The sequence below is a fragment of the Polypterus senegalus genome, chromosome 14 (genome assembly GCF_016835505.1).
Source record: "Polypterus senegalus isolate Bchr_013 chromosome 14, ASM1683550v1, whole genome shotgun sequence".
NCBI lineage: Eukaryota > Metazoa > Chordata > Cladistia > Polypteriformes > Polypteridae > Polypterus > Polypterus senegalus.
In genome coordinates this window covers 50,173,425-50,299,651 of record NC_053167.1, presented here as the reverse complement: position 1 = coordinate 50,299,651, position 126,227 = coordinate 50,173,425, and the positions used below count along the sequence as shown (strand labels likewise).

At 40.1% G+C, this 126,227-nt stretch overlaps 1 protein-coding gene across 1 annotated transcript; it reads right to left on the bottom strand.

Annotated features, from left to right (window-relative positions):
- Positions 1-40,080: 40,080 nt before the first annotated feature.
- On the bottom strand, positions 40,081-120,461 carry LOC120515188 (protein-tyrosine kinase 6-like). Its single transcript, XM_039735939.1, has 8 exons — positions 120,015-120,461; positions 101,296-101,414; positions 81,142-81,305; positions 62,982-63,147; positions 56,236-56,394; positions 50,716-50,897; positions 44,279-44,429; positions 40,081-40,826 (listed from the first exon to the last, which is right to left on the bottom strand). The coding sequence occupies exons 1-8, from the start codon at positions 120,353-120,355 to the stop codon at positions 40,582-40,584; spliced, it is 1,527 nt and encodes a 508-aa protein (XP_039591873.1). The 5' UTR covers positions 120,356-120,461; the 3' UTR covers positions 40,081-40,581.
- Between the last annotated feature and the right edge of the window lie 5,766 nt (positions 120,462-126,227).

Sequence of the window (126,227 nt, the reverse complement as noted above, 5' to 3'; positions counted from 1 at the left end):
ACACATGGATGGCTGGGATTAACACAAAGTTCATCATGCAATTTACCCAGGCCTCCTTTAGTGGATTCCTAGGAGAGGAACCAACTGAGCATGCTCAGTTTCTCTTCCTATTGTATATTCCTGTATCTGGGACAAAGGTTACTCTGCACAAAAGGCAAATCTAAACTGAGAGCAGTCCTCCCTTCACATCCTGCTGACAGTTCTCAGTGCCTGCAGTTAAATGGGTGCTCAGGCTCGTCAGAGACTCCGCTTAAGATCTGAAGGTGAAGCTCTTCCCACATGTCGGGGAGTCGCATGTTCTCAGAGCTGCAGTGCGGACATGAGATGTGACTCGATCAGGGTCACCTAGTGAGCTAGAGATGGGGTTTGGGCCCAAAGCCAATGGAATGGAGTGAAGATCTGCCAAATTAGAAAGTGGGCACTGAATTAATCTGGTTATGTTATTAAGACTCTAATTACCATCTAAACGTTTCTTCACGGTTTTCTCTTTGATGCAATGCTTTCTACAGCAAAGTGTTGTCCAACTCCGCCTTTGGTTTTTTGGTAGCCATCATTGTTTTTTTAAGTGACAGACTGTTTGGACTGAAAAAGTGACGAAGAAGGCTCTACAACACCCACAGGTAACTACAGAAGTTTGGCATGTGCACCCTCAGGTCATTTTACTCCTGCACCAATGAAAGCATCTTAACTGGCTGGATCGCTGTCTGGAACTACACTGCCCTCAACCACAAAGCTGTGCAGAGAGTAGTGTGGTCTGCCCAACAAAACCCAACAAAGATGTATATGTTAGGCAGTGTGTGAGAAAAGCCAGGAAAATTATAAATGACCCAGTCATCCAAGTCATGAACTGCTCACCTTCTGGCAGATGATACCATAGTATGAAGTCATGGACCAGCAGGCTCCAGAATGGCTTCTGCCATCAAGCTGTTAGGAGGCTGACGTCTGCACATTGACCGATAATAACCGTTACCAACACACCGTCCCATAATGCATTGCTGACCCATCATCTGCACATTCTATCGCACCACATCTTTTTTGTGTTGTTAGCCTCTTCAAACATTGCATGAGCACAAATTTAAGTATGTCCAAGTGTTTACTTGTGTAATGTGTTATCTTCTGTAATGTGAGGATTCATATTTAAATGTAACTAGGGGGCTTTCCCCCTGCTCTCTTCGCTCACCCACTCCCACCGGGGTGCACTTTGTGTCTCTACTGCTCACGTTGTGCAGGGGGGTCTGAACGCAGGCTAAGGAGATGCGGTCGGATCAGCTGCTGTCTTGCTGCTGCTGCTGGAGAGCTGCGTGTTCTGCTTGTGGCTCTACACATCGATCATTTAAAAGCCTGTACAGCAGCTGCCCTTTTGTCTCACTGCCTTGTCTCGCGGGACGTTAAAGTGTCTCTGAGAAAATCACGTATCATCTCCTTCCAAGCGTTCCAAGATTTTTTTTATAATAGAGAGATATGTATTTATTATGTGTATACTCTATTGTGTAAATATTGTTCTACTACTGTAGACTTTGCACACACGTTTTTCAGTCGTTTGTACATTCGTGTTATGTGACAATAAAAAGTGACTTGACATTGTTTTTAATTCTCTTCAAAAATAACCCCACACTTGGTGAGCACAAGATATTAGATGATTTACATCCAGAAATTACTAGAATGTTAAAAATTAAGTGGTCTTGAGGGTCCTGGTCTCAGTTTTTAAGATCCCAGATCAAAGCTTCTCTTCTCCTGTCTAAGCCAGTAGCCGTAGTAATTGTAGTAATTGTATTGTGGTGTGAAATTCTTAAGTGTATGTCCGGGATCCCCTCGAGGTTGCTGGATATCATGGCCGGCCTGTACACTGGTACTGTGAGTGCTGTACAGAGTGGAGGCAGGACCTCTGCGTTTTTCCCAGTTCATTCTGGGGTTCGTCAGGGGTGTGTTCTTGCTCCTACTCTGTTCAATGTTTGTATGGACTGGGTGTTGGGCAAGATCGTGGGGTCCAGCGGCTGTGGGGCATCTGTTGGTGAAGAAAGATTCACGGATCTTGACTTTGCTGACGATGCTGTGATCTTCGTGGAGTCAATAGAGGCTCTGATCGGGGCGCTCGAGAGACTGAATGAGGAGTCTGAGTGTCTGGACTTGCGAGTGTCCTGGATAAAAACCAAGATTCAGGCCTTTAATGACCTCTTGGGCACAGCCATCAGCAGTGTGTCTGTCTGCAAAGAGAGTGTCGACCTTACTGGCAGTGACATTCATGTCTCTGGTGACTCTTCCTATGAAGTCAGTAGATGGATTAGGAGAGCATGGGGGGTCATGAGGTCACTGGAAAGGGGTGTATGGCAGTTCCGAATATCTATGCAAAAGGACGAAGGTCCAAGTCTTTTGAGTCCTGATGCTTCCTGTCTTGCTATATGGTTGTGAGACATGGACGCTATCCAGTTACTCGAGACAAAGACTGGATTCCTTTGGTACTGTGTCTCTCTGGAATATCCTTGGGTACCGTTGGTCGAATGAACGGTTGCTGATGGAGTCCCGAATGAGGCTCATTACCTGCATTATGAGGGAGCGTCAGTTACAGCGCTACAGCCATGTGGTGCGTTTACCCGAGGGTGATCTGGCTCGTAAGATCCTCATTGTTGGGGACCTGAGTGGCTGGACCAGGCCAAGGGGTCGGCCACGTAACACCTGGCAGTGGCAGATAAAGGGTCATTTCCGGAGGGTGGGTGCCTGGGGGGTTGCAAACCGGGATCCTGAGTTGTTTCGCCATGTAGTGGGTGTGGCAATGCACTGCACCAGTGCATGCTACCCAACTTGACTTGACTTGACTTGTATGTCTGACCAGCATGCAACAAATCATCACTCTCTGGTACCATGGTAAAGAATTTAATAAACTGCACAACTTCATCTTATATTTTAGAGATGAAATGTATTTAACACCTTGTCTGTCACTGACACTACAGCTGAATTATACTGTACCCATCCATCAGTTTTAAACCTGCTTTAATCCAGTACAGGGTTATGGGGCAGCACTGGGTGCAAGGTAAGAATGAGCCTTGCACGGAGTGCCAGTAAAGCAGTTGGCAATCTGATGCCATTCTCACTCTCTCTGCTTTAGACCACACCGCCTGTTGCATTCAAGTCAGCCCCACACTTGGTCTTCAGCCTCTTTTGTGTGCTCATGTTTTTCATACCACTTATAGGTGGGCATGAGGAATTCCTGTCCTAGGGTAAGCAGGAAAGAGATGCCAGTTCTCAAAGCATTACAAGAGCAAGTGAAGAAAACAAAAGTAGTGCCAGGTAAGGTCGATATTCTAAATTGAGTAAAGAACCACAAAGGCAGCACGTGTGAACTTAATTAATGTCAGGGAGAAGACGCAATGAAAAAACGGTAACAAGAACAAAAACCTAAATGTGCTAGTAACTCTCGGTCCTCGAAGAAAAGTGGTTCATGTGCCTCTCAAGAAACATGGCACCTCAGGTCACTCTGGCAAAGTTCTTTCAAAGTTCTTCATTGTCATCAATGGGTCAGCACCTGAGTATACAGAGTCACTGGTGAAATGCTGTGCTCCTTCTCGCCCACTCAGCTCTGCCAATGAACAGCGTCTGTTGATGCCCCCTCTGCATGGTATCAAGTCTCAATCCAGACTCTTTTTCTGTGTAGTTCCTAGCTGGTGGATCGAGCTGCCTACCTGCTGACTCCTTCAACGTATTTAAAAAGCAATTGAAAACGCATCTGTCCTGTGAATATCTAATTGATTGAGAAAAAAAAACTTTTGCTGTGTGATCTTTTATATGGTTGCTTGATTTGCTGTTACATTAGGTTTTACTGCTTTATCGATTGCTAATCTATGATTGTAAGTGTATGAGTTAGTACGTCTATTCACTTGTGGCAATCAACTTTTGTTACCTGTCCTGCTACACTTGCTGAACAAACAGGCCCTAGTTAAATGTTACTCGATTATGTTACCTCATTTGTGAGTCACTTTGGGTAAAACCGTCTGCCAAGCAAATACTGGAAATGTAAATGTAAATGTAAATCACCTGTTGCTCTCCTCCTGACAGACACGCCATGTGCTCAAGCTGCTACACGGCTGCCCAATAACATTGTGGAGGAAACCCACACCTCCAGTTCTTTGGTCATCTATGACTTTCTGTTGTGCTCAGAGTGTATGACTGGCATTTGTGACAATCAGCCGGCCTATGCAATATAGCAGTGCTTGACGCTGTTATTTTCCTATCAGCCATGGCACGCGTGCCACAATAAGGACCAGAAGCCCAATTTCATGGCCAAGGAAGGCCGCACAACTAAATCACGATTTGCGCTACGTGTCACCGTATAAGCTCTCGAATTAAGGCAAGGTCAAGGTTCAAGGCCTAGTGGTTCAAAAGTTGTCGCATGACAGGCAGACAACCCTTAACATTGCATATATATATATATATGGACAGATAAATAATCACATTAAAATGACCACGTGAAAGTATAAATGATTAGAGAAAATCAAGCGATAAATAATTGCAAGGCGTCAGGATAAATACCAGGGTACATACAATGGATTGTGTCCTTGGTGTTAAGGACCTGCTGGCTTCAATGCCTACAGGAAGGAAACCAGCGGTCAGAGTGGCAAACAAAAAAATAAAGAAAAATGTAGCTACAAAAAATTAAACAACAGAGCTAGAGTTATGGGTGCAATTCTTCCAAAAATTATATTCAAGGAAAGGCTTGTCATTTTTCAAGTAGAAGTTGTTTTTTCACATTCAAACTCAAAAAATATCCATAAAATGGTGATGAGGTAATATCACAAAAAAACAACAAAAATATAAGCAATACACAAGCAAACAGTACAAGAGCATTAGTACTGCGTTCCTAACGTGGCTAAACGCAGGGCACCACACAGTCTGATGGTGACTTGATCACAAGTGGATGACTTCTTGTTGTGATTTTGATGAGTTATTATTAGCAGCTTCTGACATAAATGTTTCCATTCTTATTACGGAATGCGGCAAGAATAAATTATTTGGACTTCTGGAACATTTTTCTTGTGCATATCTCAGTACCATTTGGAAAAGGAAGAATACATAGGTTTTGAGGTAACTGATCTTGGCTCCAGAGAAGTACACCTTGACATCCATGCCTATATTGGTGAGGCATGGTGGACAAAGCAAAGATGTTAGGTGAGTTGCCACATCCGACTTATTGTGTGTCAGGATGTAGGAAAACAATGGTAGCGCTTGATATTTATTTTAATTGTGCCATATTGAGTAAACAGTTGGTGATACCACAATTTCTCCAGCTGTCTAGAATTGTTTTGTTTTTTCTGTCTTCCCCGGCCATCAGACCTCACTTTTATTCTATGTTAATTAGTATTGCCTAATTTTATTTAGTGGTAGTGAATCGCCCCCATTCAATAGGCAGCCATCCAATGCTACCCCCCGCCACCCCGTTCACCCTCAATGGCCTCCGTTCCGCCACAACCGGGTCACCGCTTGCAGCATTATCAGCAAGAACGAACGGGGCAGCCGTGTGTGGTGGGCGGACAGTGAAACCGCCCAAGGGACACTACACTCCAGCCTCCATCCAGCCACCGCTTGCAGCGTCCCCAGGCCGAAGATGATGGAGCGGCAGTTACCGAGGCGCATGTGTCGCAGCTACGGCCCGTTCGTAAGTCGTAGGTAAGTTGAGTGCCATCTGCAAAACTTCATTTGAGGATTTTAAGCCATTTCTCCCAGTAGTAGTGCCCAGTAGGGGCTGGGTGGTCTTGTGGTCTCAGAACCCCTGCAGATTTTGTTTTTTTTCTTCTCCAGCCTTCTGGGGTTTTTTTTTTCTATCCTCCTGCCCATCAGACCTACTTTTATTCTATGGTAATTAGTATTGCCTAATTTTATTTTTTATATTTTGTCTTTTTTTCCCTTTCTTCATCCTGTAAAGCACTTTGAGCTGCACCATTTGTATGACAATGTGCTATAAACAGTAAATAAATGTTGTCGTGATTGTTGTTTTTTCAGGTGATGTCTGAGACTCTGGAGCACCCCCTGGTGGTCACAATGAATTAACATTAAAGATCCATTCAGTCAACACTGTGTGGCGCCATCAACATAGAAAACAAAATGCAGGTTTTGAACAGTTTTATTATTCTATACAGTATGAGGATCTTTATATTTTGTTTTATTTTTCAGCTTCTTTGACTGTAATGTCGTGCTCATCAGGTACAACAATGGCAATAAGCAGACATGCTTTGCCCTGCTTGTTATGGGACAAGATGTTTGGACAATTGGCTCTGAAGTTTCAATCAGTATGGATGGTAGAGTCCAACATGGCGGTAGAGTCCCGGATGTTAATAACTGGCTGTGGGACATGCATGTTAATACCATCGGTCAGACACTTCCATACTAAGCTCGGAGCAAATTAACCAATGTATGTAATCGGTTGTCTCTGTGTATTCTGTAGCTGCCAGTGAAGTGCAACCTGCTAAACTATGGCCGGTGGTCTCTACAGCTGAGTACAGAAACTCTATTTGCTGTCGACTTGGCTGTTCACAATTCAGTACTGGTAATTAATCTAATATGAAATGCTCGATGCTTGTGCGTGTGTGTGTTTGTTCTTTATGTAATTCCACACCTTTGGTTCAATCTTAACATTTTGCATTTTTGTCAGGAAGAGACAACAGACTGTCTTGGAACCCAAAATGTTGACCCTGGGGGGTCCATTTCCTTTATTTGTTACGTTTTAGCCAGCATTTCTCCCCAGGCTGGGCTTTAAAGTTGTGTTTCTTGTCTGTTTTTTTTCCAATTTTGTGGCATTTATTTATATTCATGTTTCTTGTGTTTATTATGTGAATTATTCTTTGTGTGTATTGTAATTGGAAAATGCCTTGGCTATGTCCAATGTGTTTTGTGGGTGGTCCCCCAAGAGGCGGGGCCACCTGCCAATCACCACTAGGCACGGCCCCTCCCCCCTGCACACACTCAGAGGGTCTTCCACAGTTCCTGGCGGTTCGTTTTCAATGCACAGAGAGTGGAGTGTTTACTTGTGTCTTGCTGTGCCTTTTTGCTTTTTGTGTTTTCCTGGATTTTTTTTTTGAACCTGTGCTCTGTTCTTGACTTCACCTTGGGATTCTGTACTGGGACTGTGGGACTGTGTTTGTCTTCTCAGGCAATTCCTGTTGTGCTCTTAGGAGCTCCTTGGACTACAGAGCCTTTTGTTAAAATAAGATTCGGCTCGGCCTCGTTTGTAACAATTTGAGATTTCCACATTAATTCCCCCCTGGAGGGCAACTTTTGAAGGTATTTTTGGGACTTCTGTGCTTTTGGGACTCCTGAGGCATGACATGTTATTGCAGTTTTAAGAACAATGCCTTTTCCTGGATTTTGAGTGCTAAAAAAATTGATTAATTGAATTTGTCTCTGGGAGGGTAACACTTTATGAAGCACCATTTGGAGGAATTCCATTGTTCTTTCTGTCTTAAAATGACTTACTCAGGCAACGGCAGGTGCCGCTGCTAGTATCGTAAATGAAGTGGGTGGTCTTGTGCGTAAATCACTAGGCTTTCTGTCACCCCCTGTAGACTTGAGCTTTCTATCCAAGTTAAAACTTGCTTTTTTTTGTCTGCAAATCTCCTGTCTAGGTCATTGAAAATGTGTCCTCCTAGTGTTTTTGTCTAATATAAATAACAATAATACTAATTACAATAAGAATAATAATAAATACTCATTTGCTAATAATAGAAATACTCAAGTTATAAACTTGTTCTCCTGTAATATTGCTCAAATCTTCCAAAAGTCCCAACTGCACACTTCATCTCACAGTTCAACACCTGAGTCTTAAGAGTTAAAGAAAATCACCCTGTTAAGAAAATATTTTTATTTGCCTTCTGGCCTTGTGTCTGCAAGATAAGCATCTTCCTGTTACCAGCTGCAGGGCGCAGCTGCGATCTTCTCAGTCTCCGGCTGAATGCTGACCTCAGTGCAAGGTGAAGCTTTTGGCAAGCGCGCCCAGCCGAGCGACCTCAGGCATTTGTAGTTAGCAATGTAGGACAGCTGGGCACGCAGACTGCACTTCATTACAGGGCCCTGCTTCGGGTAGCATTTCTTAACAGAGGACAGATTGTGCAGCGCCACCTCACGGGCCCTCTGGGTAAAGCTATGAGAGCGAATGAAGGCTGAGAAAAACAGCAGTCATGCAGAGCAAATGTAGCCATGATCCGTCACTTCAAACAATGTCACCAAGCTATTCGATGAGAAATGCTACCCTGTGAATTAAGAGAACACACAGCCAACCGTGAGCTTGTGGGCACCTCCACAGCAGCATTAGGTGCCAAGCAGCCAGTGCTTTTGAATGGCACAGCTGCACATCCCAGCAGCACTGAGCCAATGTAGACATCTGAGAAGTGCCAGGAAACTTCAGCATCTGGGAAAAATAAACACAGAAACCATAAGACGAACAAGCTACCTCCGCCTGGACTGGGACCCGGCCTGGGGACAAAACCAAGAGGTATGAGGCAGCCTCCTTACATCATACAGTACCGGACTTATTGAATGTCAAGCATTTGCTCCTGGAATGTGTTCCTAGAAACGAGCTGGGGAGTCAAACAAGGAGGTTACTGGTCCTGAAAGTTCACGAAAGGCATTAGTGGGCCTGTACTCTGCACCCCCTCAGGGAGTTTTCAATTGGTAATCCAGGGGAAAAAGAGAGTGCCAGTGAGGCTGCCCTGCTATGTTTTTTGAGCTTCACTGGTACGTCAGCATCACACTGAGTGTATGCTGGATCAGACCTTAGAAAGGTTTAAAATCCTCTCTTTGGGAGTTTGGAGTCAGGAGGACAATGGGCGACAATAGCTTGTCTGGTGTGGAGGATGTCAAAGAGGAGGCCAGAACTAATGGAAAAACTTCAACGAGGCAGGATGGTGGATAAGGCATAGTCCCAGGCAAGGTGACAGCAAGGGTATCAAACTAGGCCAGGTGGCCATGGTATTTATTGTTATACCAAAATCAAACATCCTTCCTTCACATTTCTTAATTTCCTTGATTAACCCTTCCGTGCCTCTACTCTACTAGTTATATTTTGGACTTGTGGCTTGCTCACGAGTGCCTCTAGTTGGTCATATTTATAGAATACATCTATAGATGCTAAGAGTATTGTCCACTCAAGAACCACGGGGGCTAGAACCTCGAGCATGGTCTTAATCATAACATGCACTAGTAAAGAAAATAATGGCAACCTCCGCAACATTATCAGAGTTCATATCTTTTTTAGGGAGTGCATAGGCAAAATGATTAAGAAGCAGCGACCTCTGCTCAACATGAAGCAAATTGCAGAAGCCAATTACTTGATAGGAAGAAGAACGACAGCTCCAGCTTTCACATCCCATCAGAAACACATGTGGTGTGGCAGCCTGCTGGTTCTCGCACACTACTGGTGCTGGAACCTCGATCTTGGGAGGACCAGAGGTCCACATATTTTGCAGTAATATACAGTAAATGTTCAGACATCTGTAAGAGTTTCCAAAGCTGGTGAACTGTCTGCTACAACTCAAACAAATGAAATGATTGGCTAAATTCCTTTAATGGACCAGATGTTTGCAAGCTGCTCTGTAGGGTACATGGTGCCTGCTTAGGTTTGACTCAGCTGTCATATGTAAGGAATTCATCTCCTCATTCTTGCTCTCATACTAGAGGCATAAAAACAGGCTGCAGTTCGTGATTTATATTTGTCAGAGGTGTCTTCTACAAGTACTCTAAATAATCCGATCACATGTAGAATATGGAGGGACAAATCAGAGTCTTGTCGTCACACGACCCCGGCAACCATCACATTAAGAAGTCTGCAAAATGCGAGAAAATGGGCCGCACTCCTATTGGTTAGACATGGAGAAGTCATAGTCACCATCCTGTTTGGAGGATCAAATGAAGGAGAAAAACAGAGTGGCGCAGAAGATCAATAACATTCATGGCATCAGTGTGGTCTGTGTGTTCAATACACTCATAAACAGCCTGCTTATGAACTATTATTTTTTCCTATGTAATATTATTTTATTTGTACTTATGTTACAGTGCTTGCTTTTCCTTTTTATTGCATTGTTACCATTATTGTGCTGTAGCAGTCTGTGAGAAAGTTATCTCTTAGGCTTTGCCTTGTAAAATTCTCAGAAAGTCCATTTGAGCAAAAGTGGTGAAGCTCCCAATTAAAACTGATTGGTTTCTTGTACCAAATGAATATAACATTAAAGTTATAAAAAGTGTTATCAAACCCGGGCACTTGACAATCCCATCACCGATGAACCCTAGATAGGATGGTGCACCAGAGCTGCTGGCCTGCTAACCCTAACCCTAACCCTAACCCTAACCCTGAGACATTTGAATTGTGTTTCACCATAATTTTCCATCCTTCAAATATCTGCATGATCTGAAAGCATCTGAAGAAGACATCAGCTGGAGCATTGAGAGTGGCTCAGCTAGCAAATGGCAAGAGAGAGAAACCAGGACAGGAATGTAGCACTGGGTGATGGAGCTCCCTCAATGCTCAAAGAACTTGGGTTTGATTCTTAGCCATGTCACTGAGAGCCAGAATTTATAATTGGTTTCCTTTCACATAACAAACATGGGCAGGTTAAGTGCATATTAAGTGTGGGTGTGCCCTTTCAGAGGCTGGCATCCTGTGTAATACTACTGGCATATTCTCCAGGAAAAATGTGAATTACAAAAACAGATGAGGCTTGATGTACACTGCAAATTTATCTTTTATTTCTTATCTGTACTTATTACAATACAGTGTAGTGGTCTGGTGCCGCTAAGATTCACACCGTTGAAGAGACGGTGATTTATTTATTCTTTCAGTGGAGATTCAAGGGACGCACCCAGTCTTGGCCCAACCCTCACGCAGTCACAAAGAGAGACAAAAAGCCACCGGAAATAAAACAGCAAATAAAGAATGTATTAACAATAATAAATGGAAACAACGATCCCACCCCAGTTCCCCTTACGACGATGTGCAATCAACACAAAAACAAACCACAACAATAACCACACGCAGTAAAGTCCATGAAAAAACAACAACTGATGTAATGTAAAGATGAAGGTAAATAGTCCAAACATTCGCACGTTGAAGGGTAAGGTAAAGATAGTCCTACCAGTGGTTCCTGAAATGGTGACAATGGGTGGATAGTTCAAGAGTGCTCCTTTCTTCACAAGATGGCCATAAATCCATATACAGTCCTCACGTAACAGGCAGACAGTAGACAATCCAGACCCTGACCCAGAAACGATCCAGGACAAAAATGAGAAAGCACAGGTAGACACATAGGAACTTTAGACACGAAACACAAAATACTTCTTCCCTTTTTGGTAACACTAGCCCACTTTAAATGTCGTGCCAGCCTCCTTGTATCCAACAGCCCCTGCACCCTCAACAGATGACCAATCAGAGACATTGCAGGGACTGCTGGGAGTTGAAGTTACAAACACCGCTACAACAGCACGATGGAGTTCAGTCTGGATATTCTTTCTATACAGACAATGCAGTTTCAGTTATGAATGACTCTTTGTTTCTCTCCTTGTTTTTGTTTCAGCCCTGAAGGTTTCCACATTCCCTTCATGCTTTTTGTTCATTTCCTTTTCATTTAAACAAGTCATCTTCTTGTGAACAGGTCTCACCCTAAATAACATCGGAAAATTGGCAGGTAACAAACACCAGCTGCCAGTTCCGTTTTAGTCATGCTAGCCTGTCAACCATCGAGCATCTCCTTCAATAACAGAGAGAGGGAAAGGGAAAAAAATAAAAGAGAAAAAAATGCTGTCCCATGACGTAATTTAACAAAACACACACTTACCGGGTGTTTCTGCCTTTGAAATATTAAGTGTAGGAACTCCAGACAAATCTGCACGTTCACATTTGTCAAAGATCTCAAGAGACAGCCTGATTAGAATCCTTGTAGAAATTGTCCTCTGTCTTCATTTAGTTATTCAGAAACCTTTTGCATCACTTCTAGGGTTTTGATAGCCATTGGATTCTAATCCAATATTTGAGTGAGTTAGATTTTTAGTTAGTTGAAAGATTGTTATTTTTTACACCAATTTTTCTGATGCCATTTTGTTTTGCCCAGGTTGTGTTATTTTGTGGCTTTACTACCATGATGTAGTGGCCTGTTGTTAAGGGGTGTGGCCTTGCAGGTCGTGACCTGTGACTTGCTGGGGCAAAGGGCAGCACAAAGCACCTGAGGGTTAGAGAATGCATTTCTTTGTTTGACCTTAGTGTACTGATCTGGCTGTTGAGAATGAATTTTGCTCATGGTGTGGGCTTAGATGAAAGATAGCAGATCTCTGGTTTAGATTTCTAGGTTGGTTTTCAATATTCCCAGTTGCCTCCTGGTTGTTGCAAGGCAGGACCCAGTAGATAAGAAAGTAAGTCAGCGCTACACAGCCAACATTTTATTTTTGAACTTGATGCCATTGATCTGTCAATTAAGTGGGTTGAACCCCCTTAATCCAGTCTAAGGTCAAGTGGGGTTTGAGCTTTTTCTGACAGCGTAGGCATAAAAACATGAGCCAGCTTTGAAGGACAGGTCCACGGCCAAATAAATAATTGAATGGCCGGCTCGATCTCTGTGGGTGTGCATGCTCTCGCAGCTGTGGCTGGGGGTTTGGTGGAGTAATTGGGGTGAGACACAGCTGCATTTGAGGGTCTGTCTCAATTGCTTCATTGTGATTGGGACGCTGTGCCCGCGGCGACATATAAGGATGAGCCAGCATGAGCAAAGAAGAAGTGATCAGCAGAAGGAGAGAGAAGAAACCGGAGGTTAAAAGACGGGATGGAGAGAAGCAGGCAGGGAGACGAGAGAGATGGTGGGTGCATAAGTGAGTACAGTAAAAAGAGATGGCAGACAGTCAAAAGAGAGCCCCTTTGGAGGGAGTGTGCAGCTGGTGAAGTGGATCATTCTGGTTGAATGAGTCAGGGAGCTGGAGTGCTCAGGTGGTGCAGGCGACTAGTTGTATGTTGTATCCTCATCCGCTGGCTCATCCCTCAGGTACAGTAGCAGGTTCAAGAGGATCCCCAGAAGGACCTGGCAGCAGGAGGCTAACCTGCACCATGACAATGGGAGGAACAGAGATCCTATATTGATGAAGAAAAACCTTCTGGCAAAAAGAGCAAGAAATTAGCTCTAACCTGAGCCGGTCTATTTTCAAGTTTATTTGCCCATTATATACATTGATATGCAAGTGACACCCGTCAAGGTCTATCCAGTCACTGCACTTCCTAATGATCTCATAACTTATTAGGCAAGTGTTAAAATATCCAGTGGCAGACTGTACCAGACACAGCCGGGGTAACTGGAGTTCATGATGACACTTTGGGATACGGGACACAAGCACATATTATAAGAAACAGCCACGCTCACTCATGCTGGGGCCAAAGACAGTTATAATAACTTACAGATTGTAGATATGTGGCAGTGAAAACCCATACTGACGTGACATGCAAATTGGAATGCACCAATTTATATTTAATAATGAAAGGGAATATGTATTATTATCAATATACTGCTCAAAAGAATTAAAGGAACACTTTTTAATCAGAGTATAGCATAAAGTCAATGAAACTTATGGGATATTAATCTGGTCAGTTAAGTAGCAGAGGGGGTTGTTAATCAGTTTCAGCTGCTGTGGTGCTAATGAAATTAACAACAGATGCACTAGAGGGGCAACAATGAGATGACCCCCAAAACAGGAATGGTTTAACAGGTGGAGGCCACTGACATTTTTCCCTCCTCATCTTTTCTGACTGTTTCTTCACTAGTTTTGCTTTTGGCTACAGTCAGTGTCACTACTGGTAGCATGAGGCGATACCTGGACCCTACAGAGGTTGCACAGGTAGTCCAACTTCTCCAGGATGGCACATCAATACGTGTCATTGCCAGAAGGTTTGCTGTCTCCCTGCACAGTCTCAAGGGCATGGAGGAGATTCTAGGAGACAAGCAGTTACTCTAGGAGAGCTGGAGAGGGCCATAGAAGGTCCATAACCCATCAGCAGGACCGGTATCTGCTCTTTTGGGCAAGGAGGAACAGAATGAGCACTGCCAGAGCCCTACAAAATGACCTCCAGCAGGCCACTGGTGTGAATGTCTCTGACCAAACAACCAGAAAGACTTCATGAGGACCCATTGTCAGACCCTATGCTGGTACAGTGGCTCCTGGTGCACGACAATTCCTGGCCTCATGTGGTGAGAGTATGCAGGCAGTTCCTGGAGGATGAAGGAATTGATACCATTGACTGGCCACCACACTTTCCTGACCTAAATCCAATAGAACACCTCTGGGACATTATGTTTTGGTCCATCCAATGCCACCAGGTTGCACCTCAGACTGTCCAGGAGCTCAGTGATGCCCTGGTCCAGATCTGGGAGGAGATCCCCCACAACACCATCTGTCATCTCATTAGAAGCATGCACCGATGTTGTCAGGCATGTATACAAGAACACAGGGGCCATACAAAGTGCTGCGTACAATTTTGAGTTGCTGCAATTAAATTTTGGCAAAATGGACTAGCCTGCCACATAATTTTTTCACTCTGATTTTTGGGGCGTCTTTGAATTCAGAGCTCTGTAGGTTGATCATTTTCATTTCCATCAAACGATGTGGCATCCTTCCGTTCCTAACACATTACCCAGTCTATATCAGTATAGATATCCAGGAGGATTTCTTTTTCCCATTGAGATCTGATGTGTTTTCAAAGTGTTCCTTTAATTTTTTTGAGCAGTTTATTATATATATATATAATTATATATAATTTTATATAATAATATAAAATATCTGTGATGGGCTGGTGCCCTGCCCGGGATTGGTTCCCTGTCTTGCGCCCTGTGTTGGCTGGGATTGGCTCCAGCAGACCCCGTGACCCTGTGTTCGGATTCAGCGGGTTGGAAAATGGATGAATGGATGTTTAATAATGAAAGGGAATATTTATTATTATTAATATTATATATATATTATTATATATAATTTTATAAAATAATATAAAATATCTGTGGTGGGCCGGTGCCCTGCCCGGGATTGGTTCTCTACCTTGCGCCCTGTGTTGGCTGGGATTGGCTCCAGCAGACCCCGTGACCCTGTGTTAGGATATAGCGGGTTGGATAATGGACGGATGGATATAAAATATTAATATTTTTAACTGTTTTAATTCACCCAAGTTCTAAAGACAAGAGGCAACTGCAGACAACATACTTGTTTAGGAGTGAGCAATCAATTTTGTTGGCAGGTCGAATCGTCAATAATGACTTGTACAGTGGGCTGTATATAAAATCTAGGGTCCCTATGAACCCAGGCAATCTAGCTTATGTTTAAATGACAAACATTAACTTTATGATTTAAAGGAATACTTCTCCCAAAAAAGATATTTTTTATATGTTACTTATCCCATATAGTTTGTAGTGATGGCATGAAAATGTTTTCATTTCATGTTTTTCTGGCAGAATGAGAAATAAATGTTTATGACAGAAAAGAAGTGTCCCATGCTGTGTAATGGCAAACAATGCGAAAAGTGCTCATAGAAAAAATGAAAACAAAAATCTCACGTTACTCATGTCACGTAGTCCACATGTCAATTTTCCAGTCTTACAGTCAAAAAGTGCAAAACAGATGCTTTTTTCCTTAAATATTGTTCAATGGACAGTTCCCGATTGGTCAGCACACGTCATAAACAGCAAACCTAAAGCCTCATGGGAATGACTATTTGAAGAGAAGACCCAACTTTCCCCCTCATTGGTCAAGAGTCCTGTCTTGAACTTCTCTGGAGAGGCCTAAAAGCAGCTGTCCACCAACAGCCTCCCTTCAGCCTGACAAGAGCTTGAGAGAATTGGCCAAGAAGTATGGCAGAACATCCCCAAACCCAGGTGTGCAAAGCTTGTCGCGTCATCCCCATGAAGACCCCAGGCTGGAATTACTGCCAAAGATGCTTCCAAAAAGTACTGAGTAAAGGGTCTGGTCGTGTTTTCACTTTGTCATTCTTTCATTGAGTGTTGCTTGATGTTTATTTTATGATTTTAATACAAGTCTTTGACTGACAAAAGTGAAGGAGGTGGAATACATGGTGGTGTACACATGGTGATGACTTACTGTCAAATGATAGTAGATTTCTTGCTTTGTGCCCTTGCTATGATAAACTGTAGTTCTCCATGACTTGAAATTAGCTTTAGCAGGAGAGTGAGTGGACTGAAAGCCTGACATCATGTGCCCAGTCTGACCACTCAGATGTCAATCTGTTTATTTTGTAATTATTTTGTAATATTTGTCTTTATTGGCCTTTCCATTCCAGGGTCATGGGCAGCTGGAACATACCCGGCCCAAGTGGGAATGAGACACCAGATCATCGCAGGAAAAACTCCCACTCACCTTCACTCATGCTGGACCAGTTCAGAGTCATCAGTCATCCAAACAGCACAGCCTTGAACTGCAGACTGGAATGCTGACATGAACCAAAACTCTGCCTTGGAATTTGAACCCGGCTCTAAATAGCTAAGACCTCACTAAGCCTCTTTTTATGCCAATAAATGAAATGTATGCAATACACACCGAGGGCTTCAAGTCTAATGTAGGAAAATTAAGTAAATAAGAAACATTAACACGTATAATATAGCAGTCAGTAATTAAAAAATACTTGCCGACTTGCTGTATTCTTTAAGTACGTAAGTACGAGAGGCAAGCACTCTATTCGATTTCTTAATAAAGAAAATAATACAAAATAAAACAATGCTATTCACGTTTTTTTAAGCCATTGCTATATGACACAAAAATCAAAATCATACTTCAGCAGTTTTTATTCAGGAAGAGAGAAAAAGAAAACACCTGGCCTTTTAGAAGGTTCCAGAAGTGCGTTACCCGTGAGCAGTGGGGTAGAGCGCCATCTAATGGAGTAAACAGGAAGACCCAACAGGAGGAGAGGATTCACTGGCTGCAATATGCTGTTGGCATTAGTGTATTGTAACCAATTTATGAAGCTCATTTATTTTCATATTTAATAAGCTGAGTTAGACTAATGACTCTTTACCTAGGAATCTTCACAAGTCGTGCATGGCTGTGAGTTGCTGATGAAACATGCACACTGAGGGTTACAGATTTGCTTTTAATCTGCACATATTATTCATCTGACTGGATGTATATAATAATTCACCTGATTTTGAATATTTAAGATTCTAAACAAGGCATGGATATAGAAGATTAATGTTTATTTAGACTCCATTGTGCTTAGAGGAAGTCATGGTGGCACAGTGGTTAGATTTTCTGTCAATGGTCTCAAAGTTAGGAGTACCAGCTACCCTAATCTAAGAGCGTGAGCGTATGTCGTGCTGTCCCAACTGCATTTATTCTTCCCTGCTGCCAGAATAGATTCTTGCTATGTGGAAAATGTGGAAAAAAGAATCCATCCATTCATCCATTATCCAACCTGCTATGGGGTCTGCTGGAGCGGTGTTGATAAAATACTCCTTTTGTACAGTGTGTAGTGGTCAGGGGCTGCTAAGATTCACACCGTCAATGTGACGTTGATTTATTTATTTCTTTTAGTGGAGGAGATCCCAGGGATACCCCAGCCTTGGATCGACCCACACACACTCGCGACAGAGACCAAATAAAGCACACTGGAAACATTAAACAATCAAGAATATAATGAAATGAAATGAACTAAATGAAAACAATAATACCACCCCTGACCCTTCCGGCGATATTACATTTAACATATAAACACAAACACCACACAGCAAAGTCCATGAAAAACCAAACTGGATGAAATGAGAAGTGACGAGATTAAGTCCAGAGATCTGTATGTAGAAAGGGAAGGGAAAATGCAGTCCTAGCGGTAGTTGCTGAAAGGTTGAAGGCGTATGGATGGTTCAGGAGCGCTCCTTTCTTGTGGCAATGAATCCAAACACAGTCCTCAGTACCCAGCTAGACAGACGATCCAGACCCCAACAAACGAATACAATCCAGGAACACAATGATTACATATGGCAGAATTAACAGCAGGCAGTCCAACAGATAAATGCAACACTCAACGTACAAGAACAAAACAACTTTTTTCTTCTTTTGGCCACCTGCCCTCCTTTTAACCTCATTTGACCACCTTTGACCCCAACAGCCCCTGCAGGGACTGCTGGGAGATGCAGTTTTAATTCATAGTAGCAATGCTACAAGTGTATATGTATTATAGCATGCATTAGTGCAAACCTATAAAACATTCTGAAAATGAATTTGATTTCTGTCTCTCTCTCTATTTTTAAATCTCTTTAAATCTTTTCAGCTTGACCTGTTAAGGGAAACATCAGTATACCAAACACATTTTATTTTTCAACATAATACCTTGTGACACTAGAGGGCGCTGTCGCTCCTCAAAACCAATAGACAAACGTTCTAGACACCAGGTAAAAGCACCAGGAAATATTTGAATTTCTTTTCTCCCCTTATAATATGCCTTCAAAGCACCACCACCACCACAATACACAATAAATCAATAATAACTAATACAGTAGGACCTCGGTTCACGACCATAATTCGTTCCAAAACTCTGGTCGTAAACCAATTTGGTCGTGAACCGAAGCAACTTCCCCCATAGGACTGTATGCAAATACAATTAATCCGTTCCAGACCATACGAACTGTATGTAAATATATATTTTTTTTAAGTTTTTAAGCACAAATATAGTTAATTAAACCATAGAATGCACAGCATAATAGTAAACTGAATGTAAAAACATTGAATAACCTTGAACAACAGAGGAAACTAACACTACAATAGTTTGCGCTATAGCGCTACTAACCGCTGGCTGAAAGCACTTTTTAAATGAGTATTAAGCACAGGGAAAAAATGAACATTTGAAAAAATCTGTAATTTAATAAACCACCAAGAAAAATAACATTGCAACAATGCATGCTACAAACCGATCGCTGGAAACAGAAGTGAAAACAAAATCAAGCCCAGTGCATTCATTAACTGCCTTCCTACCTTAATGCGTCCAGCTCTCTCTCGGGCTGCCTCTGTGTGTGTGTGTCGCTCTCACACTGCCTGTGTGTGTGAGCACGTGCGCCTCTCTGCGCTGCCTGAACGTGTACAAACTGAAAGGGAAACTGGCTTGTTCGTATACCGAGTGTGTGGTCGTGAACCGAGGCAAAAGTTTGTCGAACTTTTTGGTTGTAAACCGAGTTGTACGTGTACCGGGACGTTCGTGAACCGAGGTTCCACTGTACAATTCTTTTCCTCCTCTCCTCCCAGCAGCTCTGTCACACTTTCTCCCAACTCCGGCTGTCTTGCTGGGTTTCCACCAGTCCTTTATATAGTCCTTGGCCCGGAAGTGCTTCTCCTCTTCTGTTCACGTGACTTGTTAGCACTTCCGGGTCAGATGCAGAATTACATTTTTCTTCAGCCCGGAAGTACTTGTGTTCTTCCATGCATGTAACTTGTCAGCACTTCTGGGCTATATGGGAAACAAAAATCCCTGCGTCTTCCAGGGCACTTCTAAGCTGAGGGAAGTCGCCAACTGGTGTCCTGGGTGTGTCGGCTGGGTTGAGCTGCCGGCTGTCCATCACAACCTTTAGAGACTTCTACACTTTTTATGACATTCACAAAGTTTCTGAGTGGCACTTAGATATGCAGTTTCATCTTGTGCAGCTACTCTCCTGGTGGTTGAGAGACTTGAAAGTCCTACTCTCCACTACACTACTTGTTCATTTAGTCCATGTGTCGATGGTTCTTTGTGTGCAGAAAAACTTTCTAAGATTTGTGCGAAATCTGCCCTTGACAAGTTTCCAACTGTGTTCTTGTTGAAGTCATTTTAAAGTAGCAGCCTGGATCATCTGTACTAATTCATTTCATAATTTTAAACACTTCAATCATGTTCTCTCTTAATTCCTGTATGCTTAAACTGAAAAAGTTCTACTCCTTCAATCTCTCCTCATAGCCCGTACCTTATAGTCCTGGAATCCATCTAGTCACTCTTCTCTGGACTTTCTATAGCGCTTCTAAATGTAACCCTAAGCCTAACCCTAAATGTAATTTAGTAGCAGCAGATTATAATTTTGTTCTACTCAACAATGTTAAATTAGTATTGGACCCAAAGTATACTTTTCGGTTTGCACAGGAGGCAGCCAAACAAATTTTTAAAGTTATCCTTATTTTGCGAGATAATGTGATGGTCTAAAAGACCTTTTAAGTACCGAGATCCCCTCAGATGATTTTTAAGTATGAGTATTTAATATATGCCCAACCCCTCACCCTGGATCCTAACCTTAAACTCACTATTATGAAGCCCTAATGTTAATTAATTCCCCCTGGGAGGCCCTGAAGTTAATTCCCCCTTTTTATCCCTGATGTTAAGAACTTACCTTTGTGATCCCTGAGGTCAAAAACTTAATTTTATTGATGTAAGCCTAATGTTAAAAGTCAGACAAGGCCATATTAGGGAAGAATAGGAATAAGAAGGTCTACGCCATTCCCAATCCTAAACCTAAAAATTCATATTCCTGATCCCCCACCCCATACCCTTACCTTAAAGGCCTTAATGTTAAGTAATTTCCTTCAAGGTTTTTGATGCTAATTGTAGCCTTTTTTTATCCCTGATGTTAAAAATTGAATTTATCTAACCATAATATAAAAAATTAGACAAGGCCATAAAAGTGAGGAAAATAAATAAGAGGTTTATCCTATTATTCATTTTTAATTTAAAAATTAATATTCCCGATCCTTTACCCCTTATCCTTACCTTAAAGTCATTATTATTAAACCCTAAGGTTAATTAATTTTGGCTGGGGATTCTGATGCTACTTTTAGCCCTTAGTTAACCCCACATGTATTTGCGTATTGATCTATCTATTTATTGATTTCCCACCCTTGAGTATTTATTTTCACCTAGTATTAACCCCAACTGAAGTAAAGATAAAAAACAAAGAAAGATCACTATTTATTATCATTTTTTTAAAATATGTTATTAATAAAACATTCCTTTAAACATTTTTAAAATCTTATTAGGGGACACGGGATGGGTTAGTCTATTTTTTAGAACCTTACTCATTTTATCCTCTTTTAGAGACCATAGGAATTGTTTTAGTTTAAGTTGGTTGAAACATATTTTATAAAGAGGATTTAAGGAATGCTGGCGCCCTGTCCAGGGTTTGTTTCCTGCCTTGCGCCCTGTGTTGGCTGGGATTGGCTCCAGCAGACCCCTGTGCCCCTGTAGTTAGGATACAGCAGGTTGGATAATGGATGAATGGATAGATTGATGGATTTAAGGAATTATTTATTTATTTATTGAATTGATAAGGAAAACAACCGGCTGGTATAAGACCTTAAATAAAATTAGAGTTTTTTGAATTGGACTATGTGTGCCAGAGCATGCCAGTAATGGCTCTATCCCCTACCCTAATCCTGACCCTAATTTCTATAGTGCTGCTATGCCTTTTCTTGTAATAAATATGGAGCCCAAACCTGAACAGAGCACTCCATATAACTAGTGAGTTATACGACTTAAGTATAACCTCCCTTGACATGTACTCCACACCTTGTGATATAAACTAACACCCTATTAGCTGTCTTGACCGCCTCTGTACAGTGTCTAGATGTAGACAGTGATCTATTTAGGGGATACTTTCAAAGTTCAGACCTCCCATTGTGTATTTAAATTTGACTTTTTTACTCCCTATAAGTAGTACTTTACATTGAATTTCATCTACCACAAATTTGCCCAAGCCTGTATGTCAGGGGTCCTCAATCACAGTCCTGGAGGGCCGCAGTGGCTGCAGGTTTTTGTTCTAACTCGGATGCTTAATTAGAAAGCAGTTCTTACCAATAATTAAATTTCATGGCTTGTTAGCGCTTTAACTCTGCTGTGTCAGGTAATTCTCATATCCTAGATTTTTTCCCCTTTCTAAGGATATCATGCAAATGATTTGAAGGCTAAATCAGACGAGTAATTCTCAGTCCTTCACTTTTCTTCTAAGAATTTAATTAAACCCAATAGTGCATGATAAATACACACAGGTGTAAATGGTAACAAGCTAAATGGAGAAATGCTGGTCTCTTTTGTCATTTGCATGTTATGGCTAACTAGGAGCAATTAAAGAATGAAGAATACAGCTGATTAACACTAAAATAAGCAATAAGGGCTTGAGACAACTTGAGTCTGCGGTGGGCTGGCACCCTGTCCGGGGTTTGTTTCCTGCCTTGCACCCTGTGTTGGCTGAGATTGGCTCCAGCACACCCCCGTGGCCCTGTAGTTAGGATATAGCGGGTTGGATAATGGATGGATGGATGGATGGATGGATGGACAACTAAAGTGAAGTAGAAGTGGTTCTTGAGCAATAAGCGCTTCTTATTAAGCAACTGGGTTGGAACAAAAACCTGCAGCCACTGTGGCCCTCCAGGACCGTGACTGAGGACCCCTGCTGTATGCTGTCCAAACCCCTAAGTAATAATTTAGCTAATTCTACATTTTCTGCCCTTACACCTAGTTTGGTATCATCTGCAAACTTTACCAGCTTGTTGGTTATATTTCTGTCCAGGTTGTTTAAGTATATTAAAAGAGCACCACTGACCCCTGAGTTGTGGAAGAATAATTTGAGGGTAACATAGCATTTATCTTAAAGAAATAGCATAAGGGGTTAATAAATGTGGGAAACCAAATAAAGGTCAAGTGAATAACAAAATGTGCACTGAAATACAAGAATTGGTTTAGGGAAAATATGGAGATGGTCAAGTAAATAAAGAATGCACCAGAAGAAAGGTTGATGTAATACAGTATACAAAATGTACTGCAGGATGACTAAGAAATCAGCAGATGTCCTATAAACTACAATGGACAGTTGTTATATGCACAGAAATTTCAAGGGTGGTGGCTCATCTCAAAAGGTATAAGAAGAACCAGAATATAATATAATAGACTTTTATTTTATATAAATCATTTGGGTGCAAACCAACAAAACCAATCAGAGTAAAATGTATACATTGATTGACACTGTATGTCAATTCAGCAGTTTATAAAATGAACCTCTAGTCTTTGTTTCTCTGACCATTCTGACCAGGCGGTAACAGACTGCTTTTGAAGAATGCTCCCTCCAAGGCATTTGGCTGTGGAGTCATTAAAAGATACAATGAACAGCTTTTCTGCAGCCTGATAACTGAATTGTCATGTTAGAGGATGTTTCTTTCTTTAATAAGATGTTAAATTTCGACCACAGAGTCAAACCACTTTCAACATCATCTAATTCTGAAAAAGGACTCCTCAACATTACTCCTTGCTGTCTGTGTTTGAGCCAATTTTGTACTCCTCTAAAAGACCACATCCTGTATTCCCAATTCTTTAACTTTGATCACTAATGTTTCATGTGGTACTTTCTCAAAAGCCATCTGAAAATCAGGATAAATGATCCCATATGCATCTCTAATATTGTAAGCTTTTGTTGCTTTCTTATAGAACTCCAGCATATGAGTGAAACACGGGCTCCCCATCCAAACCCATGTTGAATATTTGCCAGTACAGTAAAACCTTGATTATCCATTACTTGATTAACCGTCAGTCTCTGTTAAAAATCAGGGCCAAAAAAATCAAATGCACACGCCAGTGCCTATATATTACTATACTACAAGTGCTGTGAGTGAGCCCTGCACATTTGACCTTTTCTTCAATGAATTGCTTTCATTTATCTCTGATGCACTTTAAACTTATCAGCCTATAGCTATGGATCAGCCCAATCAGACTTTTTATACAAAGTACACACTACCAGTTTTTATGAATTTTCCCATTGTCCAGGGTTTTTTTTTTTAAAAACATGTACCAAAGGTTTATATACATACTCACATTATCTCCTTAAGCACTCAAGGATAAATGTTAGCGGGTCCTGGAGGTTTGTTAGTTTCCAGCCTATTTAACCTGAGTGGCACCTCTCCCTCTACAATTTCCAAGTCACTAAGTACCTCCTTAGCAGTCCCTGTTACTTTTGGGATGCTATCCACTTCTTGACACATATAAATGTCATTAGGGCCGGATTAAGGTGGGTGTTATTGATGCTGCAGCATTAGGCCCATTCCTGAAATAGGCTCAGATGAAAACAGACGAGAATTTTCTGGAAGCTGAACAGTTTTCCTTTGCTATATTAACCTCAAAATAATTCTTAGAATGAAATCTGGAGTCCGACTTTCGGACGCCTAGACAAAGCGTTACTTATTATACAGTTACTATTGTTCTTTGCGCTGTGACGTAACTATAACATCGTTGTGTTTATTGTTAACTGAGGATTTCAAGTTAATGCTATCAATTTTACGTTAGGTTTACTTAGTAATTTAACTGCGTTTTTTGCAATATCTTGGGGACTGTTATTGTTCGGTAAGTGCCACATAGTAAATTTTTCACCTTGAAAGTTAGTTGTACAGTAAAAATCGATGGCTATTTAAATGGTTATCTGTAAAGGTAAAACTAAAAGCTGACCCGCGGGCCCGGTATGGATGTTTAGAATTTTCAAAATCCTCGACAGGATTCTGGTCTATTATGAAATTTAAATCGTGGACAAATTTTTACCCTCAAGAGCCTGAACTGAGTCACTATGACCCAATGACTCTGCAAATTCATTTTTTCTTACTCTGTTTCGTAAGAGAATTGTGAAATTTTGTGTATTTCATTTTTCGATTTTCTGCATTAAGTGCACTTTTACTTTTCAGATTTTGACTTTTCAGATACTTTTGATATTGAATGATGATGTTAATCTTGAGTTGTTACGGTACTACGTTGTTATTATTCATGATCAATAAAGGCTGGCTGGTTGCGTCGTACACAATTAAGACTCCTTGGTCGGTCTGAGTGTGCATGTACGGTGAGTGTTGAATGCACATGCACCAATGTGCCGCAGCATCAGGCCCAATTTTGTCTTAATCCGGCCCTGAATGTCATTAAAGTATAACTTCAAATCATTTGTTATTGCACTGGCTGTGTATTCTGGGTTGCTTTTACTGTTCCTAATACTCTTCACCTCCTCCTTGACTGTTCTTTTACTACTAAAATATTCGAAGAATCTCTTTGGGTCAACTTTGGCATTTTCTGCAATTTCCTATCTAACTGCTTTTTAGCTTTCCTAATGCCCTTTTTAACTGTTGTCCTCATATGCCATATGGTCAGTGCTGGAGTTACTAGTCCTACAGACTTTCTACATCTGCTTTTTTTCCTTTGTAACGTTCTTATTTACCGCTATGTTTAAATTTCTTACTGCTCCTAACTTGTTCATTATACGTAAAACACTTTTAAACCTGCACCTGCATATTGACTGTCTTCACACTTAAAAGTTTGTCCCAGTTTATCTTGTCTGCTCAAAGTTTGCCGTACAAAAATTAAAATGAATTGTTTTAGAAAATGCACTCCAGAACACTGAAATCTGTTATACTATAGTCATTCGATCCTAATGGTTCATTCATCTTTACTCCTACCCCAATTATATATATCATATATCGTATAAAATACTAAATCTAGACAGGCACCACTCATTGTTGGTGCTGTAACATATTTTGTTAAAAAAACTGTCACTGATGTGACAGATTAGGGTTTTCTCGCACCTTTGTACCCTCAGACACCACGTCAGATACCAGGTAAAAGTCAAACAATGATATTTATTATATCAATAATGTGCACAAAGCACCACCACTCCACTATTCTTCAATAAACCAATAATAAACAATACTCAATCACAATCCTCCACTCCCAGACGCTTAGCCACCCTGCCTCCCAACTCAGCTCATTGTCTGGGAGTTCCCATGATCCTTTTATACTCCCTGACCCGGAGGTGTTCCTGCCCAACAGTCCACAAGTCCTTATTCCTTCCGGGTCAGGGTAAATAGTCCTTTTCTCACCCCGGAAGCCCGTCGCTCTTCCTATGACGCACTTCCGGGTCATAGGGCACGAAGAACTCTTCGGTCCTCCCTGCAGCTCCCTCTCGTGGCCCCCATGGCATCCAGCAGGGCGGTGCATAAAAACTCCATTGTCCATGATGCCCTGCTGGTCTTCTGGGGACCTCCATGCTGCAAGGAGGGCTCCACATGGCGGCTTGGGGGTATTGGCCGGGATAAACAGCCGGCCATCCTCCACACTGATTACATGTGCTCCGCTACTTGTTAGGCTAAATCAGTTAATATTTGGATAATTGGAGTTCCAAATGACTCTAATATCATCCTCTAAATGTGCCTCTTTAATATTAAGATGTAAATTGAAGCTATGGTCTACATTTAGGGGTATTTAGCGCACTCCTCATATTAGGCTTTAATCCCTGGGTGCGGTCTAGTCGAATCCAAACATCCTAACTAAGCTCTGGGTTACCATCTAATTGAAGAAGATCCATCCATCCATCCATTCTCCAACCCACTATATCCTAACTACAGGGTCACGGGAATTGAAGATGTGCGTTTTACATAAATGGTGACTCCCCAACCTTTTCAGTTTTCCCTGTCCTTCCTAAATAATGCCATACTCTGCCCCGTCTGTTATTTAGCCTGGTTTCTGTTATTCCTATTACATCAAAGTTGTGTGCAGCTACAGATAATTCAAACTCCTTCATTTTACTCTTAGTACTCTGAGCATTAAGACAAGCAATTTTTTGTCTATCATTGGCATTGTGTGACCCATAAAGGAGCTCTTCAAACTGGGTATCAGATGGCAGTCACAAAGCCTTATCCTTTTCTTTTTGAAGCAGGTAATCAGGGCTACACCCTTCGCATCAAAGGCAATTACGCACATGAGCTTGGACCTTTCATTTCATTACTACTGTTGAATAACCAGGTTTCCATTCTTTCAGCTGTTTGCACATAGTGATGCATCCAAATTTGATCACCAAGTAGGACATGCTTGTTACATTTCTACCATTCCAAAATTTATTAGCTCATAACTCTCCTTAGTACACTGATTGCAGTGACGCTTCTTTTCAGGAGTCATCAACTGACACCCGGTAAGCTATCTTCATGCACTGCCATTCTTATGTACAGTTAGGTCCATAAATATTTGGACAGAAACAACTTTTTTCTAATTTTGGTTCTGTACATTACCACAATGGATTTTAACTGAAACAACTCAAGATGTAATTGAAGTGCAGATTTTCATCTTTAATTCAGTGGGGTGAGCAAAACGATTGCATAAAAATGTGAGGCAACTAAAGTATTTTTACACAATCCCTTCATTTTAGGGGTTTAAAAGTAATTGGACAATTGACTCAAAGGCTATTTCATGGGTAGGTGTGGGCAAGTCCGTCGTTATGTCATTATCAATTAAAAAAAAAGGTCTGGAGTTCATTTGAGGTGTGGTGCTTAGTGATGGGCAGAGTGAAGCCTCATGAAGCATCTAAACGTTTGAAGCAATTGTGTCGGAATTCGTATGCTTCGAAGCATTTGACACTCACCTCTCCAGTGACCCCTCCTGGCCATTTCCATTAACATTACACAAACTCATGATCCATTCCAATGACGTCTGTTATAACTCTTATTGCTTTTATTTTTTCGCTGCTACAGACTGACAACGAAGAGAAGGGTTCGTCAGCAACTTCTAGTGTCTGGTGTCTAAAAAATATAAATATATATATATATATATATATATATATATATATATATATATATATATATATATATATATATATATATATATATATATATATATAACTAACGCTGACAGGCAGAATGCACTATACGTTAAGAGTTAAAACAAAATAAGACGCCTCACTCACGGATTCCAGGCTCTTTCAATTAGTATTTACTTTTGCACTGTATCATTATAATCGGTCCTGTTATTAGTATTATAATTAACCTTCATCTTTTCTTGTGATCACATTTAATAGCCTTAAATGTTTTCTTTGGTTTGACTTAATTAAAATGGAGTAGAAGGAAAATAAAGGTTTATCCCTGCACTGTGCCATGATATAGGTAAGCACATTTGAGAAAGAAAAGGTGAAATCCTTAAATCAGTTGTTATTATTCGATCAAGTATTGAAATATTTCATTTATTAATACTTTACAATATTTTGTTGAGCACGAAAGTAACGAATTAGCTACAAAGAAATGACGCCGTCAATGGCTGAACTAACTAAGGTGGTTTCTTTTCAAATTCTGAGCGTAGTGCTAGCCCGCGTTCGATCCGGCTTAAAGACTCATCAAAATTAACAATAATAAAAAAAAAATGATCAGAATTGAAATCTTTATAACCAATTTGAACTAAATAATTTTTAGAGATACTGTGGAAGGATCGCATAAGAGATCTGTTCGGGAATCACCAAAATCGCCATCAAAATGCGATGTCTAATTGCGGATGGCAGCTCACGTATTTACATTATTTAGAGTATTTACATACGTTTACATTAATCCATTTCTATTCATTGCCATTTGACGTCCACGAACCCCTCCATTGAATAAGGCAGTGGTTCTCAACCTGTGGGGCGCGAAGTAACAAAAAGGGGGGCGCGAAGATGTGAAAAAAGAGAACATTTGTTGGAACCAAAACAAATTAACTTAAACTACATTCTGATAATCCTCTTTAATAAAAGCCCTATGTGCGTCCAGGTGTCCATGTGTGTATCTTCTGGTGAAATGCGCATGCGCGGGGTCACACGGCACGTGTTCAGTCTTTTCCTGTGCATTCCCTGTGCAGACACACACATAGGCGCATGAGAGACAGACACGCACACGACAGACACACGCACACACAGGCGAACCACGCGACATACACACGCACGCAAACACACAGTCGCGCGCGGGATGCACACACCCACACACACACAGTCGCGCGCGGGATGCACACACCCACACACACACAGTCGCGCGCGGGATGCACACACACAGGCGCGCGCGGGACGCTCGCACACACGCACACACACACAGGCGCACGCGTGCATTGTTGCAATGTTACTTTTCTTGGTTGTTTATTAGATTACAGATTTTTCAAATGTTCATTTTTTCCCCTGTGCTTAAAACTCATTAAAAAAGGTGTTTTTAGCGAGCGGGTTGTAAGGCTATAGCTCGAACTCTTCCAATCTTAGTTTTCTCAGTTGTTCAAGGTTTTCTTAGTGTTATTCAATGTTTTTACATTTAGTTTACTATTACGCTGTGCATTCAGTGGTATAACAAACTATATTTGTGCTTAAAAACGTAAAAAAAAAATATATATTTACATACAGTTCATACGGTCTGGAATGGATTAATTGTATTTACATACAATCCTATGGGGGGAAATTACTTCGGTTCACGAACAAATCGGGTTAGAACCAGAGTTTTGGAACGAATTATGGTCATGAGCCGAGGTTCCACTGTATTACTGTCAGACAAAATTACAGGCATTTCACGGAAATACAAACCAGTATTACTGAGAGAGAAAATTAAAGGCAAACAATACAGTGACGCATATTACAGCCACATACAAGGTCCCTTGCCATTTAATATATAGACTGTTCATACAAATGTTTTTGCACTACTGTTCTAGTGCCTGTTATTGTAACGGGCTTAATGTCTAGTAGAACAATAAATACTGCATAGAGTTAGATAAATGTCGATAAAAGTTAAGTAGGTATAATCAAATATGCATCTACATTTCAAAAAAATGTTGGGGGGGGTGCGATTAAAACTATTATGAAAACTCAGGTCGCAAATACTTAAAGGTTGAGAAAAGCTGGAATAAGGTGATAACAAAGCCACTGTGGTAGATCAGGTTGAATTTGCTCTGCTGCACCAAACATTCAAAGGTGTCAATCCGGAGCACATCAGAGAGGCTGAGAGACACGGCGCAGATCAGTCACCAGCACACAGACACACACGGGACACTCCAATGTGAGCAGTGCACATATCAAGGTCGGCATTAAAGATCGAGTGCTGAGGCAACAAAAAGCAGCGGGATAAACACATCTGGACCTGCTGTTGAAAAAACATTTGCTTCTAAGAACCGCATCCCTCCCTTGTGAACACATCTTCAAGGTCCGGACAGGTGATCAGTAAAAAGTTTTTTAGTCACAGCACAGTGCAATAATAAAACATTTCTTAAAACATATAGTTGTCCAGTCTGTATCATTCCTAAGCAATCTTCCAGTAATAGAGGCGCAATCCCATTTACTAACACATTAACACTCAAAGTAAGAACACATTCCACCTTATCAATTTAATATTTAAAAATTTAAACCGCTAAACCCGCCATCAACAACTACAAAAACAGTTGAAATCGTTACTCAATTTTTTTTTTGTTATAGACATAAAACAAGATGCACATTTCCATTTGATATATCTTTACTAGTGTTCTCGCCTTGCTCGCTTCTGGTCCACGCTGGAATTTGCTGTTTAATAAAAAAAAAAAAAGAAAATCAGACTCTTTTGGGTCATAATTCACAAGGGGTGGACGTGGGACCCGAACCCACGTATGCTTTATTGTGAAGCGGTAACGCTACCGCTGCACCACTACTATTTTCAGGATGGTATATAATGTATGTTTTTTAATGTACAGGGTGGGCCATTTATATGGATACACCTTAATAAAATGGGAATGGTTGGTGATATTAACTTCCTGTTTGTGGCACATTAGTATATGTGAGGGGGGAAACTTTTCAAGATGGGTGGAGACCATGGTGGCCATTTGGAAGTCGGCCATTTTGGATCCAACTTTTGTTTTTTCAATAGGAAGAGGGTCATGTGACACATTAAACTTATTGGGAATTTCACAAGAAAAACAATGGTGTGCTTGGTTTTAACGTAACTTTATTCTTTCATGAGTTATTTACAAGTTTCTGACCACTTATAAAATGTGTTCAATGTGCTGCCCATTGTGTTGGATTGTCAATGCAACCCTCTTCTCCCACTCTTCACACACTGATAGCAACACTGCAGGAGAAATGCTAGCACAGGCTTCCAGTATCCATAGTTTCAGGTGCTGCACATCTCGTATCTTCACAGCATAGACAATTGCCTTCAGATGACCCCAAAGATAAAAGTCTAAGGGGGTCAGATCGGGAGACCTTGGGGGCCATTCAACTGGTCCACGACGACCAATCCACTTTCCAGGAAACTGTTCATCTAGGAATGCTCGGACCTGACACCCATAACGTGGAGGTGCACCATCTTGCTGGAAAAACTCAGGAAACGTGCCAGCTTCAGTGCATAAAGAGGGAAACACATCATCATGTAGCAATTTCACATATCCAGTGGCCTTGAGATTTCCATTGATGAAGAATGGCCCCACTATCTTTGTACCCCATATACCACACCATACCATCAATTGTTTTGTTCCAACAGTCTTGGAGGGATCTAGCCAATGTGGGTTAGTGTCAGACCAATAGCGGTGGTTTTGTTTGTTAACTTCATCATTCACATAAAAGTTTGCCTCATCACTGAACAAAATCTGGAAGCCTGTGCTAGCATTTCTCCTGCGGTGTTGCTATCAGTGTGTGAAGAGTGGGAGAAGAGGGTTGCATTGACAATCCAACACAATGGGCAGCACATTGAACACATTTTATAAGTGGTCAGAAACTTGTAAATAACTCATGAAAGAATAAAGTTAAATATAAATGGCCCACCCTGTATATATGTATGTATGTACTGAAGACGAAAACAATTATATATAGATGTATACTATATGACATACTTTCAGTGTTGCATGAGGCGAAGAATGGATATTTATGAGAGTATTATAGTGAGAGATGTGTCGTCACCTGTATTGCTAAAGCTCTTCTTTGCAGCATTATGCATTCAACAAGTCGGCATTTGTATGATATATAATTTATAATTTTATTTTTTGCCACAACGTATTATCAGGCACAATCATTTAACATGTATTGATCATCTACAAACTTTCATTTCAATGGGAATTCTGTTGAGTTTTTTAACTCTGTTGATGCCATATGTCCTTCAAACGGAGCTCATGAATAAATAATGAGTCGAAGCTTGCGCAGAGTACTGAGATTGCGTCATGACAGGCTTTGAACGGGACGCCGAAGCCTCAGACATGCGTACTGTAACAATGTTATTATTTGACTCATGTTGTAGCACGGACTTTTTAGTATGTGGCACTGTTAAGGAAGTAAAAAATGCTGTTCAGTAAACAGTTACAAACATAATGGTAGTGGTCTGAGTTATTTATATACTCACTCTAGAGAATGAACAAGCGTGAAACACGTACTGCTGAGATCATGACGGGGCTCCGAAGACTCAGACATGCGTAGTACCGAGATTGGATCATGACAGGGCTTCGAGCAGACATGGTCACTGGTTACTGAATCTTTGTGAAGCCTCAGCACACTAAAAGGCATTGACCTCAATATTTTGAGAGTCTATCTGTCTCTCTAGTTATATTTTGTAATTCGTATTGACATTACACATTTCAGTTGATATGGTTAAGCTACAATTCAGGTAGTTGCTGAGAATTAATTATTGTGGATTGCTGTGATTTCCGTTGTCTGATACATAGTGTCAAAGATATATTGTCATATATCAACTTTATATATATATGAAAAGATTAGGTAAATTGTTCAACCTTTTTATGGAACACTTAATTTTGTTGAAAACCGTACATCATACAGTATACATCTATAAATATAATTTTTTTCGTCTTCATTAGGAGAATACAACAATGATACTCTCGTATCAATTAAACCATTTTAACGTGCATATGTCAAACAACATATTTCATCCGCCGCAGTAAGAACAGTAGTAGTAGTTCAGTTGTGCAGAGCTCGTTAATTATCCGGATTAGGTGGCTCAGTGGTGTTGTCGCTCAGGTTCGTCGCTGATCCTCCTGTGAAAGTTTTTTCTATTCCTCCATTTAACAAGCTTGGACGGATATCGAGCGAATCGAGCTATCGAGGGAAGGTTGGGCCACCGTAGTCGGGCAGGGGGCACACGCCCCTAATTATATTGTGTATGTAAAGAGTTTCACTGTAAAACGTAATAAACTTCATATTTGTGTGTTTGGAGACCCTGGTGTCGTACTGAATTTGTATTGTAGAAAAACAAACTACTGTCCATTATGCCTAAATGTGTCTTTTCGTGTCTGATCGCTATATGGCACTTCCAACTTGGGACAATTCGCTATAAACAGTTTCAGCCAACCAGCGCCTTCTAAACATGCAGAACGACAGTGTGAACCTTAATTGTTGCAGCGCAGCATCTTCGTTTCAGTCAGTCATTGTCCTGTTAGACTATTTACTGTTAAGTGCTGCTTGAGCTACCGTTTATAGTACAACAGGTGGCCTACGTAGTTCTTAAATCGATATTGAAATGCACACACAAGTCTCCTAAATTATTTATTGAAATACCTACATTTACAGTGTCCGTTTTAGGAAGTCGTAGTTTTTACTTGTTCCCGTTATTAGGAATTATAATTTCTCAGTGTCACATATTATTCGTTACTACTCGCGAGTCCCGTATCATTGAGATTCTGTTTTATATTCTGTATAAGGAAACTTTTTAAAAGGAGCGTTGATTAAACTGACTATAGCAGACTTGTCATCTTCTTAAAATGACTTTATTGATTTGATATTGACAATTAATCATAAGGTCAAACATCAAGGAGGATTTGAGTTTGCATGGACTGCGCTGTTTCTTTTTTTTGTGACATCGCGTCAGTAGAGAGTGCGTCACGTTAACAATGCATTCTGTCCTAAATGACAGAGCACACGCTTTTTTATATTTCCTAAAGGCCAATGTGTCTCAATTTGCTCATTAATATATTTTGACAGTGTATTTTAGTGAGAATGATTATAAACATATTACCCATGTTCATTTCGTAGATATGTAACGTTTGGTGAGTATAAATAAAAAGTAACAACACATATAATAGTTATGTTGCATTGTTTATGATTAACAAAATTCATCGTTTATCTGAAATGTTCTACTTATACAGTCGATTTATTCCACTTCTGAAGGTGTACATTGTCGGTATTCTCCATTGCATTTGCCCCGAGTGTAACGTGTGCCAGTGTAACCGAGGGATGGCAGACGAGCTCACGTAATGGGTGACAAGGAACATTCTCATCCTGATGCCCAGGCTCTTGTCATAAATATTCCCATCTTGTGCTTTTTCTCGTTCCTGCAAGTTTACTATTATTATTGGACATGTAGAGGAAATGTGTTTTATTTTATGTCTATGAAAGGAAGGACGGTAAAGCCTTGAATGAAACTGAGTGTTGATGCTTTGGGTAACAAGACAGGTTAAGGAGCAGGGAACATTGAATGTGACATTGACTGCGGGGGATTGTGTAACTGGAAGATGGTTTAAGAATACAGAAACGACAAAAGCTTAGTGTTTCAGTAATTCTATTTACATCAATTATTTACTCTGTTGTGCTGCACTTCGGAAGATTACTTTTTTACCCCCCCCCACGCCCACCAGCGCAGCCTTTGATAAGATGAATTCACAAGTAAAGGATGTTGCTGACAAAGTCAGATGCTTTTTTGAAAGTTTGGCTCCTTCTTCTCAGTACTTGAGTGATCTTTACGTTCACCTCTGGATGAATTCGCAAAGTTTCTTTACAACTTTTTTGTCTCATTAACGCAGAAATCCCGAGGCTTTCCTAAAATTGCAGAAGACACTGTTGATGGCGCTGATTCTGTTTTAAAGACAGTTGTGATTAGTTATGCAGAACACGCTTTTACTCACATTGCTTTTTGGAAATCAATAATATAAACCAGCAACAGATCACTGAATAGTAAAAATGTTTAATGAGGAATGTCTTGCGCATATACTGGTGTAATGACCACGTCGGCTTTAGTGAAGCATTTCTTAGCCTCTGTGATATGATGGACATGGGGTAGAATAGATTCTGGATTGTTATAATACGTGCTACCTTACGCAAAATATACTCATCAATTTGTTACAAATTCTTGGTGGACACAATTCCACACCAAGGAAAAAGGTGCCCCATGTAAATCGTTCATAATGTCTCCAAAATATATTTGTTAACTTTCAAACAAGTACTACTTAACTGTTTTATACAAAATCCTTATTTCAACATATGCAAGCCCCAACTAGGATTTGAACTCGGGTTAGCGTATTTTATCAATATAGCACAGACAACCACTTTTACGCTTTGAGCCAAAGCACTTCAGTAGATAGATAGATAGATAGATAGATAGATAGATAGATAGATAGATAGATAGATAGATAGATAGATAGATTAGTTACTGACCAAATCGACTGCTGACTGCGCAGATATCAATGACATCATTACGCTAGCGTGCTCAAAATCACGTGACGGGCGCATTTGAAGCAAGCCTCGAAGCGGTGCTTCGATCTCCAGTGCTTCAAAAGCTCGACACAGTGTTGAAACCTGAGTATCGAGCGGCCCATCACTAGTGGTGCTTGCATGTGGAAGATGTTGCTGTGAACAGACAACATGCGGTCAAAGGAGCCCTCCATGCAGGTGAAAGAAGCCATTCATAAGCTGCTGAAACAGAAAAAACCCATCCGAGAAATTGCTACAATATTATGAGTGGCAAAATCTACAGTTTGGTACATCCTGAGAAAGAAAGCAAGCACTGGTGAACTCAGCAACACAAAAAGACCTGGACGTTCACGGAAGACAACAGTGGTGGATGATCGCAGATTCATTTCCATGGTTAAGAGAAACCCCTTCACAACAGCCAACCAAGTGAACAACACTCTCCAGGGCTTGGTCGGCGTATTGATATCCATAAAGAGAAGACTGCATGAAAGTAAATACAGAGGGTGCACTGCAAGGTGCAAGCCATTCATAAGCTTCAAGAATAGAAAGGCTAGATTGAACTTTGCTAAAGAACATCTAAAAAAGCCAGCATAGTTCTGGAAAAACATTCTTTGGATAGATGAAACCAAGATCAACCTCTACCAGAATGATGGCAAGAAAAAAGTATGGAGAAGGCGTGGAACAGCTCATTATCCAAAGCATACCACATCATCTGTAAAACACGGTGGAGGCAGTGTGATGGCTTGGGTGTGCATGGCTGCCAGTGGCACTGGGACACTAGTGTTTATTGATGATGTGACACAGGACAGAAGCAGCCGAATGAATTCTGAGGTGTTCAGAGACATACTGTCTGCTCAAATCCAGCTAAATGCAGTCAAATTGATTGGCCGGTGTTTCATGTTACAGATGGACAATGACCCAAAACATACAGCCTAAGCAACCCAGGAGTTTATCAAAGCAAAGAAGTGGGAAATTCTTGAATGGCCAAGTCAGTCACCTGATCTTAACCCAATTGAGCATGAATTTCACTTGTTGAAGACTAAACTTCGGACAGAAAGGCCCACAAACAAACAGCAACTGAAAGCCGCTGCAGTAAAGGCCTGGCAGAGCATTAAAAAGAAGGAAACCCAGCATATGGTGATGTCCATGAGTTCAAGACTTCAGGCTGTCATTGCCAGCAAAGAGTTTTCAACCAAGTATTAGAAATGAACATTTTATTTCCAGTTATTTAATTTGTCCAATTACTTTTGAGCCCCTGAAATAAAGGGATTGTGTTAAAAAAATGCTTTAATTGCCTCACATTTTTATGCAATCTTTTTGTTCACCCCACTGAATTAAAGCTGAAAGTCTGCACTTCAACTGCATCTGAGTTGTTTCATTTAAAATTCATTGTGGTAATGTACAGAACTAAAATTAGAAAAAAGTTGTCTCTGTCCAAATATTGATGGACCTAACTGTACACACACATACACATACACAAACTCCCAATCTGACAGACCTAGGTTTATAAACTCTAGTGGTGATCAATATGTTTTTATCTGGAAAATAATTCTTTACATTTAGAGAATTTGGAGAAGCTGAAAAAATGTCACTGAAACAAAAAATATTTACATTGAATTAGCAAACTGGAGTCTAAATGTTAGGCTGATAAAGTACATTGAGTAAATTAGTATACATTATTAGCAAACATCGACTTATACCAAACTAGAAAACTACTTTCAAAATTCATAAAACAACATACTAAGGTCTAAGGCTACATCCTTATGTTGTCAGTAAGCTTGGGACCACATATGTAAACTACATATTGTAATACATAAAGAATTTGGGCTGGGGTATTGCAAAAGTTCTTTATTACAAACGCATTAAATCAAATATTCTACTGCATTTTTTGAATGTATGGTTTACTGGTTGATACGATATTCAATTAAATAAAGAAATCAGAGTATAGCAGCACACCAGTCCTAATGCATTTTGATAACTTGCAGACGTCATAATTCATGTCTAAAAATTACTATAAAATATAGAAGGATGGTCGTATACAGAAAACAAATGGCATATGCATAGATAAAGAGTTGTGTACTTATTCCTTTTGGCTGATTTATATCTACGGATTCCAAAAAATACTCATTTATAGGGGATCTGGAGCAGATTCAAAGAAAACATTTTGCAGTTTCTGCTTTTTAATATTTGTTCATCACTGCTTGTAGGCTGCCAAGGAGTCAAATTTGTGAGGATATCCAAAACACTGCCATGTGTACCACTTCAAATCAAGAACCAGGTGAAAGATTGGCATAGCAGGAAAACATGGTGTAGGTTTGCTTAGTTCAGTAAAGAAAAATAGTTCATAATTTATGACTCTGTATATATTTGGTGGCCGTTTGGGCTATTTTGCTCTTCTAGGGCTTTATTATTGGACTAGTTTACTGAATAATTGTTCAAGCCTTCATTTTATTCTGTTGCTTATTGATGCAGAGCTGCAGACTTTTTCCAGACAAAGATTTTCAACCTGATGTAGGTCATTTGTCACTAAATGACTTCCAAAATTTGCCACAGGAGCAACTACATGATATTTCCTTCTCCTTTGTTATTGTGTTTCATAGTACTGTAAAGACAAAAAAAATATGTACTTATCTACAGTATTTTTTACATATTTGATTCATATATCTTAGAAAAAGTGCCAGGGATTCCAAGATGATTATGTCAAATTAGATATTTCAGCCTTAATAAACACGTTGAATTATAAACTGCTCAAAAAAATTAAAGGAACACTTTGAAAACACATCAGATCCTAATGGGAAACAAAATTGTGCTGGATATCTATACTGATACGGACTGGGTAATGTGTTAGGAACGAAAGGATGCCACATCGTTTGATGAAAATGAAAATTCTCAACCTACAGAAGGCTGAATTTAAAGACACCCCGAAAATCAAAGTGAAAAAATGATGCGGCAGGCTAGTCCTTTTTACCAAAATTTCATTGCAGCAACTCAAAATCATACTTTGTCATTTGTATATGGCCCCCATGTGCCGGGGGAAGGAGGGGTTTGTATACTACTAATGACATGACGGATGGTGTCCTGGGGGATCTCCTCCCAGATCTGGACCAGGGCATCACTGAGCTACTGGACAGTCTGAGGTGCAACCTGGCGGCGTCGGATGGACTGAAACATAATGTCCCAGAGGTGTTCTATTGGATTTAGGTCAGGCGAGCATGGAGGCCAGTCAATAGTATCAATCCTTCATCCTGCAGAAACTGCATGCATACTCTCACCAGATGAAGCCAGGCATTGTCGTGCACCAGGAGGGACCCAGGACCCATTGCACGAACATAAGATCTGACAATGAGTTCAAGGATTTCATCCCAATACCTAATGGCAGTCAAGGTGCTGTTGTCTAGCCTGTAGAGGTCTGTGTGTCCCTCCATTGATATGCCTCCCCAGACAATCACTGACCCACCACCAACCGATCATACTGAACGATGTTACAGGCAGCATAACATTTCCACAGCTTCTCCAGACCCTTTCAAGCTGTCACATGTGCTCAGGGTGAACCTGCTCTCATCTGTCAAAAGCATGGCAAATGCCAATAGAGCTCCACGGTGCCAGGCATTGAGCACATGGCCCACTAGAGGACGTCAGGCCCTCAGGCCACCCTCATGCAGTCTGTTTCTGATTGTTTGGTCAGACATTCACACCAGTGGCCTGCTGGAGGTCATTTTGTAGGGCTCTAGCAGTGCTCATCCTGTTCTTCCTTGCTCAAAGGAGCAGATACCGGTCCTGCTGCGGAGTTAAGGATCTTCTAGAGGGGCTCTGTCCAGCTGTCCTAGAGTAACTGCTTGTCTCCTGGAATCTCCTCCATGCCCTTGAGACTGTGCTGGGAGACACAGCAAACCTTCTGGCAATGACACGTATTGATGTGCCATCCTGGAGAAGTTGGACTACCTGTGGATGCTCTGTAGGGTGCAGGTATCTCCTCATGCTACCAGTAGAGACACTAACGGTAGCCAAATGCAAAACGAGTGAAAAAACAGAAAAGATGGCCTCCACCTGTTTTGGAGGTCATTTCAGTGTTGCCCCCTCTAGTGCACCTGTTGTTAATTTCATTAACACCAAAGCAGCTGAAACTAATTAACAATCCCCTCTGCTACTTAACTGACCAGATCATTATCCCAGAAGTTTCATTAACTTGATGTCTACTCTGATTAAAAGGTGTTCCTTTAATTTTGTGAACAGTTTATATATATATATATATATATATATATATATATATATATATATATATATATATATATATATATATATATATATATATATATATAATGACGGGTGGCCGGGTCCCATGCCCAGCCAGAATGCCCCTTCAACACTGGATCCGGGGGAGCAGCCATGGGATGCACTCTACGTCCCCCGGACTGCTTGGTGGCAGCCCTCCTGGGTTACACCGGGGTCACAGGTGTGGGACTTCAGGACTCAGACCTGTTGGGCTCCATGGCCACCACCCGGAGGAGCTGCACAGCTTAACAAGCCTCTGTGGGCTAGAATACAGCCACTACTCAAGGGCCAGAGTCTGGTGGAAGAGGACAAGGTTGCTTGGGAGGAGTGGTGGTGCCAGAGAATTGTGTTGTGTGGAGTAAAGTGCTTGTGGGACTGTGTATTGCCTGTGGGGTTCACAGGGAAGACGTATCCCACAGGTGAAGAAAAATAAAAAAGTCGTTGTGCTTTTACACGTGCCTCTGGATCAGTCTGTGCCAGGGTGTGCGCAATATAGCGCCTTCATTTTACAATATATATACTTAAAACAGTGTTTCGATGGAAAACAAATAGTTTATCTCCTCTTTGCTAGATCAGCTGCAGGCTTGCTGCTACTGCCGTGCCGCATGATTTGCATCTCGTGCGGCACTTCGAACATTTAAAAGCCTGTACAGCTGCTGTCCTTTTGTCTCATTGCCTTGTCCCTCTTCCCCCAGACATCCTCTGCTCTTGTTGGGGCTCTAGCTCCCGAGGCGCGACCCTTTGAAGAGGAAGATTTTCTGTTCTTTTAATTGAGAGATGGAGCTGTGCCCTCTGGGCTGACGTGGAGCCCGGATCACTCCTGAATGAGACTGTTTGTTTTCACAGTGTTTGAATAAAGTTTTTTTGTCTCTGGAATCTCCTGAGTGTATCTGTGGAATTTTGTGTCCCAAACGTGACAAGTGGTACCAGAAGTGGTTGCACAGATGAATCCTCAGGATGATGTGTTTCAATGTGTTTTGGTGTAACACCAAAGCAGCTGAAACTGATTAACAACTCCCTCTGCTACGTAACTGACCAGATCAATAGCCCAGAAGTCTTATTGACTTGATGCTATACTTTCATTAAAAAGTGTTCCTTTAATTTTTTGAACAGTTGTATTTTCTTATTGAGCTCCTCTTCATGTTTGCTTGAATATAAACATTCCCGTATGCTTCAGACATTTTGAGCTAGACAAAACAAAACCTTCCTCATTCTGGTTGAAGTTTACAAGCTGCTTGGTTAGTTCTTTGAATGATGGCCGTTCCCTAGGTGTGATATTCCAACAGGAAAACATCAATTTATATATAATGTCAGGGCAGTTTTCTGGTGGTGGCATGCGGTACCCAGTAGTTACTCTTTCAACAATCAAACTGCTGTCCATCCCTAAAACAAATAAATAAAACAAGTAAGATTTTGAATTGAAAATTGGTTATTTGACTTTTACAGGACATCACCAGTTTCAGCAGAGCGTGTCCCCATTCATATTTTTTCCTTCTTCTAGTAGGGGGTTTGTGATGCTCGGCACCTCCTTGTACCCAGGACACAGCTAGTCGTGAACCTGATAGACAAGTGCAATGATGTCACACGGCAACAAGACTGGTGTACCAAAAAGTGTATAGTGCAGTTTATTCAAATTAAAAAGCAGTGCCCAAATTAAGTGCAGTGCGGTGACAGTACCTCTTCAGTAAATAATAATTAACCAATAAAATCCAGAACTCTTTGTGGGAATAAAATCAATCAATCAAATAATAAATCCAAACTGGAATAAAATCACAGAACAACAATCTAGACAAGAACAGGCCATTCAGCCCAAAAAAGCTTGTCATTCTTATCCACTTAACTCTTCTAAAATAACATCAAGTTGAGTTTTGAAAGTCCCTAAAGTCCTACTGTCTACCACGCTACTCGGTCACTTATTCCATGTTTCTATATTTCTCTGTGTGAAGAAAAACTTCCTAATGTTTGTGTGAAATTTACTTTTAATAAGTTTCCAGATGCGTCTCTGTATCTTGATCTACTGTATTAATTCCCTTCGGAATTTTTTAACACCTCAGTCATCTCTCCTCTTAATCCCCTAACTTCATAACTCATCCCCTGTAGCCCTTGAATCAGCCTAGTTGCTCTTCTCTGAACTTTTCTCTACCGCTGCTATATCTTTTTTGTAGCACGGAGATTAAAACTGTGCACAGTACAGCTTAAGCAGAACCTCCTTGGTCTTGTACTCCATACAGTGATCCCTCGCTATATCACGCTTCGACTTTCATGGCTTCACTCTATCGCGATTTTTTCTCATACACGCTTACATCACTACGCATGCGCTTTCTGAGAACTTTTATCTAAGCCCCACGATGGCTCCTAAACGTGCTGCTTTTTCTAAGCCTTCTGAGAATAAAACTAAGCGCCGGAGGAAGATGCTTACTATCCAGGAGAAGGTGAAACTCTTGGATATGATCAAAGATGGCAATACCCTACAAAAGCCTCCTCACGCATATGAAATGACAGCGCCAGCAACTGCCTATCAAGATGTTCTTCAGCCGTGTACCCAGATACCCACTGCCTACTCCTAGTACTCCTTCAGCGGAAGAAGGCAACGACGCACCTGCTGAAGATACTGCACCACCTGAAGACTCTCCTACTGAGGTCGTGCCTTCATAGGTTAGTGGTTGTGTGTAAGAACTGTGTGTGTGTAATTAAATGTACAGTACAATAATCTACTATATAAAAGCAGTCGGGATTGTCCTTCTGTCCCGTGAGTGCAAAGCGTAGCGGTATTCTACTTATCACAGACTTACTACTTGCGGCTTACAGTATGAAGTGACGCGATGTGAGCAGAGTTCTGGTGCTCACATCATTCCCTTGCTTTTGTGCACGATGCGCTGGAAAAATAGACAAAATTATGTCTCTGGAAATAATTAATGTTGATGGAGTACAAATGCCTCACCGCGTAGTAAATATCAGGGGAGATGGTGCTTGCTTATTCTCATGTATAGCTTATTTAGTGCATGAAACTCCATCTTTAGCAGTACAGATTCGGGCTGACATTGTACGACTTTGGACAGGCACTCGAGGGGATAAAAAAATGTAGGTTTTCGGGAGATGTTATGAATGGGCACTTTGATGTTCTCATTCCCTACCCTTACATGCCTGATGTACACATGGAGCGCACACAAATTGAGGATAAAAGTCTAGTAATAATATGATATTTGCAACGTCTAATATGTCTCATCTTCTCTTATTTTGTCTAATATATTAGGTAATACAAGTGTAATGGTGACTAAAGGGTGTTATTTCATGTCTATAGGGCTCTAATAATGTTAAAAAACGTATTTAGAAGGTCGTAAACAGGTTTTCTATACTCTAACTGAGAAAATATTCGATTTATAAATAAAGAATCCTACTTCGCGAAAATTCATTTATCACAATAGAGTCTGGAATGCATTAACCGTGATAAACGAGGGTTCACTGTATATCATGGCGCTATATAACCTAACTAACATTCTCTTAGCATTCTTAATGGCTTCTGAACACTGTCTGGTAGTTGATATTGTTGAGCCCACTACGACGCCTAAATCCTTCTCATAAGGTGTACTTTTAAATTTTCAGAGCTCCCATTCTGTATTCAAACATTTCATTTGAACTTCCCATGTATAACACTTTGCATTTACCTACATTAAATTTAATCTGACCACAAATATACCCAAGCCGGTATGATTCAGTGAATTCTACGTGACTTGCCAGTCTACCTAACTTGGTATCATCTGCAAGCTTGTCTGATAAGGTTCCTTGCACTATAACCCTCTTCTTTCTGTATCTGAGCCACCTTTGCACCCATCTACAAACAACACCCTGAACTCTCACTTCTTTTAGTTTGTTTCTTCAAAGCTTATTGAAAGTCAAGATAAATACTATCACATTGATCCACTGATCCACTTTGATCATATATATATATATATTTTTTTTTTTGCTTCCTCATAGAATTCCAGCATGTTGGTAAAACACGAACTCCCTTGTCTGAACCCATGCTGACCAGCAAAGTAAAATAAAAGTTGCCTTTCTCTGTTTCTTAAGCCTTTCTTTCCCTTCACTATCCCCACTCACCAACTGAGTCTTTTCAGCGGGGGTCAAGACATCAGCAAGTGGGGTTACCCTTAAAACAGCTTGTGTCCCAGTCACCTTAGGTGGTCACCTGCTGGGATGCCCAAGCCCAACCACTGTCCCACTACCATCTCTCTTGCATCTGTAGGACAATCCCTTGAAGCTCTCTGGTCCCGCCTCTGGAGAAGCATTCCCTGTACTTCCTGAAGAGCCACCTCCAGACCACCGTGCCTCCTGTCCTCTGCACTGACTCACACTCTTGATTTCCACTCTCTCTTTCTCCCAAATATCTCCTTATTGATTTTCTTCTATATGATTTTCTTGTTTTGTTCTCACTCTCTCTTTTCCATTTTTTCTCGATTGCCTCTTTAACTTACTTGGGCTCCTTTTGTCCACAGCGAGTGGATTTGTGTCAAACGACCTGCGGAGCTACAATGAGGGACAGCTGCACTAATTTCTTGCATGCACATTAAGCACAATTAGTAAATTCCTTTATTAAAATTTCCACGGTTGCAGTGACATGGATCCAAACTCACCCAGCCCGATATGCACTGATCTTATTGTTAAAAATCTGCACCATCACCACAGACCCTAAATGTTTTTGCCAAATGGGTTATGAATTAATTTGCACATTTCAAAACATGTTAAAGGAAGAAAATATAGCAAAAAACTTAATTTCTAAAAAAGTATTTGCAATTTTGAATACTGCTACACAACCAAGCAATAGATGTATATTTTACCTGAATATGGTATCTGACCGTAGCTCATAATCTCAAATAGAAGTATTCCAAATGACCATACATCAGATTTAACAGAGAACTGTCCATGGGTTATTGCTTCAGGGGCTGTCCATTTGTAGGGAATTATCTTGGTATTTGATATGTATACTTCCTAAAAGAAATAATGTGTTTTTATTCACAATACATTTTGAATTTGCTTTGAATAATATAACATTTAATCAATGAAAAAGGTTCAGGATTATAGACTCTCCAGTAAAACTAAGTTTACATCAGATGTTGTAATGGAAGTGTGTTGTACTATATGAGGCCAAATTTTGCATGCTTGACTATGCTGATCAGTAGATACTGCCAATCTGGCACAGTACAAATAAACGCTTTCTGCACCAGTGACCCACTGTGTGTTTACAGCCTGCAAATGCATTATTTGGTTTACCTTGAACCATTGTGCTGCTCCAGCTCCTACATTTGTGTTACCAGCACAAAACCCATTGATAGCGTAACCCTGGACCTCCAGACTACACATGTTTTTATCAGTGACATTTGCTTCAGTGCTGTTTATTTTTGAAGCTCAATGATGTTCAACAGAGACCAGTAATTCTATAGCAACACAGCTATTCTTCAAAAAGAAATGAAAAGCAAAAATTATTATAATAAAATACCAAAATGCCAATAAAACCAGAGTTGATTTCAAGGCTGGCATGATATTATATCCATTTGGTATGTGGGAAGAAACTTGTAATAAGGAAAAAAAATCTACATAGACATGAGGATACAAACTACCCACAGACAGGAGAGGAGGAGGAGGACGACGCTGGGAGCATGCACTGATACAATGCATTGTCGCAACCACCACATGACAAACCACCTCAGGATCCCAGATTAGGACCAGCTCTGCACCACAATAGTCTGAATGGAATGGAACAGAACAGGGTGAGGTTTTTTTTTTTTTTTTACAGTTGCTCTAGTGCCAATCCTGCCACCAACCCCCAGGTTTTCCCTGCAGGTTGGAGGACTTGCTTGCAGGGCTGGCTGCAGATTAAATTCATACCCAAGATGAAGCAACTGCAAGTAAAGAATCTTTGCTCAAGGGCCCAACGGAGTGGAACCACTTCTGGCCTTTACAGGATTCGAACTGACAACCTTCCAATCCTAGAGTCCTGAGCTAGAAGGCCGCACTAGTGAAAATATTAATATAAACATAGGAAATATTTACTTTTCAAAAAAAAAACCACAATGATGTCATGAAATTAATACAGTATAGCCATTCATGAAATATGTGAAGTAGCATTTATAACATTTTAAAATATTTTAAAGGTTGATCAGTAAACAGAAAAGAGTTTTGTATGCTGTTTTTAACATGGCATGAAAATTAAGTTTTATGTATTTACAGACAAGGTAAAGTCTTTATTAGAATATCAATGTTACACCTCCTCATGGACTTTAACTGCCTCTTATTTATTACCTCTAGTGTCATTGCTAATTTGTTGTACCCTAGCATAAGGAATGCAAATTCATTTGACCAGCCACTCTATCTGTTGTCCTAACATCTAGTCCTCTATCAGGTGACTCTGTCTTTCAACCATGGAGACAAATCAGAAAAGCACACTTTCATTTATATAGTGTTTTTCCATGGCTTGCTTTTTATATCCCCCTCCCCAGCACTTTTCTCCCCATTTTCTGTTGCTGCCCTTTTATTTATCACATATATCACTCATTATCGTCTACTGTTACTTTAAATATTCTGTTATTACCTCAGACCTTCTATTAGACTACTATATACTATTTCTTAACTCTCATCAATCCATCTATACATCCACCCATCTTAACCCAACCAGCAATCAAAGGGTGCAAGACAGGAAACAACATCTGAATACCCTGCGATGCAAACTACGGTCTCCTTACCACTGCACCATCACGTCACTCTGCTTAACTCCCATTACCTTTCATTACTGTGACAGTAAAACTAATTCTTGACCTTTGCCAGAGGTCTTCTGAATTCATTATTGAAGATAATTGGTGGGCACCTTCTGTAATTTAATTCACTTTGAATTTTCTTTGTTTGTTGTCTCGGTGTATGCTCAGACCATGGTAAGAGATATCTCAGTGAGGGAGACATTTTATTTGCAGCTTTGCTCGGTGGTTGATGGGTGTCCATGAAGTGACACTCCTCTGGTCATTGGGATTGTGTCGGTTTCCATGGGTCTGGCAACAGTGATGAAAGTGGCTCTATGTTCCTTGATTTTGCAAAAGGTCAGGGGATGTGGATTGCTGGATCCTGGTTCCAATGGCCTGAGCCACATCATTAGACTTGGTACTCCAATACTAGTGGTGTGGTGAAAGAGATCGATCACATCCTCTGTGGGGAGACATTGGAGGCTCTTACAAAACAGCAGGGTCGACAGACGTGCCCAGTTTGTGAATTCTGACCACAGACTTGTTGTTACTCTGAAGATCCAGTTTGGGTGCAACTGCTGATCCTAATATGATACTTTCTGTGACAATACCCTGAAAGTTGCTGAGGGTAGTGTTGGAGTTACCAGCGTTCCCAGAAGAGAGGGGTTTCATCTCACAGAGCACTGTGGATATCATTGAGAGTGCGCGGCTTGATGGCAAATCCGGTCTTTATTGGGAACTGAGAAGTATGGCTGCGAGGGCTCTGAGGGCAGATAAGCAGGCATTTGTTAGAGGAATTTGGGAACAAGTGACACACCATGTGTGGTCTAGTGACTAATGTCCTGCTTACAGAGGAATCAAAGCATTACGCACATCCGAATCTGTTCCTTGGAGAGTCACAGTCAGGGCTGATGGAACGGCCGTTATGGATGACACTACAGTTTGTGACACTCTGGACTAGCTACTTTGAGCAGCTGTTTAAAGCTGATCCTTCGGCTAGAACGTTGGATATCTCTGAGTCCACGGTTCTTGAGGATGATCTTCCAATTAGCTGTGAGCCACCCAATCTCACTGATATTGCACAGGAGGTGAACCAACTGAGGGGAGGAAAGGCTGCAGGGATCTGTGCTATCCAGGGTAAACTTCTCCTGGCTGGTGGTAAGGCTGTCCTCCTGGCATTGTAAGCAATCTTTGATTCCATTTGGGAGATGGTCATTTCCACTGACTGGAAAACAGGACTTGTTGTCCATCTAGAAAGGGAAGAGTGATCCCCTGGATTGTGGCAAATACAGGGGGTAACACTGCTCTCAGTGCCAGGTAAGGTCCTTGCCAGGATCATCCTCAATACGATCCATGATTACTTGCTCACCTACCAGCTACTGGAGCAATCTGACTTAATGCCTAAGAAATCTTCTATCGACTGCATCGTGGCACTGAGGGTTCTTATGGAGCACAAACATGAATATCAGCAGAGATTCTTTGCAGCCTTTGTTGATTTTCATAAAGTGTTCGACTCAGTTGATCAAGCTGCCCTTTGGGACATCCTGAGACTTTGTGGGATCTCCTCAAAGTTGCTGGATATCACGGCCAGACTGTACACTGATACTGTGAGTGCTGTGCAAAGTGAAGGCAGAACCTCTGTGTTTTTGCCAGTTGATTCTGGGGTTTGTCACCAGTGTGTTCTTGTTACTACTCTGTTCAGTGCTTGCATGGACTGGGTGTTGGGCAAGGTTATGTGGGGTCTAGAGGCTCTGTGGGATCTGTTGGTGAATTAAGACTCATCAATCTTGATTTTGTCAATGATGCTTTGTTCTTTGCAGAGTCAATGAAGGCTCTGATCGGGGCTCTCGAGAGACTGAGCAAGGAGTCTGAGTGTCTGGGCTTGTGGGTGTCCTAGATAAAAAAACAAGATCCAGGCCTTTAATAACCTCCTGGGCACAGCCATCAGCAGTGTGTCTGTCTGCAGAGAGAGTGTCGACCTTATCGAGAGGATTACTTAGCTTGGCAGCGACATTCATAACTCTGGTGACTCTTCCAATGAAGTCAGTAGATGGATTGGGAGAGCATTGGGGGTCATGAGGTCACTGGAAAGAGGTATATGCCGCTCCTGATATCTAACTGGCTGCAGCAGATAGATGGTCATTTCCGGAGAGTGGGCTAGGACTTGTCTGTGTAGGTGGTTGCCAAAAAGGATCCTCAGCTGTTTCGTTGTTTGGTAGGTGCAGCAACGTGCTGTACCAGTGCATGCTCCCCAACCCTAACCTGACCTGACCTGATACACATTTTCATTTTTCTGTGATTTAATCCCTTATAATATTTAATATTTAATATTTACCATTTACCACAGAATATAAACACAAGTGTATAGGATCAGAATCCTATCCATAGTCACAGACAACAGCTCAAGTCAATCAATGATGAGCCACAGGTAACATCAAAAAATCTAATTTTAAGGTAAGGTCACGTGACTGTAAGTGCTACACAAAATATTATTTGCTACCAGAGTGACCTGTGATTATTCAGTGATCTCTAATCATAAAATATAAAAAAACTAATACAGATCATAAAGTGTACATTTCCAAGTCCATCAGCATATGTTCACCAAATGTTGATTAGTGTGGATTTCAAAAGGTCTACACATTTGTTTTGAAATTTCAGTTTTGTTCTTCTGAAGGCTGAAAGCAATACAAATAATGTCAAGCCTTCTTTATCTTTAATAAAAAAAAACTGTAATCAACAATACTGAAGTGAAAAACAAATGGTTCATTAATAGTAGAAATAGTTATACTTGTATATAAAAAGATGGAATCCTTTTCTTGCATAAGCGCGCACACCCTTTAGTGAACTTTGTACTTCTGCTTTGAATCCTGCAGTATGTCAATTTGGTCACTTTCACATTTACACACCTGGGGTCAGATTTATAAAGCTTGCATATACACAAAAAAAAGGCTCAAAATACTGTATATATATGGCATCCTTTCATGCCAAAGCCAGGATTTATAAAAGAAAAACTGGAGAGAACTCTTGCATATATTTACGGCAGCTACAACCCATCTGTATGCAACATTCTGGAGAAAGTAGTAAATGTTAATCAAGCAGGGAAATGCAGCCAAAGCAGCAGCGAATAATAATTCATTTCACCAAGCTATTATTTTAATTTGTGTTGATGTGACAAACATGTTAAACCTCAGAAGTGATAATCATTATGTACATACAGACCCTGTTTTAGTTTTCTTTTTAAGAGGGCCAATGCTGCATATTTGTACTGAAGTTTTTTTTTTTCATTTTTTTGTCAGTTGAAATAGTTTTCCTGTTGTCACTTATCAGGATCAGAAACCAAAGCACATTTAAAACACAAATGTGATTCACTCCCTGTGTACAGAAAGCTCTAAATCTCATTTCCAGCAGCCTATTCAGAGCCTAATGGTTTGATGCAATATGGTTTGCTTGATACAGTCACAAGCTTTTAGGGAGTTGGATTTTTTGGCTAATGATAATGGCGATCTTTGGAACTATTACTTTTCCAAATTTTTCTGACTGGAATTCCCGCTCCTACTGAAGCATCCCTACAATATCATGCTACCTTCACCATGCTTAACAGAAAATACGGTTTGGGTAATGAGCTGTGTTGACTTTGTATTGAAAATATTTTTTAGAATTAAGGCCAAAATTTTCTGCTTTGGTTATCAATTTTGAAGAAACATCTTGATTTTAGTGTTGACCTGAGGCTGCTGTATTTCCCTCACATTTTAACAATGGTATTCATAATGTTCCAATATATTTGCAATACTTTTCTAATTCTTTTGTATCACTGGCCTGATGTACTGCTTTCAAAAATAAGGCTGTGTAGATCTTCTATTGGCTCCTTGTGAGCCACGAACACCTTTTCCAAAGCAACCAACATTCCCAAACTGACGTAATCCAAACTGAGGCTGTAGGATGCCAGAGTCTATCTTGGTAACACTAGGTGCAAGACAGGAACCATCCCTAGAAACAATACCAGTCCATCATAGGGCGCAATCACATGCTCACTGGTGCCAATTCAGTGTTGCCAAATAACCTAACCTGCACGTCTTAGCAGCCGTGGGAGAAAAGACACAGGGAGAATGTGAAGTCTCCACAACAACCAAGTGGAGGATTTGAACCTAATACACAAGATACGTGGAATATCACTAGTTAAATATGAATACAGAAAAAACTTTCTAAAGAATATTTTGTAATATTTTCAACCACCTAAAATAATCCCTTTGCTTTTTATTTATTTTTGCTACAAAGACTTATTAAAGAAGATGTAAAGTTTGATATGGTTTGCTTTAATTCCAGCCAACAACAGACAATGTTTCATTAAGGGTGAACTTTTGATATCCACTGTATGTAACCAAAAACCATGCACGTTGAATTCTCACAAGAACATTAGATATGTGTAATATCACTAAACTAAGGATGAAAGGAAGACTAAGCAGAGAAAGGAATTTTTTTGTTTAAATACCCTAATCAAAATATTACATTACTCCACACAGAGGCAGTTATAGGAGTCTACTTACATCAATAAGACGAGCCAATCCAAAATCAGCCACTTTACAGGTGCCATTTTCGTTTACAAGAATGTTTCTTGCTGCCAGGTCCCGGTGAATATAATTTTGTGACTCCAGATAATACATTCCTTCAGCTACTTGGCTTGCCATAGACACAAGGTAGTATGAGGACAACCTTATTCCTTCACCACCTAAACAAAAAGGAACATAAGAACAACAGCAGTCAACTTATTTTTTTCGCATTTCAATCTCTTTTCACTATTGTTGATTACTCTCCCATACTGTCATGATTGTTATAAAAAGGAAATCCATCCTGTGTAGGTCATTATAAAGAGACAACTTTTTGAGAATGTGGTTATTAGAATGTTGCCTATCATTAGGTATCGAGACCATATGATCCTTCAATTTTTACTTACATAATGCCTGGTGTACTTTCACATGACAATACCAGAAAAAAGTATTACATTTTAAAAATGAACTCTATATTTAATGTATCTGTTCTCACTTGAAAAAACATGAATGCATTGCCATCTACAATATGTCCAGCAGGGGTCGCCAGTTCAACAGAAAGAGGGACAGCCATTTCAAATATTTCACTTATCTTCATAAAATAGAACATGTATAGATGCACATAAAGACTGTAAATTCACAATTGTGAAATCAAGAAACCACAGATCAAGAAAACAAATGATAAACAGCAGAATGAAGTAATCTGGATATCATAATATGCTAAATGTTTCCAGTGTTGTGACTAGCCAGGAGAACTATTCTGCATTTCTCCAATTCTTCTGTCTATTTTAAGGTATTTTACAGCAGCAGACTGATTATTCAGTGCTTTGTTCTTTTTTCTTCTTTGTTCTATGGCTCTTCTTAACCTGTACCTTATTTTAAGTGTCACTTCTAAAATGATAAATAGCTCAGTGCCCATCTGATTACTATCACATTTCTTCTTCTTTCAGCAGCTCCCATTAAAGGTTGCCACATTGGATCATCTTTTTCCATATCTTCCTGTCCTCTGCATCTTGTTCTGTCACACCCATCACCTGCATGTCCTCTCTCACCACATCCATAAACCTTCTCTTAGGCCTTCCTCTTTTCCTCTTGCCTGGCAGCTCTATCCTTTGCATCTTTCTCCCCATATACTCAGCATCTCTCCTCTGCACATGTCCAGAGCAACGCAATCTCGCCTCTCTGACTATTGTCTCTCCACCTTCCAACCTTAGCTGACCCTCTAATGTACTCATTTCTAATTCTGTCCATTCTTGTCACACCCAATTCAAATCTTAGCATCTTTAATTCTACCAGTTCCACCTCTGTCTCCTGCTTTCTGGTCAGTGCCACCATCTCCAACCCATATAACATAGCTGGTCTCACTACTGTCCCGTAGACCTTCCCTTTCACTCTTGCTGATACCCATTTGTCATTAATCTCTCCTGACTCTCTTCTCCACCCATTCCACTCTGCCTGCAGTCTCTTTATCACCTCTCTTTCACAATTCCTGTTACTCTGTACTGTTGATCCCAAGTATTTAAACTCATCCACCTTCGCCAACTCTATTCCTTACATTCTCACCATTCCACTGACCTCCCTCTTATTTACACACATGTATTCTGTCTTGATCCTACTGACCTTCATTCCTCACATCTCTAGAGCATATCTCCACCTCTCCAGTGTCTTCTCAAGCTGCTCCCTACTCTCGCTATAGATCACAATGCCATCAGCAAACATCATAGTCCATGGGGACTCCTGTCTAATCTTGTCTGTCAACCTGTCCATCAGTATTGCAAATATAGCTCAGAGCCGAACCCAGATGTAATCCAACCTCAATGTTGAATGCATCTGTCACTCCTACCACAGACCACACCACTGTCACACTTCTCTTGTACATATCCTGTACCACTCTTACATACTTCTCTTCCACTCCTGACTTCCTCATATAATATCACAGCTCCTCTCGAGGCACCCTGTCATATGTTTTCTCCATGTCCACAAAAATGCAATGCAACTCCTTCTGGCCTTCTCTAAACTTCTCCATCAACACCCTCAGTGCAAACATTGAACCTGTGATGCTCTTTCTTGGCATGAAACCATATTGCTACTCACTAATCATAACCTCCCTTAATAACCAAGCTTCCACTACTTTTTCCAATTACTTCATGCTGTGGCTCATTAATATTATCCTCCTATAGTTACTACAGCTGTGCACATCCACTTTATTTTTTAAAATCAGTAGCAGTACACTTCTTCTCCATTCCTCAGGCATCCTCTCACTTTCCAAGATTCCATTCAACAATCTGGTTAAAAACTCCACTGCCATCTCTCCTAAACACCTTCATGCTTCCACAGGTATGACATCTGGATCAATATCCTTTTCCTTCTTCATCCTCTTCATAGCTGTCCTCCTTGCTAATCCGTTGCACTTTCTAATTCACTATATCCACATCATTCACCCTTCTCTCTTCCACATTCTCTTCTTTCATCAGCCTCTCAAAGTACTCTTTCTATCTGCTCAACACACCCTCCTCACTTAGGAGTATGTTTCCATCTTTATCCTTTTTCACCATAACCTGCTGCACATCCTTCCCAGCTCAGTCCCTCTGTCTAGCCAGTCGGTACAGGTCCTTTTCTTAGTGTCCAACCTCTCATACAACTCATCATACATCTTTTTTTAGCATTCACCACTTCTCTCTTCACCTTGCGCCTTATCTCCTTGTACTCTTGTCTCCTTTCTGCATCTCTCTGATATCCCACTTTTTCTTCACCATCCTCTTCCTCTGTATACTCTCCTGTACTTCCCCATTCCACCACACCAGGTTTTCTTTTCCTCATTCCTCTGTCCAAATATCACACTAAGCACCCTTTTTCCTGTCACCTCTGCTGTAGTTGCCCAGCTGTCTGGTAAGTCTTAACTACCACACAGTGCCTATTTCACCTCCTCCCTAAACTCAGCCTTACAGTCTTCCTTTTCCAACTTCCACCATTTGATCCTTGGCTCTGCCCTCACTCTCCTCCTCTTCTTCTTGATCTCCAACGTCATCCTACAGACCATCATCCTATGCTTTCTGACTACTCTTTCCCCTGCCACCACTTTGCAGTCTTCAATCTCCTTCAGATTGACTCTTCTGCATAGGATGTAATCTACCTGTGTGCATCTTCCTCCACTCTTGTAAGTCACCCTATATTCCTCCCTCTTCTTAAAATATGTATTGACCACAGCTATGCCCATCCTTTTTGCACAATCCACTATCAACTGACCTTCGTCATTCCTCTCCTTGACATCATACCTACCCATCACTTCCTCATCTCCTCTGTTCCCTTCACCAACGTGTCCATTGTAATCCAATACAATTACCACTTCCTGTCCCTTGGGTACACTGTCCATTACTTTATCCAACTCACTCCAGAAATCTTCTTTATATTCTATAGCACACCCAACTTGCTGAGCATATGCACTAACAACATTCATTATCACACCTCTAATTTCCAGCTTCATAATCATTACTCTGTCTGACACTCTTTTCACCTCCAAAACACTCAACAAGTCCTGCAATGTCAGTTCACGTGAGCTGCTCGGAGTACATGCATCGAAACTTGTGCTGTCTAGTGCGATCTCGCGATGTCCACGGCTTTATTTAATGTTAGCTCAGATACCTGCGCTTCGCAGCAGAGAAGTAATGTGTCTGAGACATCACACACTGCATGCACGGGTTTACCCTTCCCAGTCCTGCAAATTCAGTTCACGTGAGCTGCTCGGAGTACATGCATCGAAGCTTCTCAGCTGTGCTTGCGCTATCTAGCGATGTCCACGGCTTTATGTAATGTTAGCTTAGACCCGCCACTTTAAAGTTTCTGTCGCACTTTTGCTGAGTTTGTGCCAAACACTATTCTATCCCTGACCATCTCATCTTAGTTTGCATAAGCACAGTCCTTCACCAGCAATTTTAACTCCATTACAAAGTGATGAAATGTCTTGTTTATACCCTGCATCCTCTCATTAAACTTGTATCTTGCAAATATCGTAATGGTCTTAGGCATGACAAACGCCAGCAGCAGCCTGTCTATGAACTTAATTTAAACTTAAGGTTTACACCGTGCTTTGTTTCCGCAGTAGCTGCACTTATGAATATGCTTGTATGCATCACTCGCTTCATATTCTTTTGCTGCCTTCTCAATTGTAAGCACAGTCCTTCACCCGCGGATATTTCGCGGCAGCGTGTCTATTGGATAGCTGATGACGGAAGGCCTTATATGGGCAGGCACAACTCCGCCTCACACGGTGACAGAGCTGCAGGCTATAGCTGTTTATATGGACGAAAGTAGGTTCCAGTTCTGACCGTTAAGCGTAGAATTTCGAAATGAAACCTGCCTCACTTTTGTAAGTAAGCAATGAGCCTGCCAAATTTCAGCCTTCCACCTACATGGGAAGTTGGAGAATTAGTGAGTGAGTGAGTGAGTGAGAGCTTTGCCTTTTATTAGTATAGATTCTTAAGGACAGCAAAAGTGACAGGAAAAATTGAAAGACTGCACAAAATCATTAGCAAAACATTTTATTTTGGCATTCAATTTTTCTTTCTTACTTTCTTTTTTTTTTAAATATTTTCAGATTGTTAAAAATAATCTTCCAACAGGGTGACTGAATCAAAAAAGGACGAAAGCTGGAAGAAATTTTTGCTCCTTCAATTTTACTTATTGTTAGAGTAAGACAAAAGACAAATAAAAATAGTTAGAAATAATGGTAAAGTCGAGGGCAAAAGACATTTTCCCTGCTTTATTATTTTTCTAATGATTTTGCCCATATTTTTGGCTCTCCCCTTATTTTCTCAGGTGGGAGATGAATTTTGTTTTGTTATGTTTTGTCTTTTAGCATTCCTGCTTTCTTTTTTTTTTTACTTTTTGTTAACTATTTTAACTGTTTTTGTTTTTCCTTTTTTTAGTTTAACTATGAAGTCATTTGTTGTACTGTATAAGTGATTATAATAATAATAATACATTTTATTTATATAGCACTTTCTCAAGCTCAAGGTGTTTTTACTTGATTCTATGCAATGTTATTTTCTTCAATATTAAAAATTGAAAACAAAATACTGTAATGGTAAAGTTGCTCATAGATGATTACACACAGTAGAATGTCTGAATCAGAAGTAGAACTTGTATCTGCTATTTGTTAAACATAGGATGGAGTCAATGGGGATATATAGGTAAAATTTTAATTAACAAATATAATAAGGCATGCATAGTATTATTTAACATTAAGGCCAAGCCAGAAAGGATATGGAAGTAAATAACACACTGAGCACCAGTTTACAAGATGCCCTGTATCATATTCATTATAGTTTTATCACAGACAATACAAATTATTGTTTTCTGACAATATACAGTATTACCTGAAAAGACATCAACCTACTTCCATTCCTGTATAAAGAGGGTTTGCTACCTGCTGCATTCTTATTATTTAATAAAAGTACTAATACACTTTGTCAGTATCGAACAAATACTTCACAATAGTAGAAAGTGAAAAAGAGTACTTACTCCTGAGATATTGAAGCAAATTTCCTTTTGCCATCAGCTCTGTCACAATGTAATATGAATCCTCTGTTATGCAGGTGGCATAAAGTGGAATCAGATATTTGTGATGAAGATTCTTCATAATCTTCGTTTCCAAATCAAAGTCTTTATACCTCACAGTTTCTTTGGAGACAGGAGGAGCAAAATGAAATTAAAACTCAAAAGAAGAAAACAAACAGCCTAAAAATTGACAGCTTTAAACATCTGAAGCTGCAGGCATCCTCTTAAAAATCCAATAAAAAGGAACATTTAAAGAAAATCAAAACAGTTCACTTTTTGAAAGCATTGCAAAAAAGATAACCAGCAAAGTACGGAGGTGACAGTGGTAATTTAAAAATAAAAATATATTTTTAAAAAATTGAAAAAAGCCCTGTTTTGAGTAAGAATCCTAACCACAGGATTTTTCTGAGATATAAACTGGCCCATGTACTTTTTGGTATTTGAAATTTCATTTTAAAAGCAAATACGAAAAAACGAAAATGAAAGGAATTTTCAGATTTTGATTAAAGAATAAAATGAAGGAAAATAAGGTATTCTTTAATTCTATGGTAACAAATAGCAGTCATAAACTTAAAATTACACATACTTTTCTAGAGTTATTTGTGATTCAAATAATGAAAGTGTAATAGCTCAAAAACAACAAAACAGATGTATTTTCACTGTCTGAAACCGGAAGTACTTCTTCTTCAGTGCAATTTTTGACGACATCGATTGACGGCCTTGAACTTACACAGGCGTCAGCAGAGGATGGACCATTATGTTGTTTTTTGGAACAGTAAAAGAGGGATACTCTGGGACGACGACATGACTACAGAAAAACTGAGTCACATCTTTTAGGTAAAAATACAAGCCTGTAAACTTTGCTTCATTGATGTAGCAGTTCTTTTATGAACGTTATTGTTGTGACTTACTGCGAAACTGCTAACATTTGGTGATTTCATTTACTAACACTAAGTCTTGAAATTTTTATAGTGCTAGCATTTTGAATGTGTGTAAATGTGTGAATGGTTGCTCATTGACTTTTACCGGCTACTAGTTACTAACTAATTAGTAAACGTTTCGAGTATTAATAGTGCGCACAAGTGTAACAGATGTTAGGAGAGCAACATGATTTACAGAAAGTTTTCTTAAACAAGTGTCAGCGCACACTCTATACATCACGGATGACTCAAACGCGGCCATGTTCCCCGGAGGAGCCTCTGGTGTTTTCAGCGCGTTAGACCTGACACCCAGAGGTCAATATGCACAAAGAGAAGACATGAAATCGATGCCAGCAGCAGGTTTCAGCGATTGTCATCTCTAAAATCATGTCTGAGTACTGTTCCAACGTCATGATGATGGTCCAGTCTACATACCAGTGACCAGTGTTTGCTGCAAGTGGCCCATTATCTGACCAGGTTGTTGACCTACAAAAACTTCCTGTTCAGACAAAATAAATAAAAGGTGTTTTCTCGTTTCTTGCATTTTTCTTTTCCGATGTGTGAAAGAACAAAAGGAAAAAAGTAATTGTGTTTTTCATTTTTCCCTTTTAAGTTGAAAATCAAATAAGTGCCTCTTTTTCTTTTTTACATGATATTTTCTGAAACAAAATTTCAAATTCCAAAAAGTACGTGGACCATACATTTAAATCCATGTAATGGTACTTCAAGGAGGTATGATGAGGACACAAGAAAAACACTGGTCACCACAGATTCAATTAAGAATGACCATTTCTGAACATTTGGGTAGACTCCGAATTGTGGTGACTACTGTAATTTTCACTGGCACATATAAAGGTAGAGTGAAAATGTGCACATTTGAACAGAGAGAGTCAACCACTCATAGACTTAGATGCCACTTCTCCACCAGTAGCAGTGAGCAGGGCAGAGTATTATTGAACAAGTTGTTAAAAAGTCATTATAGTTACTAATATAACATTTTGGAAAATAAATATAACAATAATTGACTACTTCTTTAAGCAGTTTTTCATGATCCACTTTTTTTCTTGATCTGTGGTTTCTTGATTTCACATTCTATGTGCATCTATACATCCATCCATTTTCTAACCCGCTGAATCCGAATACAGGGTCACGGGGGTCTGCTGGAGCCAATCCCAGCCAACACAGGGCACAAGGCAGGAACCAATCCTGGGCAGGGTGCCAACCCACCGCAGGACACACACTAACACACCCACACACCAAGCACACACTAGGACCAATTTAGAATCGCCAATCCACCTAACCGGCATGTCTTTGGATTGTGGGAGGAAACCGGAGCGCCGGAGGAAACCCACGAGACACGGGAGAACATGCAAACTCCACGCAGGGAGGACCCGGGAAGCGAACCCGGGTCTCCTAACTGCGAGGCAGCAGCGCTACCACTCCGCCCGCATCTATACATGTTGTCTTTTATGATGATAACCACTAGTTATAAAAAGCTCCTTCAGGAAACCAAAACCAAGGCATTGAGACATTTTCTTTTTAGATGATTACGTACAGCAGCTAATTGGGCAAACTGATCGTGGCAGAGTTTTTAGTTTTGTGAAAAATAAAATCAGTGACGTGATTGAAAAAAGCACTTCTTCATGCAAAGAGTTGTGGGAGTCGAGAACAAGCTACCAAGCTATGTAGTTGAAGCAGAAACGTTGACATCCTTTGATAAGTGTATGCATGAGATATTGGGGAATCTTAACTGTCAGCTAAACAAATAAGCCTGATGGACTGAATGGTCTCCTCTAGTTTGTTAAATTTCTTATGTTCTTATGTACACCATTTTAGTTTAAAATTGTAATACAACAAATTTTGATGGGATGCCACTCCATTAAAGGGAAGCTCAGATCAACTAAAAAGAGAAATGTAACAGAAAAAAGTAGATATACACTTGTGTTCAAAAGTTTGGAATCACCCAGAACCACTCATATTTTTAATAGAAACTGATACTTTTGCCCTGCAGTGGGCTGGCGCCCTGACTGGGGTTTGTTCCTGCCTTGCACCCTGTGCTGGCTGGGATTGGCTCCAGCAGACCCCCGTGACCCTGTAGAATTGAATAGAATGCCTTTTGTTGTTACTATACACAAGTACAATGAGATTAAAAGCAGCTCCTTCAGTGCAGACATATATGTAGAACACAACAAGTAAATAAACAAATGGTGCAAAAAAGTTCTGCGACGCTATTGTGAAAGATAGCGGCCCGGACACACACAGGCGGACACCATTTGCTCCATCACCCACGTTTATTTACATAATTATATACAAAGTCAAGTGCACCGCCACCAAACCCCCCAAAGTCTAGGCTCTCAATAGCCACTGCCTTCACAAGTCCAGGCTCTCACTAGCCACTTCCTTGTCACACACAACACACGGGGCCTCTCCTCGCCTCCTCTGCCTTGACCTTGTCTTCCTCCTCACCCGACTCCAGCCTTGATTGCAGGGCGGCGGCTCCTTAAGTAGGTGGCTGATTGGTGACCACACCCAGCCACCTGCGACACTATATACATATGGAAAGAATAATAACTATTGCACTATTGGGTTATTGCACATAATTTAAATATTGCACAATAATGATGATCATGTGCAGTGAGTAGTGGATGTTGGACCCTGAGAGTAATGATATTGTACAGTATACAGATATTGCACAGTTATTACCAGTACCATTTAGATATTGGATATTGCACAGTTTATGGATAGAAGGAAGTCCAGGGGTTGGGGGTTTGACTGTGTAGTCAGTGCATGTGTGAGTTTAGAATGGTTATGGCTTTTGGGAAAAAACTGTTCTTGAGTTTGTTTGTCTTTGTCGTGTTAGGATATAATTGGTTAGATAATGACTGACTGACTGATACTTTTTTTTATCAATGTACCAAATAGAGATTTTAAACAAAGTTGTTCACAATTGTCTTGGAAGAAGAAAGCAAACTGGCAGAAAAAGATGTGGAAGGGCCAGATGCACAGTTGCACAAGAGGATAAGGAAACCATAGTCTGTAGTTTGAGAAACAACAGCCTTAACAGTCTTCAGTTAGCTGCTTCCTTAAATAGTACACATCAAATAACTGTCATCTGAAACATCCATCCATCCATTATCCAACCCGCTATATCCTAACTACAGGGTCACGGGGGTCTGCTGGAGCCAATCTCAGCCAACACAGGGCGCAAGGCAGGAAACAAACCCTGGGCAGGGTGCCAGCCCACTGCAGTCATTTGAAACAATGAAAAGAAAATGATTAAATGGGCAAATGAATGCAGACATGTGGACAGTGGATTCCAAACTTTTTAACCTTTTCTTTTTATTTGCTAGTTGCAGATATGGCTTTTTCTTTTAAAACACTAGAGCCTCCATTCCAGAGTTGTCTTTTCCCTGTTGCAGATGACACTGGCAGCATTAGTAATGCATTGGCTATGTTTTTAAATCATTTTAATGATACCTTGATAAAAAAAAGCAAGAACATTTCTGGAGGGTTACAAACTTTAGTATTTTAATCAGTGTATGGTGCACTAATGTCTAAAATATGGAGCCTTTGCAAAGATTGCAAATAATCTTGCCAGTTTTACAGAACCCTAACTAACACTGTGAAATGTGAATGCAGATCTTATTTTTGCATAATCCTTTGAAAAACAAAAGCAAAAATAATTCTGTTTGTCAACTGAGCTTTAGTTGATAGCCACTAGTCCAAGTGACTACTGTAATCAGGTTATTGACTGTGCCATGTGATCAGTAAATAGTTTGAAAGGTTCCCTTGTCTCTTAGTATATCATTTAGTATAAACATGACAAGCTGTTTATGATAATCATTTTAACAATGGATTAAACAGCATTTAAATTATAATTAGTAGGCACAATCAGCTACTATGCAGCTACTGCTTTCCCATTAGTCAGGCCATTGTTCACTCTGAGCTGACATAAGATACAAAGCTTGTCTGCTGCTGCTACATCTTGCACAGAATACATCCAAACACATGTCCAAACTTAAGAAAGGCAGTTAACTTATCTATGGCTAATGTTATCTAGTAGGAAAGATATAAAGCAAAGATCCCTAACATATATGAAAACACAACAGAGAATATATAAGAAACCTGAAAAATATTTGGCATTTCCCTAAAGAAGGAGGAAAACATCCTGGATTATAAGATTACAGGTAGTCCACAATAGCCTTGATAAGGATCCTGTGGTTACTGGTGTTAAGGAAATGGTGTGGTAAAGAGGAACAAGCACAACATGTAATCCATCATTGATATTCAGGAGTAATTAGTAGTAGTATAGGTGTGTCACTATTATACATCATCAGATTTTGACAGGTGTATGTCCCGCCCCCCTGGCATTTCCCATACCCACCGTATGCCACCTGGTTATGGGGGCGGGACATACACCTGTCAAAATCTGATAATGTATAATAGTGACGCACCTATGCTACTATTAGCTTTACTTTGTTGTGATGGAAAGACTGAAATAACTGATTATCACTTTCATGCTGGATTAACCTATGGTCAAGATTTATTAATGTCACATAAAAAGTAATGCAACTGAATATGTGTAGTTTATAAATATATCTGTAATATACCTCTTTTCCTGTTTCTTCTGATTAGTCTTTATACCTTTCTCCTAAATTTCATTATACAGTAAGTCATAAATCTTCCTACTGTTTTTAAATGACTATTGGGCCAATTGATACTCTCAACAGAAACAACTTTCAGAGGCTAAGAAAAACAAAATAACAGATCAAAATCACCTTTTCCAAAGACTTTTATTACAAAAATGTTGCTAATATCAATGTGCAACTAACATGCAACATGTTACCACTCTCCAGCTCCATGATAAACAAGAATATAAATGCAAACAGTTTTATTTTAATTTATAGGACAGAAGAGAGAACTTACAGTAGCTGAGATAGACAGACAGAAAGACAGATAGATAGATAGATAGATAGATAGATAGATAGATAGATAGATAGATAGATAGATAGATAGATAGATAGATAGATCTTTATTTGTCCCAAGGGGGAATTTTGGCTTTTTACAGAAGCTCCTTAAATAAATGAATAAATACATACATACATACATACATTGATAGGTAAATAAAAATAAATAAATAAACACCTTTACACTCACACTTCGGTCTGAACACACACATAGATTTATATATATATAACATCATATATAGAAAAGTTGGGAAGCTGTGTAAAATGTAAATAAAAACAGAATGCAATGATTTGCAAATCTCATAAAACCATATTTTATTCACAGCAGAACATAGAAAACATCAAATACTGAAGCTGTGACATTTTACCATTTCGTCAAAAATATTAGCCTATTTTGAAATTGATGGCAGGAACATGTCACAAAAATGTTTAATGATTTGATTCCTTATTTAGGAACCAAGTAAAGATATGCAAAAAACAGAAGGCTGATATAGATTTATAAATACTTAAATAAGTATTTCTGCTAAAAAACAAAAACTTCAGTCACCTAATTGAAACTTAATACCTTGGCGTCTGGGTCTTCCGCACTAATTTTACAAAGTCAAGTGTTTTTCCTCAGTTGAGGTAGCCTATGACCCCCTTGTGGTCTTGAAATGGACATGCTATGCTATGTAAATTAAACCGTAGAATAAAATTCATGCAACACAAAAATAAGCAATCTAGAAAGAACATATGCAACTCAGCTTTCAAAGGCACTTTTGATGTTAACAAGTCCAGTAAGTGAGGAATGCTTACTTTATAAATGCAAGCTAAATGTACTCACCTTTCTTCAGAATTTTAATTGCCACTTTAATCCTATTATTATAATAACCTAAGTAGACATGTCCAAAATTTCCAGCCCCCAGTTTCTTGACAACTGTAAACTCTTCTTGTGGTCTTCTCCATGAATCTACTGTATCCTTAGACAAGTCCCATAGTACTGGTTCAGACTAATTCAAAAAAGAAACAGAAAAAGGATCAGGATGTTTCAAGGTGGATAAAAATGGTATATGAAGTCCATTATTTTTGCACTTCTCTGATTTGTGATTTTTATAGCAATTAAAAGAAAGATTTCAGAATTCCAGATGGTATTATCTTTATAACCAGTGCCAAAATAATTCAATATTTGGAGCAACAGAGTGAAGGAGAGGAGAGTGAAAAAAGTTGGATATGAGTCTTAGAGGCTTCTTGAAACAAATGTAGCTTTGATCAGAATGTGATATGTAAGGGACACCTTTACCCTGACTGATAGTTGTTTGATTATGAATGACCCCGGCTCATCACATTGTTTTTTTCTCATGGTAAAAGACAACATCAAAATGGCAGATTTGCCTCAAAGGAGGACAGGCTAAATGTGCTTTTGTTTCTTATAACTACAGTGTGGCCAGTAAATGAAGAACTGTTGATAGATTTCACTTCTAAGTCACTCCTGGCATCCTGATAATTCATTCATAGTGGATCATTTAACACTGAATTTAGGTAAACTGCTTCAGTTTGATTCTCTGCTGGGATATGTTTGATGTGGCATTCATGTTTGTCCAGTGCTCATGGTTCAAAAATAAGCTAGCAAAACAAAATTCAATGTACACGTGTTTGAGTTTGCCCCATTGTTGGACGAGTCTTTCACTGTACTCAGAGTCTTTTAGCTAACTGAAACTATGCCATTAGTAAGAGTGCTACAAGCTTACTTGGTATCATTAACTCCAGTATAAAACATTTACCTAAAAGTCCAAGAGTAGATGATTTCTAATCAGCTTTTGGGTGGCAAGGATGTGTTGATATTAGCACTAAGACCTTATGTGTGCAAAATCTTATGTTGAGATCTCACTTTGTATGCCGTTTACACCTTCTCCATATTGTCAGCATGGTTCTCCTCCCACATCCCAAAAATGTATGTGCATGAGTAATTGGTAATTCCAAATTGGCCCCATTGTTTAAGAGTGAACCTTGCTATTAAGTAAAGTCCCATTAAGGACTGGTTTGTTTGCCCCTGATTCTGCTGAGTCAAGCTCCTGGCCTGAAAAAGTGGGCTTTGGATGTTTGGTTCTGTTATCTTAATCAGCTTCAGTCCATGAACAGTAATACTGTACTGTATAGACACCGACAGAAACTGCAGATACGGTAAAATAACTACAATAACAAGGAAGCATACTGTATGTATGAGTTCATTAACCACAAGAACTACTTGAACTGAAAACCTGCAGCTACTGGCCACTCCTGAATAAGAGCTCTTCTTTTTTATGCTTGACATAATCCACTGTTGGGCCCTGTGACAAAATATTAGAGCTGAGCGCACAAGCCTGAGCAGCTGAGCTGAGGTTTGGTGCTTTGGACACTTTGAACTGAATTATGCTGCTTTTGTGCAACCATATACAGAGCAGCACTGCTTGCAATAAGTAAAACACACTAAATGCTGCATAGTGCTATATTTAAATGTACAGTATAACAAAAGGAATGGCAGATACACTCCAGAAGGTTACTTCTGTGGTACACTCATCTGGGCAATTCTTTTTCATATTGGATATTCCATTTCCAAATTATAGTCATTTCTTAAAATCGCAAGACTAAAGATTATTTTAACAAAGCATGTTAAGTACTATGTAATCTTCTAGTAACTCAGACCTAAACTGTAAAAATGTGTACAGTAATAACAGGAAATTCTCATCTCGTAAGAGCCAAAAAAACAAAAAACACCACTGCAGTGTCTGTTTCTTTGCTGAACATAAAATGCAAAGCTGTTTTGTCTTATTAGCACTGAGGTTTTGTACCACCATTAGCTGAAGCCAGACATTTAACAATTTTTGCCTGTATCAATAACTGCTTTTTTCCATGTAAGCCAATTCACATACTACTCAGGTTTATAACAGTTAACAATCACAAATAGTGAATAAGAAAGGGAATGATAAAAAACTGATCTTTATCATAGATGGTCATATTATATAGCATATTTGACTTGACATATTCATATTTTTCTGATTTTACATTAAATATTCAGACATACATGTAAAATCTAACTCCACATATTCAAAATTTCAACTTAGCAACTCGGAATGTGCATATATGTGTGTGTTCATGTATGTCTGTATATGTTGTGACAGTTGGCCAGCGCACTTGCCTGGCTGGGACAACTTCTTAATGAAAGGACAAGGGAGGAGAACATGCACAGGGCATTATCTCCCTCGAAGTGCTAAATGGCAGCTCCCCTGGGTTGCAGCAGTGCCTCAGATTCCCACAGGGTTCATGGGAGTTGGAGTTCTTCACAGCCCCCGTGGGTTCCGTGGGTGCCGCCTGGGGGTGCTGCAGGGACTGCGGAGCCCTACTTTGTCGGGCTTCTGCTTCACCCAAAAGTGATTGCAGACCATGCTAATGGGCCACTGGAAGTACTACTGAGTGTAGGGCAAAAGAAGCCCGCAGCCACTGCTCCAGGAATAAGAGTTGGGAGTGAGAAAACGAAGCTTGCTGGAGGAGGAGTGAAGAAGGACAGAGAGAAAAAGAGAAGAAGAGACAGAGATGGGGAAAGAAAAAGCATTCATTTGTGCTCTGAACTGTGTAATATGCTGGGCTGTGAGAAACACTGTTTGGGAAGTGTTTCACATGAATAAAAGCTGTACATTATGCTGTGCAAAACTTGTGTCCATTTCTGTTTGTGTCAAGTGTCACACATGCACGCATAGGGAGCCGCGGAAAGACCCGATGAGCCGCATATCACATCGGGCCAGAGGATCGAGGCAAGGCACTAACCTTTCTTTCTTTTGTTCCCATAGAAAGACAGATTCAACACCACCATAAAATCCCAGATGCCTGGAAAGCAACGCTAGCCACTTCCGCATTCCATCCCTTCCTGGTTCCGTCACGATGACGTCATTCCTCCCACACACCACCGCGGTTCCATTTCAGCATGCCCTTCAATTTCCGGTCCCTCCTTATTTAAGTTCCCCCCTGCAACTGTGACTGTGTGATGTGATGACCTCTTGTCAGAGCATAACGACTGTACACAAGCTCAATATTTATTGTTGTTTTATTTCCTTACAGTATATGGGGCCGGAAACCCCAAACCTTTATCTGTCTTTGTTCCTTTATTATAGTGGTGTAGCCGGCAGGATACAACTGTCCGAAAAATGTGGGAAGGACAGGACCTAAATACTGTTTTGACTAATCTGGCGACCCAGCTTTAAAACCTGCAAGTGGAGCTGACCGCCATGAAACAGGAGCTGGCGGAGACCAAGACCCGGCTCGCGGCAGATGAAGTAGCCAGGCCGGAGCCCACTCGGCCTCATCCTCCTCCATTTGTGCCTCTCAGCGAAACAGACAACATCGAAGCCTACCTGTCGACATTCGAGAGGACGGCCACGCAAAATCTGTGGCCGCGCACGGAGTGGGCCTCTATCATAGCACCGTATCTGAAGGGAATCGCGGAGAAGGCCTGTCACAACCTCCCAGTCGAGGAAGCCATCCAGTATGACCTCCTAAAGGCTGAGATCCTGAGCCTCTACGGCGTCACGTTGGACCAGCAGGCAAGTGAGTGGAGGCACTGACGATACGACCCCAATCTCCCGGCCCGAGCCCAGGGTTTTGAATTCTGGGGCAAAATGAGGCGGTGGCTGAGGCCTGACATCAATCAGGGTCGACAGATAGTAGAGCAAGTGGCCTGTGAAGGCTTTATTAATGCCATGCCAGATGTTCTCGCCCAGCAGGTATGGCGGCATCCGTTTCAGGATATGAAAAGCCTGTTGAATGTACTGGAGGGTCAGCTGGCGGTGAACTGAGTCGGGGGGCCAGAGAGGTTTGCTCGCTGTGGCCGACAGGGGCATGTCGCTGTCCCTGAGCCCCACCGCCGTACGCCAGAGGCTCCCGCTAAACCAAGAGAGAGACTCCCAGCTTTGCCCCGCTGTTTCAAGTGTGGTGAAGTCGGGCACACCCTGCCTGCCTGTCTACAGAATGTGTAATTGACGGACTGCACCTTGGTCAAAGGAGAAAGGTATTGTGCTTTGTTTAATCCCCTGGCTGTCCCAAACACGGGAGTGGTTTTGGTTAATGGGCACTCAGTGCGGGCACTTTTCAACTCCGGGAGAAACATTACCATTGTTGCTCGCTGATTTGTTCTACCGCGACAGTGGTTGCCCCAGCACGTAAGGGTAACGTGTGTACATGGTAAGACCCAGTCATATAGGTCCGTGAGCTGCTACATAACCTGGAGGGGTACCCTGAGGCGCCTATTAGTGGCGATGTTACCCGATCCCCCCTTTTCAGTTATTCTAGGACAAGACTGGTATGAAAGTGAATGCGGTAAAACTAGCGCCACTCCCGCCGCCGACTCGGGTTTCACTATGGGCGGGCAGGGCACCGTTCCTGCGGCTCCCACGCCGTGCAGTGCGGCAGCTAACGATGACGTTGGGATCTGGGGGGACGTATTTTTCTTAACGGACCTCGACCCGAAAGTACAACCTGGACCGGTTGTTGTCAACCCCCCGGCTTCCATAGATCCTTTGAACCAGGCCGAGTTTCAATTTAAGTCCACCCTAGCGTCATTTAAAAGAGAGTAATGGAATGACAACTCTCTAAAGTTCGCCCGGAATGCTATTGTGACAGTAGACGGCAATCCGCCAGATGCTCCCATGCCACCCGGGTTCTACTTCGTCCTCAACAATGATCTGTTGTATCGAGTCGTGGATCATGAAGGCGAGGCGCGGAAGTTGCTGCTAGTCCCATGGACCTACCGGCAGGAGGTCTGTGAGCTGCCTCACACCCACCTCCTAGGCGCCCACCTCGGGGCCGAGAAAACGCTGGAGAGGATAAAACTCCGATTTTATTGGCCAGGGATTAAAGAGGAGGTCCGGCGTTTCTGTCAGTCGTGCCCCGACTGTCAGTTGCGTCAGACACCCCGGCGGGACCGTGCTCATCTCGTCCCGATTCCCCTCATAGATATACCCTTTGAAAGGATCGGTGTCGATCTAGTAGGACCCCTGGTGCCTTCGACACGTGGCCATAAATATATCTTGGTCATGGTGGATTACACGACTCGATTCCTAGAGGTGGTTCCATTGCGCTCTGCTACCACAAAAAATGTTGCACGGGAATTGGTAGCCCTATTTTCATGAGTGGGTATACCCAAAGAAGTCCTCACGGACCAGGGTACCCCCTTTACTTCGGATACGTTCAGGGAGGTTGCCAAGTTACTCCATATTAAGCATCTGAAAACCTCAGTTTATCAACCCCAGATGGACGGGTTGGTTGAGCGGTTCAACCAAACGCTCAAACAGATGCTCCGCAAGGTAGTCAATGTGGACGGTAGGAACTGGGACCAGCTTTTACCCCTTGTGCTTTTTGCCTATCGGGAAGTGCCCCAAGCCTCCACGGGGTTTTCCCCTTTTGAACTCTTATATGCAAGCCTCGGGGCATTTTGGACATTCTCAAAGAAGGATGGGAAGGGGAGGCGCACCCTCCACCAATATTTTGGAGTACATCGCGCAACTGCGTGAAAGAATGGAAAAACTTTGGCCCCTTCTAAAAGAGCACATGTCGAGGGCCCAAACCGCGCAGGCGCGCAACTACAACCGTAACACCACCCTCCGATCCCTTCACCTGGGGGATCGTGTGATGGTGCTTGTGCCTACCTCCCACTCCAAACTGCTAGCCCATTGGCAGGGCCCGTACGAGATAAAGGAAAGAAAGGGGCTCGTTGACTATTTAGTGAGACAGCCAAATTGTCGACCGAGCGACAGGGTATACCACGTAAACTTGCTGAAACCGTGGAGGGACTGGGAAGACAGCCCTCTCGCGACCAACACCCTCTTCCTTTTCTCACGAAAAACGACCCTTAATCTTGGTCCTAATTTGACGGCCCCTCCAAAGACAGGAGCTGGAGTCTGCGATCCTGTCCGTCCCGGAGGTAGTCAGTGAGACTCCTGGGCGCACCTCGCGGATTGAGCACGACATTGTGACAGACCCTGGGCTGGTGGTCAGGGAATGCCCCTATTGCCTCCCGGAGGCAAAACGGGCCAAGGTGGAGCTGGAGGTGCAAAAAATGCTCGATATGGACATTATCGAAGAAAGCCACAGCCCCTGGTCCAGTCCCATCGTACTCGTTTCTAAGCCTGACGGCTCGTGGAGATTCTGTAACGACTTTAGACGTCTTAATCAGGTCTCCAAATTTGATGCCTACCCTATGCCCCGAGTAGATGAGCTCACTGACCGCTTGGGTACGGCTCATTACCTGACTACTTTTGACTTGACTAAAGGGTACTGGCAAGTTCCCTTAAAGGCATCTGCTAAAGAAAAAAACGCCTTCAGCACCCCTAGTGGGCATTGGCAATATAAGGTCCTCCCATTTGGTCTGCACGGAGCCCCCGCGACCTTCCAGCATCTGGTGGACAGAGTGCTAAGGGCCCACCAGTCCTATTGTGCTGCCTACCTGGATAAAGTTGTCATCTATTCCAGCACCTGGGAGGAACATATCTTGCACGTTTACGCCGTCCTCTTAACACTAGTGAAGGCCAGCCTTCGTATCAATCCCCGCAAATGCTATTTTGGGTTTCATGAGGCCAAATATTTAGGCTACCTAGTGGGCGGGGGACTGGTGAAACCACAATGCTCTAAAATCAAAGACATCCTGGAATGGCCCCGTCCGATAACCAAGAAACAGGTGCAAGCCTTCCTGGGGTTAGCGCGTTACTACCGCCGGTTTGTACCCCGTTTTTCCGAGAGAGCCGCACTCTTGACGAACTTAATGAGGAAGAAGGCCCCGGTATATGTGGCATGGGACCACCTAACGGAACAGGCATTCAGGGACCTAAAGACGGCCTTGACCACGGCACCGATACTAAGAACCCTTGACTTTTCTCTCCCATTTATCCTCCAGACCGATTCTTCGGACACAGGTCTGGGTGCCGTGTTGAGCCAGAGCATCAACAGTGCCGAACACCCCGTGTGTTGTTACCTGAGCCAGAAACTGCTGGACCGGGAGACCAGATATACTGTGGTGGTAAGAGAAGCCTTGGCGATCAAGTGGGCGGTGACACACCTGAGGTACTACCTGTTGGGATGGGAGTTCACTCTAGTGACCGACCATGCCGCCCTCCAATGGATGGCTGTGCACAAGGAGTCAAATCCCCGAGTCACCAGGATGATTTTTGGACCTACAGCCATACAAGTTTACCATCACTTATCATCGCGGCAACTTGCAGGCCAATGCTGACGCTCTCTCCCGGGTCTATGACCTCTTGGTTCGGGCCACCCGACCCAATGGGTCTGGGCTGAAGGGGGTGGGGGGTCCTGTCACACACGCGCGCGCATAGGGAGCCGTGGAAAGACCCGACGAGCCGTGTATCACATTGGGCCAGAGGATCGAGGTGAGGCACTAACCTTTCTTTCTTTTGTTCCCATAGAAAGACAGATTCAATGCTGCCATAAAATCCCGGACGCCTGGAAAGCAACGCTAGCCACTTCTGCATTCCATCCCTTCCTGGTTCCGTCATGGTGACGTTATTCCTCCCACACACCACCGCGGTTCCCTTTGAGCATGCCCTTCAATTTCTGGTCCCTCCTTATTTAAGTTCCCCGCTGCAACTGTGACTGTGTGATGTGATGACTTCTTGTCAGAGCATAACGACTGTATACAAGCTCAATATTTTTTGTTGCTTTATTTCCTTACAGTATACGGGGCTGGAAACCCCAAACCTTTATCTGTCTTTGTTCCTTCATTACACAGGATTGGGGGCTGGTGCGCCCCCCCTGCAGGCCACAATGTAAATATATACCGTAGATCCCGGAATACAGGCCGACCCGGTATATTAGCCGAACCCCTTCTCTACCTACTAAATTACATGTATTTGCCGATGACCGGTATTTAAGCCGACCCCCTTCTCCAAGCAAAATTTTCTAAATTTCCTTAAAAGTGTCTCTTCGGGTATATTTATAATGTTTATCGGCGAGAATTTGAGACTGCCGGCATTTTTGATATATAATATAATGTGCATAATTTACCAAAACACCAAGAATTTTTCTAATGTACTAAACAAAAAGTTATGAAAAGTGCCTAGCCTACTTCGATTAAGCTAGGAGCATGGCGCCACGCATGGTCGCAGCGGCTCAGGGCTCTCCTTTTCAGTGCACTTTTTTGTTGTTTTTGTACTTTTTTGTCCTTGTTTGTGCACGATTGGTTCGGCGAACATCCGCTACACCATTCAGAACCTAATAGACATCGGTGTCCAGAGCCAGACATCTTTTTCGAGTGTTTTTCATCACACGCACAACATCCCAGACAACATAGCTTAACCAGCGGGCTCTCCGTGGATTGTTGTCGGGTCTAGGAGACGACACAGACGGAGGAGGGAAAGAAAGCGGAAGCGGGGCCGCAGATCCGGCGTTATGCTAAAGCTAAAAAACAACCATACAAGCCCTATACAGAACTTTTTTCTGCACTGAAGGAGCTGCTTTTAATCTCATTGTAGATGTGTATAGTGATAATAAAAGGCATTCTATTCTAGAAACAATTTCATACTGTACTCACCATTTAATTTGACATCTTTGGGCTGCAGGAAGGGAGGAGATATTTCCACACAATGTCCATCTTACTTTTACCTTCTCTTCCTTCCTTAGCAATTATGTGTCTTGCTTGCATGGTCTTAATGAATTATATATATAGGTAAATCACTGCAATGACGGAAATTACATCCACAAACACATGTATCTGGGCTCCGACTGACACTACTAACGCTCTCAGTTGTTTGTTTACAATCGCGCAAGCAAATACACGTGACCGCATCCGTTTCGTAACGCAAGATAATGATCGTAAATCAAAACAAAAAATTTCATTTTAAACTTCCCGATAATTTATTATAAATTTTATTAATAAAATCAACAACTAAAACACTTTTTTGAATAAATTCTTTATTTAATTTAAAGTACCGGCATGCAAAGTTACTTCTTCATCTGAAAGATGGCTCTGTGGTTTTGTCATTATTTACTTCCGTATTCATCGGCAAAACCAGCATTGCGCTGGAAATCTTGAATCTGAAACGATACTCGTTGTATAAACCGACCCCCAAACTCCAAGCCAAAAATCTAGGACGAAATTCTCGGCTTATATAACGGGATCTACGGTATATGCCGTTGTCTAGCCTGTAGAGGTCTGTGTGTCCCTTCATGAATATATACCTCCCCAGACCATCACAGACCACCAAACCAGTCATACTGAACGATGTCACAGGCCGCATAATGTTCTCCATGGCTTCTCCACACCCTTTCACGTCTGTCACCTTTGCTCAGGGTGAACCTGCTCTCATCTGTGAAAAGCACAGGGTGCCAGTGGTGGACCTGCCAATTCTGGTATTCTATGGCAAATGCCAATAGAGCTCCATGGTGAGCACAGGGCGGTGAGCACAGGGCCCACTAGAGGACGTCAGAAAATCTGTTTCTGATTGTTTGGTCAGAGACATTCACACCAGTGGCCTACTGATGGTCATTTTGTAGGGCTCTGGAAGTGCTCATCCTATTCCTCCTTGCCCAAAGAAGCAGATACCGGTTCTGCTGATGGGTTAAGGACCTTCTATGAGGGGCCCTGTCCAGCTCTCCTAGAGTAACTGCCTGTCTCCTGGAATGTCCTCCATGCCTTTGTGCTGGGAGACACAGCCAACCTTCTGGCAATTATACATTATCCACCACTTATCTGAGGTCAGTTCGCAGGGGCAGCAGCCTAAGCAGGGAAGCCCAGACCTCCCTCTTCCCGGCCACTTCCTCTAGCTCCTCTGCAAATAGCAGAGACGAGATTCTGAGGTCACCGAACAAGACTAAATAAGAAACAATTAGATTCATCTTGTTAATAAAGTAAAATTATGTCAGAGCAAAACTAGGAAGTCCATAACAATCTAAGTACAAAAGAAATAATAACTAAACAATAATGAATTTTCACAAATGTAAAGTCTTCAGTCCAGTCTAGGGGGTCTGCCGGATGATGTGCAGGATATAGCCAACCTCCCCCTGGGCCTCTGAGTCATTTCTACGTATAATTTTGCTGGACAGTGTTGTCACAGACCTATTGTAGACTTGACTGTGCTAGTCTGTTTTGTTGTGTATAAACGAGGCATAGTGTTTGCAACTGCAATCTTAAATCATTCTCCTTCTTCTCATGGGGCTGATGAAAGAAATCTTAGTCAAGGGCAGATGGGAAGGTTTAAAAAAAAAAAAAAGGTGTCAGGGTTATAAGTCACCATTCTAAATGGAGAATGGGGTGTTAGCAATGGAATGTTGTCAAAAAAAATATTGCATGTGTGTAGGAAGACAATGAAGGTGCCATGATGATGTCACCGTCATAATGAGAAAAAAATTCTGTAAACACAAAAGGTATGGAAATGAGTTTTTGGGAGTTCAATCATTCAAGCTACAACATTACCCGAGGCAATATTAAAATGGACAGTAGCATTTTAAGGCATAACCATGAAGGAAAGACTAACCAAATGTTCTGCAGATAGAATGAGCTTGCAGAGATAAGAAAAGAGTCTAAAACTAGTGTATAATCAAAAGAGTTAATTAAAAAGAACATAAAATACTTTTTCTCACTCTGAGTGATCCCAACAATGTTTTGGCTCAGTAGACCTGCCATACCTGCAGAAATGGTTAGACTGGTAAATTTATAACAAGTCTACATAGGTAGAGTATTATATGCTCTTTAAATACTGCTGTGGGGTGAGTGTTCCAGTACTTAAGTCTTGCTTTGTGTTTGGATTTCTGTTTAACAAGACAGACCTTGTTAGTGTAGGGGTGTCTCTTTTAAGGAAGCTATTCTAAACCTGAAATCCCCAAAGATTCAAACTTCACATGTCAGAGGCTATCTTGGGTATTCAAAGAGTAACAGAATAATTAAGCCACCAACGAAGGAAGTTCGGAAATTGCTAACATATCCATGTCCAAAAATTGAGAAACAGATGTATCTCAGCTTAAGAAATCCTGATTTTCTAAAAAAACAATGATGTATAAAATGAATGTCTCACTGTGTTAGGTTGTTTCACCTCAAGTTTTCAATAGGTAGGAACATTTAATTAGAAATCTCATTAGAAAATGTTTGCAGAAAGATTTCACTATACAAAATGTTTTGCAATCAAGTATTCAATATCTAACTGTTCTATCTTCATTGACTGCTTAAAACCAGCTACATTCCTCTGCAGTGGTTTTGCAGGACTAAAGGAACAAAATGTTCTCTGATTAGTAGTTTCTATTGCTTTAACCTTTCTCTTTCACAGTTCTCCATTGCCCTGGTTCATATCTTGCAAAGCCAACAAATAATAGTCACTTTGACCAACTAGTAATAGAAGCTGGGCGCTGAGTGTGACAAAAAGAACTAACACTTTTTCTGGTTAATCCAGAGAGGCTGATGATTGCAGCCCCTCATGAGACTGCCAAATGATTCTGATAAAGCAACCTCTGCAAACTCAACTGCTATCTTAATATTGCAGCTCTGGTCTTCAAATGGGGCCTCTAGAAAGTTTAATTCTGTTTAATTGTTACCCTAACAAGGTAGCAAAGTACCACAGAATTCCAGACCTTCAAGCATTCAGTCATATTTTGGCTTCTACCTTTTGGTTACATACCCACAAAGAGAACTCTTTTTGCCAGGTTTCTGTCTTTCAGGATGTCACAAGTTGCACTAGAAACCATCACCAACCTATCAAGTACTACTTTGTCATCTGATTCTTACAAGAAAGCTCTGGCTATCTGATAAGAACATTCACTTTTCTGATTAATTTTGGGCCAAGTACAAGGTTGCAGGCACAGAACCCTTTGTAGCAACAATACACATTAATCTACAGAGAGATGGATACACATGTGGCTTTTCAACAGAACATTCTACTGCCTTATACCTGAATTATTACAAAGGGCTTATGGGACTGTCAAATTAGCTGTGATATTTTTGTTTCAGATATGTAAGCAAATTACATGACTCATTTATTTTTTTAGTTTTTACTAATTCCTAATTATCAGATATAGAAAGTTTTAAATATATTCCATAAACATCAAAACCAAACAGGCGTTATAAATAAATAATAGATATATACTGGGTGTGTTAGAGAATAAAGACACATTAAAACTTATTTACTAAGGAGATGCATTGTTTTAACATTTCTAATTAGACATTTAATTAAGGCATATTTGTATCAAAGCTGTGCTTCAGTATGTGTGCCCTTGGTACTTTTCTCATAATATTTACCCTACATTTTTATTGCTTTTTAATTGCGCCTGATTAAGTAATCCACCCAGTATCTAACTATTAGATTGCGTACCAGTTCAGGCTATACTCACTCACACACAACATGATGCAAGTTCAAAGTTTGAAATTAACCCAACAGGCTTAAATGCTTACACAGGTTTAAATGTTTTTAGTTTCCTTTTTAACTCTTTGAGGGCTGAATATTTTTTCCAAAAAAAAAAAAACTCAAAAACAATTTCACACAGAAATCAACATAAAACGTCTGTTGCTGCAAGCTGTGGCTGCCAGTTTGCCAGTAATGAGCGGCAGGCTTGCTGCCAGGCTGTCTTTGTGTGGTTGGGACAGCAGCAGCGGCAGTCATGGTCGCAGTGCATTACAATCTGATTTTTAAGTGGCAGTCCTCCCTGGTGAGCATTGTCAGTACCATGACTAGCTGAGGACCGATCAGCTGAAGCTGGAACCTCACATTCATTTTCAATCACATATGAAAATCTGTGATAAGTCATAGTCCAGTTCAGAGATAAAAGGCAAGCACTCGTTCACGGAGTATTTTGCTTTTTGTATTCGTTTTGATCTCTCTCCAAAGATGTCAGTGCCATTTTTGCCATTGTGTGTGCCTTGCTACTCACGTGAGCGCATGGAATCTTTGTCAAACCAATGAATCTAACTTTCCTTCTAGCAATGAGAGTCCAACTAAAACGTAATAGTTGTCACAGTTTACAGTTGGTTACCATCGTCAACTCCTCCTTTTGACAAAAGTCAACATCAGCCCTGAAAGAGTTAATTTACCATTTTCTATTGCGTTATCTTCCTTAATTTTATCCTATTTATGATGATTAGGAATGAGTAGTGCAGACACAGAAGCAAACAACACTGAATGCTTATGGGGAATAAAGAAACATTTCTTAATGTGCATACAAGTCAATAAGGCACTGAAGTCATTGTGTTGTCAGCATCTAGTTAAAATAAAATAAGCAAACTTTACAGAAAAGGGTGAATTCAAAAAAAATGTAAAAAGTAACTAAAACATTTAAAGTTTGATCAAAAATACAATTATTTTATATTTTTTAAATAAGAGAATAAAAAGGATAGGTAATTTAACATTAATGAAATTGATTTGAACAAAAATATGTAGCCAAGGGGACCCCTAAGGACTGAACTTGGGAACTGCACTAAACATTTTCATAAAGAGGAAAAAAGCAAAAAACAATTTGGCTAAATTACATAAATTATGGGGCAATTAAATCTATACCCTATAGTATTATACATTTAGTGATAATGTAAGCAATACAATTTATTACAAAAAGATTTTCTAAAGCCTTTTTTGTTCTTTTTAAACTTCTTAACAATTTAAGATGACTTCCATTCAATTCCATATTTTGACAGCATCAGGCTTAAGGTCAGTCTTGGACAGGGTACAAGTCCGTTTTAGGACTCAATCATTTACACACACACACTCACCCACATTTATTAACACCAGAGACATTTAAAGGTGCCAGCAGATTACTGGTACATCTTCTGGATGTGAGAGATATTGAGAGTGTCTGGAGAAAAATACATATGATTATGGGAAATGAGTGAAAATTCTGATCGAAACAATAAGAACATGTACTCTCAATATAGTTATTGACCATGCAGAAAATTAACACCTGAGTGACTTGTATGAGAAGTGACTTGGGTATCTGAGGGTTATCTGGGGTGCTTGGTGTAGAGGATGGAACAGAGAACTTACAGTAGCTGGAGTAGATAGATAGATAGATAGATAGATAGATAGATAGATAGATAGATAGATAGATAGATAGATAGATAGATAGATAGATAGATACAGTGGGATGCAAAAGTTTGGGCAACCTTGTTAATAGTCATTATTTTCCTGTATAAATCGTTGGTTGTTATGATAAAAAATGTCAGTTAAATATATCATATAGGAGACACACAAGTGATATTTGAGAAGTGAAATGAAGTTTTTTGGATTTACAGAAAGTGTGCAATAATTGTTCAAACAAAATCAGGCAGGTGCATAAATTTGGGCACCACAAAAAAGAAATGAAATCAATATTTAGTAGATCCGCCTTTTGCAGAAATTACAGCCTCTAAACGCTTCCTGTAGGTTCCAATGACAGTCTGGATTGTGGTTGAAGGTATTTTGGATCATTCCTCTTTACAAAACATCTCTAGTTCATTCAGGTTTGATGGCTTCCGAGCATGGACAGCTCTCTTTAACTCACACCACAGATTTTCAATTATATTCAGGTCTGGGGACTGAGATGGCCATTCCAGAACGTTGTACTTGTTCCTCTGCATGAATGCCTTAGTGGATTTTGAGCAGTGTTTCAGGTCGTTGTCTTCAGCTTTGTCACTGATTCCTGGACATTGGTCTCCAGAATCTGCTGATACTGAGTGGAATCCATGCGTCCCTCAACTTTGACAAGATTCCCAGTCCCTGCACTGGCCACACAGCCCCACAGCATGATGGAACCACCACCATATTTTACTGTAGGTAGCAGGTGTTTTTCTTGGAATGCTGTGTTCTTTTTCCTCCATGCATAACACCCCTTGTTATGCCCAAATAACTCAATTTTATTTTCATCAGTCCACAGCACCTTATTCCAAAATGAAGCTGGCTTTTTCAAATGAGCTTGAGCATACCTCAAGCGGCTCTGTTTGTGCTGTGGGCGGAGAAAAGGCTTCCTCTGCATCACTCTCGCATACAGCATCTCCTTGTGTAAAGTGTGACTCCATCTGCTGCAAGATGATGTTGTAGGTCTTTGGTGCTGGTCTGTGGGTTGACTCTGACTGTTCTCACCATTTGTCGCTTCTGTCTATCCGAAATCTTTCTTGGTCTGCCACTTCGAGCCTTAACTTGAACTGAGCCTGTGGTCTTCCATTTCCTCAATATGTTCCTAACTGTGGAAACAGACAGCTTAAATCTCTGGGACAGCTTTCTGTATCCTTCCCCTAAACCATGATGGTGAACAATCTTTGTCTTCAGGTCATTTGAGAGTTGTTTTGTGACCCCCATGTTGCTACTCTTCAGAGAGTATAGGATTCACCTGTGTAAGTAGGTCAGGTGTCACTGAGCTTACCAAGCCAATTTGAGTTCCAATAATTAGTTCTAAAAGTTTTGGAATCAATAAAATGACAGCGGTGCCCAAATTTATGCACCTGCCTGATTTTGTTTGAACAATTATTGCACACTTTCTGTAAATCCAATAAACTTCATTTCACTTCTCAAATATCACTGTGTGTGTCTCCTATATGATATATTTAACTGACATTTTTTATCGTAACAACCAACGATTTATACAGGAAAATAATGACTATTAACAAGGTTGCCCAAACTTTTGCATCCCACTGTAGATAGATAGATAGATAGATAGATAGATAGATAGATAGATAGATAGATAGATAGATAGATAGATAGATAGATAGATAGATAGATAGATAGCACTTCAATTGCTATACCTTGTTTAAACAAAAGGAAGCCTTCAAGTAGATTAAATTCTCACTTTAGGCGTTTTTCTTTTTTTTGTGAATATCATTAAAATTTTTTTTACTGGCACTGACTTTTTCTGCATCTTATGAAATGTAGTTGATATGTTTAGATCAAGAAAATGTTATTACTTCCATCTTAAAAATAGCCAGATTAAGATCTGGGCCTTTCCTAAAAATAATGCCTTACAGTTTAGAAGAAAAGGTAAATAATATTTTCTTTGAAATTTCAAAGATGGTTTTAAAACTAAGCAGCAAAGTTTTTAGTTTTACATGTTGTGCTCATTGCAAGGAGTATGCAGAGCCAGTCTTCAGTATGAATAAAATAAACTTTGGACCTCTGAAGGATTGAACATCAAAATTGTGGGGGATCTCTGAATACAAATGTCTAACATATGTTATGGCATTCTAAATCACTCATTGCATATAACTATGTTTAGGGGAAAGAGTTGCAATAGCCGGCTGACAGCTCATCCCTGGCCAGATGGTTAAGGCAGGTGTCTGCAGGCATTAAACGGGCTAAGTAAGGTTGGATGCTTGAGCAGCAACAGCTCTCATTCAAAGAAAAGCTCATCCTTTGACCAACTAAAAATATCTGAGAAAGAGGGCAGAGACTTTGAGAAAAATATATACATCGGGGATGAAGATGTCTATTTGTGTTTGTCTTAGTCTCTGTGATTCTGAAACAGTAAACAACAGAAAGTAACAGAAATAGCCGATTTGGTTATATGTGTTGTCACACACGTGCACATGGGACACAGTTTACAGGCTTGAATATAAGTGTTTCTCAGCCAAGCCAGGGGTTGGCGTTGTCCCCTGATACTTTCTCCTTTTTTTCCCTCTGCAGACCATCAGAAGAACCTACCTCCTAATGACATCATATCCGCCTCTCAAGACATCGCAGCCTGATGACGTCACTACCCAGAAGATCCCTCCTCTACCTGCTTCTTACCAATAAATTCACCATCTTAACTCTCCTATTCAGTTCCGTATTGAACTCAGTTCTATGAAGACCTTTATTCTTTTTGAGCCAGTTTCAAGTGTAGGGGTAAATCTCCGCAAACCTTTATTCTTGTTTTCAAGTCTTTTTACACTGTGTAGATAATGTGCTCATTTTGCAGAGCAAAGTGCCATTATGTCAAAGTGTAGAACGTCTGCCATCAGTGCTATTCACTAACTAGAGCTGCAGCATGATTGTGAGTTATATCCTGAAATGCAAAAACACAGAACTGAAAAGGGCCAAAACTTTTCTTTTCATCTCTGTATGCCTGACTATTTTTTATAAACCTCTGCTGAGTAAATTTTATTAGTGAGGTTTAATTTCATTTGACTATTCAGTTTACAGTTTGTGTATTTTTCCTACTGGAAAATGTAAAAACCTTTCTTTGATTAACATCTGCAAAGTAGCAGATTGCCATTGTGTGCCATCAGTCAGTCTAGACCAGGTATCTCAAACTCCAGTCCTGGAGGGTCACAGTGCCGGCAGCTTTTCATTGTAACCCTTTTCTTAATTAGTGACCTGTTTTTGCAGCTAATTAACTTCTTTTGAATTAATTTTAATTGACTTGCTCTTTAAGACTAGGACCAAATAATGGTTTATTTTTCCTTAATTAGCAGCCAAATAATAATGAGATAGAAAATAAACTAAAATAATGACCAGCAAATTGTGACCATCATACAATATCTGAAAATAAAAAGGGTGGAGGTCTCAGGAATGTTGATTTGCTCAGGTCCCCAAAACATTTTAACAATGCTCTTAAAAAAGAGAACATCAACAATTTTGAAAATGTACGCTATTGCATAATGAGAGCAGCAATAAGTCATGGAATTAAAGAATGGGTTTAAATAACAACAAGAATCGCCTCCTAATTAAGCAACTGGTCGGAGTGAAATTGGTTGGAGTTTGAGGTTCTGACTTAGTTGGTCTTCTATTGGCTTACTCACTTCACATTTCATTTCTGTTTAAGGAAAGAAATGAAGCAATTCAGAGGAATGAAGAAGGAATTCAGGGGAACAAATCTTAAGAAACAGTCAATAAAATGAATTCAAAAGAAGTTAACCACTGATGCCCTCCAGGACTGGAGTTTGAGATTCCTGGTGTAGACTACCAAAAATAGCACTACATCTGTTCCTGTCAGCTCAAAATTCCACTTAATGTACATGGCTAAAAAGTGAAGAATCAATGTTTAAAGTACTAAGCACTTAACATTTTAATATACAAATAATTATTTCAATTCTAAAGTTTTCTTACCTTTTTGCAAGGTTCAGTTAGTTTTATTCCATCAATTAAGCTGTTGTTTTTGTAAAATTCAACAATTTCCACCAGAGTTTGGAATTGATGTTTTTCATTTAGGTAAAAAGCATCATTTTGTGTCTGCAATATTTTGAAGTGCTTCACTACATTGTTGCATTTCACTGTGGAAAGATTTTAGAGTTACTCATCTGGCCAAATATACATGTTACTAAATCATAATGAAATACATTCACATTTTAGCTTTTGTACCTCTTTCCTTTGGTGAACTCTAAACACAACTTTTAGCCTTGAGGTTGATCCTGGCAGCATCAAGCTAAAGGCAGGAACCAAGCAAATACAACACAGCAATTAATCACAGGACACACATACACACATCCACTCATACACTCACATAAACACAAGTCACCAGTTAACCAAAAATGCATATTCTCATGATGTGACAGAGCATGAAAACTCTACAAGCTGTGACAGGGTGGACATCAACCTCTGCAGCCATGGGGCAACATCCACAACAAAAATAATTCACTGGCACACTTTCACTGAATATGACTGACAATATCACTAAAAGGTGCAAGATCCAACACCAGCACATACAGGTATAAAGGTGCATTCAGGTACAGAAATAAGAACAGAATCCAGAAATACAACAAACTAAACACACGGATCCTTTTAATGAAATCATATTCTGTACAAAAAGCTAAAGTCACAGTATATAACCTTATATATTCATGAGAAAACACATCACAATCGTAAGAAAAGACTTTATAAAAATGTATGTCTACTTATGCTATTTAATAGGCTGTAAGAGGGTTTGTTAACTGAAATGAAAAAGAATTACTGCATATAGAAGAAGTTCATTTTTGGTAACAATGTTCAAAAATTTTAATTTCAATCACTGATTTTGATCTGAATATAACCTATTTGTTATTTTCATAGTGGGTAACACTACAAGTCATAAGGTTGCTGGAGAGTTAATCATAAGAATTCAAATGCTGTGTGTATATATTATGAAGGGCAATTCAGGAAAAAAGATTGGTTTGTAAATATTTAAATTGGTTCACTATATATAGTGAGAGATAGGGGGCACTGTTGTCCCCTTGAACACTCAGACCAGACACCAGGCACCAGATAAAAGTCCAAATGTTAACTTTATTATTACAAATAAGCGCACCAAGCACCTCCACCTCCACTATTCTTCAATAATACAATAATCACAATCAGTACTGAATAATAAATCCTCCACACCTCCCAGCAACTCAGTCACCCTTCCTCCCAACGGCTCTGTCTGCTTGGGTTTCCTACAGTCCTTTTAAAGTCTATGACCTGGAAGTATTTCTTCTCTGGGTCAACACCACATCTTCTTTCCTCAATCATCCTGGAAGTACTGCGGGCTTCTGTCCTCGTGACCCCAAAGTACTTCCGGGTTGACGTCCTCATAATATCCCCCTAGATCTTGGTGAGATCCCCCTGGCAGCACCCACGGTATCCAACAGGTCTGAGGATACGGACTCCATGTCTCATGCTGCCCTGCAGGAATCCAAGGAGCCATTTTCATCCAGGGGAGCTGTTTTCTTCCTTGTAGGGACGTCCCAACCAGACTGAAATGCTGGCCATTCACCACTATACACACATATATATATATATATATATATATATATTACTGTATATCGGTTCTGATACTTTGGTTGGATACATCAAATACATCCTTTCAGATATATACATTGTTTGAGATATATATATTGGTTTAAGTACAGTAGATCAGTATAGATATATATTATATTGTTCATATATATATATATATATATATATATATATATATATATATTGGTTGAGATACATCTGTTTGTATATATAGGTCGGTTCAGATATATACATTGGTTTGAATAGAATGGTTGAGATTTACAGGCAGGGACAGCGCTTCATCATTGCTTCAACATTGTTGTCATTATTGTACATATTTTATATTAGAAGCATGTGCCTGTCAGTTGTGTTTTATTCCATAAGCCATCTTTATTGGGGGTCCTCAATTCCAAGCTGCTGTTCTTTTCCTTTATTATTTAAAACTCACAGAGATACCCACAAATACACACCTCCTTTCCCTTCCTCATTGTGCCCTCCTCTCTCGCTTTCTTTTGTCTTTCCCATGACAGATTCTTCTCAAAAGCTGAGTTAGCAGAAAGTATTGATCGCAGCCGCAGTAGTCCCCTTTTTTCACCTCATGAAACATTTGTTTATCATTGACCGAAAGCCACAAGGTGATTTGTGGTATTCCTTATTGGCAGTGTTGCATTAAAGGGCAATCTACAACAGGAAGGATAAGAGTCCCATTTGCTGATTGGATGATCCTCTTTACGGAGGAAAACACTGCAGTTGTGCAGTTTCTTCCGAAAGTTGATCAGTGATCAGAATGATCAGAATATTCCTGATTCACTCTTTTTAAGTAGTATAGAAATTATTGTATATATCTAAACCGATCTAGTTAAACCAATACATATAGATATGTATATATATCTAAACCAATGCATCTTAACTAATGTATATATCTGAATGATTGTATCCAAACCAACGTACTGTATATATTCAAACCAATGTATCTGAACTGATATAAATATATGAACCAATTTACATATTTACAAACCAATCTTTTTTTCTTGAATGGTCCCGCATTATACTGTATATATGTATATATATGTTTATATACAGTATACGGTATATAGGTTTTTCTTATTGTACTTTTGTCAACTATTCTGAGGATAAATGCAAATAAGAATTTCATTGTATTATGTATGCATAAAGGTAAACTTAACTCGACTACCAGCTTCTTGAGTGTAATGGTGGTTGTCTCTCTGGAGCTGGCACATTCTTCTAATGGCTGTGAGGATTTTTCTCTTGTAATGCCTGCTGGACTAACCAAGTGTGGTTTAAAAGGGACATGATGCTTTCATTTTGCTTCATGACCCTTACACATGCTGGAAATTTTTGGTTTGAAAAAGTCTTGCTCTTTTTAAACATGGAGAGAGTAATAAATACAATATGCATGTCAGGGCAAATAAAGTCCTATCATCATTTTCTTACTTATTTCCCATTTTTATGTGAGGCTGGAAACACATTTCAATTAATTAAAAAGCTATGGTCTGGCAATGGACCAGTAAACAATCCAGTGCTGCAAAGATACACTCTAGCTCTCCGAGACGCCAAACTGGAATATATGGGTTGGGAAAATAGATGGATGACCACATGCATGAGTTTATCTATATGACTGCATGGTGAAATGAACTTTCAATTTCTGTATTCATATTTGAATATCTTCAGAGATGGTGTTCCGTTGGTACAGGGTGAGGCAGAAAGGATGGATGTTTTTTACAAAATCACAAAATTGTTAATTTGTTCGTACAAAGAAATATATTGAAAATTTTGAGTTCATATTGAAATAGCATTTGACAATTTGTAGGGATGGAAATGCAGGTCTAAATGGAAAATACACCTTACCGAACGATTACAGAGGCCAAGATCAGAAGAATGCTTCCGAGCAGATTGACTTGGACTGCGCAGCAGGGCTAGTTGTACATTTTCCACATTTTCAGGGGTACGTGCAGTTCGTGTATCCCCCGGCGGTCTTTTGTTCATTAGTGTACCTCATGCACGAAGTGCTTTAACCTAACGTAGGATAGTGTTATGAGCGGAAACAGCTTTATTTCTGTGGATATCGAAATGGCAATGAAACTCACGCTGAACTACGGTAATAGATTGGTTGTTCTTGATAAAACAGTCGTACGCAAAAACGCAGTGTTCTGTTGTTCTTGGCTCCATGGCTTCAACTAAAAAGAAAATAAAAAAATGCTAAGACTTCGCGAACCTAACGCCACCTACCGTACATCTGTCACTCCACCTAGTGGTGAGTTCTAGCCATTTCAAAGACGTCCGTCCTTTCTGCCTCACCCTGTATTTTAGCCCCTCTGTACTAAATATGTCGAATGAATGAGTGCAGGTGTTATAGAATTCCACACTGCATGCCACTCAGAATGACACAAGTAACAAATTTAATGAAGTGCTAAAGATGTTGCAATGCCAAAAGCCAAGGCTACTCCCAAGATGCCTTGAGGTATGGATAAAACCACAAGGGACTTCTACATAAAAGGAAGTGATGTCTTGATAAGTTCTTGTTTATTATTAAAATGGAGGCCACATGGGACACTTACTTCTTTATGGGAATTTAAAGATGTAGGGACACTAGGCACTGCTACAGGGAATTCTATCCTGGTGTTCCTAGAACAAATGTGTGAGTCCAACCAGATAATTAAATATAGAAATAGAACAGAAAATGAAAGTGAGACAACTATTCTAAAACTTGAAAAATATGAAAATAGGTGTGCCACCCCACTCACTTATGTATGAGCCAAGGCAAACATGCAAATAGGCTTCATTTTGACTTGATGCACTTGTTCCTTTATGCTTTTTTATAATCCACTCTTTACTTATTTTTATTGGCACGTCTATTATTTTGATATATTTGGATTTCTTGGAGATCATCACACACCTAATAAAGGTTACAAAATGTCTCAACATGGAAATAACTTTATTATTTTTATTTTTATTTGGCATTGCAAGTCAGGGCCTGGAGCACTTACCAGGAGGTTACCTATTTTAAATGGTACACTGTGAGATTCTTTGTAGTCTTTACAAACTTCCCTGGTTTGTTTTAAACTCTCTTGGTTAATGGTCCTTAACTTTACTGAACATTCTATGATATCCAAGGTCAGATCAGAAAGTTTTACAGCTTTGTTAAATTACTTGAAAAGATAAGGAGGCAGTGAGCTGTTCTGAGGTGTGTACTTAGGAGAATTATCAACTCACTCCTGGATCAAACCATTTCCTTGAATCATATAACCTGTTTTAAGAAAGGCATGTTCAAAGATGGGCATCTGTCTTGCCTCCTCATAAAAATGGATAGAAAAAAGAAGCAATGTGTGGTCTATGCTTTGAACAAAAATGGTAAAAGTGAAGCAGAAATCCTCCACATATTAAGACGTACCCTTATTGATGATCACTTGGTAAGTCTGTTGGTTTTCCCTATGGCGAAAGCAATTTAATTTATTTTTGAATTGGTTTTTTGAGAAAATTCAAAATGATAAAATGATTAACAATCTCTTTTTAATCAAGTCAGCCAACACTGACTGAAGACCTTGGCATTCATTAAGTGTCTCTAAAATGCTCTCAGAGACTTTTAACTAATAAAAATAACTAATAATAAGTTTCGTCATTGACAAGAGTGTGAGAATAGGAGACAAAAGGTTAGAAGCAAACCCCAGTTTCACCATCTAATCCCCACAATCAAAATTAAGCTAAAAGGAAGGAGCTTTGATGGCATTTCATCCATGCAGAATCATGTTAAAACCACCTTTGCCACATCACAAATGAAGACATTGAAACTTCATAACATTCCCAAATGTTGCATGTGTGTAAGAGCAAATGTACAGTATATACATATTAACTTTGAAATAAATGCTTAGTCTTAATGATTTTTCACTCCTTGTTTGTGGTGATCTCCTTGTTTTGTACTCATCAATAAAAAATATCCTCAATGTCTGTTGCTTTTAAGTTTTCTCTATATCCTATGAAAACCTTTTTAAAGACCAGCCATATAACAAAAATTACCTTCTGCTATATTTTTGATTTCTCCTAAAATTTCAGTATGTTCTTAGTCATATATCATTCAATATATGACATAGTGCAAGCTTTGCTAACAAGCCAGTACATACCGAGGTAAATGCATTATTTTTTTCTAGCATCCACTTCTGAAGAATTTTCACAATTTTTAATGATCTCAGCAAAACAGATACTGCTTGTATATATAGTAATTTAATTAATAAAAATCTTTGAAACCCCTAGGATAAATTTTTAGCCTGGGCATATGTTTTTGTTCATTTATTCTTTGTAATGATTCATTTGTGCATTTTGGTATTAAAATATGTTGTGTTACAATTGTTTGAAATGTTGGAAGATTAAAATGTTCTCTAAATATGCAAGATACTGAGAAATGAATTAATGCATTTATTTCTGGTAGGACTGACTATTGCAATGATTTATTTGTTGGCGGTTCAGGGCTCAAGTGCTTACACTGGTTCCCAGTTAGACTTATGGCTGAAGACCTACTACTTTAGTTGAGGATACCCTGACTAGAGCTGTTGATTAACTATGCATACTACATTTCTGTTTGTTTCTGTACGAAAAAATATAAGTAATACAATATTTATAAACCATTACTGACCCTCTTCTATTCAGTTTCTCTTCTCAGTATCTGGATGTGGAACTTAGTTCCATTGTTCTACTGCCAGGCTGCTCTCTTGCATATGGAAAAGTCATTTAAGATAAAGGGGTAATGGAATAATTGGATGGAAAGATTCTCTCATCAGATCAGATGGCCAGCACAGATTCCACAATACAAAACCCAGGCTCAGGTTGGTGGCCAGTTGGCCGAGATCTCTAGCACTGTGACTTCATTTCTAACTTTCATTGTTAACTGGCTACATAGGACATTAATATACAGATATTTCTGGTTTCCATTAATATTGAATAAGTTTGGACCTTGTTCTCCCTTGTGTTTTTAAAAAAATCTGTATTTTTATATGTACCAGTTCTGTATTTAGCAATTAGCATAATCTATACTTGTATTTCAACTCTGCGCCCGCACTCAGTGCTATACAAAAAATAAGTGGTATTATATTGTTTGTATTATTCCAATGTCTGTAAAAATTAATAATATACTTTTCATTACCTAATGTGTACATCTGCAAAAGCTTTAATGTAATGAAAACTACAGAGAATCTGTATAAGAGTGAGCAAATGCTCAACACCAAACCTAAACACATTAAATAATTGTACTATTACTGATTAATATATCTGCGGTGGGCTGGTGCCCTGCCCGGGGTTTGTTTCCTGCCTTGCACCCTGTGTTGGCTGGGATTGGCTCCAGCAGACCCCCGTGACCCTGTAGTTGTAGGATATAGCGGGTTGGATGATGGATGGATGATTAATATATACAGTATATATAGGTTTGTAGATGTCTTGTTTTTGCTTCTAGAAATTGAAAAACCAAAAGTTTGTAATTTAGGCAATAAAAAATTCTTGAATAGAGCAATGTTTTAACAATATCTTCAATATCCATTAAAGAGAAGTTTAATGTTATATTAGCTATTGTTTCAACTGCAGTATCCTTGCATTAATTGCCTATGTTAAACATATTTCATCCAGCTTGCTTATTAAATGCAAGCTAAGTTTTACAGGTTCCCTGATACAGGCATCATATCCAGGGTTAGTTCCTGTGCTGCCTGAACAGTCTCTGGTTCAAAGCAATCAGGAATTGGAGCTATTTGAGTAATTGGGGTTCAAGCTTTATTGGCTGCTTCAGAGAAAAGATAAACTCAGAAAGCTTTGAAATGAAACATTCTTGAGAGTGACAAAACTCTCATGAGGACTCTTGAGCTTTACAGTATGTGTCTAATTTGAAACCAGACTTAAAATCTCAGTGGAATTCTGAGTTGGGAGTGGGGGAGTTGTAGGTTCTTTAGGGGTATACCCGTCCTTGACAGTATTCACTAAACATTTTAGCTCCAGTTTAAAGTGAACAGTTTTTTAATTGACTGTAGCTATCTTGGTTGCCTACTAATTTTTTTTGCTGATTGAAAATCTTAAGCAATCTCTTTGGTTTGTATCTGAGTGATACTGGATATAGATAATATGTTTTATCATTCAAAGTATTAATAAATTGGCTGGAACAAATATGACAGAAAATATATATTTTCATTTTCCATTTTATTAACTGGTAAGTACATTATCTGAAATGGCATTATACCGAAAATACTATGCCACAAGTACCATGATTCATTTTGTAAAATCAGAATCATAATTCACTTTATTGGCCAGGTACACTAATCGGTACTAGAAATTGTTCGTCATAGTATTGGTACAACATACAAGGACAACACAGAATACAAAAAATCAATCTATACTAATAAAAGGCAAAGCCCTCACTGACTGACTGACTGACTCACTCATCACTAATTCTCCAACTTCCCATGTAGATAGAAGGCTGAAATTGGCAGGCTTATTCCTTACAGCTTACTTACAACAGTTAAGCAGGTTTCATTTCGAAATTCTACACGTAACGGTCATAACAGTCGATAACGGTCGACAACGTCCGCCATGTTGAACTTTCTTATTCATGGCCCCATCTTCACGAAATTTGGTAGGCGGCTTCCTTGCGCTAACCGAAACCAATGTACACACTAATTTCGGTGGTATGACGCCACTGTCAGCCGCCATATTGAACTTTCCAACGTCACTAATTTTCCAACTTCCCGTGTAGGTAGAAGGCTGAAATTTTGTACTTATTTCAGTGGTATGATGCCACTGTCGGATGCCATATTGAACTTTTAATGGAAACCGATATCCGTACTTATTTCGTTGGTATGACACCACTGTCGGCCACAATATTGAACTTTCCAACATCACTAATTCTCCAACTTCCCGTGTAGGTAGAAGGCTGAAATTTGGCAGGTTCATTCCTTACAGCTTACTTACAACAGTTAAGCAGGTTTCATTTCAAAATTCTACACATAATGGTCATAACGGTCAACAACGTCCGCCATGTTGAACTTTCTTATTTAGGGCCCCATCTTCTCGAAATTTGGTAGGCGGCTTCCCTGAACGAACCAAAACCAATGTACGTACTTGTTTCGGTGATATGACGCCACTGTCAGCCACCATATTGAACTTTCCAACTTCACTAATTCTCCAACTTCCCATGTAGGTAGAAGGCTGAAATTTGGCAGGCTCATTCCTTACAGCTTACTTACAAAAGTTAAGCAGGTTTCATTTCGAAATTCTACGCGTAATGGTCATAACGGTCAACAACGTCCGCCATGTTGAACTTTCTTATTAATGGCCCCATCTTCTCGAAATTTGGTATGCGGCTTCCCTGAACGAACCAAAACCAATGTACGTACTTGTTTCGGTGGTATGATGCCACTGTCGGCCGCCATATTGAACTTTTCAACAGTCTTTGTTACTTATGGGCCCATCTTCAAGAAATTTGGTACACGGGTTCCCAACGCTAACTGAATCCTACTTATGTACATATATACGTCCATAGCCTGCACCTCGGTCACCGTGTGAGGTGACGTTGGGTCCCCCATCCCAACGCCTCCCACATTGTTGGCTGCCTGCCTATATAAGGCCGTTCGTCGCTCCGTCTCTACATTCCCTTCCTTGCTTCGCCACGGGTTTCACTTCTCCCTACTGATAAGATAATGTTTATTACAATTATAGTTATTGTGTAGGTATTTTAGACTTACTTTACATTGCTCAGGTACCCATTTCCTTTATCGTTCCAACCCCCATTACCATGTCTATCGAGATGATCACTATCGATCAAAGAACTGTCACTTACCGAGTGGTTTCCATGCCCGGAGATGGCACCTACCTTTTCCATTTTCTTTGTTACATATTTCACAGCCATATCAGGCTCACTCTTGATATCCGGAGGAACATTCTGTCTTATGTATTGAATGATTGGGACAGGTTCAAGGTGTGGACTGATAACGGTACAGGAGATAATTATACTACACAGGAGCACTAGAAGAGTTAAATGCTTAAGCCCTTCACCTATGGTTCTGCATGTGAGTTGATGGCTGCCGCTGAATTGTTTGATTGTCGCTTTCAAGTGTACCAAAATGGCCAAATATTTTACACCTTTCGAAACCGCCAATGCATCTTAAAACTCTTAGATTGACAGGTGACGATTTCAGTAGTGGACACTTTGATGTTTATGAATTTTTAAACTCTCAAAAGCTGGATGTGATTTTATCGATGAAATCGGTTGTGTGCTTACAACGCTTGACAGATGCCGAATGTCTCTTCAACACAAGTCCTACAAATACTGTCATAATTGAAACAAACCATGAAACTCAAACTGATTATGACAGCAGCAATCCAAGCTGTGAGATTTGAGACAAGATTACTGTTCACATGGCCAACTGTAAGTTACATGCTCAAGAGTAAGCTCAGCGCACAGCTTGGTCATGTTACAACCAGAGGGCCGACAACATGGTATACAAAGAGATCCTTAAATAATTATTGGCATATTTTCCCTCTTCTTCTTAATAAAAATTTGAATGCAGTACTTCGCCGCTGCGAAGTGCGGGTATTTTGCTAGTAGAAGATACAAAATTATAACATGTAAAATGATAAAATATAAGGGCAACACAAAAAAAATAAAAGAGTAGGATTAAAATGGCCAGGAAGTCTAGTGTGCAGGTAGAAGCTCAGACCTGATTAGTAAGAATAACTGCACATGGAAAAAAAATGCTTAGGTGACGTGTTGTTTTAGCTTTCACTGCACAAAGACGTTTGCTGGAGGGAAGTCTTTCGAACAGGTGGTGCCTTGGGCGAGTCAGGTCAGCAATGATCTTTGTAGCCCTCTTCCTTACCCTGGACTCATATTGGACTTCAGTATGCAGTAAGTTACAGCCTATGATCCTTTCACAGGCTTTGATGATGTGTTGTAAATTGGCCTTAGTCTGAACAAAGGCAACACCAAACATGACAGTTATAGATGAGTTCAGAATAAACTCGATGATGGCTGTATAGAATTGGACCCATATTTCTTGAGGGAGATTGAATATCCTCAGCTGACGCAAAAAGAAAATTCTGTGGTGGGCTTTATTAATAATACATGTGATGTTATTGTCCCCTTAAGGTTTTTGTGACAGCACAGTACCCATAGATTTAAATGATTCTGTTATCCCAACGACTGAGCCAATTATAGCACGTGATGGGTGAGCATGTGACTGTTTCCTGAAATCTACAATCACCTCCTGAGATTTTTTTGAATGTTAAGGTCCAAATCATTATGGCAGATTTTCTACCACTTTCTGTATATGGACTCATCATTGTTTGAAATGAGGCCTATTAGTGATATATCCTCTGCAAATTTAAGAAGTTTGACAGATAAATCGCTAGAAGTACCGTCATTTATATAAAGTAAGAAGAGAATTCGGAAAAGGACATATCCCTGTGGTCCACCAGTACTAAGGGTTATTGGGTCAGACATGTTTGTGCCCAACCACACGTACCGTTTCCTATTTGTAAGAAAGTCTGTGATTCAATGGCATATTGAACTGGGCAGGCTGAACTGGGTGAGTTTCTTACCAAGGAGCTCTAGGATGATTCCATTTGTATCATTTCTTATGAGGTGATACTACATATAAAGGCCAATATAAGAACAGAAACCTATGAAGTAAGTGCAGCATATGATTTTCCAGAGTGAAGTGTAACAGTTGTACATTTTACAAAGGCTTGGTTTTCATTCACATGAATCAGTTCCCATAGAAACCAAACTGTAGCTGAATCAGAATCAAAAAGCAAAGCTAAAGTCCTCAAACAAGATCTTCATATATGTTCCTGACTTATAAAGGTATTGGTAAATAAAGCTCAGATCAAAATCAACAGACCAGTTGGCCCTATATGCAAACTGAAATGGGTCCAGGAAGTCCTTTGTAGCATTCTTTAGGTAATTCAGAATAAGGCATTCAAAGGTCTTCATTACCACAGAGGTTAACGCTATTGTTCTGTATTTAGGCCTGTGACATTTGATTTTTTACTTTCTCGATGCGTAGTATAGGAAAAGTATAGTAATCGTGAAAAAATTCAACCTTGAGATTTTGATGAATCTCCAAGTTTCATGCAGTCCTGAACATGTTTTGACCATTTTTGCAATTATGTGTGTGTCTGTGTGTATGTATGGAAACACTAAAACTTGAGAAAGCTTTGAACTAGATAAATGAAATTTGCCATATGGGTGTTAGTTAGGGTGTTTAGTTTTCTATAAGCCTTTGGACAATATATGTCAACCGGAAATGGTAGTTTACCTGAACACATTTCAAAATTTTTGATGGATCTGCGGTGGGCTGGCGCCCTGCCTGGGATTTGTTCCTGCCTTGCGCCCTGTGCTGGCTGGGATTGGCTCCAGCAGACCCCCCGTGACCCTGTAGTTAGGATATACCGGGTTGGTCAATGAGTGACTGACTGACTGACTTTGATTGACTGACAACATTTCAATATGCTTTCTTGACAGTTTCCATATTTTTTGGATTGCCTGAACTTTTTTTATTACCTACATTTAATTTTTTATTTGAAAATGAGAGTTAAAAAGCAAACACACACTGATTGATTTATACTAATGATTTTTCATATAAACAGAATGAAAGAGTTAAAGACAGGGCTAGAGTAATATATAATTTTGATAATATCTAGTTATTCATCTTATTTGGCAACTGGTGGCACAGTACATAACACAATTGCTTCACAGCCCAGATTCTGAGTCAGCCACATTTACATTTTGTGTACAATTAATACATTCTCCCAACGTCTTCATGAATTTTCAAAGGTACTTCAGATTCTACATTGTAAAAGCTGGCACCTAGTGGCACAGTGGTCAGGGATGTAGTTTCAGATCCTAGCCCAAATAAATACCTAAGTCATGTTTGCCAGTGTAAGCATGGGTTTTCCCTGGCTATACCAGGTTCCTCCAACATTGATAAGTGCAGATTTGCACTCCTCACCTCATCTCCTTCCAAACCATGTAATAAAATAACTGATTAAAAAAAATGGATGGATAAATGGACCTGGGCAGTTCAGCTACACAACAGTATACTGGCTTGTAGTTCAAGGGACCTGTCTTAAATTCCCATCCCAGTCACTGTGTGGAGTTTGACAGTTCTCCAGATATTTGTATATAATTTGTATAGTGATAATAATAATAATAATAAACATTTTGTTTAATTACAGCCTTCAAAACAGTTAAAGATGTGTTACAAAGAATAAAATATCACAGCAAATATTAAACACTACAAAACGGAACAAGCGAAAATGGATATAATCCTTAAGAACATCCAGCAAGTAAACTAGAAGCAAATTATAGAGGGCTTTGTATGTATGTACTGTAAGTAACAGAATCTGGTAACTGATCTAACCTTCAACCTGCCACCAATGACGTGTAAAGAATAGGGATGTGCTAAATCAACTCAAGCCTGTTTACCAGCATTTTAACAATAAGACACTAAAGAGAATTATAATAATCTAATCTTGAAGTAATAAATGCATGAATCAATATTTCAGTTGAAGCATAAGATAAAAAGGAAGTTAACCATATATTACGTGATACTACACAAGGCTTTGTATAAATTGTGCATACCAATACTTTTATTCAAAAACTTGGTTTCACCTTATTTTCTCTTAAAAGGTATTCTAAATTCCACACAAATTTCTTGACTTATCCAAACTAAAAGAATCCAGATCACAGATATATTAAAATGGGGATGTAGACTTTTAATTCTTCTTTGTCATCCAAGTTCATATATTATAGCTACAAAATTATATGTGACAAAGTTAGATTTGCTATAATTAGTTAATTACTGTATAGGTACATACATAAAAATGCCTTTAGTATTAAAGGATTCTTTCAATGATATACTGTATATACAGTGTAATATACAGCAGTATACCAAATCTATATATCTATAAACTCTATCAGTGTAGTAGATTACTGTTTTGGAAAATGTAACTATTTAGGACTGTCATGCTATAAACAAGCACATTATTTATGATGACCTCCACCATTCATTAATCAGTAAATAACTAATATTTATATGATTTAGCTAGTACTGGAGAAACTTTACATAATGATAGATTGCTATTTACATAATGTTTAAGGCCAGGCTGGAGCCCATTTCTCCATCATCATGTTTAGAAAATGTATAGAGAAATGCATTCATTATATATACTGTATATATTATACTAGACATTAAGCCTGTTACAATAACGGGTGCTAGAACAGTAGTGCATTAGTAGGAACAGTCTATATTAAATGGCAAGGGACCTTGATGTCATTCTGTTTCTTGTCTTAATTTTTTTTTGTCAAAAATATTTTTGTAAGAAGCCTAAAGTAAAATAATAATAAAAATAAAATAGAAACATATGACAATACAGTAAGTATAATTAATATTGCCTTAGTGTAAAACTTTGTAACAATCTGTAATACACAATATCTGAAGAAGACATTTAGGAAAAATTTTCTATTTTTTTACCTCATGAAATTCCATCCATCCATTTTCCAACCCGCTGAATCCGAACACAGGCTCACGGGGGTCTGCTGGAGCCAATCCCAGCCAACACAGGGCACAAGGCAGGAACCAATCCCGGGCAGGGTGCCAACCCACCGCAGCCTCATGAAATTTTTCTATAAAATTTCATTATAGACAACATTTCTTGTAAATATTCTGTCTGAGTTTGGCAAGAGTTGGCCTTGTTCAGGACCATCTACAACCTTGACAACAACATCTGGAAAATTTCTAACTCTTGATAATGCAACATTTAACTGACCGTGGCTGAATACTGGTTCTGGCAAGTAAATGACAACTTTTTCTAAGGTTTGCTCTTCTGAGTCTTTGTCTTTTAGGGTTTTTCTGACGCTCATTTTCTTTTTCTTCAATCGATCTATTTGCTCGTATTTTTCTTTGTCTTTCAGCCTTTCTTTTGTTGATGTTTACTTCTTGAGCTGACCGTTCTTCCAGGAGATGTTGCTTATATAGGATCTGATTGTCTGTGTCTTTTGTCCTACTTGATGTGTCCTTTTTTTTGGGTGGCATGTTGTTATTAGATACGTCTGTAATATTTTCTCTTACAGTAATACTGGCTTGTATGTGGCTGTAATATGCGTCAGTGTATTGTGTGCCTTTAATTTTCTCTCACAGTAATACTGGTTTGCATTTACGTAAAATGCCTGTAATTTTCTCTGATAGTAACTGGCTTTGTTGTCTGTAATATGACTTTAATTTTCTGTCACAACAGTGGGCAATCAGCAGAGTGTCCCTGGCAACTGATGTAATTTGTGGCGTGCAGCTGATAATCGTGCCTGTGGCGTCTCCCCTGCAAGTACTGTGCAGTTCCCCAGCAAGTATTTTAATCTGTGCTGGTGTGTAGCTGATTATTGTATGTGTGGCGTGTCCCCAGCAATGGATTTTATGTGCGCGGCCGCAACTACCCAATCAGCACTCTCCCCAGCAATGATGTCCTTTATTTGCTTATCATGCGCGGCTGCGGCTAGGCCATTCACTGTGTGCGCTTTATTTGCTTATAATGCCCGGCCACGGCTAGGCCAATCTCTGTGTGCCCAGCTTCCAGTGTGTGTGCATCCATGGTGCCGTGCGTATGGACGGGGCACGGTGCGATGCGCGGTGCGGCCCCACGCATGCGCACTTCACCAGAAGACACACACACACGGAAACCTTGACGCACACAGGGGTTTTATTAGAGTATATATATATATATATATATTGTGGTAAAGTCAGCCCGGACACAAATAGGCGGACCCAGAATGCTCCATAACACACACGTTTAATTAGAAAGCCCAGCACACAACACAGTGCCCATGCACCAAACACCCTTTTCCAGTTCGGTTCTCTCCCTTCCGGACTTCTCCTGCCACCTTTCCACCTCTCCTCCCAAAAGTTGCCTTCTTCCGTCCGACTCCAGCTCGTCTACTTGAGGGAGGCGGCCTCTTTTATAGCCACTCGGATGTGCTCCAGGTGCTCTGTGACGGTCTTCTGGCAGCACTTCCTGGTGTGGCAGAAGTGCCACATGAGCACCCAGAAGCACTTCTGGTGTCCCTGGAATTTCAGGGATCTCCAATCCTACAAGTACCCCCCTGTGGTGGCCATGGGCCCCAATATCGACCAGGGTGGCTGCCCTCTGTTGGTCCTGGGGGAGGTATAGTCCCTCTCCTAGTCCTTGTACGCGTCCTGGCCATGCATGAGTACCGGCCGTCCGCTGCAAAATATATATATATTATATGCACACACACACACACACACACACACGCACACATGCACCACACACACACACACACACACATACTGTACAGTTCATTGTTTAGTATGTCAATACAAATGTACTCGTAGCAATAAACTTTAAGGCTCAAATAACATGTTTTAATCTTCATTCTATCTAATTCTATAATGAATGTTTTTGATTCAGAATATTTTAACAGTGTTCATAATGAGATTTTCACACATTTTCAATAAAAAAGAAATTAACTTATGAAAAAACTGCAAAACTCAATTTTAAAAATTGTGCTGAAAATGTTTAAATTATAGTCTGACAACTATTTGTTAATGTTGCTATTTTTAATTAAATTCTTTGTGTTTTATATTACTGAACATAATTTGTGTGAAGGCTAGGTGGCGCCACATTGCCCCAAACCCCATTCATGAACACATAAAACAGTCCCAGATTCAAATGAAGGATGTTTATTATAACTTTGTACAAACAAACAAGTTGTTTCATCTTCTTTCTCCTGCTCTCACTCTCTCAATCACACTGTTCTCCTCCAGTCAAGTGTTGCCTTCCTTCCTCCCAGTTCCAACTAGCCTGGCCCTTTTATTGAGGACCCAAGAGTACTCCCAGCGCCAGAGCTTTTGCCCGTAGAAAGTAGTTCTGAGTCTTATGGAAGTCCCAAATAACAGGGAGTGTATCTCCCTACAGCACCCCCTTGCGGCACCCACACACCCCAACAGGGCTGAGCTACTGGACTACAATTCCTGTCATTCACTGCTGGTTTCCAAACAGGCACCAATATCCAGGGCCACTGCCACCTAGCGTCCTAGAGGAATAAACATCGCCTTGAGACAGTCCTTCCCTTTAATCCCAGTCAGGGAAGGTACTGGAAATATTGTGTAAGTATAAGTGTCCAGTTGAGACACTTGTCCATCTACCTGGGGCTTTCCGTCCAGGTAAGGAATCTTTCTCTCCTTTAGCTGGGATGTCCATCCATCCACCTGGGGAGTTTTGTTTGGGTAAGTCACCTTTCTTTCTCTCACCTGGGATGCTTGTTTGTTCACTTGGGGCCTCCCATCTGGATAAGGAACTTTCCCCTCTCCTGTTTGGGATGTCCGTCCATCCTGTATGGCACTTGCATTTGGTTTTCTTTCTCTTTGTTTTGTATAATTCTTTAACTAGTTTTGTCTTGATTATTAATCCTTTTCTATGTTTTGTAAATTATATTATTTCTTGTTCATATTTCTGTTATATTGAGCCTAAAGGGATAGGGACTTCTGACATAGCAGCTGTGAGTGCTACCATTAATCCTGGGTTGAAGTATTAGCAAACATTTGCTTGTCTTGTTCGGCTCTTCTTGAGATTCTCACATTAAATATTTTTGTAAGTATATGAGTTAAATTTTCTGCTTTTTGCTCTGAGCTGGTTTTATGATTTCATTTTATGCATTTGGATATTACTTCCTTTGTTGTTGCCTTTCTGAGGTAACACTTTGTTGTACTTTTCAAAATCACATTTTGTCCTATTTTTTAATTCCTTCCTTTTTTTGAATAAAATTTATCCTTAACCTTATAAGAAGAACTGTTTGTTCTTTGTGCCAGGGTTTATTGTGGTTGACCTCTCCCTACGTTTTAGGGCCTGGCCTCTTTTATATTAAGAGCACTTCTCGCAGCTTTTATGGCCTTTTGTTATGAAGGTAAAGCCTTTCTTGAGTTTCATGAGCCCTACACCATAACAAAATGTTTAAGCCTTTGGAAATAAAAAGAAATGTGGTCTAAGAAATAGCTCATCACAAACTAAGCTGAGCTACTTTTTTCGAAAAAATTTCTAAGTGAACAAAATACCTAACTGTAGATCCAAATCCAGTAGCCAAGCATCTCAGGGGGAAATAATTTTGAATTATGTTGAATTAAAAGACACCGATTTTAAATTTCGGTCCCATCCTTTGAGCAGGGATGAGAATCTTGTGAAAGATTATATCCTTTTTAAAATAAGGGATTGCTTGCATTTGGTCTTTATTATAGTTAAATAGGTTTTGTATGAGTACAGCTGAACAATCAAATACTTTTCCCAGATGCCCTCAATACACCCTTATAAGAAGCTCACACCCGATCCCAAGGCTCCAGGTATCACACCCAAGTCTCCCCTGAGTTACCAGTTCCAGTCTTTACCATAGTCATCATGCAGCCATCAGCTCCAGTGTGTGCTGGTGCCTCTGTTGCACCACATACACCACTACTTGTTGCCACCAGCTGAAAGGTTTGCTGCCATTTCCTTAAAGTGATTGACTTCAATTTAATTTTCTGATTTGAGCTAATCTCCCCAAGGTATGCTACAGTTCTCATTAAGTCTCAAATTCCAATATGTTATGCCATTTATTGACCTACCTACCCCATCACACATTCGTGTTAACAATGAACTTTCAACTATGCTTCCTGCATTTACCAGCCAGCCTGTACCTGTCACGGCCTCAGAAATGGTCGGACCGGTTTTGCTACACCAGATCATGTCAAGGGGAATGCCAGAGACCTTGCTAGGAACATCACCACAATCCAAGAAAAGGTTGATTTGAGCATTGCCTGCAGCTCAGGTGGGACCATTACTGAACTGTTTGCTATTCCTTTGCCAGAGGAAACTCCTGAGTGCAAAAATCTGTCCTGATGCCTATAGGCACTTCAAATCAGTTATCTGCACCAAAGCATGCAGGCACACCAGATTGGCTTTCTACATCTGTGCCAGAATAAGCTGCTCCAGTTTTGCTGTCCCAGGTCTTATAATGGCTGACTCAGAATCCTGCATCATAACTCCAGGGTAGGGCATTTCCAGTGCCGCATCCCAACAGTGGCTCCCTAATGGTGTACATGCATACTAGCCAGCAGTGGATCCACAATGAGTGTTCAGATGCATGAGCCCCTTACGGAAGAGGAAACACTTTGGTTTCTTTCTCATTTTTAATCATTTTGTATTTTATGATAGTTATGTTAGTTGTCATTTTTTTTTCTTTTTTATATTGATCCTAAGGGGGAGAGCAGTTGTGCGGCCCTCCTTCAGGCTTTATAAAGTCCTAAGAGATTTCAGACCAGGGCTGAAGCATTAACTATCTTTTTGCTTGAGCTGTTTGTCTCTTTTTGGATTTCTCACACCTGGATTTTTATGTAAGTGGATTTTCTTGAATGTGTACTTTCTGCTAAGACCTTGTGTTATAATTAGGTGTTGTGGATTTAAATTTTCTTCACTTTGGTGTCGCCAATCTAAGGTAACATTTGTTATACTTTAATTTGTAACTATTGGTTATACTTACTTTTGACCATTTTTTGAAAATCATTTTTTGTGCTTTTTTTAATTCCATCATTGTTTAAATAAAGTTTATTATTATTATTAAGAAGAGTTGTTTGTTCTTTGGGCCAGGGTTTATAACAGTCCCCTCTCTACATTTTCAAATTTGTAAGTTTGGCTTTGTGTATTTATGTGAAGGTCACAAGCCAGGCTTCTCAGTGTTGTTGATTTCTGGTTTTGAAGGTAAAGTCTTCCTTGAGTTTCATGAGCCCAGCATCAGAACTGGTGCTATATATCACATCTTCCATATGTGCTTTTTGTCACAATAAAAATATATATATATTTTTTTTTTCATATTTCAGTTTATAGTACTTTGCTTGTCCTTTCAGTTTTAATCTAATTTCAGCATCATTATTATGCCGTAGATAACTATGTGAGTTAGCTGACACTGCCCAAGAAAGTGGAAAAGTAAAATGTAAAAGTTACATTTTATTAAAATATATTACCCTTAAACTTCTTGCATAACTATTGTCAGCAGTGGAAGGCTCCTTTTAATCCAATGATCTTGCTTTTTTCCTTCTATGCAATGAGCTCAAAATTGCAATAAATAACCAAGGAGACAAATAAATTGTGGCCATGACATAAATAGAGGTGAAATGCATGAATAAAGAAAAATTAAATATAATGTGTGGAAATCAAACATATGTGCTATGGCCAAACGTTATACATTGAAAAACAAGACTCACGTGGAGAAAAACCTGTGAGGCAAATTACAAGCCTTTGTCTTGAAAAACAAAGCTGTGCATAAAAAACAAACCAAAAAGATTGTGCTTTATAGATTTACAGATGGAAACTTGAAAATTACATTTTCTGATTTCTTCAATGTGAAATTATCTAGAAGACATTTTTTGACAAAAAGAATGCTACGTTAAATATTGTTATTTGTATAATAGTGTCTTTAAAATGCTAGCCATGGTGACTCACCTGATATCACATACTTCCCTTGTTCTCTGTCACTGATTCTCACAAGAAATACTCCATTACTGCCTCCAGATGACAAAATATTAACTGCTTCTGAGCGACTTAGTTTGTCAAAGAACCATCTGAATGGAATAAAAAAAAAAATAAATGTTCACATACAAATATGGAAAGAGTTCAGTATTGTTATATAATAAAAATCCACAACAATAGTTAAAGACTGCTTTAGAACTGAATTGACTATTAACTTGACACTGTACATTAGTCCTTCTTGAACAAAAAATGTAGCCAGATATTTGCTACTAATTCATACAACAAACAAAAGGAACTTTTAGCTAGTCCAGCAAATTTTATCACCAAAGCTCACATAGACTTAATTACCTCATTGAAGCAGAAATGTGCAAACATAAAACATTGATCCACAGGTATGAAATAAGCCAAGACAAGAAATTGTATTTATTTTTGTGAACCAGTATGCTCACCTAAGATTCTGCTTGTCTTGTGATTCTAAATCTGCAATGTGCCACTGGAAACAGAATTAAGTTGGCCTTATTTCTATCCTCTTGTGATAGAAGCGAACAAGAACTACATCAGACCCAATAACTGTACTAATAATTTGACCAAATTTGTTGAGAGAAGCTTTGCTCTTAACACTAAGATTCCTAAACTAAATAATAAAAGCAAATTTAACAATATTCAATAAATGAGGTATACAACCATGTCTGCTTCAAAACATTTCAGACTCCTAAGAAATAACAGCCATTTCGTCACCCTCTTACTGTTTTTCCTATATTCAGATGAAAGGTCTGTCTATCATCAAAGACCTTGTGTCCTATGTTAAGGAGCATACTACCAAACAGAAGTGAAACAGATTTATTTTGCTATTAGAAGTTATAAATTTGTGTAACATTGAAAAAACAAGTGAATATAATTTGTGTGCTAAGAGCGCCAGCATAACCTAAACGATAGGCAGTTAAAAATAATCGAGTGAAAGAGCTTGCTGTGGCAAAGTCTTAGATGTTGTACTTACTGAACTGCTATGAAACAACGAGAAATATTTACATATACTGTATATTAAAAGAGTAAAGGGCACTCAAGTCGTTTAAAGGTGAGAAATCGCTCTTGCCATAACAGCACAACTACGGTGCTGATTTGAAAAGGAAATTCTTTTATTTTTTTATTTAAACAACTTGTTTAAGCAAAAGATTATGTGGGAAAAGTACCTAGAAGGAAATGTGACAATACAGTAAAGGTACAAGTACAAAGTCTACTCCAGTACATGCATTTTATCTGTACACTTCTCAGAAAACTGTCTGCATTGCTATTAAAACAAGATAAGTATCTGCAAAATAAGAAAAGTTCAACTTTTTCATGCAAATAACATACAAGTTCAATCCTGTAAATATTTATGACTGAAAACATAATTATTGCCTTTTCATCTGCTTATGTAGCCTGCCTATCAGTTTGGTTAGGCTCTGCTTGGCTTTCAGCATTTGTGGGCTCCAGCATACACTTAACATTTTTTCTTACTGTGGTTGAAACCAGCATTGCAGAACAGAGGATTAAGCCTACTTTTAAAAAAGTGATCAAAATAATGAGTATATGTATATGCTATGCTGAGTACAAAAATAAAATAAAAATAAATCAAAAACGTCGTTTACAACTATTTTACTGAAGATTTTATATTCCATAAAAGGTTCCCTTGCAAATGCTGCTGTCAGGATTTGTTCTGGCTCTCTTTATTATCATGATATAGCTTAAAAATAATCAATTGAATTTATTTGTTACAACTGACCCACTATATTGAAGAAATTAATTTCTGTAACGTTTTAAATGTCTAATAGAGGACAAGTATTATTTTAAAATTCTTTATGTGCTAGTAATTTATTCTATAAGATATGTTTGTACTGGCTAACTTGGTACCGCACACTGTGGAGCAAAAAAGTAGAACCTCCTTTTGTCTACTGATGTTAGTATTACTGAACAGGGACACTGTAAGAGGATCATTTTTCTTTTTCAAATATGGAATACCAGACTTAACAACTTTAGAATACCTGTGCTTTGAGTTCTCATTACAATAGAAGGGTCCATAAATAACTAATTTAAAGTAAATACAAACTTAAATTCAACTGTTTATCCAAATACTAAATGAATTCATCCAAACATTAATAATAATTGCAATTTATTTATTTTCTCTCTATAGTAGTTGTGTTTCACTGTATCCATCAAAGCTCTGTGTCACATAGTGTTGGTTTGGTATACCGACACTAGAAAAGTACCAACAAACCCAAACTTTAAAATAGTACAGTACCAGCATTCTGGGATTTTCTGTACCAGAGGTAAATGCCAGCTTTCCTCTCACACCCCCCGACACTTGCTATTGTGGAAAGTAAACACTTAAACGTAAGCAGAAATTCACATGACCCCCCAACTTGATGGAGGAGAAGACATCATTCAAATGACTTTAACACGATCTGGGTTTAATAAGGACTCCACACACCCTCCATCCCCGCACCCCATATTGCATCAACGTGAACAGACCTTCACATCCTCAAAAGGGAAGTAAAAATAATAATAATACATTTTATTTCAAGGTGCCTTTCTAAACACCCAAGGACACCGTACAGATAATAAAATCATAAAACCAGCAAAAAAAAGAATGTACACATACACATATAGATATAGAGTATGTTGTGTAAAATGTAAATAAAAACAGAATACAATGATTTGCAAATCCTTTTCAACCTATATTCAATTGAATACACTACAAAGACAAGATATCGAATGTTCAAACTGATAAACTTTATGGTTGTTTTGCAAATTTTCACTCATTTTGAATTTAAGGCCTTGAGATCTGAAAGCTGGCCTTCATACAGAAGTCGAAATTTTAGGATCACTCCAACACTAGTGTCACATTATCCTTGCACTAAGCATGAATGTATAGGTAGCAACTCTGAAAACATAAGTACACAACTGTGCGTTTTGCATTCTGTCTAGCTTGAGGCTATATCCTGTAATGCTTATTTGTATTTTTACTTAAGAACACTAGAACATACACAATTTGACAAACAAGAGACCATTCAGTCCATCAGGATTGTTTGCTTAGTTAATAGCCAAGATGTCACATCTAGATTTAAGGTATTTTAAAGGTTGTCAAGGTCTCTGCTCCAACTACTTGTCTCAGTAGTTTGTTCTAGATTCCTACAACTCTTTCCATAAAGAAGTGCTTCCTGGCTTCAGTCCTAAATGTGGTTTCCTTTAATTTATAATTAGTTGTAAGAATTCTGCTAGATCTACTTTAGTCCCCTTTGGCTTGAGACTATACATGTTTAATTCTCTGAATCTATCAGAGCAGGCTATGTCTTTAAGTCCTGGGGTGCACTTGGTTGCTCTCCTTTGCATTTTCTTGTAGTGTGGTGACCAGAATTGCACACAATATTCCAGATGTGGTCTCACTAGTGCAATATTTATTTATATTCAACAGGTTTTACAATATAACCTCACATTCATTTGCCTTTTTTAATTGCTTGGATGATGAAAATATTGTGTCAATATAAACTCTTAAATCCTTTTCAGAGTTAACTTCTTTTAGGATCATGGGTCCTTTTCAGTATTAAAAACTGACTTTCCTTTTGTGTAACATTTTCCACTTTTCCACATTAAACTGCATTTTCCATTGTTTTGCCAGACCTAAAAATTGTCCAAGTCTTTTTGAATTGGTTTGGCTGCTTCCTCATCATCTGCCATTCCTCCGATTTTAGTTTCATCTGCAAGTTTACTAACTATACCAGAATTTAGGTCATCAATATAATTCAGAAAAAGAAGTGGCCCAAGAACAGATCTCTGAGGGACTCCACTGATCCATTTTATCTGTACTCTTTGTCTCCTGTAAAATAAGTATAAGTAAAGTAAATAAGTAAGTAAGTAAGTAAATTATGTTTGCGTTTGTCACCTACTCCAATAACCTGCTCAAAAAATCTAAAAAGATTGGTTTAGCAAGATTTCTCTCTCAAAAGCCTGTTTCAGTTGTCATTTGGCAGATTATTTCCATACCAGTACACTTTTAACTTAACTTAACTTAACTTCACCCACATAGTAATGAAACAGGACAAACTTTAAAAATCAATAAACATTGGCACTATATCTGATTGTGTTCAGCTCTGACGGAAAAGTGTTTCCCTCGTGGGGAGAAAAGCACATGGCCGCGAAATCTCTGGCAATCAGCAGCAACCCTGTAAAACACATGGAGCTCTGATCTTTCTTTCTCAAAACGTCAAACATTACTCCTTAACAATCTGTAGATCATAATGTCTGTTGAACAAACAGGCATCGCTAGCTAAGTGAAGGCAAGGTGCACTCCAACACATGGCGAGACATAGACTAACTCGGACAGAGGCTGGCAAGTGAATGAGAAAGGCCCCACTCCCCTGCTCTCGCCCCACAACCACTCTGTTGGATTTGCATAAATACATTGGTACCACAAGCGAACTGTGGTACTTAGCGTGATGAGAGAAGTCACAAAATCAACCGGAAAGGTCAAGCAAATTATAGAAAACAACCAGATCTAAATCCGTTAAGTAATTCTCTCGTGAAAAGCGGACAGACATACAAACAGAATGCGCTTGGACCACAAAGTTTTTAAAACCATTTCTTAGCGAGCACCTATGGGCCAAGGGTAACCTACATTCCAAATTTCAAATTCCCAAGTCGTCATGGCTCGGGAGATTTCGTGATGAGAGAGTCAGTAGTATTTGGCTTTTATATATATAGATTATAAATTTCATAATTGTGCATGGAACAGACGTAAGACTGATTGGTTTATAATTGTCTCTCTTCTTCAAGACAATTCACGTTTGCAACTTTCCAGTCCTCTGGTAATTCTCTTTTCTCAAGTGAGTCACCAAATATGCCTAATAAGGGTTAATAGATGATGTCTTTCATTTCTTTTTAGTACAACTGGTAAAACCCATCAGATTTAAAGTTATTAGTTTTAACATATCAAGGGCTTATAGCACATCTGACTCTTCTATTTTAAAATCTATGAAATCAAAGCGTACTTTTACTTCTGCATGGGGAATTTCATTTGTCTCATCCTTTATACATACTTGGGTATAATATGTGTCTAGTTCATTTGCTATTTCTGTCTCATTTTCAATAATATCTCATTTTGCTCCCCTGAAGTTTCTTAAATTATCTTTTACTATCTTTTTAGATGAGTAGTGTTAAAAAAGTGCTTGCTGTTTACTGGCTTCACTAGCATTTTCTTAGTGTCCTCTTTTGAGTCTTTGAATGCTTTTTTTAATGGTTTGGAGGTCTGGTATTCCCTTAAGTCAGAATTATTTTGTTTTTAACTTTTTGTTACATAAATCTTTTTAATATTCATTTTTTTTTTAATTATGCCTTTGTCCATTTTGGGCCTTTTAGTCTTTTTGTGTTGTTGGTTTTAGGAATATACATATTTTGAGCCTGAATCAGAAAGTCTCCAAAATTACTCCATCTATCATTTACAATTGCTGAGTATATACGTTTTTCTAGTGTCAGAAATTCGACACAGAGTCATGGAAAGGTTTGGGGCAGCCACCAGTATAACTGAATTCTTGGCTGCAAAGTTGTAAACAATGAGTACAGCACGGATGTGCACAAAACCGAGTCCAGAACAGAACTGAGGGAATAGGGAAAAGGTATAGGCTTTTAAAGGGGAAGACAGGAAGTGAGATCATAGGGGTCGGGCTCATGAAGGTCTTCAGCCATTGGTTCAAGCCCAGACGTGACATCACAGGGGCCGGAGCCGGCAATGTCTCCTTCTATTGGCTCGGTCCCGGAAGTGACGTCAAGACAGCCAGGTGGAATCTCCCATGAATGGTCTACAGGAAAGGGAGAAAAAGAGTCAGTGCACTCTGCTACATCCCGGTAGGCCTCGGAACTGCCCTTACTCAAGCCCTTTAGCTGCCTCCCACGCGCACGTGTGTGACACTAGATCCCCATAAATTCTGCTTTCTGCAAATTATAATTGTTTTGGTATACTTTCAAGAATGATTAACATTGCCAAGAAAATAGCACTATTTATTCATCCATCCATATACTATCGAACCTGCATAATACAGGTTATGGTCAAAGTATCCACAGCCTTTCCTCGGCACAAGGAAGTCCCTAATTATATAAGCTATAGTAAAGTATAAGATGGACTGGTATTGTATAAGCAATCACTGAATCTTGTAGTTGCAATCTGCAGAGCCTAATAAGTGGCTCTAATCAGGTTATACTACACTAAAGAAATGGGACTTCAAGCTGGAGTTTAATACTGAAGCCAAAGGGGCATACTTTACACAAGCTGGCATATCCAACAGTTTTAGGGTTCTGTAATCAAAGGCTTAATTCCTCAGAAGAACACCGACATCTTGCAATCACAATGAACACTTTTGGATGTATGCATTAATAAATTCTGTTAAGTAAATATAGTCAACAACTTTTAAGTTCTTTTAAGGTAGAAGATGTATTTTGAAATCAACCATAAATTTAACAGGAAACCAGTGTAAAGACTTCCTAGTTCTGCTAATAATCCTTGATATAGTATTTTAAATTGACTAAACAGTAAAAGTAAATTTTTTTGAATAGAAGGCTAATAAAGTATTGCAGTAGTTAATTGTGAAACTCTGCCTCCTGATTTCTGATTGTCTATATCCCACTGAGTGAAAAAATGCTGTAATTTCCTAATATTTCTCAGTGGGAAAAAGAAGTTTTTGAACAGAGTAATACTTTAAGACAGGATTCAGAAATACTAATGTTCAGAACCTGTGAACTGAAAAAGGTAATGTATTGTAACTGTCTCTAGTACTCCAGCTAACTAATACAATATTTATTTTATTCCATATTATTGAAAAGTTCTTCCTGACCAGTGTTTAAACTTGTTGAAGCAATTAGCCAAAGACACACCAGGGGAAAGTCATTACGTCTAAATTACAGGCAGTCCCCGGGTTACATACGAGATAGGGACTGTAGGTTTGTACTTAAATTGAATTTGTATGTAAGTTGGAACAGGTACATTATTTTAATAAGTGCTATTGTTGACTGACTGTAGCCAAGTGCTCTGCCAGTGAATGGTGGAGTTTCACCTCTCTCTGACCTTTTTATTATTTCTAATTTATTTTCAATGGTGATGGTTTTTCTCTTCTTTACTGTATCACCAGCACTTGCATCACATTTGTGTTTCAGAGACATTCTTGAAGGCTGAAGACAAAAGGTTAAGATGAGCTCTTCTACACAGCACTGTACACGCTATCACAGCAGGAAGGCACCAGTCGTCAACATGTCTGATGTACTGACAAGAGACAGCTTCCTGCTATGTGCGTAACAGTACAAGCAGGCTTGCTATTGAGAATGGATGGGGGCATCGACGGGCGGTTCATTACCAGCCCACCTCACAGTCACCTCCACTACAGTATGCTGCCTGCAGTGTCTGCCCACCGAAAACGAACACGGTGCGGCCAAAGGCGGGTAGTGAATCGCCCCCATTCAATAGGCAGCCATCCGATGCACACTACAATGCTACCCCCCACTGCCCCGTTCACCCTCAATGGCCTCCGTCCAGCCACAACCGGGTCACCACTTGCAGCATTACCAGCCACTCACCGAGAACGAACGGGGCAGCTGTGTGTGGTGGGCGGGCAGTGAAGCCGCCCAAGGGACACTACACTGCGTGGGCAGCGAAATCGCTCCCCTGCAGCCTCCGTCCAGCCACTGCTTGCAGCGTCCCCAGGCCGGAGATGACGGAGCGGCAGTTACTGAGGCGCATGCATTGCAGCTGCAACCCCATTCATATGTCGTAGGTCGGATGTCCGTAACCTGCGGACTACCTGTATAGTTGAGTGCCATCTGCTAAACTTCATATGAGGATTTTAAGCCATTTCTCCCAGTAGTAGTGCCCAGTAGGGGCTGGGTGGTCATGTGGTCTCAGAACCCCTGCAGATTTTTTTTTTCCTCCAACCCTCTGGGGATTTTTTTTTTCTGTCCTCCTGGCCAACGGTCCTTCTTTAATCTTTGTTACTTAGCATTGCCTAATCTTATTTTTATATTTTTCTTTTTTCTTTCTTCATCTTGTAAAGCACTTTGAGCTAAATCATTTGTATGAAAACGTGCTATATAAATAAATATTGTTGTTGCTTTTGTTGTAATAGCATGTCCAATGAAAACAATACTAGTGCCAACAAGAGACTCAACACCTGTGGGCCATAACAAACTTTAAAAAATAATGATGAAAAACTGTCATCATGTTTCTGTAACTGCTGACATTGAATTGAAAAGTATGAAGAAAATGATTATGTTGCTTGATATCACAACATAATTTGCAAGTCTGTGTAATAGAAGAGTGCGGTAAAATGTGACAAAATCAGTACTTAAATCTGACAAGATAATGGCTTGAGCATTTCCTGTGAACGAAGATATTAGAAGTCACTGACAACACAAGCTAATGCTGTGACTGGTATGAATGCCAGACTGAAAGATTCCAAATCTTACTAAAACTAGCTAAGATAGAAATGAAAACTTTCAAGGCTAGTCATTTGTTCAGGTAAAAATGGTAGGTAACATACTACAGTGGAAAAGATATGGGAGTTTAAATCAGATGGTTGCTGATTCATTTCCTGACACTGCCTTGCTGTATGACCCTCAGCAAGTTACTTAACCTTGGTGAACACCAACCATAAAAAATACTGGTGACAGTTAAAAAAATATATTGCTCTTGTATGTTGCTTAGGAAAAAGACATCAGCTAAATAAATAACAATGAAGAATTTGAAACTGGTTATTTTTAGGGTATTACAAATTTAATATGCCAGTAAAGGTCTATTGATAATGTTAAGAATGGGTGCTGCAAGTACAGTAATTGAGTTTTTCAGAAACTAAGGGACAAGATGTAAATTTAACTTTCTAAATAAAACTCTTGTTTGTAGAACTAGCTGCTGCTCTAAGCAGTACACAAAAGTTCTCTCTGTTTTCATGTACATATTATTCTAAAATCCTACTCAGAATGCACAAGATAAGGCGCACTCATAGCTTTTAACAATACCATCCAAGTACCTATCATTAGGCTGTTCTCCATCCATACTCTAGCTTTCAAGAGCATACATTCTTTAAACCAAGATAAGTTTCTTTGTACTCTAAATATTTTACTTGTAATTAACTGGTGATCAAAAACTTTCATTCTGAGAAGAGAGAGTTATATTTTTAATACAGACCTAATGAGACATAATTACATCTAATGTAAGATAGTGAGAGGCACTGATTTTTTTTTTTTTTTCAAAAAATGTTTTAAATATAATTGGTTAACAGATCTTAGTAAGGATGAATAAAGGTTTGACATAATTTCCTAATTTCTCATACATTAGACTACCTAGCAGGATACAACAGATCAGGAAAACTCAAACTTAGTCTGTGTAATTGTGTGCAGCAACAGTCCTTTCGAATCATAAACCCGGTGGTGTTTCAGAAATTTCTTATCATCTGTTCATGGCTCTTTATGGAGCCTGTTACAATCTAGATAAAATAACCTTTATGTGGATGACATCACTCTTAGGAACCAATCCTGTAGCTTTATTTTTAAGAATGCAGTATTCCAGGTGAGGCTTCACTAGTGCTTAAGAATAACCTTCCGTAACTTGTACTTTACAATTTATGTTATATAGCCCAATATTCTGTGAACCTACTTAATGGCTTCTGTGTACACTCTAGATACAGGTAATGACAACTCCACTGTGACGCACAAGTCCTTCTAATAAGGTGTATTTTTAAGTTTCAGACCTCCCATTACATACTCAGATTTAATATTTTTACGTCCTACACGCAAAACTCTAAATTTACGTTAATTTAATTATATCTGCCACAAATCTGTCCATGCCTGTATTCTGTCCAAGTTCCTCTGTAATGATTTAACTGATTCTGGATAATCTGCCATTCCACCTAGTCTGATATAATCTTGAAAATGAACTAGCTAGTTATTTATATTCCTATCCAGATCATTTATATACATTAAAAATATCAGCATCCCCAGAACTGACCCCTAAGGAACACCACTCTTAACATCACCCAATTCTGATACGCTCCTTGCACCATAATGGTCTGCTTCCTGTGTTTTAGTCAATTTTGCACCCATCTATAAACTAAACCCTGAACTCCCACCTCTTTTAGTTTGATGCCCAACCACTCACGTGGCATATATATATATGGTTGCTTTCAAGGATGTTTTCATAATATCTTCAGAAAGAGCACATGCCACCTATGATCAGTGCCACTGAAGTTTTATCCCCAAACCTACGGTACAATTATACAGTATTAAATGTGTAACTTTATTAAATGTTCACATTCGTTGTGATTGTCATAAATAAGGTACAACCTATCTATTAAAGGATTTAAAATTCAAAAGGAATATATGTTACATGACTGGCAATACATACATATAGTTATGCTCATACACGGTCTTACAACTTTTGCAGCACCATATGCAACTGGAATGAGAACATTTTAATAAAATACCATAAAAAAGTGAATACAGTCTATAGGAAGATTCATAGCCTGAAAAGATAGCGGAAATCCTCAGAATTCTCTGCTGTAACCTTTACTATAAAATGTTCTATACTTACATAATAATGTAGTGAAAAAACTCACAAAATCTAAATGAAACCAAAAGCATGAGTGTGCGGAAAAGCAGATTCATGTATTTATCCTTCATAAACATCACAGCATGGAAGAACCTTGAAGTGAATTAAAAAATGTGACATTCTCAAACACTCTTAATCAAGCTCAGTGTCACTGTGGTGAAGCTCATCCTAGCAGCACTGAGCCTGAGACAGAAATCAGCTGTAGAGAGGGTGCCAGTCCATCACAGGGTCCACTCAGGACCACATCCACACTCACACTCCAATGTGGAATCACCAGTTCAACAAGGTGCATGTGTTTCAGGATATCGAAGGAAAGCAGACTACCCAAAGAGATACCCTCTCAGAGCAAGTAAAAACTTCATACAGACAACAACCAGCTGCAGGATAGTACAATGAGAACACCAAGTATGGGTAAGCATTAGATGTGATTTCTACACTGCAAAGATCATTTTCTGCAAAGGATTAAAGTTTATTTTGACCCAATGCTCACATCTGAATATGAATGAACAATGAAAAAGACAGCTTACTCAAATATTAAGTACTAGCCAACCCGCGGCGTAGCATACGCCGTATATAATTATTTATTGATGAGTGAACACTTCCTGAAAGACACAGTTGTCCAAATGGGGAGGGTTTGAGGATTCAACTGTCAGTGAATGAAAAGATGTAACTCTGGAGAGAGCAACAACATACAATTGTTCGTGAGGGAAAACAGGTTTTGGCAGATACAGGCATATTTTTTTAAAAGTTTATCCTTGTGGCTTATTAATAGTCATTGAAAACGCCAATCTAACAGGAAATTGTCTGCGTGTAAAAGTAAAAGGCAAATTAGAATCTGATGGGGTCAGGGAAATCCGAGGAATAAGGACAGTTTGTGAGGTAGCAGATGTGATAGTCTTACACTCCAGTACATTGCGGTGAATGCTGGTAAGTGAAAGTCTAATGCCATTACAGAGACCTTTTGCTGGCATGAGGTTCCTGAGAAGCATGATGACTGAACCAATTTTAATTTTGAGTTTATGTGGAGGCATGCCAGTGGGAGTAAGACTATTAAGAAATACTTCGGGGAATGCAACTTGATCTGCAGGATCGTCTGTGACGATGGAGTCAACGCTGGTGAAAGTTACTTTGTCGTTAGGGATAAGTTTCAGCACCTGTTCATTAAGGTGTAGTGAGTCTTCGTTGGTGACACTTAATATAGCTTGAGTACCGAGTTGTTCCAGAGTGACAGTTGAATAGTCGATGTCGCCATATAATTGCCTCAAGAGCGATGTTGGAAGCCTGCGGAGGGTGAGATTTGGCGGGCGGGGCCTTGTCATGCGTTCCACATGATGTGGGAGGAGGGTTAGAGTGGGCGTTCGTGGCTCTTTCATACGTAACCCATGGGCGGGGCTCTGTTAGAGTTGGCGGGCGGGGCTCTGTGATTTGGCGGTCGTGGCTCTCTGTCTTGCGTGCGGTGAAAAGTCAACGTGGCTCAGAGGTGCATGTGGACTTTTGCACAGACGAAAGCGACTGAGGCTGTGTTTGGTGAGTTGTTGTGTGCGGGCTCATTAGCAGGCAGTGCACATGCCTCGAGAGCGACGCTGGACACGGGAGGACGGTTACAGTTGGCAGGCGGGGCTCTGTCAAGTGTTATTGTTTGTGTCCCTTAGTAGAATGGCTTCATGTCCAGGACTGGTTCTTATGTTTTGTGATGCTGTAGGTGTAGGCATTGGCCACCTGCAAACATGAACTGAAATAAACAGGACCCACTAAACAAAAACAAAAAAAAAGTTCATTAGACAATATCAAAGGAGTTCTTTACAAGCTGAGACCTATTATTTTAGTACAGCAATTAGAGCTGCTGTTATGGCTCTTCATTTTGCATTTTTTTAATATTCTTAAAAATCGTTGTGATTGGCTGTTAGTGAGTCTTCCTTTCAGTTTTTAATGTAGGTGTCACTGTTAAGGCAATCGGCAACACTGCTGTTTTGACCACGTTAACCCCCTCGGCTATGTGATGGATCTTTAAATGGAGGTCATGGACTCAATGTCAGTCCTTCATTGGGTTCTGCCACAGCCAATGATTGCTAATGCAGTTCTTAAAAAGAAGCTGGAGAGCCACCTAGCATAGGACATTTAGAATCTCAGAAAAGATTTATTTCAGCATTTTCTACCACTACATCTGCCAGTGACCACGAATTCTATTAAACATTAAAATCTCCACTTGCTGCAGGGACATCGAACTGTTGGCCGTAAGTCTGCGTCCCTATTACTTGCCCAGAGAGTTTGGACACGTAATTGTTGTTATTGTTTACATCCCCCCTCGAGCGAACGCGAGATAGCGAGTGACATCATCCATTCCGCAGTTGCTAAGTTACAAATGCAGCACCCTGAGGCTCTTGTGCTAATCGCTGGAGACTTTACCCATGTAATGCTAGATAAAACATTACCTGCCTTCTCCCAGTATGTGGATTGTAACACCCGAGGAAATAGGACTATCGACCTACTGTATGCAAACGTTAAAGACGCATACAGCGCCACCCTGCTGCCTGCGCTTAGGAAAGCAGATCATAACCTGGTTCTGCTTCAGCCTCACTACAAACCAAGAGTGAGGGCGCTACCTACAACCACACGCTCATTCAGGAAGTGGTCCCCTGAGGCAGAGCAGGCTCTGAGAGACTGCTTTGGAACTACAGACTGGGATGTACTGCTGGGTCACATAGTGAGAACAATGAAGAGGCTGTTGAATGAACAACTGATTACATTAACTTCTGTATGGACATTGTAGTTCCAGTATGAACAGTATGCTGCTATGCTAACAACAAGCCATGGGTTACAAGTGACTTCAAGGGCCTTTTGAACCAGAAGAAAAGGGCTTTTAAAGATGCCGATCAGCATGAGCTCAAGTGTGTGCAGAAGGAACTCCGAGTCCAGCTCAGGGCGGCGAAAGAGCAGTACAGGAGAAAGCTGGAGCAGAAGTTGCAGAACAACAGCATGAAGGAAGTGTGGGATGGGATGAAGATTATCACTGGCTGCAGCTCGAAGCGGGTGCCACCATCGAGACAGACGTGGAGAGAGCAAACCAAATGAACAACTTCTTTAATAGGTTTGATCACCCTAACCCACTCTCACCTCGGAGTACTGCATCCTCCAACCATCCTTCTGCTGATACCAGCATAGGTGAGACATCCCCACCCACAATTACAGCAGCCCATGTGAGCAGAGAGCTGAGGAGACTTCGTGCCAGCAAAGCAGTGGGTCCAGATGGAGTATCGCCACGACTGCTGAAGGCCTGTGCGCTGGAACTGAGGAGTCCTCTACAGCGCATCTACAACCAGAGCCTGGAACAGGGGAGAGTCCCAAGGCTTTGGAAAACATCTTGTATCACCCCAGTCCCAAAGGTATCACGTCCTAGTGAGCTGAATGACTTCCGGCCTGTTGCTCTGACGTCACATCTGATGAAGACCATGGAGCGGCTGCTGCTTCACCATCTGAGGCCACAGGTCCGCCACACCCTCGACCCTCTGCAGTTCGCATGCCAGGAGAAGGTGGGAGCGGAGGATGCCATCATCTATATGCTACACCGATCCCTCTCCCACTTGGACAAAGGCAGTGGTGCTGTAAGAATTATGTTTTTGGACTTCTCTAGCGCCTTCAACACCATCCAACCTCTGCTCCTTAGAGACAAGCTGACTGAGATGGGAGTAGACTCACACCTGGTGGCATGGATGTGGACTATCTTACAGACAGACCTCAATATGTGCTCTTGGGAACTGCAGGTCTGACATTGGGTCAGCAATACAGGGGCGCCGCGGGGACTGTACTTTCTCCGGTCCTGTTCAATCTATATACATCAGACTTCCAATATGACTCGGAGTCCTGCCACGTGCAAAAGTTCGCTGATGACACTGCTATTGTGGGCTGCATCAGGAGTGGGCAGGAGGAGGAGTACAGGAACCTAATCAAAGACTTTGTTAAATGGTGCGACTCAAACCACTTACACCTTAACACCAGCAAGACCAAGGAGCTGGTGGTGGATTTTAGGAGGCCCAGGCCCCTCATGGACCCTGTGATCATCAGAGGTGACTGTGTGCAGAGGGTGCAGACCTATAAATATCTGGGAGTGCAGCTGGATGACAAATTGGACTGGACTGCCAATACTGATGCTCTGTGTAAGAAAGGTCAGAGCCGACTATACTTCCTTAGAAGGTTGGAGTCCTTCAACATCTGCAATAAGATACTGCAGATGTTCTACCAGACAGTTGTGGCGAGTGCCCTCTTCTACGTGGTGGTGTGCTGGGGAGGCAGCATAAAGATGAAAGATGCCTCACGCCTGGACAAACTTGTTAAGAAGGCAGGCTCTATTGTAGGATTAAAGTTGGACAGTTTAACATCTGTGGCAGAGCGACGGGCACTAAGCAAACTCCTGTCAATCATGAAGAGTCCACTGCATCCACTGAACAGTGTCATTTCCAGGCAGAGGAGTAGCTTCAGTGACAGACTTTTGTCACTGTCTTGCTCCACTGACAGACTGAGGTGATCGTTCCTGCCCCACACTATGCGACTCTTCAATTCCACCCGGGGGAGTAAATGCTGACATTACTCAAAGTTATTGTCTGCTTTTACATGCATTTTTATTACTATTTAATTTAATATCGTTTTTTGTATCAGTATACTGCTGCTGTATTATGTGAATTTCCCCTTGGGATTAATAAAGTATCTATCTATCTATCTATCTAAGAATATTTGAAAAAATGTACATTTGTTGCGTTATTTTTCCTGTGGTGGGCTGGCGCCCTGCCCGGAGTTTGTTTCCTGCCTTGCACCCTGTGTTAGCTGGGATTGGCTCTAGCAGACCCTCGTGACCCTGTAGATAGGATATAGCGGGTTGGATAATGGATGGGTGGGTGTTATTTTTCACTGCTATTCATGTACTTATATTGAATGTGTTAAGAACGTAATTTGTATTTAATTAAAAAAAAATCTTTTGATTCATGCATACTCATCAGATCTATCTATAGCATATATTTCATAGTAGTGGTAATAGTAGTATTGCCACATGTACATGAGTAAAGTGATATTTTTACTTGCTAAAGTACATACTGTATAATATACACTTGTGTTTCTGTGTTTATCACTAGTATTATTGGGTGGTTTGGGTTAGTTCCATGTTGTTTTTTGGTTATTATTTATGCTATACTATACATGTTTGTTCAATCTCTCTAAAGAGGCCATTTTTGAGTGAATGGACAGTAGGTGCGTCACTGAATGTGCCCTGGTATGGACTGGAGTCCTGTCCAGGGCTGGTTCTTGCCTTATGCACAAAACCTTCTGGAATAGGCTCTGGCTGTCTACAGCCGTGTGCTGAATGGCTGTATCGTAACAGCCTGTAAGAAAAACCTGAGCTGGTCTGAAAAGGAATGAGCAAATGCTGCATGTACAGGGTGGTCCAGATCCAGATTGTCTGGATGACTTTGATTCATGCAGGGTTCGGCGCGAAGACGATTCTTCATGTCGTCAGTTAGCACACTTCTCGATGGTCCGGGATTTTCGGGTGATTTTCTATGTAATAAACTTAATAAGTTATAGCGTATTGAAAATTGCATAATTAGATCTGGGCCACCCTATGCAATTCAGAAACTGCATAGTTTAAGACAGAAGTAAGCTAGCTCTCTACTAGATGGCTGAAAACATGGGACTTTATTCCTGTCCCACTCTGAAATGATGGTCTCTTTATTCATGCCAATAAATGAGCTCTTATTTGGCTACTGTATTACTACATTAAGAGTGCTTGGCGATGTAAGTTTTCCTCGATGGTCTCTAATATTTCAAATAGCAGCGTGTCATTCAGAGACTTGTTTTGGCTTTCAGGGTTGTTCATGTGTGAATATCAGTATAATCTTACAAAAAGTGGTGACTCTTTTTGGCTCATAACAGTAACAGACCACTCGCTGTGGTCTAAAATATACCAACCAAGCATCAGCCATGGTAATGAAAACAAACTGGTAAACTGTGTTAATATTTCCTACAAAAAAAAATTAAAAAAACAGCCAAGGATATGTATATGCACAAAGAGATGAAAAGAAATGAGAGGTTGATAAGGCACTAGGAAAAAAACAGATTTGGATTAAAAGATCACCCTGCATCACAAACAGCCCTGCTTATTCATCCTTTTTCAGACATAATTCTTTCTTTTTTTGTGTCACAGGAAGCCGCATTTTATACCTCAACAGCAAATTGTGGAAGGAAGGAAGCAACCCCAAAACAAGAACGTGCTATGAGAAGCAACCTAAACAGGATAGAAGCCCGGGTACAAGAAACAATTATGTACATGGGGCCAGTTTACATTTGCCAATAAAACCAACAGTGCATTTTTGAAAAGAGAGGGAAAACAGGAGGAAACCCACATGACCACCACGGGAACAAGTTGCCTCAACACAGAAGGAATCCATTATTATGTAGCTGAGAATGAAGCCTGGGTTTATGCTTTGTGTGGGAGCAACAGCACCATCTGTGCCATTGTACCTACATAGTATGGGGAATACATCCATCCATCCATTTTCTAACCCGCTGAATCCGAATACAGGGTCACGGGGGTCTGCTGGAGCCAATCCCAGCCAACACAGGGCACAAGGCAGGAACCAATCCAGGGCAGGGTGCCAACCCACCGCAGGACACACACAAACACACCCACACACCAAGCACACACTAGGGCCAATTTAGAATTGCCAATCCACCTAACCTGCATGTCTTTGGAGTGTGGGAGGAAAATGGACCACCAGAAGGAAACCCACACAAACACTGGGAAAACAGGTAAACTTCATGCATCGATAATCTGAAACTTGAACCCTAGTCTCTTTGTTACAAGGCAGCAGCACTACCACCCCACCACCCAAAAAATATTAAATGTGTAGTAGAAAATAAATCCTTTATAAAGCATGCTAAAATATAAAATCTCTAGTTGCGTGACCATGAATTTCATAAGAGGGTACAAGAAATTGGAGTATAGGTGCTGTGGTGTAAAATCACCTGCAGATGTTTATAAAAGGTTTCACAATACAGTACAGATCGTTTATTTTTATTTTGATCATTACGTTCATTTTTTTTATTTCACAATAATAGAGAACTAGTCAGTGTTTGAATAAAATGTCATACATTTCCCCTAATTGATTTACTTTTTCACACTATATTGCAATATCCATCCATCCATTATCCAAACCGCGATATCCTAACTACAGGGTCACGGGGGACTGCTGGAGCCAATCCCAGCCAGCACAGGGCGCAAGGCAGGAAATAAACCCCGGGCAGGGTGAACGTGAACACACACACCCACACACCAGGGACAATTAAGAATCGCCAATGCACCTAACCTGCATGTCTTTGGACTGTGGGAGGAAACCCACGCAGACACGGGGAGAACAGGCAAACTCCATGCAGGGAGGAACCGCAAGTGAACGCAGGTCTCCTTACTGCAAGGCAGCAACGCTTATTGCAATATCCTCCTAATTGATTTACTTTTTCACACTATATTGCAATATCCTCAGACATGAAACATTTTTAAGTCGGGATGAGCTGCACTCGCACGTGATGCCCACTTACACACACACACGTGTAGCCTACCATGCATATGATTAGGTCATGTGGGGAAAAACTGATCACACGGGTGTAAAATAAATCACGGACTGAACGTGCCAACTCGACGCCTAACTAAGGGTGCTTATTTCAACCTGGGAAAATATTAGAAAACAATGAGTGAACGTCAACAGCTCTAAACTTGTTTAAAGTGGTTTTCTTAGGCTTTACCCTAAATTCTTCGCATCGTTTTCCACAACCTGCCCTTTAATTGACTGTACTTTAGTAATTCGTTATTTCAGGATTTAATGATGTCCTAATCGGATAAAAAGTGCCAAGTTGGAGTTGATCACGAAAAAAGGTACACTTGAGTGTGCAGAACCGTGCCGGCGACGACATGGCATCCCGTCCATAGTCGGTTCCCGTAGCGCGAGCGTTGAATTCGGCGACATTAGACCGACTTAAGGGAACTACTAAAAACAGATTATTCGAAGCATAACTAAGAAGAAGGTAAACTTACGGCTGCGCCCGCAGGCTCTCGCCTCTCACTAGATAATTGTAAGGTACATATCCTTTTTCAGTCACTCGACCGACTTCATCCAGTTTCCCCGCGGTCCACCATTCTCCACTGCGCTCAATAATCGTGAACTGGTCTCCTTGCTTGAAGCTGATCTCATTCGGGGCCCTGGCTTGAAAGTCCCACTCGGCCGTGTACACGGGATCTCCCAATTCTCGGTTTGACGAATCTGGGACCGACTCAGATTCGGAGGAATCAGGCTCGTAGGGTGAACGTCCGCAGCAGCACACTTTTTCCCACAAGCATTTCAGGCACGGGCAAAGTCTGGACAGCCTGGCCGCCATTGAAGCCCCGTACTCTTCACTGCTTTAAAAGCTCCTGGCTATGATTCCAGTTTGAACATTGGGTTAAGGACCGCAGCAAAAAACAGCTCCCTTCAAACGTTGCTTGTCTTAAGGCACTGCGTCTGTTATTTGAAATAGTTGTGTGCTGACTTCCTCATTAGTTAACCGGTTTATCACTTCCCGTTTGAAAATCCACGCCAAGACGCCTTGGGTCTCAGGTTTGTTACTAAAGGCCAGCGGGGTTTGGCTGGTATACGAAACACCTGCCTTCTAGAATCCAGAATGTATGATAGTAAGCATAACTGCATTCGTGTTATTTGGGCATTTCACCTGATGGGCACAGCGATTTTGAAACCTCTTAATAATACCTTTTATTTATATAGAGCTTTTCCCATACTCAAGTCAGGGAATGCTCAATAGGTGCGTAATCTCAGGTGTTCATCCAGAACAGGTTAGGTGAGGTCCAGAACCCTGACCTAAAATGTTTTGAGGTAAAGATGAATTAGCATTGACAAAATGAGGCAGAAAGAGTGGCAATTTACCTTAATACAATACAGTTGGGATGTAGTTTAGTGAAGCAAACGGCATAGCAACCTTTTTACATTACTATATATTGTTTAGCTGCATCGCTGTTTATGTTAAAAATAATATTGAAATGGGAAATGCTGTGGGAGCAGGTGGAGGCAGTCCTCAAGTTCTTAAGGTCTGTGCTGACCAATTTTGTGGCATTCTCTGTCACCTATACTACGTGCCCCTATGGCACCAAAAGTGCTGCTGCTGTTGAAAACATCCCGCATTGTTTCTGATCCAAAGAAGGCAAGTGTATCTTCACCTAATAACTACAGGCTTTGAGAGGCAGGGCCTGAATTTTATGAGTCTTCTTGTGGTAGACCACCTACACCCACTGCAGTTTGTATGTCGGACAAAAAATGGAGTGGAGAATACAATTATTTACCTGCTCCATAAGGCTTATTCTCACCTGGACGAAACTGGCAACACTTTGAGGATTATGTTTTTTGATGTCTCCAACTGCCCCTGTTAAGATATGCAGTTGGGGGAGCCTATGGTGTCCTGGAGGATGGACTGTCTGTCGTGTAGACCACAGTTTTGTGAGAATCAAGGACTGTGTTTCTGATATGGATGTAAGCAACATTGGAGCACCACAAGGAACAGTCCTGTCGCCTTTTCTCTTCACTCAGTACACCTCAGAGTATGAATATAACACCAGGGGCCTCATGTATGAATGGTGCGTACGCACAGAAATGTTGTGTAAGAACTTTTCCACGTTCAAATCACGATGTATAAAACCTACACTTGGTGTAAAGCCACGCACTTTTCCACGGTACCTCATACCTTGTCGTACGCAAGTTCTCCACTCGGTTTTGCAGACTGGCGGCACCCAGTGTCAAAGCAATGCTACTGTTCCTGTGTGGTTACACCTTATTTTCCTGATGCGGCTTTATAAATACACTGAAACTAACTGCATATTGTTTATTAGTGTAATACTTCTGATTGTAATTAACTTGTAACAATATAATGGTCCAGGGAAAAGCCATAGTATTCCAGATACCATAACTGCTTTAGCATTGTTACGCTCACTACACCTTCTTCTTCTTCTTCTTTCAGCTGTTCCCGTTAGGAGTTGCCACAGCGGATCATCTTTTTCCGTATTAATCTCACTGCACCACTCGGAGTATTTATATCACTGTATCTGAGTGTGAATCACAGCAGCAGCTGATCGGAAGGAGAATTATCAGTATACAGTTTCATGGACACGCTACCTCAGCCACGGCAAAACGTTTCAAAGCCTTTCCTGTACGGACCACGCGGTTCAGAAACAGTTTCATCCCAAGAACTTTAAACGCACTTAATTAATTGCACCTTGTAGAACTGTTTGTACTTATAAGTACAATTACCTCACTGTAAACTTGCACTACAGTTATAATATAGCACAACCTGAGCCACTTTATAAAGTTTTGCATATGATGACGATATCATTTTTAAGATGAAATGCAGCAAAATATGTTTATTATATTATACAGATAAAACTTTAACTTCATTTAAATAATCTATATTCTTCACAGGGACTGTTGTGAAGGATAGAATGATTAAACATGTACTACGAAGATATTTCAATGTTCCTTAAACGTTTTGAAGAATCGGCGCTGTAAGCTTACAGATGGCTTAACGTCTATTACAGAGCTGATTGTGTGGCGATCGGTTACTCGGAGAAAGAAAAGCAAGGACTGCGGGTGCGGCTACGCCAATATACTTGTAAATTGAATATAAAACAGAAAGAGAAAATAACAACACAGCTAAAAATGCAGCGACAAATTTTGGCAAAAGTTAAATGCTTGTGTCATGAGCATGAGGCGGCTATGCAGTGTCCGCAACAGAAGTGTCCATCTACCGTTCATAAGCTACCTTACTGACATTGGCGGGCGAAAGAGCCACCGATTCTTCCTCTGCCCAGTGCCACCACAAGCCTAGAGCTGCCCCTGAGTACTGCTGCAATAAATTATTTCATTGACGGTCGCACACAATCACTGCACCGTGAAACTCATGTTTAATAACGTGCTTTAACTCCTATCATCATGAAAATGATATCACGTATACATCTCAGTATTTTAGTTATTCAGAGAGCTGTAATATCACGAATGTAATGGATTCTGTGTCCAGTTGGAGGAAGAGAGCCGGTTTAAGAAGCAAGTAGTGATTCACACACACAGAGCACATAGAAGATCAAATACAAAACAAAGCATTTAACCTGCTACTTTAATTACAATGTGATTTGAGAAACTGGTTAATTAAACGATTTTAGGATGAAGTTTATGATGTTCTACTTTGATGACAAAATAAACTACGTGATTAAAGTGGAAATGTCGAGATTGAAGTTGACATTTCGTGCTTTTTCCCCACTGTGTGCCTTTTTTTTCCTCTGTACCCTAATAAGCTTTCATATGACACTCAGACAGTGTGCTACAACTCGCCTTTTCACGGCGACTTTGATATGTGACTTCTTTTTTATTTTCGGCACTGTGCGACTTTGTGAACTTGAGCTTGTTTCTCCAACACGCTATGTCACTCGATCAACTTCCTTTTGTTGATTATACCACGGTTTAATTAAACAAATAGTATGTTTTTCCTTTGCCTCCACTTGGTATTTGCTGAAATTCTTATATTATCCCCCGTGCTTTTCCAATTGTCTTTTCACAGAAGGCTGAGCTTAAGGGCGATTTATATTCATTTGCATATTCAAAGAGGCGTAATTCTGGGAGGAGTTGGGGCAGGACAGCAGGCACATGCACGAGCGTTACTTTTCATGCTGATCGGGATTTAAGTAGCGGAAGAACATGGAAGTTGAAGTACGCACAGATTCCTGCATCTGGATTTTTCTGTGCGTAAGCACATTTCGGCTTTTGTGCTTACGCCATGTTATAGTGCGAGTTCTACGCACAGCGTTATACATGAGGCCCCAGGTCATGTCACTTGAATGAGCAGAGCAGGCTCTTTATCCTTAGGAAAATTCATTCCTTTGAAGTGGTAAGCAGCATCACTCACATCTTCTAAAACTCTGTGATGGCCAGCACAATATTGTATGAGGTAGTGTGCTGGTCCAGTAATATCACTTCAATGGATTAACAAAGTAATTAAAAGGGCAGGCTTAGTTATGGGATGCGCTCTGGACCTGCTGGAAGTAGTATTGGAGGAAGAATGAAGACAACATATGACCATTATGAACAATGTGGCTCATCCTTTCTCTAACACAGAGTACTTTTAACTAACAAATTATTTAGCAGAGGTGTGTGAAGAAACACTACTGGGGGTTCTTTATATCAAAAGCAATGTGCCTGCATAATGCCTCACTGGGACTGAAGTTTTCTTTTTTTTTCTTTTTTTTTCAGTCATTCTGGTGTACGTTCTGACCAATGTATATACATCTATACTAATAAAAGGCAAAGCCCTCACTCACTCACTCACTCACTCACTCACTCACTCACTCACTCACTGACTCATCACTAATTCTCCAACTTCCCGTGTGGGTGGAAGGCTGAAATTTGGCAGGTTGATTCCTTACAGCTTCCTTACAAAAGTTGGGCAGGTTTTATATCGAAATTCTACGCGTAATGGTCATAACTGGAAGCAGTTTTTCTCCATTTACTGTAATGGAGATGAGCTTCAACGCGTGGGGGAGTTTCGTGTGACATCATCACGCTCCCACGTAATCACGCAGTACATAGAAAACCAGGAAGACCTCAAAAAAGCGCTCAAGAAAACATGCATTATATAATTGTGAAGGCAGCGAAACAATAAGAAGCGAGTTCTGCTACTTCGGAAACAAAGCACGATGTAAACCTACACTTTAAATTAAGTTCATAGACAGGCTGCCGCTGGCGTTTGTAATTTAGTGCCTGCCCATAGAAGGCCGTCCGTCAGCGGCAATCCAATAGCAAACTGCCACGGGTAAATATTCACGGGTGAAGGACTGTGCTTATGGAGAGGAAGATGAGATGGTCAGGGTGGTGTTTGACACAAACTCAGCGAAACTGCGAGAGAAAGTTTTAAGTGCCAGGACTAAGGTAACATTAAATAAAGCTATGGACATAGCACGAGATGGCACCAGCACAGCTGGGAACCTTCGATGCAAGTACACCGAGTGGCTCACGTGAACTGACGCAGTGCACAGATAAAAGCAACAGTTCCAAAAAGCGCTGAACAAAAACCGAATTACACAGTTGAAAAGGCAGCAAAAAATATGAAGCGTCTGATAAGCATATTCATAAATGCAGCTACTGTGGAAACAAAGCACACGGTGGAAAAAGTCAATGTCCCGCTAAAGGAAGACAGTGTAAAAAAACCCGTGCATGCAGTGTGTCAGGTCTCAGATAAAGAAGAAGACGAGCTGTTTATTGATGCAGTAAGAAACGAATCGATGAATGAAACCTGTCATCTTTACAACGATTGACAAACACGGAATGTAACTTGAACACAACACATCCTACAAATATGACCCTGATTGAAACAAATAATGATAATCAAATCCTTGATGACAGCAACATTCAATAACACTCACAAAACAATTACTGTATATTGACAATCATGTTACGTTATTTTTAAAATGTTCCCTTTTCTTTTTCATAACTTCTACTTCTCCACTGCGATACGCGGGTATATATTTAAATGTATATATATACCCCTATCTACAGTACATACTCGCATAGACAAGCCACATGCTGTGGCTCAATTGTAGAGTCTTAAGCCTCTAATGCCGACATTCGAGGTTCGATTCGAGAGGGATGCATTGAGTATGTATGCGCTACTGATTCATTTTACCTTCGCATCTCCTTGGTTTGGGACGTATGAAAAAATATTAGGTTAACGCAGAATCATGTTACGTTATTTTTAAAATGTTTCCCTTTATTAGCACAAGCACAGCTGAGAAGCTTCGATGCATGTACTCCATAACGCGTTAAAAAAATAACGCATTTAATCACACTTTCAATTCCAAGCAAACGGGAACTTTTGTCAATGCATCATTTCCTGGTACATCCATTACACTGATGCACACATCACAGCTACAAAAATGTTAGAGTCGGAATAAAGCGCGTTCCTACGACTGATCATTTCGACTTCCGAAGCCTTGATAAAAGCATGGTTTTGTGCACAATGAAAAGCAAGCAAAATTAGATGCATTACAGAAAGCAGACTTTGTGGCTCTTACTGGGGATCATTGGACTTCCGTGACCGTTAGTAATTCTAATTACATCTAATTACAAAATGTTCAATGATCACACTGTTTTAGCCTAATGTACAAAATAATTTTGGCTAAGGTTACTCAGAGTTTAAAGATTAAGTTGGTCAAATTACCTTT

Coding starts and splice junctions, on each gene's coding strand:
- LOC120515188 (XM_039735939.1), bottom strand. CDS start 120,355: ATGGCGGCCAGGCTGTCCAGACTTTGCCCGTGCCTGAAATGCTTGTGG. Junction 56,395..62,981: donor AATTAAAATTCTGAAGAAAG/GTGAGTACATTT, acceptor CTGTCTCCAAAG/AAACTGTGAGGTATAAAGAC. Junction 40,827..44,278: donor CGGTCAGATACCATATTCAG/GTAAAATATACA, acceptor TATTTGTTTTAG/GGATGGACAGCAGTTTGATT.